Here is a 144179-nt window from a genome sequence, read left to right on the forward strand (position 1 = left end):
AAATAGAAGGTTGAAAGAAGGTAGGTCAGCTCAGCTAACAACATGCATAAGTCTTCATGGGCTGATGTCTCAATTCTTCACCCTCAGTTGTCTTTCTGTGTTGTTAGTTCTTAACTTGCCAAAAAGCCAGGATGATCTTCTTCCAATATCACTATTTTAGTAATTTCATATGACATTAATTTAATTTGAACTACAGTGATAGGACAGATACACTTTTCACATACTCCACTGAGAAGAAATTTTCCTTTTGAGAAATCTAAGAAACACCATGCCCTGCAGAGATGAAGTTTCTTAAAGTAATACACTTTATTTCATTTTATGTCTGTTACGTAAGAAAAAAAATGAATTAAGCTTTAGACAAGAGAATGAGCCTATTGAAAACTTCTACTCTACCCTGAGAAGTGTCTTGGTTCAGTGGCTGGAGTCCCTGGAGAAAGTCAGTGAATAAATCTTCATCACGGAGATGGTTATGGAATTTTAGTAGTTTAATATTTAGAAAACCTCCACCTTTATGGCATTCACATAAATGCCTGCAGTGGTTAGGGGTGATTCTGAGTAATCATTAACTCTGGGAAATGCTGTCTGTAGCCAGTAGGATATAGCTTCCTTAGATGAAGTTATGTGTTTACCACATAACGTATGTCTTGCAGACATAACATATGTCTGCAAGACTGTGCCCTTTCTCTCCTGACAGTTTTTTCTCTCCATTTTATTCTTCTCTGAGAATATCCAGAAACTTCAGAGGAATAAAAAATTAGGTATTAAAAGGCAGACACAATAAAGAGACTAAGCTCTTAGAATTTAGCTGCAGAGGTACCTTAGCTTTAGGTGTTTTGACCCCAAAGTGCTATGTAGAAGAATCATGAGTCAGGTGTATGCATTTTCTTTCCTCTGTTCATGTGCCCTAGATGCAGAGGGTTGCTTCCCTGCTGTATGAAATCCCAGAAGACTATTGGAGACAGGCAAAAATCAAGTTCAGTTTTCTGGTCAGGCTGAAAAGATGTGACGGTGTGCTCTCCCCTCCGCCCCAAGCGGACCACTTTTGCCATAACCCTGCTTAAGTGACAACCATCAACAATAGATGTGTCTGGTTGTGACGGTGATGGTAGCATCTGGCTTCAAGTGGATTTAGGGGAGACTGATAACAACAAAATAGACAAAGCCTAATTTATGGTAATATGCTCACCTAATCACAGTGCTGGTGAATGTCCAACTCAAGCCGAATTTGGCAGAAACTAACATCTATGGTTGGTATGCAAATACAACTATTAGTCAATTATCTAATTCCATTAATAGTGAGGAGCCCAAGAGCCCTTTGAGCTCTCCTCCACAGCAGCGGGCTGCACATCAGGATCTCCCCTTGAGTAGGGATGCCTCTCAAGGTTACTCCTTGGGGTTCAGAGATTTCTTGCCGCAACAGATCCTTGATAAGTGATAGCATGATAAACTTTGAAATCTTAGCTAAGTAATACAATGGATTGATTGTGCACATACAATCTGTGTATAACAAACTGTTGATCAAGCCTGGGACTAGGATTGGATCCAGCTGCACCTGGACTCCTCTCTGAGATGGGGTTTAGAAAACAAGGGGTTCCTTTCTGAATCTCCTGACTCAATGGGAGGGTCTCCATGACAGTTTTGTCTGACCCTGTCATCTATGCAGTAAATAATCCAGTGCAACTTGCCATCAAATCTTGTTAAATCACTCTTGCATTTACTGTTTACTATCACACTTTGTAAAATCACTGGTTTATATCAATAAAATACATTGTTGCCTCTCTCTTATGAGTGAAGTGCATCACTCCAATTCACGATGAAAGGTTCACTTTATTATTCTCACTTCTAAAGAACTGTCTTAACTACTGCACTGGATTTCCAGATGTCTTCTCCAAAAGCGGCTCACAAAGCCCTGGCAATGGTGGGAGTGATCCTCTAGTCAAAGCCATGACACTGTGCTAGCAGACAGAGATGACCTCTTCTGCATCCATTGGGGAGATGTTGAAGATGTCTCCAGACTTTCCTTGCTTCTTGCCAGTTCGCTGTCAGCTCTACCAGCTGATTCAAAGCATCAATTCAAATGTGTAATCTACCAGAGCTGATTATAAAGGAAGTGGGTCAGGTTGAAGTCACACAATTTTTCTTACAGTAATCTCTGTGGGGAGATAATCTCTGAAGACAAGAGATACAAAAAATTAGTGGATGAGACAGGCAGAAACTTTTTGGCAGGGCCTGTTGTGATAAGACAAGGGGTAATGATTTTAAACTATAGGGAAGTACATTCAAACTAGATATAAGGAAGAAATTTTTTACAGTGAGGATGGTGAAGCACTGCAACAGATTGCCCAGAGAGCTGGTAGATGCTCCATCCCTGGAAACATTCAAGGCCAGCTTGGACATGGCTCTGAGCAACCTGATCTCGTTGGAGATGTTCCTGCTCCTTGCATCTAATTCTGTTGGACTAGATGACCTTTATGGTCCCTTCCAACCCTAACTACTCTATGATTCTATGACTGTAATGTCATAAAGTTGTGCAGTTGTTTACTATCAAACATCCTTCTTAAACCTTAGTCTTCCTCTCCTAATACAAGCAGGACTTCAGCATTTCGTAAGCAGATTCAGCTTGCTTTCACTGCTGTGTTCCAATCAGGCTGAAAAATATCTCGTACTATCCCCAAGGTAATCAGCTGCTTCTTGCAAAATCTGATAGTTCTAGTTGATTATTCTTCTAAACTCCTACTGGAACTACATGATGGTGTCTAAAAAGAAACAGCTGAAAAAAATCACTCAGCGGGGGGAAAAACCTGACATGGGAATGGAGCAGCTAAAATGGAAGTGAATGCACAGTAATGTAACTGCTCATAGGTGGAGTTTTATCAGGTGAGAGATTTGGTCAATACATATTTACAATTAGTGCTATTCATGTTTTATAAAAAATATATTTCTTTTAAGACTTTTATCTTTTTTTATAGCAATAAACTGAAGAGTACTTTACAGACAGTAATGCTTTAGCACATTAAAGGACAATATGTTTCCCAGTCACCTTTTCCTGTGAAATCCACAGGATATGTTTCTTACATGGCTGACTCTGCAGCTGCAAAATAGCTGGTAGTATGTAAGGCAAAATCTTCCAAAAAATTAAATACATACAATATTTTTGTGGATATTTTTGGCCTTCATAAAAATCCCTTGGTAATATTTTCATATTTCATGAGTAAAATTGGTTGCTTTTTTTGTAACTCTTCAGCTCCAAAGAAAAACAGAAGAAAGTACGTTTCCAGGGCCAGAGATAAGGACTTTTTTTTTTGTATTTACAGGGACAGTAAAAAGAAAGGTTAACACCTTATTTCTTCTTCTATCAGGTTTTCAATGCCATTTCAATGAAATGGTATTTCAATGTTATTTGGGAGAGAAGAAAATCTGTAGTGAGATAATCAGGAGTCTTGGGAGAAGAATTACAAGAAGAGTTAATTTGGTTATGCAAAAAGTTATTTGTTTCTTTAAATATCCAAGCAATTTTTGGAGTGCTGCCGCCAGGGTCAAAGGTAAAGGATGTGAAACATCAGGAATAATAGGGTGAAAATAGGTAAGCATATGAAATCAGTAATTTTTCGTGTTCCTTGGAATAATCAGTTCCTTCTTTCTCCAAGTACAGGGCAAAAAGATATTCCAGTGAAACAGAGAAGCTACATTTCAAATGTAGATCACGCAGCTCAGCTTGGAGAGGGGATTCAGCGTTTTCAGGCCCAGCTCTAATCATCACAGACTCTCTTGTTCAGTGAGGCTGTCCCACCAGCTGTCAGTATATTGGTTTGAGTTTATATCCACAATTTAACAGAGTGTTCTTCTTGTCTTTCACAACACGCTGATGAAATATAACTTGTAAAAGCAGGGAGCAGTGGAATCACAAATGCTCTCTTTACTTAAAGAGTATGTCTCGAAGTAATTTCAATGGCTCTGATATAAAGAGCAAAGGAGAGAAAAAAGGAACGCTCTGATTAGCAAATGCCATCCTATGGTCTACTAGGTACTTCTTGCACAGAATTCTATGCACAGAATTTCAAAAGCAAGTTCTTTTTATCAGGAGCAATAGAGAAATTTGGGGCCCAGACCATAAAGAAGTTGAAGCATGTGAACAATCCCAGAGAAATAGGTGCAAGTAAGCTTTCCCTCAGAACTTCAGTATTAGTCTGATAACAGTAAAGCAATGTATCTTGTATAATCTACAGAGCCTAAAAAAATCAGAAATATTTGTGAAATCTAAATGAAATCCAAATCCCATTTGTTAGATTTCATCTAGATTTCATCTAACAAGGAAATTTTGATTTATTTATTAAACTATGTCTCTTGGTGCTAAACAGTCGTTATTATAATTCATTACCTTTGATAATGCACCCACTAGAAAGCTTTTTTTTTATCTCCTAGATAAACAATTCATAGAATTAAAACCACAATATATTCTGAACCAAGCAAAATTATTAAACAGCAACTGAGGTCTTACTGAGTATTTATTCCAGTTATTATTGGAAGCTCAAATTAAACATTTTTAAATGCTTTAAATATTTTTCATACTTGAAATGAGACACATAAACTACTGGAATTTGAGACAGGCCCATTGCCTTGCCCTTCTGGCTTAATTCCATCATGTCAAAGACTCTAAGAATTGCTGGAGTAATAGTAAAGAATGGATATCCTACATAGGGCCTTTCTCTCTTACAACTTCAACTATATCAAGTCAAACTACAATGTTCTTGCTTCTCTGGTGTATCTTATTATAAAAACTTTCTTAACTTTCAAGTTTGTTCTCTTTCTTAAACGCCACTTCCAGTCCATCTGTATTACACGAAAGCCCTGATTCTGCTGTGCCCTGAGTTAGAGTTTTGACTTGCAGAGTCTAAGTTTATGAATCAAAGACATTTGTATGTTTATTTCATTAAGGAAATATTATTATAATTTTTTATATATCTGGAATGTTCTGGCCTTTGCGACCCAGAATGCCAACTGCATCCTGGGCTGCATCGAGAGGAGTGTGGCCAGCAGGTCGAGGGAAGTGATTCTGCCCCTCTACTCTGCCCTGATGAGACCCCACCTGGAGTACTGTGTCCAGCTCTGGAGCCTCCAACATAACAAGGACATAGGCTTGTTGGTGTCCAGAGGAGGGCTATGAAGATGATCAGAGGGCTAGAGCACCTCTCCTGTAAGGACAGGCTGAGAGAGCTGGGGCTGCTCAGCCTGGAGAAGAGGAGGCTCCAGGGAGACCTTATAGCAGTCTTCCAGTACCTCAAGGGGGCCTACAAGAAAGATGGGGAGAGGCTGTTCAGAAGGGCCTGTTGTGATAGGACAAGGAGTAATGGTTTTAAAATAGAGGGAGGTAGATTTAGATTATATATTAGGAAAAAATTTTTTACAATGCGAGTTATAGAACACTAGAACAGGTTGCCCAGAGAGGTGGTGGATGCTCCATCCCCGGAAAAGTTCAAGGCCAGGTTGGATGAGGCTCTGAGCAACCTGATCTAGTTGGCGATGTCCCTGCTTCTTGCAGGGGGGTTGGACTAGATGACCTTTGAAGGTTCCTTCCAACCCTAACCATTCTATGATCCTGTGATTCTATAATTCTATTTTAGTTAATTAATTTTAAAACCGTGGATATGAATCCTCTACTTCATTGCTATGCAAAATCATGAATGATACCCCTAAATCAAAAAACTGCATAAGCTGATTGTATTCTCCTTTAAGAAAGACTAAGAAAGTCTAGCTCCTGTAAAATGACCAGAACGGTTCTTTGAGAGACTTGTTTGAAGATACAGTACTTAATTTTTCCCTTGAAAAAAATTTGTAGAGGTCTCTAAAATAAGCCATAGGTAATTGGGAATCAGACTAGCTCTAAATTAAACCTCTATTAAAGAAAGATAGAAAGGGCCAAATAATAGTGATCCCACCTGGAATACTGCATCAAGCTCTGGAGCCCTCAACATAAGAAGGACATAGGCCTGTTGAGGTGACTCCAGAGGAGGGCCATGAAGATGACCAGAGGGCTGGAGCACATTTCCTATGAAGACAGGCTGAGAGAGCTGGGGCTGTTCAGCCTGGAGTACAGAAGGCTCTGGGGAGACCTTATAGTGGTCTTCCAGTACCTAAAGGGGCCTTATAAGAAAGACAAGGAGAAACTCTTTAGCAGGGCTTGTTGCGATAGGACAAGGGGTAATGATTTTAAAATAAACGGAGGGAGATTCAGAGTTGATATAAGGAAAAAAATGTTTACACTGGGGCTGGTGAAACACTGGAACAGGTTGCCCGGGAGGTGGTGGATGCTCCATTCCCGGAAACATTCAAGGCCAGGTTGGATGGGGCTCTGAGCAACCTGATCTAGTTGAAGATGTCCCTGCTTCTTGCAGGGGGGTTGAACTAGATGACCTTTAAAGGTCCCTTCCAACCCTGACTATTCTATGATTCTATGCTATAATTTAGCTCTCATCACACTTTTTAGAAAGAAGCTAGACAGCTCAACAATCTATTACATGCAGAACCATTTCCTTTGGAAATTACCTCCCATCAGCTTCATTCAATGCTCCATTTTTCCTGTCTTGCAGGAGAGAGAGTACAAATAGTTGATCACTGTCTATTATCTCATGTCATTCATAATTTTGAAGACCTGTACCCTATCCCCTTCAGTTATTTCATTTTTAAAAGGGAATGCTTACTTAGAAGGAATCTAACTCTGGTTTTCTTTTTTTGTGACTGTCAATACTGTTATGCTTTCTTCAGTTCTACTATCTTCTTTATGAGATGGAGATGAGTAACATAAAATATTCAAGATACTGTGATTGCATACAGTAGTAAAGTAAAAGCACAACAAGCAAACACTATTGGAGAAGAGATGTCAAAAGTTATAAGAAATAGTTTTACCATCTTACCATTGTATTTTTACCCCTCTGTCCAAAACATTTGGATGAGTTTCTCTTTCAGACAAATATTTAAACCAAACTTTTAAACTTTTTTTTTTTATTATTCAATAACAGAATTGAAATAATTTTCTTTACCTCAGAAGTCATAAGAAATTACTTCCTCTGCATGCCGTCCATGAAGGTGCGATTTTTGGAGTAGTCACATGTGTAACAAGCTGTACTTCCCTTCCACTGGCCATTTCCTCATGCCGCTCCCACCTGCATAGACCCAGACTGCCTGCTGAGAAGTTACTCGGTTGTGCTCAGCTACACAAACAATATGTAAACAGAGCCAAAGCACTTCATACTACAGTGATTTCAGTAGTAGGAGTCAAGAAAACATGTATGATTTTAAACTATGTAAAAAAGAAACAGAGTGTATTTTCAATAGTGTGCATTGATGGTGTGTATGCCTCATATCTAAAGATTCACTGCATATTTTCTGTTTCACTTAAGATATTCCAGAAAGATGGACTGAATAAAGCTAAGCACACCTGTTCCTTGTTCTGCTGTTTCTCCATATGTGAAAGTATTTGCCTAGTGTCTTACCATTGGCAGCTTTACTGCTGTTGGTTTTGGCATATATCCTCTTGTCAGCTTGATGAATAGAAATGCGTGAAAACAGTGTCATATGGCCTAAAAGTGAAGTAACATCAGGTTGTAAACAATAGCTTAAAATCCTGTTAAATCTGCAGTGTAAACACACACAAGATGACAAAATAAGCCAACTGATGATATTTCATGGATTTATACTAGCTGAAGTGAGTTGATCCTTCTCCAAACTCAATCAATCACAGTTCTCTTTGGAACTGTTTATAACATTACTAAGTTCGAGAGATATACAGATAAAAGTTTGATTTATTTTTTCAAATTGATAATATCACATTTAAAATAAAACAGAAATATAATGACTAATATATATTTTAATAAACTAACTTATAATGAACTTTGAAAGCAAACTTCCCACAACCATAGATAATTTTATAGTGATTGTAGGGCTATTCATAATACCTCAAAAATAACAGCAATTATATTACAGAAGTTTGTAATTATGAAACATTTGTAAGCAAGGTGAAGACATTTACATATAGATGGTAGTTGAAAATGGTGATGGCTATAGAAATGCTTTATAATGTTTACACACTATCATCTGTTTAGCTTTTGTTACATTAAATTATTTTAAGAGGGGAGACATATTTGTAATAACTGTCCTCATATTACTTGATTACAAGAAGCATATATTTTATATGAAAGACAAACACAGTATCCCGTAGAGAGAAACCTACATGAAGGAAAATGAAGTGATTGTGATTTTCTCTTCTGAAAGGAATTAGGTTATTATGATCATTTGATGGAGAAACTAGACCATAACCAGCTAAACCAAGGAACTGTGCCTTACTTATTAGTGTGATCTGATTTTCTAAAAACTTCCTGAAGCATAAATGTTCATGAATTTGCAGAAGTAGAAATGGAACAATTTGTGCTGCAGTGACTATAAATATGAAGTGGCTATTAAGCTAACTGGGGCAGAGAATTGAATCCAAAAATCCCTTATTAATATATCTTGATCTCAGACTGAAGTATTTATTTGAATTTATCATTCCAATGGAAGTTTTTTTTTTTGCCATTGCATAGGATGACAATCAAATTGAACCTTCTTACTCAGGGTAAATAAATAGGACTTCCCAATATTCTGACAACGCTTCTATAAAATGAGAAAGGAAAAACAGTGGGCTATTAAATACATTTTGTTTTATCCACCATTCTTAACTAGACTGAGGGAATACAAAAAAAAAAAAAAGGATGTGGGAACAGTAGATATATGTTTTTTAAAAATAAGTTCTATTGTGGTGAAACAGTGCATATATTAATATATTTTTTTACAAACTTGAAATATTTCCATTGAAAGAAATAAATCATCGTGCCAACTAGAAATGATACTGCAGTCATAAAGGTTCAGCTTGTCCTGAAAATATACTTTTCAACGTATTTTAAAGCATTATGACCTTAACTGTAGTTTTAAATGATCCTTAATTCATTAAAGTATATTGACTGATAGAAATCTGAGACCAGCTTTTTCCCTGTGAGGCTTCAAATTTTGTCACAGTGAAATATGGCATTTACTGTTCTTTTTCTATGTTCGTGGTGCTTTTCTTAAATAATGTGAACTCTGAACATACCATTAATGATGGCTTTGTTTAAAAACTCTGCCAAGTCTGCTTACAAATGAAAGACTGATGGGTGAAGGTAGTTGGATTTTTATTTCTTTGGTTTGTTTCTTTCTTCTTTTGAGGCAGAAAGTAGGTTTTCACTAAAACATTAACATGTAGGATGAAAGTTTTTTCATACTTCTGTTTTAAACTGACAAGAAAATCAATACAATTTCATGATTTCTCCAGAGACAAGGACAAAAACTAGTCTGAAACATAGTTTTCGTCACTGGATGCCACCACTTCCGCTGACCCACTTTCTTCCATGGGACAAGATCTGAATTACGTCTTGTCTTCTCATCCAAAAAAACCCTTACATTTCTTCTATCAGCTTCTGCTAAGTGCTATGCTAATGCACACTTTTTTTTTTTCCTAATGCAGTAATTTTTCCTAATACACAGATTAGTTTTTTCAGCCCTAAGGATGGCAGGATTCAATTTACTATCTTCTGTGGTTTTTTTTTCTGTCAGCTACTTTCAGCTATAGGATGAGTAAGTTACGAATTTACACATTACATGTGCTACAGGAGATCACTCTTCTTTTTTAGAAAGTAACTTAAGGCTCTGGATGTCATCATGGGGATGAAGAAATTTAACCCTGATGCAAGTTAACTTTTAAGCACTTAAATACGACATTGGATTTGGTCTTAGGTCAGTGATATGGCAGTGACTCCTAAGGTATTCCAGCAAGTTGGTTTGGTTTGGTGTTTTTAGCAAATATCTGTGACAAAGCCTGAGTCAAACACTTCATTGTGGCAGTCAGTCAAATATCAGATGAATAGCAATCCACTCCTTTTCTTTCCTTGTCTCTGATATCTCAAACCAAGCATGCTTGACTTTCATACCTCATGCCTCCAACACCTGGCACTATTAATGCAAACACATTTAACATACCAAGAAATGCATACCTATCATATTAACTATTAAACTTTGTCCCTTTTCTTTTTCTGTTTCTCTCCTTGGAAGGCAGTGCAGTTCATCCTGATTCTCTAAGATGTTTATTAAGATCCTTAACAGATGAGAGACAGGAGGCATCAGGATAAGTACTGTAGTCTTCATGGCCAGAAATGCAATGAGGCTCTTGAGAATATTTCAGGGCATTACTTTATTCATGAGCTAAAGACAATGACTGCTGAGTGAACAGTGATCATAATAGTATACCCAGTGGGTTTGAAGCCTCTTGCAGGGATATACTAAAAGCTTTTAATATTCTCCCAGCTTGTAGCAAATCCCTTCATTATTTGGTGTGTTAAATGAATGTGAAGTGCACTCATCTAAAAATCTGTCTATCTAAAAATAATATTTTTTGGAACGCTACTTGGGGAATAGAAAAGGGGGAAAAAACCTAACCCTCACATACTTTGACAAAAAGATATTTTATTTCATATGCATTAGCAAAACTGGAGTCAGCATAGGGTTTTTTTTCTTTCTTTTTAAAATAAGGGAACAGTGTTGCAAGTTAGAGATGCTGTCAGAGAATATGGTGAAAGAGAAATACCATAATACAACATCTCTGAAAGAAAGAAAACCACTGAGAACGGTATATCATTCTGCAGTAACCTGGGTCTAGTGTGGGTTACCAATGTAAAGTAGGACACATCTGGAAATGTATACATTTTTAAACACTTAGAATCATAGAATAGTCCAGGTTGGAAGGGATCTTTAAGGGTCATCTAGTCCAACCTTCCGCAACGAGCAGGAACATCTCCAACTGGATCAGGTTGCTCAGAACCTCATCCAACCTGGCCTTGAATGCTTCTAGGGATGGAGCATCCACCACCTCTCTGGGCAACCTGTTCCAGCGTTCTACGACCCTCAGTGTAAACAATTTTTTCCTTATATCAGAACTGAATCTACCTCCCTTAATTTTAAAATCATTACCCCTTGTCTTATCACAACAAGCCCTGATAAAGGGTTTCTCCTTGTCTTTCTTATAAGCCCCCTTCAGGTACTGGAAGACCACTAAAGGTCTCCCTGGAGCCTTCTCTTCTCCAGGCTGAGCAGCCCCAGCTCTCCCAGCCTGTCCTCATAGGAGAGGTGCTCCAGCCCTCTGGTCATATTCATAGCCCTCCTCTGGACACCAACAGGCCTATGTACTTCTTATGGCGCTCCAGAACTGGACTCAGTACTCCAGGTGGGTTCTCACAAGAGCAGAGTAGAGGGGCAGAATCACCTCCCTCGACCTGCTGGCCATGCTTCTTTTGATGCAGCCCAGAAGGTGGTTGGCGTTCTGGGCTGCAAGTGCACGTTGCCACGTCATGTTGAGCTTCTCATGCACCAACACTCTCTTCAGTTGATCTCAGAGGACTTTACTAGGTATCACTTCAATGCAGAAAAAATTAAAAGTAAACTGAAAGAGAGGAAGACTTATTTAACTTTCAAAAGATCATTCAATAACAATCAGGTTTGTGGAGGCAAGTTCTTTGGCCACCTTGCCTAGGTGTTCCATGAAGGACTGCTATTACAAGGAGGCATTTTTGTCCTAATGAATTGCTACAAGGGATGTTTAGATTTGGGTCACTGTAAACAGGGAGGTGCCAAACCTAATGGGCTCTGGATTTACTGGTATCAGTGCTTGCAAATATGTCTTTCAGGTGAGCTGCTTTTAGCCTGGAATGAGAATATTTATCTAGTAACACAAAAAGAATACACTTAGACTATCCTTTCCCTGAACAGGTAAGTTCATTTTTGTCAAAAAGCCTGAAAAAAAAAAAAGCCTGCCTGTATTATTATTTAGTTTTATTTTAGCTTTGAAAAAATGATATATGCACTTCTGTTCTAAAAGGAAAGAAACTGTAGTGTCATTTTAATGTTTTTCACATCACCACTTATCTACTTAAATTTGACAGCATGATGGGATCTTTTTGCCTTCAGAATTGTTGACATTCTTCAACTTAACCTGCAATCATGCACAGTTCAGAAACAAACAGAATTGCTGACACTTTAAATTTAGCAAGTACTGATTGACTATATAGCGATCTCTGAGCTCCCTGCTACACAAAGGTGTATATGACCTTGTGGTAAAGTATGGACAGGTGATTTAGTTTTCAATTCCTTCAAAATCTACCAGGAGACCTTATCTTTAATTTACTTCCTCTGCGTGCAAAGGACATTTGTTATTATTTTTCCTGTGCAGTGGATTTGCAGTGTTAAGATGCAGTTACAGGTAATTTAGTTTTGCTGAGTCTGTAAAGTGGCAACGGTATGCTGTCCTCACCGTTCTGTGGTGTGTTCATACTGCCTCTTGTGCCTGGCAGGTGCCTCTGGCACAGCATGATGGAGCCAGGTTTGTGCCTTGAACAAGCTCCTGACTTTTTAGTAATGTGTATTTCCTGCTCTGATGCTAAACTCACCTCATACTTGGAAGTTGGGCTGTATACTAAGATGCAAGACCACTCAATAACTTTATAATAATCTAAGAGATTAGATGTCAGGGAGAATGATGCAGAAAGGTTGATTTCAGTCCAAGAAAACGAGATGGTATTAAGTTTTATATGTATACATGAAAGGGGTTGTTCCAGAGTGCCATGTGGACACACAGAGCATAGTTATTGTGTTATATATTCTAGCATAGGTAGAATAATTTTCATGTACCCACATTGCCAGGGAGTGAGATTCACTTCAAAAACAGCACACATAAATGAATTTACACCCAGATCCTTGTTGCGGATGAACTATTTCACGTGGTTATGATTTAGCAACAATTTAAGATTTATTAATGATGTGGAATATATTTTAGTTACTATATTGATTAGCATGAATAAAGGAAGGGAGGATCTCCAACTTGTTGATGTATAAGCCAAATTTGGTCCATATTGATGATGATTGCTCCTGTGAGAAGGATAAGTAATCCTCTGATCATTGGTCCAATTTCTAAGGGAGGTGTGCTGGTGTAATTCCAGGTATTGTTCCTGGAAAGGGAAAACAATACAAGTCTTGGCACTTTCATTGTGATCTTTAACGGCAAAGCAAGTAGGTGATGTGTGCTTCTCACCCCGGAGCCATGAATTAACTTTCAGCATCTGGCAAAAAAACACTGACTTCGTTTACTCCAGTAACTTTAACTCTCTGCCATCCAGGTCGCAATCCCAGCTTCTTGGCATTTTGTTGTATTAGTAAAGAAAGTTGTGCTCCCGTATCTGTTTGTTAGAAATTTCATTAGGTGTTGTCAAGGACCAACTGAAATTAGAATGTATTCTGCTTTAATGGTGGGTTCTGGCTTCATATTCAGGGGGATTTGAGAGAAAGAAAGAGTAATCTTCCCCTGGTTCACTATCATCAGGGTTACTCCATATGTTTCCATCCCATTCTTCAGGGGATGTTATTAATTTCCTAATCTGTACAATGTCAGGGGGATGGACAGCCTGCATAAGCATCATCTCGAGCTTTTCTTCTAATTTTTGTGTTTTTTTCTTTTGTTCCTGTAACCACTTCTGCAACCGCTCAATTTTCAAAGACAGTATTAGTTCAGCTGCCTTTCTGCCTTCTGTTTCTTCCTTTAGGTCTTGCTCCCTTTTATTATACATTTTCTTATCCTGACCGGCAGCTTCTAGGCAGACTTTTGAAAATGATACCTTTATATTTTCCAATTTTAGTTCAATGTTTTGCATGTTAACTGTTTTTCTATCACTTCCCAGTTATGCCAATTATTACAAGCCAAATCCTCTGGGAAGGTGGAATTTGTTTGGATATCGTGTTTTTGTAAGTATTTGGTGATTTTGCTTGTCTTCCTGTTGACTACTCCAATTTGTCATGGAGGAACTATTTCACACGGTTATGATTTAGCAACAATTTAAGATTTATGAATAGCATGAGGTAAATCAAAGGTTAAATTTAGCAGCACTTAATCTTAATCCAATTTAAACATTAAGAAAGCAATTCAATGAAATATATTATGATTAAAACATCAACTTAATTACAGATTCGAGAATGACAAGATTCAAACTAACTTACTATAGGGTATCTTAAATCAATATATATATATATATGTATAAACACAAAACACACACAAACACAGACAGAGATATTTGGGTCCAACTAAATATCTATGTAGAGGGGACTAGCCTATAATTAAAAGTTTCCTCCTTTTCTCTATATGGCTAGAGAGGTGAATAGAGGAGCCTAGTCTATAGTCAAAAATTCCCTCTTCCTTCTCAAGTTTAGAGCAAATACTCACAATGCATTGGCATTCCTCAACGGGCAATAATTGAGCCTCAAGAAGTCAAACTTCACCCTGGCCTTTTATAGCAGATAGTCCTTACACCTCTTTGATCTAAAAAGGTTATGCCTGAGAGGTGTCCCAAGTCAGGGGACATGCTGGTCACAGCCTGCTGCAATCCAGGAAAACTCAACGGGTCTCACTTAGGGTCGCTGTTTATAGGGTCCAAAATAATTGACTTTTGTCACATACTTTTCCATTTCAGCCCAACTTGGATGGATGGCAAAATATTGTGGTGCTTTTCCACTAGTTGTTTCTGGTATCACCAGACTTGGGCTAGGTTTCCAGGAGAAAATTGACTGTTATTACTATTTCCATTGTTTAAGACAGGAGCCAGGTGTGTCAAGAGGGTGCCTTAACACTCTGGTTCACTGTATTCACAGACTGTTCCTGGCTTATCCTATGTTGGTATGAGGTCCATGAGGGGAGGAATCGCATCAAGCAGTGAGTGGCTCAGGAGGGGCGGAGGAGGGGGTTGCACCAGCCCAATCCTCAAAGACATCTATACATGTGATGTAAGGATGTCTTTTTGTTCTGAAAAATAAAACATTAATTTATTGAGCAATGTAAGGGTTATTTATCTACAATACCTTTGTCCGTCAGTAGTTGCAAAGAACAAAAGCAGTGGATGCTGTGAATTTCATACTGACTACATAATATATCAGTGCTGACTCAGTAACTAAAACCGCTAGAACACTGGAGAGAGTTTTGTATCCTTGCTTGAGGTCACTCAGGAAATTCTATAATTTACAAAAATTTGTAATGAACTCAAAACAAAATCAAACCTTAACATTCTAATAGCAGCAAAAAATATTATTTCTGTATTAAGTCTATTGATATTTTTAGATCTTTAAAATTAGTTATTGACAAATAATTTTTAAAATTAACACATTCTCAGCAAAAGGAAATACTTTTTTAATATCAATAAAATTAAGGATTTTCAGACTGTACTACTGAAACCCAGGAATAATTTTACTTTCATGTAGGAGAAAACATGAGCTCTGATTAAGATGATAGAAACATTATTTTCTAGCTTTAATGTTATATATTGGAACCCCAAGGAGGAAAAGCTCTTTGACCAAAAAAGAGACATCTTCAGTTAATTACTGCTAAAAAAATCTATTTTTAGCTAGTTATATCTATATCCTTACAGAATTTAGGTCAGTTTGCAATAGCTTTGGGGTTGTTTTTAAAGCATAATATATTTAATTTAAAGGAAGCCTTTAAAGTGAAGTCAGAAAAGACCAAACTTTTCAGTGACTTATGCCCTTATCCACTTTTCTTCACTGGCATTTCCTGAGGTGAGAAATTAAACTCATTTGCATTTATGTTGGACTATATTACCATTAAAAATACGGATGTACAATGCTAGATAAGAGTCTTGAATATGCATTTCTTATAGGCCAGAACATGAATGAAATGCTGATTCAACAGTGACAAACAGAAATGTTATTCACTTAATCATTATAACAGAAGTCAGGGAACATATGGAAATGAGTTTTAAATATGTGAAGAAGTCAAAGGCACAGCTTTTAGGAAAACACTTGACTTTTCATCTTCTCTCATAATTTCCTAGTGTACATCTAGGAAAAACCATCTCCTCTTTCTAAAACCTCAGAGGACATTTGTATTTTATTGTAGCAGATTTGTCATTGGTTAAACAAACTTGCCTAAAGCAAGTCTTTGTGTTCTTAGCCTCTAATAACATGAGGGAAGTATAAAATATTAAATGCAATGCTCCATTCATCTGCAAGTGAACGAGTATTTCCAACAGATAATGTTCAAATCTGATGTCTTTAAAAACATGCATTAAACAATTGTTAGTTATTGCACTTTGGATATATTCTTTACTTAATAAAATAATACTTCAGTGCCAGTCACTGTTTTTAAAATATCTCTGAAATAATTAATAACAGTAATAAGCTTGATCAACTTCAAGGTTAACTTCCAGGAATGGTGCTCCCATTAGCCTCCAACATTTGCTTTAGGCTTTAGTGTAACCTATGTTGCTTGGAACAAGAACAAATTTTTGCACATACTTACTGAAAAGTAAAGAAGGCTTTCTTGGCATTATAGGCAAAAATACAAGTAAAATAAGTATCAAAGTATTAAACACCAATTAAATGACAATTAGTTTTATTTAGATCACTTTGGGTGTAAATTTGCTAATTGCAAAAATGAATATGGAGATTCTAGAAGACTGATGGGATTCAAGAAATTATAAAAACTTTATGCTGCATAAGTCTTGGAGAAATTCAAGGGCTTCTGTGCCCTAACTGAGGAATGGAGGTAGCCACACAGTGCCATGGAATTACCTGACACTTTAGGAGCATTAACATTTTGGCACTTTTGCTGGTGCTTATGAGCCTGTATAAAAACAGTACTGCATCATCCATATTTTTCTTTTTCCTCAAAAGAATCTGAGTTAGCTGTCTGAAAATGGAAGACTTTACATGGGTCTTTTCATTAGCCTGTCTGCAGTGCAAATATTTTTGCTGGGTTTTTTTTAGTATGTTCAGTTAGATTGAAGTCAGACTTCATTGATTTGTATCAGCAGTTGATACATATATATGCACAGAAGGGAATTTTATCCTGACTTAAGCATAAAGTACAGCTTTTTTATATAGCTGAATAAATTAATGTTTTATTTTTCAGAATGCTATGGTTTCATGCCTCCTATTCATAACCTGATAAGTGTTGTATATAATAATTTCCATTTCCCAGATGGAAAGCCTTAGAAAATTATAGTCTCGTTATGTGTAACTGTTTGCTAGTCTTTCCATTTCAGAGTATCTCAAGGTATTTTATACAGGAATAGGAATATGAGGTTCCTATTTGTAAAGGCTTAAAGTCAGTCATGAAGAGTGTAGCAAATTAACGTTTTATTTTGTTCAAAAAAGCAAGGTACTAATGCAAGAACTCTAATTTTCCAAGAAAAGTGAGAAAAAAAACCTGTCTACTTTGCTTACTTTGTCTTTTCTTTGATTTGTTTTTATAGTTTGTGTAATATTCAGTGCGTGAATTATATTGACATCATTTGCTAAGTGTATTTTCTTTTGACAGAGATATTTGAAGGAGGAGATTATACAATTGTAAGGTCACCATTGTCACATTCCCTACTTCATTTATAATATGCAATATAAAGAAAATATTTCTTTTTAGTAACTTTTAATGAAACAGATCTCAAGATCCAAGTAAGAAGTTTGGTAGAAAATGTCAAAACAGAAACTATGTAAACGTCTGGACTGTCCACAAGATTGAGATTTGGAGGTCTTTGCATCTGTATGGGTGGCTCAGCACATATGGCCTTTGTTAGTAGTCTGTAGGAACTGCCAATTCTTTTCTCCCAGAGTCTTACATTACAGATAAACTATTTCTAAATTATAACCAAGTTCTCAGGCAATTTATTTCCTTTTTTTTTGTAAGGTATTTTGGAAATGTCTATTAAATTAACTAACCTGGGAAGAAAGCATGCACACACACTTATATACTGGAGATTAAATTCAACATCAAATTAACAATTTATGGCTAACCTCATCTCTCATACAGATGAGTTCTTGTGATTCCTAGAGAACTCAAACCGAATGAAATTAGTAAATGTCCCAGCTTTAAAGAAAGTCATTTTATAGTGAATGTTAATAACTAAACATGTTGGAATTTTATTCTTCATGTTACAAAATGCAATAATGTTAGTGCTAGAACTAGCACAGACAAACCTAGGAGGATTCATGTTGACAGGTGAAGTTAATCTCAGCTAGAAAAGATCTCATAATCTCTTTCATCTCGCCATCATAAAGAGATGAACTCTATACTTCTTTAACTAATTTACTTATAGATACAGAATTCCTCCAGTTACGTGCCTTACTCTCTTCTACATTAGTGGCTGCTAAGAACAGATATCTATCTATCTGTCCTATCTATCTATCAATCTATTGATCTATTGATCTAATGTGTCTAGTAAAAGTATGTTTTCCAGGTGAGAGAGTGAAGGATAACACATACTCTGAGACAAGACAATAATTTTAATTTGTGACTTTGAGAAATGCCTATTTGGCTGGTAACAGTGAGGAAAATTCTTCTAATTGAAGATTTGTAGAAACCTGCTAAAGAAAGGTAATGGTTTAGGACCTAGCTGGAGATATCAGAAAGGAATTCATTGGTGGCAGTGGGTTTTCTTGGAGGCCTGATAAAAACTATTATTCTTTTACCTCGCTGCTGGTTGTATTCCAAGGTAGCCCATCAAGCACACACACTCACAGATTGAATAACATCAAAAAATAGTTTGAGATCTCATTTTATCCTGCAGTAAAGGAGTGACAATATTATGTACAGTGAGAGATGAAGATGAACAAGTGACAACATTCTTTGGTGTGTATAACTGCCTCAGCATTATGGAAATCCTGGTTACATATCACTTACATGCCCATATCTCTGCTTATTTACCACAATCCACTGAACAAAACTGATTATGAGAAACAGTTCATGTCCATATAAGATGTCAATCAGATATTACTGGGAGATGAATTTTCTTCCCAAGAATAAATAAGCACTCTTTCATTTAAGTATTCCAGTAAAACTACCGGTGGAAAATAAAATAATTTTGGATTGTTTTTCTTCTTATTCTTTATAGCACCATACTACCAACCCCTTAAAGCCAATGGAAGTTCTTAGCACCAAACTCTATCAAGTACTTGTTTATTGTTATACTAAAATGCATGTATTACAGTTGCAGTAAGGTTTTTCTAGACCCAGCTGCTTCATATGTTGTTCAGCATTTACTCCCAAACAAGCATTTCTTTGGAAATACACAATTGGTTCACAGTTAATTGTTTTAAATTGAGGGCTAATTTATTTTTCCTGTCTTTCTTTCTTCCCTTTTCTACAGTAACTGGTTTAAAAATAAACTATTTGTTAACACAAAATGACAATAAAGCAAGGGAAAATAGAGTACTAAGACATTATTTCATTAAGAGTCATTGAATTTTTTTGTAAGACTTTTGCTAGGTTTTTTTTTGTTTCCTATTTGCAAAACATTATTCTGTAACACATGTAGATTTCCGTCGTCTCCAGTTAGAATTTTATTGGTTCTTTTACAGGTAAACATAGCCAGTGTCTTGTGAATCAAAATTCCACACTGAGCTTCAGGTTAATTTCAGAATATTGTGGAAACTACAGAGCTGCTGCTGATTCTCAAGAAAGCTCCCATAAACTTCTATGTTGCCATATCAAAATCTGTATCTTTATCCTGACAAACCACCAGGTCTTGCTACTTGATGTCAGGTGGAAAATTTTGGATAGGAAATCACTGTTTCTAGAATACTAGAATTATTGTAGCATTGCTCTTACACTTCTCTTATTCTTATAAATTGATATTTTAACTCTTCTCTGGCCTGAAAATTATCCCTACAGACTTGTTGACTCACAGCTCATGGAAGATTTTCTTTACAATACACTTGATGTACTTACCCCACAAGTTGTACCAGAGGAGGTTTAGATTGGACTTGAGGAAAAACTTTTTCTCTCAAAGAGTGGTAAGGCACTGGAACGGCCTGCCCAGGGAGGTGGTGGAGTCTCCGTCCCTGGCAGTGTTCAAGAGGTGGCTTGATGAGAAGCTACAGGATATGGTTTAGTAGCTGTGGCAGCAATGGTAGTGGGAAGACGGTTGGACTAGATGATCTTATAGGTCCCATCCAACCATGTGATTCTATGATTCTATGATTCTATGAAATGCCGATTTAAAAGAGCACTTCTGCATGTATCAGCTGAATTCAGTATTCCAATTCACTAGAACGCATGAATTTCTCACTAATGTCAGAAAAATGCACCTCGAAACTTTTTTTCTGCCATCCTTGTGTTGGATGGTGTTGAATATGACTTCTTTTGAGGTTTTTTTTTTTGGACATGAAATTCTCTTATGCTGCTTGCCTGTACATCAGAAATGTTTCCTAGTACACTGTTGTTCAATGGTCAGACAATCAGGCATCTAGGAAAAAACAGAGAGAAGAGGTGTGTCAGTGAGAGACTATAGGTCAAGATAAATTAAAAGTATTTAGAATTCAGCCTAACTTAATTTAGGTCTGCAAAGGGAAGCAATTACGCTGAGAAGGTACTTTAATTAGAAGCACACAATAGACAAAAATGGTGAGGTTTATCTGCTGAAATGAAGGAGTGTACATTTGAGAAAGATATTTCAGACTCCCTCTAAGATCAACGGGAAAGTATTCAGTGTAGTTAATTACATTTAAGGTGTGATTCATGCTTCAGTATATGCCTGCTTTGGATAGATGACTCATTTCTTAAACTCCTCTGACTGTATTAACTGGGACCCATTGCCTGTAATGGGACCCAGTGCAGATAGTTGAGGTATGGACAGATATGGTATTACACATGTCTGAAGTTAAATGGGATGAATCCCGTTGTATCGGAACAACTTACACTGTCTAGGGTGAAAATGAAGTACGGAAAGGGGAATATACCAAAGATTTAAATGAAGACTCTTGTCCAAATGGTAAGTCCATAACCAGAAGAGATAAAAATCTAATCATCTTTAAAACTGAAGCTGCTGTATATATACACATGCATATATGTGTATTTATATATAAGGAATTGTGAGAGCAGAGAATAGGACTCAACTGAAGATATCCTTTCCTGTCCTGTATTGTATTCAAGTAAGCCTAAAGAAATTGGTTCAGAGTTGCAGTATGAATATTCATATTTGCATAAGTTAAAGCCTTCTCCAGTACTTATTCAAAACTTGTAATTTCCATTAAAAAAAAAAAAATCTTGCAAGTAAATTTAGAGCAAGAATACACTAATAATGTGACTACAAGTGCTACACCGCAACCAATAAATGCTACATTTTACCCTAGATAATACTCATGGAAAATGTTGGGTTTTTTTTAAGATATTAATGGCTAATTTATGTGTGCACTAGCTGAATACCCTTATAATTTTAATTCTAATTGTTGCTTTTCATGTCTTACCAAACCTGGTCAGATAACAAAAAATGCCTCACAAATATTTTAATGAATAAATAGAGTGAGTTGCTATGCTGTTATTCTGTGTACCTTATTGTATACTATTTGACAGTATTCTGACAACTGACACTTTGTTGATGAAAATGAGTGCAAATCCCACAAATGCAAGCCAGTGTGATTGTTCATCCAAGAGTCCACAGCAATAATATATTCTGTGCTTTCTCTAGTTGTCACTTGTTACATGCCTGTTTAAAAAGATTCACATATCCGTTGGGCTCAAAAAACTATACTATGAGACTTATGTAAAAGATTAAATATGGTGAAGGAATACTCAAAACTAATCGATTGTTCTGAAATGTGGAAGGCTACAATTCATTTAAATAATTTCCTCAGTGATTAAGTATTTACAGTATGAATAATTAAGGCTGCAATCAAAGCACAAAGAATCACTGAAGTAAAGGAGAGAGCTTACGTGGTTAATGTAAGCACATTTTTAAGCTCTTTGCTGGTTTGTAATAAAACTTGTTTACAGATTGTGGTCGTGCTTGTCAATGATGCTAGAATTAATAAGCAAGGGAAAAAGGGAAGAGGAAAGAAGCTGACAATTGTTCTGTGCTTCTGTTTTATACAGATGCCACCTCTACTGATTGTACTGGGGCAGGCTGGGAGTAAATTCAGTTAAATATGTTATCCACAGCAACAAAAAAAATAAACAAACCCAAGTATTTGAGAAAACACATAAATACAAACCAGCCTGTGCTCTTATTTTAGGCACCTGGATAAAAGTACATGCAGGTAAGAAATAGCATTCTGTTTTACCCCCCGCCACTACTCATGATGACTTTGCCTCACCCTGAAACAGTATTTCTGTCTTTTTCCTTTGACTTCTTTATGTCTAGTATTGTTTGTTCCAGCTTCCATCTCACCATTGCTAGAGCTCATAGTTGTGATACTTCCTCTTTTTAGATAAATATTTCAGGCTTATTACGCTTTGCAAAATGGGATTTTAAAAATCTATAAACTATCATTTTGTTCTCTACTTCCCTAATTTTGAGAGAATAGTTTCTTTAATGTCTGCTTCTTCATCTTCAAATGATAGGGTTGACCTTGGATTTGATTTAAACTCCATTATAACTTTATAAACCTTGCAGGGATTTCTTTGATGTTCCCTTGCATCCAGTGAGTATACATGCAGTTTTTCAGTCTTTTTTCATACTACAAATCTGTGAAGCTTGATATCATTTTTGTTGCAGTAGGATGTACTCAATCAGCAGCAATGATACTGTTTCCAAGATATGGTGCCTAGGCCTGATGAATACGCACCAAATCAACCCCAATCTTCAAGCTACGTTTAACCAAAAGATAGAAGCAAAAAATGGATTTACCTATAATATTAAACAAATTATTGTTATTTTTAATAGAAGTGAGCTAGGCTTTTTTAATTTGATATTTATTTGACATATATCTTTAAATATATATCTATGTCATGCGTTATTGGAAGAGCTTATGTTGAGAAGGGTAAACTCAGTTGTGCTTGCAATCTGTCTTTATATCTGTGCTTTATACTAAGTTTAGGCTTGTATTAGTTCTATTATAAAGTGACGCACAGACAAACTCAAAAGTTCCTGCAGGACCCTATTTTCTCTCCTATGCTAGACTGTTTAGTGATTTGTCTACCTTATTTCCTACCAACTTCTCCACTTCATGATTAATGTTAGGTGCTAGAAAATTATCCAAAAATGTGAAAGATGGTTTATATACTGAATAAGTGATGAAACTATGACAATTTATACCAACTGAGTATTTTTCTTGTAGTCTATTTCAGATAGTCCTTCATATTAGATAGTCATGGTGGTACAAAGACATTAAAATATAAGAGAAATTTTTAATAGCTTCATCTCATGCTGAACTGTTGTGAATATTAACAGAATTTTACCCTACTGTCAGTATGAAATTTTTCATTATTATAAATATGTATTTTATCATTATGGGAGCCAAGACTGGCCCCATCAACTTCTATTCTAGGAGTCTCTTGCGCATCATGAGATACATGATGAATTTAAATCTGATCATGGCTTTAATCTACGTCTCTTCTAAACATGATGGTGTCTCCTCCTAAGAGTTTACAGAGAGAAAACAAAAAATCTTTTATATATTAGAACAAAAAGGCATGTTATCTTTTAATGTTGATCTTTATAAAAAGTTACAGAATAGTGGAAGGAGAAATGAATCTTTAATTCTGTAATTTTTCAAGACTTCCTTCGACTTCAGCAGAATTGCAGTCTCATTTCTCCTATGGTGACTCCAGGTGTACAAATACATCTTCACTAGCTGAAAAAAATACTTTTTTCTTCTTTTTTTTAATTAAGAGAAAAATGAATATAATGAAAACACTTAGGTTTTTTTTAGTCAAAAAGAAACAATTGAAACTAAATGAACATTAATAAATCACCCAAAAAAAAAAAAAAAAGACAAGAAGAAAGGTAGCGGTTTCCCTAACAGCCTTGGTGGCAGCAGCAGGCAAGAAGATTTAGGAGAAAAACAGTTGAAGCAGTCATTACTTGGAAATTTTCTAATTGATTAAGGCTTTCCTTTAGTGTTCACAACTTTGATAGGTAGCTAGCAGAAAAAAAATTACAATTTCAAACCTCCTAGGTCCCGTGTTTGGTAGAAAACACACAGGAGGTAACTGCAGATTAAGCCCCAGTTCTGCAACTGAAAGGAAAAACTGCTGCAAGCGCAGTGAGATTCTGCACCTGTGTACTTCCTAGGTGTTTAGTAAAAGCATGTTGATGAACAAGCTTCGTTGAGTATGAACTGTGCTCATTTTAGGAAGCACTAGAAACCAAAGATTTCTTTTCCTTCTCACTTGATACATTTTTCCTTTCATTGGTGGGTTAAGTGATTACATCTTTTACTTAATAGAAAATGATAATTAAGGGCTTCATCCCTGTAAAGGCAGCACTTAAGTGCCCAGATTGGAAATACATTTGAAGTCTCATGTTCATATATTATCTGATCCTAGAAGCCCTAAGTGCCTTAGTTTTCTAGAGTATTTCTCTTTTAATGCTTTAAGTGTTCTACATATTGTCGTAGTTCAGCCCCGATCAGGACGAGACTATGCAGTCTCTCTGTCACTCCCCCCACCCTCCGAGAGAATAGGGAGAAATAATATAAGGAAAGACGGATCGAGGTTTGAGATAAGGACAGGGAGAAAATCCTTAAAGTTACCATCACAGGCAAAACAGACTTGACTTGGGGAAAACTATTCATTTATTACTAAAAACAGCAGGATAATGAGACAGAGAACAAGATAATCTCCCCCCACCCCTCCCTCTTCCTGAGCTTAACATTCTCTACCACCTTCCCCCCCCACCTAGAGTGGCACAGGGGGGAAGAGGGAATGGGGGTTACAGTCAGTTCATCACGTGTTGTTTTACGCCGCTGCTTCATAGTCGGGGGAAGAACTCCTCACATTCCTCCCTTGCTCCATTGTGGGGTTCCACCCATGGGCTGCAGTCCTTCGTGAAACTGCTCCGGCATGGGTCATCTCTTCCACGGAGTACAGTCTCTCCAGAATAGCTGCCCCAGCGGGCCCTTCATGGGCCACAGCTGCCTTCGGCATCCGCCTCCCCCAGTGTGGGGTCCTTCACAGGCTCCAAGTGGATCTCTGCTCCTCCGTGGACCTCCATGGACTGCAGGGGGACAACCTGCTCCACCATGGTCGTCACCACAGGCCGCAGGGGAATTCTGGCCAGGAGCCACATTACTCCTCCCCCTGCTTCTGAACTGACCTTGGCGTCTGCAGCTGTTCCTCTCACAAGAAATGTTCTTCACAACAGGCTGGCAAAAGCCTCTCAGAATCTCTTCACATCATCCATTTCATCTCCTCTCCACTTCTTGCAGCCGGGCCGGGCCAAGTTGGGCCCAAACGGCAGCCTGGCAGGAGGCCAGAGGGTGAGGCCTGCAAGGCAAGGCCCATGAGGCCTGCACCTCCCCCTCTGCGCCTCTGCCCCCACTCAGCTTCTTCACATCTTCTCTTCTCTTTTTTTTTTCTGTTTTCCCCTTCTTAAGTACATTATCACAGAGGCGTTGTCACGGAACATTCTGCTACCACTTGGCTTGGCCTTGGCCAGCAGCGGGTCCACCCTAGTCCCGGCCGAGTCCACTGAACAAAGGGGAGCGACTTCTAGCAGTTTCGTACAGAAGCTACCACCTTAGGCCCCCCCTTACTAAACAAAACCACAACAAAATGTCTCTCTTGACAGGCCTGATGTAACCAAACCTTTTTCACGCATCAAGTAGAGGCAGGGTAAGAAAGATGTGACTGATATTTGCTTGCCTTAGGCTCACATGTAAGGATATTAAAAAATGTGACAGTATGTAGACCTTTTTAATATGGTAACACTATCACAACCAGTAATAAACATTTTGTAACACAGCTAAATATAAAATTGATATGTAACTACAAACAAGAAAATGGAGATTTCAGGCATATTTGCTCCAGCATGGTAGTTTGTGCAAGTAGCAAAATCTACAAGGTGAGAACAAAGGAAGTATAATGAGAGATATCTGATAGAATCAGGATAACTCTGTAGAATAAGCAGGAAAGATGCTTGGTGAAATCAGAACAAGTCCTTCTCCATCACCAAAAAGATTAATTATGTCAAGAGTAAATGAGATCACCCTTTTTCTTTTGTAGAAAGCATTGACCAGAACAAAACATGAGTAAGGAAAATGGAGAAGAAAAAAAAAAATCATACTTGGGCCACAGTTTCCTTCATCAAAGTGCTCTAAATCCTGGCCACCCCCATCTCAGTGACCAGGCACCTTAGCCCTAGCTTGACTTAACTGGAGGTGTGTGGTATTCATCTTCAACTGATTTAGGATAAAATTATTAAGGATTAACTGTTTGAAGATGTAGTGATAATTATTATATTGACCAGATGTGTTATCAATGAATATCAGTCCCACAAAATGTTGAAGTTTGAAACTAGCCTGATTTATGAGTCTTTTATGCAGTTCTATCAGAATGTTCTCTAATATGTTCTCTCTCTCTCTGTATGTTCTCTCTCTCTATATATATAAAAAGAGATTCAATCTGTGGCATAGAGAGTCTGTCTGTCTTGCCAATTTACTCTGTAGTGGGAGAATTGTTTCTTAACGCATGTTCATAGTGTGCAAAAACTTTTTACCAGCTGATACTTTTCAGTGCTACTATTGCACAATTAAATAAGAATTATTTATAATGGTATTAAAAGAATGCTGAAATCTCACCCAAGGCAATTATTTGTAGATTTGAATTCTATTACAAGGGCAAATAAATAGCTCCTGTTTAAATGCATCTACAAAGACCCAAATGTTTCATTACTAGAATTCTTTAGGATGGGACTTTATTCCTTTTCTGTTTGTTTTTTTTTCTTTTCTTTTAATGATATATTATGCTCTGATAATAGCAATGCAGTACATGGACGTGTTTTAGCTGCGCTGCAGATAGCACCATATGGGTATATTTAGCAAATCCAATAACACTTCACCACTCATTCTCAGAACATTTAAAAATGTACAAAAGTGTGAAGATAAATCCCCTCAGAGAGACTCTCATCTCCAGTGGCACACAGTAGCAAATCTCTAGCAGTCTCAGGCAGCGTGGTCCTTTTATTTTTCAGATCAATTTGTTTAATGAAATCAGTCAAATTACAGATTAGAATTGGTGAAGTATGAAAGAGTAAAATGTTGACGATAATTTTCAATTATTTTAAAAATTTTTATATATGTTTTGGAATATCTGTATAAAGTGAAATCAGTGCTGAACCATTTGAAATACATTGTGCTCAAGTGGGAGAGAGCTTCATTGAGACGTTTCCCCTGCAAAAGGACAGGCAGCAGGTAAGGTGCTGATGGAGGCTGGGTGGGGAAGAATCTCACATCTCTGTAGATGTGTCTTCTAACATTACAGAATGCAGAGTGGATGAAGGAAGGTATATAAAAGGGATTGCAGCACAATCCCACCTCCTCCTTAGCCCTTGCTTGCAAGTTCTGGCAGTGTTGCTGAAAGAGCTTTGGCTGAATACAGATGATCTCTGAAAAGGTGATCATCCCTCTCTGATTTGAGTGGAAGCTGAATGATGTAGGCTGTAACTTCCAGAATTAGTTCAAGTACTGCTGTGACAGATTCTTGAACTGGTCTCTGATTATATAATGTGATAGATTCTGGATTCAGAGATGCAGGGACGAAGTTATAGCTAGTCAAATACACACCTAAAGATCCCTTTCAAGTAAAATGCATAAGTAAAGCTTTAAATCAACGACATAGTTGAGATCCGTTAACATACGGAACTCCTTAAGTCTGTATCTAATATTAAACAAGTACTTAAATATTTTGCCAAATATAGATAGATTACTTACATTGGAATGACTGAGAGCTTTACTGCAAGAGCACTTTGTAGAAAGGAAAGACAATGCTGTTATTTCCCAGAGTGCTAATGTGCCATGATTTGCTCCTGAGAATATTTCAGTCTGCATCCTGAAGGCAGGTAAAGGCTTCTTAGGTCTGCTGATAAATGAAACAAATATCTCTGTTCTAGTAAGAATTAGAGCAGATTATTATGAGAGACCATAAGGATTATGAAAATGCCTGGAGAGCACACTCTTGACTAGAGATCTTTGTATGCTGATTTTAATTAGGCTCTGAATTTAACCTTCTGTTTCCTCTGTCAGTTCTTGTCTGATTCTATGTCCTTTTCCTTCTACTTCCTCATACTTATTCACTTGAGCTCACTTACTCTTTCCTTTCCTGTCTTGGATTTGAGAGATACTTTTTTTCTTAATTTCTTTCCCTCACCTTTCATAGCAATTTTTCCTCTAAATCTTTACCAAATTACTCATACTCTCCACATAGTGTTTAAATTATTTCCTTGCTAACCGGTATCTGCCTTACTTTTGCTCCAGGAATTCTGTTTGCCCATAATGACAATAGAAGAAAAAATACATGGTGTGGGCCTAAACACTGATCCATGATACTCAACAGTGGTTAATAGCCACCAGGCTCCCAGGTGCAGTTGGGCTAATCCCTGCTAGTAATTTTGCGGGCAGTACGCAGGCATGATTCAGACCGTAGCAAATACCAAGGATATTCTCCACAGCAGGAAGAACAAGACCAGACCAGCTTGATTCCCTTATCCTACAGTCATTCAACACTATATAACTTGGCTTTGATCCCTTGAACACCTCCACATGCCCTTATGACACAGTATGCATCACACACCCAGGCTTTTTTTTTCTGGTGGGTTGCTGTACAGCCCATACATTATTTCAGATGTTTTGAAATGACCAAATATATATTTATATTTTACAATGCCTTAGGGCTTCAGCAGTACTACATGGGGCTCAAAGAGGGCCCTGGGCCAAGCTCTATGTAATGTTTTTTTGAATACTCTGCTGTAGAAAGCGCATTGTGGCTGTGAGCCAATCTGTGCCACTTGGTCTCAGATGAGAACTGATCCTCGGCTTGTTTTACATACTAATGTAGAATTATCCGAAAGACAGCCAGAAACTGGCTTTGCAAATACATCTTGTTTCCCCAGCTGCATCTTCTGTTCAGACACACCTAGGAGGAGTGATGTGCAAGAGGCTCTCCAGAAAAGAAAGTGACCTGGAGCAAAGTGCTTCGCTGTTGCCTTGTGCTAGAAATCGCTCGTAGTGGTCATAGCAGTGTATGTCCAACTACTCACCCTAACGACAAACTTCACAAGCAAACCCTGCCACCTAAATATGGGGTTGCAATTAGGCCTATCAGAGAAAACTTTGTAAGAGTCATAGAAATGAGACAGTCAAATTGCATTGATGCTCATCTAAAGACAGGAAGATAGTTGGTTGTGGGAACTTAATTTACATGTAGGGATATTCATTGTTGCCTTACCTTGTGCTTGTGCCTAAAAGGAGAGCTTGTCTCCCACTGAAGGCTCTCAAACTCAGTCTTATTATTTTTTTTACTCTGGTAAGAACTAGGTGAAAAAGCAGAATTCATTGCCAGGGAATCTATTTTTACTACATTGTAAGAGCAGATATTTACCCTAACAAAAACTATCTGTTATTAGTAGTCAATCACATCCACACAAACAGCGGATTTTGAAATTTTACCTTTCAGCCTCCACTTAAGCTTCAGCATTGAATCATTATGACTTTCTCTAACACATCCTTATCATCAGCTTGCTCATGATTTTCTATGAATTTTCACAGGTGAAATGTGGTTGCCCACTTATTTTTCTCCCTAAAGTTGCAATCAAAAAGGCAAAATTCACTACTTTAATTTGGATGAGCGTTCTTACAGATTCAGGGCTCATTTATATTGTTCCCAAATGCCTTAGTAGCATACCTATAGCTATAACAAGCACCAGTAGATGGCTCTGTAATTCCTGAATTATAAGCAAGGAAACAAGGGAGGCTTTGATAGCTTTGACTTTTGCAAGCAGATTTAATTTGGTGACACCAATGACAGGAATAAACTTCATGCCGACTTGCTGAAATGGGACACTTCCATTTGTTATGTCATGTCGTTTCAAAATGGCCAGTTTGTCCTCGACCCACATCGACCTTGAGGACTTCCGATGGAGCAAGGGGAATGCTGTCGTTCTGTACAGGCAACGGCTCCAAATAAATCGGCAGCAGGATGACACTCAGCTTACGGGGGAGGCTAGAATTACTAAGCATTGCCATGCGCTGCTCACTGCAGAATGATAAACATGAAGATGTGGAGGCTACTACAGACGCCCAAGCTCAGCGGTTCTGTATCCTGGGAAATGGGAATAAATCTGAGAATAGAAGAGCTGTGTCGAACATATGTCTGCACTGAAATTAACTAACAAACACTCAGAAAAGGTTGTTTCTGTTTTGCTTAAAAATAAATCTGGCTGAGAATGGGAAAGATAAAAGCGAGAAGGAAACACACAGCAAAAAAATCTGCTTTTATTACTCAAGCAGTTTGATCATTTGTTACAAGCAATTTAGATGCAGTAGTAGGATTTCGCCTCTGTACAGCCCCCATTCCTGAGTGCGGGACCAGAGTGTGCTCGCAAAGGAGATTATAAGTATGCTTGAGTGCTCTGCCTGAGGTCTACTGGGACCCCGCCATGTATTCTTTCACAAGTTAAACTAATTTGAATATGTGTAAAAATTACTGTCGAAAAAGGGGTTTTTAAAAAATTTTTATCTGGGACTCTGCACTCAATACAAATATCGCCTGTATTTAAATGTAAACGGAGACATCTAAATTAAAAGCATGGGCACAGCAGGAATCTTTCTAGAGTCTGAAAAAGAGCAGAGAGCAATTCAGTTTGTAGCAAAGCAAAGATGTTTCACCTACACCAGCTGAGATGATCACTTGTATGTTTTAAGTAAATTCAAAACCATATGAAAACAATATAGACATTTTGGGCTAACTATAGTCTGTGACATGACATGATATACAATATTGCTAAGTGGCATATCATGACTGAAAATATCAAAATAAGTTAAACTTAACTTTATAGCTGGTATTTTTTTTTTGCCCAAGGTAGATATTCTACATGACAACTATTTCATTACATACTTCAGAATGAAAAATACTATTGGTAAACCCCCAGAAAATCATCCTAATTGTACTTCTGAAGGAAATTTATTTTATAGACCTCTTCCAGATAGTCCTAGTGTGTGTTTCAATGGCACATAAATACTGTCTCTGCTATTGTTTATCTGCTTTAAAAACAGATACAAGCTGGTTTAAAAAGAAAGATCCATCTATTTAATGCAAATGGTAAAAATATACAAGGATGTTGATATTTAAACATTAATATTAAACATTATGTGTTTATGTCAATAACTCATGCATAAGCAAAATAATGATCTTTTTAATAAAAAAGATCACTTTAAAAATAAAACTAAGGTGTTCTCTAAGCCCGTTACTAGCTTCACTTGCCATTGCCAATGATTTTCAGAGTAAGGAAAGTAAGATTACAATGGAGAAAATTCATATAACACTATTCTTTATTTCACTGCAGATAAGCTGCATATGGAGAGATCATTCCATTTATACAATGCATTAAATTTCTGCAACCTTTTATTTACTTAGAAAAGGCTAAAGTATCTCACATAATTCAGTATTCAGCACTGATACTATCTCAGGAAACAATGCACTTTAAATAAGCTGAGGCACAAGTATTAATATATTTTATAATGTACAAATGTAGTCATATTGAACTGGGTAAAAGACAAACCTGAGTTTAAGGCAACCCACACCTTCTTTAAATTTATATAACCCAAAATATATTTTAAATTTACCTTTTTAATGACAATTAAATAAGTTTTGTTTCTATTGAGAATAATATTGTCAGGGTAAGCTACCTTGAATTACATTACATTCACTGCCTAAGTGCAGGCAGTGCTAATCGAAGAGCTGATAGCTTTATTCAACTTCTGCCCTATGGCAAGACTGAGATAATTAAATTGTTATATATGAATACAACATGGTTCCTGGATTCAAATATCTAAAAAATGGGTGGAAAAAAATACCTTCAGGTTCAAGTAAATACAGCCTATATACCTGCAGAGTTGCATATAGTGCTGATAACCACTTATGACAGAGGTCATATTATTTGGTAATTCATGTTTAATAGCAACATTCTATTTCTTCATTCACTTTGTCATGTGACAGATCAGAATCTGTCTGAAATGAGACTACTTCCGTATCTTCCAGCTTTAACCAGCATCACAGGACTGACAGAAGCTGACAGAGAGATGCTTCTTCATTCTTTTCTGAATTACAGAATTACCCTTATCTCCCCGGTCCTGTCCTGGATCAGGAGCGTGTTTGAACACTGCATTCATATGACATTTCAAAATTAGAATTCAGAGTTTTATGGCCTGTAAAAACCAGTCTCAGAAAGGTATACAGAGAGAGCAGATCAAATGACTGCCATATATATTACAGAAAAATCTTTTCAAAATTAACACTATATTTACTAGCTCTAGATTTTTTTCTCAATCCACTTGCTGCTGAGGAGTGCCTGTATAGATTCAATTCTTTATGCTAACCGCTAGCACATTACTATGATGTGAATAATACAATTCATATTAGTTGAGACAAATGCAATCATTTTACTAAAGAGTTAAGATAGCAACCTCAACATACTGAATTTCCAGTAATTTTAATTTAAATGCCAGAAAATAACATCCATTCTTCTCTGAAATATATAGTATTATGACTAGATTTTTTCAAGGTTGGGCACAATAACACTTAATGCCACTTATTAATATTGATATAGTAACTGCTGGAGAATTCAAGACAATTTCCTTCTTACTTATGCTATAACTTATATACAGTATACACATAATATAAAAACCGTATACTATATACGCATTCAAACAAATGTATAGTTTCCAGTGTACATATAGTGGAAAAGGGAAAAAAAAGAAAATGAAATTGAAGACACAAACAGAAATCTCTCAACAGAGACTTTCCAAATGTTTTTGAAGTGTTTATGGATACAAAAAGAACACTGGCAATTATCCTTATCTTATCAAAATGAAAACAAAAACCATATGCACAAAGACACACATGCATACACACACACACTTACAAGGTAGCTGCTATAGAAAATGTGATTGTTTGCTCTGATTGTTCTGGGTTGTGATGTGGGTTTTTTTCTTTAAAAAAAAAAAAAAGAGATTTGGGGTTTGAAGTTTTCTTTCTTCCTAAATCAGCTGTATCCTTACCCTTTATCAAGTAAAACTGCAGAGAATTCAAAGCAGATGGTATAAACTAACCAGAGTGAGAGATTAAGCAAATAGTTCAGAAAGAATTGCAAGAAAGCCATTCTATCTGCATCATGCCAGGATACTTCTCAGCCCACATCCACGCTATTATTAGATATCACATGGGATCCATGGCTAGTAATACTTTCACACAACAACCTTGGAATTACTTAGCACAAAATTTACAAAATGTACAGATGGATATCTTTACTTTTTGGCATATTAGGGAGTTTTTATTTGAAAAATGTTTTGATATATATATTTTAAAAGCTTTTAAATATATACACATATAAAAGCATAAAATCATAAATATCTAGTCATTTGCTGTAAAGTGTATCTATTTTTCACTGTTGTGTACATGAGCTCTGCTTTATATAAAAGAAAGTTCATGCAGTATACATCTCTTAAGATCATTCTTGATGGCAATATTGGATGAGAAAGCAACCTTTCCCCGTAAAAGCTATCTGTAGATGCTCTTGAAAGAACACTCCTATTTGTGTAAATGAAAAGTATGTTTCTCTAGGGGACTGATTGCACCATTGACCGAATGGAGAAAACCACAGACTCCACAAACCCTGCTAGGAATGAGAGGCCAATGACAACATACGCTTTTGTAAGCCAGAAAGAATTATATACCCTATCCAGACCTCTCCAGCAAGGATTATTTTATTGATTTCAGGAAGCTGAGTGAATTGAATTACACAAATAAATACATTATCAAAAGGCAACAACCTCAAAAAGATCACATCTCCAGTATTTGCTCAAGTTGAAGGATGCATTGGCACCTTACCAACAGCCCAGAGGCTGCATAAAATTTACATATAGTAGATCAGCTTTCCTCCCCTCTCATGTATTTAAAGATAGGATGAGATGCACAGATTCATTTATTCAAGTAGATGTTGATGGTTAGACAAATACATGCAAGGAAGTCCTTGGGTGACTGATAAAAGATTATTTTTCCAGGTGATCTTGAAATAGAAGGATTTTGCCCTTCCTTAGTTACAAACAGGTATCTGAACAATGACAAGGTATATTGCTTTCATTTTATTTCCTATTCATTACTGAAAAAATATTGCTGTATTTCTTCTCTATGAAAAAAAAAATAATGAATCTAGAACTTCTGAATTAGGAACAGAAAATCCCTTGTATGTTGGTCAAACACTCCAGGTCTCTAATGGCCACCTTAGAGACTATCTTCCTCTTGTCCATCTGGGCTTTGGTGAAGAGACACAATTATGAGCAGCATGAATTCATTTGACAGCAACAAGCATATTGAGACACACTAAACTGTCACCAGTATGAATTAAGTAAAAAAATAAGAGCGGCAAAACCAAACTGCAATATTCAGAAATAAATTAACAGTTCTTCTTCCGCAGGAATAAGTGGAATTTTTATATGAGGTTTTAACAAATAATAGCTGTTTTGGAAGTTTAAATGATAACAAACTGACCATTCATTATTAAATGGGATCTAAAGAGAAGTGAAACATAGAAAGATGTTCTTTTAGAAGCTATGAGTTAAATAATCCCTAACTTAAATGACATAGTTTGTTAAAAATACATTATATTATATTTAATCATGGATTAAATACTCAAAAGTAAGAAATATAGATTGCATTCCTTGTAAAGAGGCAAATGGCTGAATCCTTGCTTTAAGTAAACTGCTGAACACAAATTTAATTATTAATTAAGAACCAGCTGAACCTAAGATTAATTGTGGAACAGCTGCCGCTGCAGACCCATGATCAAGTGTCTGCTCTTGAGTGAGCAAGGGTACTTGCTGTGGGAATTTAGGGTGATAAATCCTTCTGTGCTACTGAGCTGAATCTTCTGCAGATCTGCCCAGAAAATACTTCAGAAAGAGTCAAATGACAAGAACCTATTGCTAGTACCCAAGATTTAATAAAGCAATTGAGCGGCAGAGGAGGAGTTGGTATAACAGTAAGAGCGTGTATCTTCGCAATGACTGAAATAGAAATTGAGTTTTGTAGTGCAATTTATCCAGCCATGCTCAAAGAGATAAGGAATGCTTCTTAGTAGCAAACAACAGTTATTTGAAGTAATTGCATGTCCAGAACAACTTCTGTCCAAAACCGCAGGAGCACTATGAGGTTTTTTTTGCATCTTAAGGTTTACCAGAGTGGTGTCCAATAACAGACCACAATTCACTACAGGAACATGCCAACAGCTTGCAAAACTCAACAGCAGGAAATACTTGGAGACTTTGCTACCCTATCTTAAAAGAAGCAGAGACAGCACTAAAAAATAAATGCTGAGTCTGAGAAACAAAATGATCCTACTCAACTGCTTGTTAAATACTGTACCATATAAAAGTGTGGTAGAAATTCCTGTAGCTGGAGATCTTATTAAGATTTTTTTCCTCAAATTTAATTTGTCTTCCTTCTTGACTACATTTTTAATGAGGAAATGAAAAGCCCAATGTGGTAAAGCTCACAGTAATTTTTAAAAATAGAAATAATTGGAAAAAGAGATCATGACAGTCTTTGCTTGGGCAATTTGATATAAATTTGTGTGGAAGGGTTGTGTCTAAAACTCACAAAATATGTATCTACATTTATATTACGCTCAGGATAAGTGGAGGGAACCCAGAACAGTTCAAAACTGAAAGTCATCGAGAATTGTTTTCTTACTGTAGAACTGTATTTTTTTTTTCGGTTTTGGCTATTGCAAAAACAATTGGGATCAAACCAGCAACAAGAAGCTAGACTTGGCTAGTGTATGGGTTTCAGTGAACCTTTCAAATAAATAATAGTACTAAGTTGAAGGCTACTACACACCTGGCAACAAAAATGAAGTAAGATGAGTAAGATAGTATGTGGTTAAAGTGAGTGGGAGAAGGTTAGCCAAAATACCTTCTAAGAGGGGACAAAATGAATTCTAAGCTCCTCCTTACATATTTACAACATCCAGGGTTCTTTCCTTTCTGTCTTTGCAGAAATCTATAAAATTCAACATCTTAATGCTCTGTGTATTAAATAACAAACCTTAAAATTCAAGGCAGGTTTAATGGACTGACAATCTGCGCATAAAAAAATATCAGCTTTAGATTGAGTGATATTAGCCCCTACTGTCTCTATACTTGCTCCCTGTTAAAGTCAGATCTGATTTCAAGAGCAGAACAAAGCATTTCAAGTATAGTTAGGGTTTGTCTTGGGAAGGAAGAACAATTTTTATGGTTAGAGAACTAGGAAAGGAATCAGACTTGAATTCTACTCTAAACTCTGCATAGGAACACAAAGATAGCTAACCTAAAATTGGAAAACTTCATGAAAATGTGTTCTTCTCTGTGTCACAGAATCCCTTTATAGGCTTTTTTTTTTTTTCACTTGTGATGGTAGCTACTATACACTATTTCATAAGATCATGTCTGTCGTTTGATTTCACCTCACGTACCAATGTACCATAGCTTACTTTCATCAGTACTGGGATTACTGCTGTATATCTAAATCAGAATTTATTTTCTCAGCCCTGCTGACTTAAAGATTTCTTCCTCAAAGGGTCTTCCAATTCTTGTCTGAAGAACTATGTGAATAGAACTGATATGACGAACAGATGAGCTAAGAGACTTTGCCAGCTCTGGGACCTAGATCCCCTGTTCCTACATAGTGTAATAGCTCTATGGGGAGTTTCCTCCTCGAATTCAGAGAGGTCAAGATTTCACTCATGGAGACCTTTGAAATACAGTCCCAATGTAAAATGATATTGCTTGACAAGTTACAGTGCATTTTAGCATTTTGTTACTATTGTAATCCAGACTGCTAGCATAATTTATAGGTTTAGATTCTTCAGTATAGCAAACATTTTTGTGTTACGAAATACATTTGTCACTGCATTTATTTCTGTGTGGTTTATCTCACTGTCATATGCTCGGCTTATTGTGTCAACTATTTGAAGAAGTATAACATATATATTTGAAGAGAGATAAAGTGTGTATGAAATTTTGCATTAAAAGTGTTAATTTATACAAGATATCTGTGATCTTTTTGGACTGTAAAATCAAATATAAGATTGGATGAAAACGCTGAGATCATTTCAATTTTGAAAATGTCACTGCCTCCAAACTCTCTGCTGACTTATCTTTGAGTCATTTACATATCTCTGTCCAACTCTGGCAAAGAAAACACTTCTTTAAGATAAACCTGTTTTTTTTTTTTTTGAGATTTACAAATAGAACGACTCTAAGTAGTTGTAAAATAAAGTCTAACTTGTTGTGATTTGAAAGCCAGAAGGAATGTGGTAAAAATAATAATAATAATTCACAATAACAATAGTAACAGTAACAATACTGATAATGCTAATAATGATAAGTGTAATAACAAAAAGTATTTATCTGCATTTCAGGGGAGCACGTACCTTCCACTGAGAACTCATGATGTACTGAATTAGACAGTACTTGAATGCAACATGGTAATATCTAAACACAATAGGACAAGATTCAGTTTTAGAGAGTGTCCAAAGTCAAAATCAACCAAAAACTGGAAAGTTGAATGTAATAGGGCTGAGATGACATTTAAGGATCAGAGTCTTCTGCTCACTTCTGCTCTAAGGCTGGAGGAGCCTAAGCTCCCTATGGCCACTAGGTTTTAAGCAGAAAGTATAACAGACACCTTATTTTTACTTCCATATTCATAAGCACATTAGTTGTTGCAGCACTGAGTCATGTTTTGTAGCTCATACTTTAAAACAGAAAGTCAATAAACATTTGCCTTCCTAGCAACTTGATGATGCTGGTGCTGCTCTTCACATCTTTCTGAGAAGTGATTCCAGAAATTTACATAGGCTCTAGGGTAGTATGGTTCAGTTGTCCCACTGAAGATTTAGCAGACTGAAAGTCACATTTCTCCAGCTTCCGCAATAGTGTTGTAAAACAATAACTACAACAAACTGATTAGTTATCTTAGTTTGGCAGGAAGACACAATTGTTCTTTTGAAGCTACTCCAACATTCCCCTCCTTTCTCCCCCTGAAAAATGATTGTTGGAAGTAAGAGAGAAAAATGTTCTTGTTTTATGTTTAGGGCACATACCAAGGAGAGGGATAATTCGGATTCTGTTCTCTGTGCTGAGGATTGTTTTTGCATTTTCAAAGAAAACTTGTATTTGGTAAAATACATAAGTGTCCTCAGCTGGGAGAGGAGCACAGGTCTCTGATTCTAAATATCCCCGTTCGTGTAAAGAAACATGTTCTCAAATGATTGTACTGCTTTGCATTTTTATCCCTAAAATCTTGATTTCATATCTTCACTATGACACACCTTTGACTGAAGTGAGGGATAATGACCGTGCTCACTGAGACAGTGATGAAAGCAGACACATATTGTTGCTCTTTATATCCACAGCCTTCCTAAGCTGATACAAGCCTCTGAATCTCTGACTTCCAGATGTCTTGAAAAGGCTTTAAATCCCAGGTGACTGTGGTAGGAATTGGGGCCCTGAATTACAGGTTCCTCTAAATAATATTCCTAATTTGAGGACTTGCACTTAAAAATCTCATTTTCATGTCTTAAAATTGCACTATGAAAAAGCATGTTTTCTTTCCCCTTGGCACAATAATTCAGTAAAAGGAAATGGAGACATATGTGCTGAATTAATAAAGTGAACAGATAAAAAATAAGTAGGCATGGGACTGGGATTAAAGTGGAACAGTAAAAATTTATTTCTTAGTGACTAAAATTTTGTTTTATTTTTACTTTCGGTTTCAGATGCATCACTCTGGAAAACTGAACATTTTGGTTTTCGGATTCCCCCTGTAAGTGAACAGACCACTGCTGAGCTCTCAAGGAGCTGTGGCTTCTGGAAGAGTGTAAGTCTGGTAGACCAGCTGCCAGAAAGCAGTCTCAACAAAGGTGAGCTGGTCAATAATCAAACAAATTTGAGAACTTAATCAAAAGTGACTTATCTCTGTGAAACTCCCCTAATATGATTAATAGCAAGTCCAGTGACACCCAAATCCAATCACTTGCTTTGTCAACAGCACTTTCCACATATGAGTGGTTCTGTGATTACAAGTTGCTGGGAGCACTACGTAAAAGAGAAAATCTGCCCATTGCATGAACTTGCCACGTATATCAAAAAGCATGTTCTTCTGCTGCATATGGTTAACCTGCTGGCCAGAACCAGGCTCTAACCACAGCTTTCACAGCTAGGACCACACACTTTAATTTCTTGGTGTGAATGTGTCAAGGAAAAAAAAAGAATGTTAAGTCTCTCAGACAACCAGTACATCTGGCTTTTATCCTTCTCACTGACTCACTCAGGAAGGAATACAGTTATTTTTAAATCCAAGGTCCGTATGTGGAACCAAATAAACATAATTCTCCAGCTGGTTCAAAGATGATAGGAAAAGATTTTAAATCTTCTAAATTGTATAGGTTTATTTATCGTCTGCTAAATCCTGTCCCAAAAAGAATCAAAGGAATCATTTGTTCTTCAAGCACTCATTAGAACTTCAGTAATCCTAACAGAGCCACAAAACAAAACATTCTAAAACATGCAATTTAATGTTCCAGAATATATAATAACATAATTCTTCATGACTTGCTTGTGAACACTTTATTATACCTAATATATTAATTAATTAGGACTTTTCAAGCTGCTGTAAGATTCAAACAATTGAATAGAATTCCCATCATGCTGGTGTAGCTAAATTATGGCCAAGAAGGGGGAATGAAAACTCCTCAAAATTGCTGTTGATTGGTTGTCCAGCTCTTCCTGTGACTATGGTTTATTTTGCTTTTTATATCTTCTACTTAAATATTTCATGTGTGTGTTTTTGGTTTGTTTTTTTTTTTTTAAACTGCATTTACTATTGAAAATAATATCTTAAACAGCATTTGGGAAAAAAAAAAAGTTATTTTGGTGGTCACTATGGAACCTCAATTACCAGGGCTTTTTTAAAGGTGTTAGCAATCACATCACTCATAATCCCTGCTCCTACAACTTCTACAGAGGCTACTTCTCCCTGAATCGACTGTGCATGACTGATTTGCAGCTAATTACAGGTTGTGGGATTCACTTGGATATATGTTTATATTCTTTTTCCAGTCTATTTAGTGTGTGACACTAAAAAAAAAAAAAAAAGTGATGTATATAGTCTTTCTGTTTAAACAAGTAAAAGAGTTTCCTTTTTCTATGATTATTTAGTAATTTGAAAAATAAGACTTGAACAGTACTTTCAACAACTGAAACATCCAAATTTTTGCTTGATTAGTTTAATTATGTACCCTTTAGAGAATATTAGTGCTTAAGTGTAGAAAGCTGTAGTGGTTCAATTATTCCCTCTCATTTCTTGACCATTTTGGTTAGTGTCCCTTTTTCATCTAGTCTCAAAAATGCTATTAACTTTAGCAGGTATAATAGAGAGACCTCATATTATATTAAGTAAAAATCTTCTTTAAACATCATCTTAGCAAAGTAAACCTAGACAATTATGTTCATATTATTTAAACAGTTGTAAGATTTTATATGTTTAACAATTCTTTCTGGATCTGCCCAGATGGAATTTTCAAATAAAAAACAGATGAAAGTAAAACACAATATAAGAATTGGAAGCTCATGGTAAAAATAAAAATCCAAAGCTCAGAGCTGTAATTTTACCTTTTCTTACAGGGAAAGTATGTTTCTACTGACTTTGCCACTGTTTGAAAACTCCAAATCAAAGATAGTTTCCTTTTTTTTTTTTTTTTTTTTCTCTTACTGTGATATTGTAGAGAATCATGTAAATGTTTTATCCTCTGTTAATCTGAGATGGGATCTGTGGCAGTTTCCCTGGTCAATGGTATACAGATTTACAGTATTTATAGCAAATCCATTAACTTGTCATTAAATAATTAACTATATCTGCATCAGATATATCTGATGCTGGTTATCAAAATTTGTTCCTTGTATTCATCCTTTCCAAAATATTTCTATTCCTCTCTTTACTTTCTGCTCCTCATGGACTTATTGATTATGTCTTTGTTAGATTATTCTTTTTATGTAAATCAGAAGACTAGGACTTATTATTCTTCTGATTTTCATCAGTGGTCCCAGATATTTAAGTGAACACAGGTGAGATCTTTCTGGGAAAAGAGAGAAAAAAACCCTGAAGCTTTGTGACTGCAGGAAAACAGCTAAGGAATTATTTTTTTTTCTTTGTTTGAATATGCTATTAATTTTTGAGATCCTAACGATCAGATTCTCAGACCAAATTAAACCCCTTTTCTGCTACTCTAGTTGTGCACAGGTTACATGAAGTCAAGGTGAAGGACCAAGCAGAGCTTTTTTTTTTTCCTTCTGCAACAAATCCCCTTCCCATCTGGTACTAATCCAGAACTCCCATCCTCCATCATACTGTGGGACTGTTTCGGCTCTAGACCAGGATGAACAAATAATTTTGTCACCTTCCCTACTCTCCCCCCTTACTAAATGAGAAGGAGAAAAAAAAAAAAAAAAAAAAAGCAGCAATATGCAATAGGATGAGCTCCCTGAGTTGCTTCTGAGCCTGTGAATGCTGCATGGCAAGCCCGGAAGAGGTTCATACATAGAAGTTTTTGGAAATTGTCAGGCCTAATTTTAAGTGGGGAATAAGATAGATGTATGGCGATTGTGTTCTCCATAGATAAGGCACCTGGTTTTAGTGAATGTAATTATTCTTATGCATCAACAAAGCAGTAACTAGTACATTTAAAAGCTTTATAGAAGTCTTGAGACAGTCTAAGTGAAAGAGATTACTTTTAAAAATAATAATGTATTATTATCAAACCCTGTGAATCCCAGGGATAGCTGAAAGCTCTCATTGCAAAGAAATCCCGAACTCTACCCCAAAGATAGTTGGATTTTTCTCCAGATTCCTGGCAGGAAAGAAGGAAATATTTCTATGACAAGTCAAATTTTCAGTGAAAATCTACTTGATGCTGCTTAGAGATTTCAAATGTGAAAGGAAGTGTTAGAGGGATAGGTTGGTTATCAGAATTTGCATGACATGCTCGGAAAGGTGTAATGCAATTTATCATGTGGTTTGCTCTGATGTGTGTATGGTCTTTATCTGTACATGAGCATCTGTCATACGAGATCTTTTCCAAATCTTTGTTTCATTACTCTGTTGTGGATACAGATTTTACACAGATATTTCTTGCGCTCATTGCCCTCTGATGGAGCACAAATACCTTGCTCTTTTAAATATGCACATCTCGTTCAAAATCAGAGTCAGTACTATGGTCTAAATGCCTGGGCTATCTCAAATAAGAAAGTATATTCTGTAAATTAAGTAGTAGCACTTTCTCCTACTGCCTTCCCCAAACACATACTGTTTCATGGTCAGTGATAACCTGTGAAACATTTTCCATCTTTCCCTGCTTGTATAGCACGTTTTAGATAACATTACAAAAATGAATACTTATACCAACATTTTCCTGCTACTGATGAGGGGTGGAATCCCAGCCCTAAGTCCCTGGCAAGATTCCCATTTGCTTTATGGTAGGTCCAGATTTAACTAAATAGGGCTGCAATTCAGGAGATTTTAAAAGTAAAGTCTGAGCCTCATTCCTCTGCCATCTGGGCAGGCTTTTCCATGCAGCAGCCTACACAGTGATGAAGAGAGTCTTTGTCAAGCCAGCTGGCTCTGCCTGCAAGCCCGCTTGTGCTGTTAAGTGAAAGCTTGTCTCTGTGTCTCAAAGGGATACCAGGCTTTTCACTTTTAAACAGTTTTGTTTTTCTTCACAGATTCAAGTGTGTTTACTTTTCCTTGTCCAACCGCTGATTCTGTATTCTTGCTGGTTTTCTCATCTCTGTCTCGTAGATGCTGTTCATATTTATAGCTTGTGGACAACAACATCATCAAGCCTTATACTCTGAATATTCTTTGGCAGAGGTTTTCTGACAGGTGACTTTTCCATTAGGGGATTGTTTTTATTTTGGCTCCACTCCTAAACTCTCCGCAAAGTCTGTCTGGATGCTGGGAGTGTGCTTCAGATAGACTCTGACAAAATCTCTCAATTTGTGCTCAGTTCTTTTCAGTGAGATATTCGTAAACATAATAATGTTTCCTATTGTAAACTCACAGTAAAGTTCACACATTTCTTTATTGATATTGAAGGGAAGTGTTAAGTGAAATTTAATGTGAATGTATGTGTGAGAGATTAGATAGGAACTAAATCTTGCTGTGGAATTGTGCCCTTATACTGCAGGGAGACTCGCATAAATGGATTCTGTTCAGTTCCAAAATTAGCACTTGGTTTCTTTTAAAAAATGCCAACATGTGGCAAAATGAAAGATTTAGAGTTCTTGTACCTGCCTGAATTTATGACTGATTGGAAAGTATTTTTTATTTTTTTTTTTTACTGCCTCAGACCATAAGGTTTTGGACTCTATTTTACCTAGCCAAATGCACTGTTGAAATCAGTTTTATCTTAAGATGAGAAACTAATCCTCAGATCCACAGTCTCACAAAATGTGATGTCCTAAAGATTTTTGAGCTGTAAATAGAATTCTCATTATATTTGTGTAAAAAACTGACTTTTTTTGGTTCATTTTCTTATGGAGGAAGACCAGAAAACTGCTCTAGAGCAATGATTAGGGCACTCAGCTGAGGTGAAACAAATAATTTCTTCTCCCATGGCTTAGACATCTAGTTCTTATGCTTAGTGTCCATACTCTAATCCCTGAGATAGGCACTACTCAGTTGCCAGTCCAAGGGTAAAAAGTGATTGCCTTTCTACTTTCCATCTGAAATTGTTTTCTAGACCAACATTTTTTTTTTCTGAAATTGAGAGATCTGAGAAGAAAGGAGATAAGAATGAATTTTCTATGTATCATCATTTTCTGAGACAAAGAAAAAAGTGTTTAGAATGTGGTGCTCATAGAATAAGTTGTAAGACAGAAAAAAAGCATGCAATACAGTATGAGAACAACTGTATGTTCACTGTATGATCTTATATTAAAAAAATTTAGTTTCATTAATCTTTCTCAGAATTAATATGTCAGCTCCAAAGTAATTTATGAACACAATACATAACCTAGTTATTGGGATATTTGTCATACGAATATATTGGTTAAATTGAATAGAAGGTAAGCAGAATGTGAAGACAAACCATTACTTTGCAAATGCTTTTGGACTGGAATGAGACGATGGCTGAGTTACTACTATGAAGGTTTTGCTGCTTGCCTTCAGTCACCTAAAAAGCTTTGTTCCCCATTCAGAATCAAGCAGCAGGGAATCAGCGGAGCTAAAGAACTATAGCACTTACAGAAGAGGATACCTCACAGATATGTAATCAGAAGGATAAAGACAGTTTTTATGATGTCAGAAACTGCCAGACATACTTGGTCTATATCTAAGGGATGGTAGATTATAGCTATTACAGACATGTGTGGAGTACTTGAGTTTTTAAATAAAATTAACTAAATCCTGTATTCTTTCATTTAAAGTGAAACTATTTTGTTTTAAGTAAGTTGCCTTGTCAATTAATTCACCTCTGGTCACAGACTCCTCAAGGGAAGAACTGCCAAATAAAATTGCTTCTGTTGGTAAGCAATAACAATATACAGAGTGCTGGAGCCAAGAGCCTATTCTGAAAGAGGGAAAATCATGTCATTGCTCCCCAGGACAGGTTAAAGTATTTTTGGATAAGGAGAATGATACAATTATCCTTGTAATCCTGAGAGAAGTGTTACCTCGTATTTGGAAAAAAAAGTACTACCAGACAGAACAATTTAAATCAAACAACCCCTGGTCCACTGAAAATCTGAAGCAAACCTTAATTAAAGTGTCAAAATACCCCAGATATCCTGTTTTCTGAATCTTGGTCTTACTCAGCTAGAAGTGGGGGAAAAGGTTAATTTAATCAAATGGAAGCCGTAGTACAACCATTGAAAAGCTCATTCAAACAGCTGAAACGATTTTAGGCTTCTACTTGTTAATTCAAAGGACACATGCTTTGTGTCCTACTTAGGAGCAGAAAATTGCACCTTAGCACTCCTCATAGCTACTGCTAATTGTCACAGGGTTGTTACCTCTTATATACTGCTTTAGATACGTTTTTCTACTTACACTGTACTGCTGCTTCATAAAGAGCACAGCTATTGTTTTCCAAATCACTGTCTGGTTTCTGCATCTAAGTCATCCAAGTGCAACTGAAGTAACAATTTAGTTATACTTACACTTGGAATATAACATGGCAGACTAAAGGCCCCCATCTAAACATTATTTCTTTTTAGTGAACCGCTAAACCAGCTCAAGCTAATTGTCACTGTAATGATAGGAGTACCATAGGAATTCTCTGCCAAAGTTCATTTAATTTGCATTTTAATATACTAAATCTTCTTTCCATTAATAGTGCTGATAGAGAACTTTGACAGACAAAATAAAAATGTGGGTGTATTTGTGGATACACTCTGAAATCCAGTGTGGCATATAAAAGAAAATGAGAATCCTCTCTTTGACACCATTATCCAAATGCCTATCCACTTCTTTTCTGTCTGAGGTGAAGGCTGTGGAGATGGTTTGGCATAATTCACTCAACAAAATGATTCAGAGGCAGGAAGATAAAGCCCATGTTACTTGAAACTTCATCCCTTTCTTTTTGCAGTGTGTTGCAGGAATTTACTACCTGGAATATTTTATTTCTTAGAATTTTAGCAACTTAGTCTAATAATAAGTCATATTTTTTTCAGGAATTATATAGCTTTGTTTCTTCAAAAGGTCTCTCAGAGAACACTGTAACAGTTATTGCATCTGCATTTTGAAAGAAGGATCTGCAATAGGGGTCTTAAAGGTCATTGACAGCATCACATTTGTAAACTTTTGTGTGTGTATCAGCTTTGTATCAAAGACATCTAATGAAAGCACAAACACAAGTAAAGAGCTACTAGGAGAAGGCAATAGCTACTTGCATTAGAAGATGTGTTCGAACCCTTTGTGAGAGTTATACTTTCTAAAGAACCATAATTGGAGATGAAAATCTATATGTCGCAAAGTGTCTTTTTTTTTCACTCTTTTTTTAAATGCTATCCATCTATCTGTCTTGACAGAATTCACCCACCTGTTTTCTTGTGTATCTTAGATAAAATGACTGTATTTTCAAACTGCAGCCAAACAGAACAATTTTCTGATGGCATTTTTATAGGGTTGCAAAAGACCTTCACAAAATGTATGACAGTGTGCTTTTAAAGTGTACCTCAACATCCATATTACCAGCTTATGATTCAGCAGTGACACACACCTATCTCTCAAGAGAACTGAGGAACTGAGAAGTAGGAGATTTTTTTTTTCCAGGAACTCATGATTTTGAACAGAATTCTCACATTTTACAGAAAGCTTTGGGATCCACCCTGAGAAAAACAGCAACTTTCATAATGATCCTCTTTTCTTACCAGCCAGGGTTCTGCCACATTTACTGCTTTGGAGTGTCTTACTCTGCAAGTAGTGCCATTAAAAGCAACTAAAGAGACAATCTAAACCTTGAAAAGAGAAGGGAAAATTATCGTAGTTTTTAGGAAACGAAGCTGAGAGTTCAGGCAAACAAAACAGCTGGTTTAGAATTTGCCGTCAGTCCTGTATGTAAAGTATTTTTCTGCTCAGCACCTGAAATTTTGTTTAGGTTGTACACTTTCTTTAGCTATTTCTTTATATTTCCTTACCTCATCACAGTGTCTGCCCGCCTGATGATTTTTAGTGTTTCTATTACTTCATAGGGTATTGTTTTAAACCCAGCTTACAAATGGAGAGCTGAGGCACAGAGAAAGTGTCGCGACCTAGGAGAACTATAGCTCCTGCAGTCACAGGCTGTAAATAATCTTGCCTAATATTAGGTGGGTTGATTTTTTATTTTTTTTTTCCCTGACATGGGTATCCATTGACATTTGAGATGACCTTGGGTATTTCACTTAACCTTGATTTGCCGCTTTAAAGGAGTGTACCACCCCCACAGGTCCTGAACTGCCCTGTCCAGAAACCCCAAGAACATGTCATAGATACTATAGCACTGGACACCAAGTGCTGGACACCAAGCTGATACAACAGAATTGAGCCCTTGGTGTCTAACTCTGATTGTGCTATCAAAGCTCTCATGATCAGTCAATAACTAATCAGTATCACTAGTGGTGTTTAGAGTTGCAATTAATCTTCCCAGACATGTAAGTCTACAAATCCACAGTAGGATGTGGTAAATGACAGTGTGAATCCTATTGAAATCACTGGCTTAGTCTTCAATGACTAAAATGGAAGCTTGGTCCACAGATAAGCTTGAAGACACAGATAAGATCAGTACTGACTTGAAGTCCCTGACTGCTGATCTTTATTTGTTGGCTGGTTTGTAATTAGTGGTTTATTTTTTTCAGTACTCTTTTTTAAAAAAAAAAATCAGTGGAATTTTGTGTTATTTCCATTGGCATTTTTAACTCAAAAGCTCTTGGTTTGCCCAACTCCTTTTCAATAAGACTAAAAGGCCAAGACTGACCATTACAGGCAGGCTATCAGTGAATTGAGCTTTGGATGTGATGGTTAATGAGGGCAAGCTGCCCTTCCATTATCTCAGAGAAGAGTCTTTTTCGGCTTAGATTATCACTGATATATGTGTAGCCATGTTTTACTCAAGAGAGAGTACAGACTAGTAGGTAGCTGCATTCTTACCTCTCTCAGCCAAACTGAAAAAGGGAAAAAATATTCTAAATCAGTATTATGGAATTGGGGCTATGAGGAGAAGAACAGAAACAGAAAGGTGCTTAAAAGGGTACATGTGTCTATAGTGAGTGATCAAGGAAAAACAGTAGATGCTTCTGTTAGTAAGAAAGAGAATGGGGAGCCTGAAGGGCCGAGTCACTAAGTCATGCAGGACACATCTCCTTTTTGTTCCCAAATTCTCTCATCTGACTTTTGCGAGCTTCCCCCAAATGACCCCCTGATTCAATCAACATCAGTACTTAATGATTCAAAGTGCCTGAAAACTGTCCTATTTATTTCAAATGCATGTTTGTGCCAGTATGTGTCAGTATACATATGACCATGCAAATTCTTCATGTTATTCTTTTGAAACACTGCCTCATAAATAGTCCTGGTAAGGGAGGCAGCAGACATCTTAAGTGAAACTTATCATGACAAGTATGCAAATAATGTAATCACGCTCAGCCAATATAATATCAGATTACAAACCTGATCCGGCATTTTTGCTGTCACATGTGATTCAATGCTTCTGGACTTTGTCAGCAAAGAATAAATCACGGGTCTGAAAAACTTGATGCTATTTCTCAGACATGGCAAGTATATATGCACAAAAGTGATTTCAAATCTGATATATTAAGATCTCTTTTTGTCTCCAGAAGATGACTAGAACATGTGCTTTTTTTTTTTTTGCTTTTTTTTTTCCTCCAAAATGCTCATTTATGGAAGAACATGTTTCAGCCTCTAAATGATTATTCTATGCTTGTCAGTTTCAGATTGCAGCACCAGTTACGTTAATGATTTCTGAGGTGATGCTGATGCCTCTGAGACTGCCTGGCAGAATTGCTAGCATAAAACTAATGAGTATCCCAGCACGACCCTGCACTGTTAGGAGATGAAAGGGAGGGGGGAAATAAATTAGAGACCTGGGTCTGTGGAAAGAATATCTGTAAAGGCACTTAATGGAGTCTAGAAGAGAAAATTAATCACCCATAATGATTAGGGTTTGTGAGAATATTTGATTTAATTCCATTTATAAATATTTCCCACCCAGTGATAAATGCACTCTGAGATAGCTTGTAAGCAAAATCTGAACCTGATATAAGCTTTAAAAGTGCACAGAGTAGAGACGTATTAGACCACAACAGCTTTTATCTGCTCTGTTCATTCTACGTCTAACAGGCTTCACATAATCTTTGGGTACAAAACAATGTGGCAACACTGTACAGTGACTGTTGGAACACACGTAACCTGAAAGTGCTTGGTATAATCAAAATGAAAAATGGTAAATTAAACAGCATTAGTCTGAAGAAACCTATTATTAAACTATTAGGAAGCTAAAGCCATTACAGTTTATTGTTTGTAATTCCCCAGCCTCTAAAGTCTTATTTAGCATTTCACATTTTCCAGGTCAGTAATATGTTGATTTTTTTTCTTCTTAATACAGTCATTAACCCCTAGCTCTTCTTGTAAGGAGAATTTACCATATTTTAAAGCTATGGCAATCTCTGTCTTAAAAGTAACTATCAAGCAAACAAAAAGGAGGCATTAAAGCTCAAGTCTGCTTTGGCTTTTGAGTGCACAGGTTAATGAAAAATGATTTTTATAATTTGTATCACAAATTTCTGAAATTTAGTGTCCTATGTTATGCAGCCAGTGAAACTGCATTGTTATACTCATTCTTTTTGGCATTAAATTCTGTGCACGTGTGAAATGGTTTTAGAAGAAAGATGATAGCATTGTTCCAAATATGGAAATAAATTCATAAAAATACAAATAGCATAAATCCAGATCTCCTGGGGAGTACTTCTGAGTTTGACACCTCTCCTTGAGATCAGCATCTACTGATCTTGTCTAATTTTTCTTCAGAGCTGCATATTCTATTAAATGAGGTAGAGATTGCACAGTATTTTATGCCTGTATTTGAGGGCTAAAAAAAAAAAAAAGTGAGAAAATGTGTGGTAAACGGATATATTATAAAAATATAGATTAGACATTAATCAAATTTATTTTTTAAAACTCAGCATCTTAAAACTTACACAATACTGGAGATTTAGTCATAATAGCACTTAGTAAACAAGGAACACAAAACATAGAAATAATATGTGTGTTTCATTTCCCTGGGAGTGGGGGATGGCAGAACAGTATTTTATTTTCAAATTGGAGTGAAGACAGAGAAAAAAAAATTTCTATTAAAGAAGATTATGAAAATTATAAAAGGTTTTTGAAAAACTTTAAAAATTATCTTGTTTCTTGCACTTTAACAGTTTTCTCCTGAAAAAAAAAAAAAGGTGGGATAAATTCCTTCTTCTTAATTTGACAGGAATGTTAATTCCAACCGAAATAGTTGCATCAAAAGTTCTACAATTTCACGAATATTGGAAGTTGTGCAGTGGAAATAGCCTGAGAAAGTTTAAAAATCTATCCCTCATTTAACAGATCGGGATTTGTTTTACCTATTCAGATATTTTATATTAAAATGATATTTTCACCATGTTAAAGTAATTATGAAGGTGAGAATACTTTTAAAAAATATATGGGGGGGGGTGTGGTAGCATTCCTTTTCAATTGAAAGTAAAATGCTTATAGGTGTCTCCTGCTAATATTCAGTCTTCTGACTTTTGGGAATCCTGCATGTGGGTTGAGACAAAGTAACCTAGCAATCGACATATTTTAAGGTGAATCCATATTGAACATTTTAAGAAATGTATATTTTTTGTTCTGTTATTCCTTTCTAGTGTGCATATCAGGGCTTCATTATTCAAGTACTTAAGTAGAGGTAAATGTAAGCTAATATGATATCTTGCTTTTGTGAAATATAACTGTGATAGATTCATATCTGGGTAGCACTTCATGAGTCAGCAGAGCCTACCAAAAGTAATGTGGAAAAGGGTAGATGTTTAAACAACACAGCTCTCAGTGGAACGAGGACGTGAATAAGGAAAAAAAAATTGAAGGTACTCGGGTGAAATTTGGAGACAGTTAAAAAATAAGATCCTGATTCACAGCTTGTACATTTTACATTTGACTTCAGCACATGCAAGCTTTTGAAAGACTTTTTAATAATGTAAGACTTCTGGAAGAGAAGAGTCTTGTAGAAAAAGTGACTGGAATCACGCAGAAGGCACAGGAAAAGTTAATTCTAGATCAAAAAAAATAAAGGAAGAATCACTAGATTTAAATTTATCTTACTTATGTTTAGCTCTATAGAGCTTCAACGTCTGGTAGTAGTCGGTCATTTAACTTTCAATGTAATCAATAGAGATAACCAGTAGTTCATTCTAAGTATATGTATATGTGAGATAATTCTCTCTGAAAGTGCTTTTTTAGAAGTTCTCTGTAGAAAAAATTTAGGTGGCTTGCTGATGACACAAAACTGGGAAGAGTGTTGACCATCCAGAGGGACCTCAACGAGCCAGAGAAATGGACTCACGGGAACCTCATGAAATTCAGCAAAGGGAAATGCCAAGTTCTACACTGGCAGAGCAGTAAGCCCAGGCACCAGCAAATGCTAGGGGCTGACTGGCTGGAAAGAAGCTTGGCAGAAAAGGACCTTGGGGTCCTGGTGGACACCAAGTTGAACATGAGGCAGAGTTAGAGGAGTGTATTTAAAAGTGAAAGTATTTTAGAAGTTTTGTCAGTTTTATCTCTAATACCAAAAGTTCCTGTTATATTAAGTCCCCCTGTTTCCATCAGCTGCTGAAGGTAGGTATCAATACACATACATTTAAATATGTTATGATTTACTTGTGATGTTTCGCACACTGCCAACTGATAATTTAACCTTGCAGTCCTTATCCAGTCCTGTCACAGCTGAATGCAGCCATCTATAAGATTATGTGGAGGAAATAGAGTCTTAGCAAAATACAGGAAGAGAGCTCAAAGATAGCCCTACCTAAAAGTGATTGGAAAAGTAAAGCTGGTAATGCTCTGAAGGAATAAAGGGAGCTTACCCTGAATTTCAGTTGCTTCAACTCTTCCTTGTATAATGATAAATCACTGTTTATTCTTTGGGTTGACAGCTGAGTGAGAGTGTGTCAGATATGGCAAATGTATAAAAAGTTTTTTGCAATAGGAAAAGTTTGCTGTCTTGCAAGTAGCAAATACAATCCTGACAGAAATGCAAGCAAGAAATTATGTATAATACATTTGAATACCCCTTACATTAAATTTCTATTAAATAAACCCAGTAAGATTCTATATGCAATTTTAACATCATGTAGACCAGAATCCTAAACTTTTTTTTTTTGTTGAGATGTATTGTTAAATTCAAATAATGGGGATAGAATTTCTCATTTATTGTCAAAAGGTGCTTACAAAGTCCTCTAGAAAATAATAAAAATAACAGAGCTGTACTGCAAGAGGTCACTTTGCAGTATTTAACCTTAGTTTATTTTTTCAAATTTATTTATTTGTTTATTAAGAATAACAAGGATTAATACATTTTTCTTCAAAAAAGTAAAGTAAAAACTTACACATCTATACTACAACATAGAATCATTACTGAGTTAGAAGCATAATTGACATAAATAGCATTTGAGAGCATTGGCGAGGTTAGATATTCAACGTCAAAAACCAAGAACCTGTGCCAGAAAAGTTATGTTAAAATTACTAACAAACATAACAAAAGAATTCCTGAGAACACTTTAGACTGCATAAGTCATTCTGAAGCAACAGATATATACCAGGTTTTATGTGGTGAATTAGTTGCATACACTGAATCAATGTGTTTGTGCAAGGCTGCGACAGTTCTTTGTCATTTTCATCTCTCCTCAGTGGTGAGTCTGTGAAATATCAGTGGTCCTTGCAGCATCTTTTTGTATGGAGACGTCTCAGATACAGTGCTCACTGTATCTCACTCCAGAAAGTGATTTAATTACCTAATCTTAATGGTTTATGTTATTAAATGTTACTTGCTTCAGGAGACTGTTCTGGCACACACACAAAAATGCTCTGGCTGTTTTATGTATGTATGTGTATATATATATATATATATACACACATATACGCTCAGGAGACAACATTTTTGCTGTTCCATTGTCACAGTTCGAGCTGTTGGTGTATTTCCACCTGTATGTAACTAATGGCTCTGAATATAGCAGAAAAATACCCGTAAGAGCAAAAATTTGCAGAATCTCACTCTAATAAGGGAATATAGTTTTTGATCTCCAGCCTAATTAGATAAAAAATAATTCTGTAGCAGGAATGAAGTCCCACTCTAGCAAAGAATGTATATACATTAATAGTTTTAGCCATATGGATATCTCACCAGTTTCTGTGAGAATATATATACATTTTAAATTTCTTCTTTCCCTTGCATCCTTTCTGGAGTACAGTTCATTCAAGTGTGACTTGTTATCCTTAATTAAAGATAAATTCACATGCTCTGATTAACAGCTCCTTTGACATCTGTACATCTAAGCAAACTTAGATCTATGTTGTGTCCTAATTCCCCGGTTGTTCCACTAAGCCATTGGTAACTGCCCAGTAAGTCATATCTTCAAAGACTGGCATCAGCTTGTGAAAAAACAACCCTTTGAACTTTAACTTAATAAAGAAAGGGAGTGCAAAACTGTTTAGAACATTTGTAAAGCTACTAAAAAAGGTACACTACATTAAAACTGAAACTTTGTTATAGCTGGAGTGGAACTAGGAGAAAGTGCATTACTAGTAAATGCAGAATTGAATGCTAATGAAGTTTGAGCTGGGTCATGTCTTTCTTTTCATCAACAGACAGTGCAATGAAAGTAATTCTAAACTATTTTTTAAGTGAACATATTTATTCAGTTAATTTAAAATGTTTCCTAGCAAGGTGGGCATAGGAATTCCTCTATACTCATAGTGCCCTGCAGGCTTCCCACAAAGACTCTTGGCATCTTTGAACTCACCCTGTCGTTTGTGAGCCACTGAGCTATCTTCATAGCCGTTACATTGCTGGTACACATGATGAGAGGTTACCTATATAATGAGATTTTGGAATTCAGATCTGAATTATACAGCGATTTGGATGTCTCAAATGCCCCATTTTAACACAGTTATCTAAATTCTTTGAGAATTAAGTAAGTCCTGTGGTTGCAAATAGCAACAGCTGTTTGATAACTGAATAGGGGAGACGAGAAAGGGCATTGTGGAGTACATGATGAATGGTGCAAAATACATTATACAATAGTTTTCTCTCAGTGGAAGAACCAGTGAAATGTAATTCAGTTGAAAGCTTACAACAAGAATAAACACACAATTGATTGCATAGCTGAACAGTGAAATTTACTGTTGAAACATAATGAAGTCAAGAAGTCACTAAGACTTGAAAAAATAGGACATATTTAAATGGCATATAGTATCCAGCACCTCATAGACTAAACAATAAAACTGAAAATTCTTATTTAGCTGTCAGGAAAAGATTCCTTAAGAATCCTTTAAAGCATCTTTACTCAGCTGTGGTCAGAAAATATGAGAGTAAATGGACCATGTTGCCTATTCTAAGTGTTTCAGTGACATTACAGTTTTTTATTTGGGATATCTGGTTTTGGAAATTAGCTAGCACAGAGTATTTTTTCTGCAGTTTTCTAATCTTTCAAAATTCCATGTAAAAAGGCCATCAACTATGCTTCCTAAACCTAAAATAATGGCAATCACTGTACATTAGGTGTTACAGAAAACACTACAATAAAAAAATAGTTTAGAAATAGTGTCCTATCTCAGACAATTTCAGTACATTTTGCTTAAACAACAATCTGATATGCACACAGGTAACTTTTCTGACCTCAGTGAAATATGTTTCCAGACTGGTACCTTTTAGCAATCACCAGACACAGCCATGCATCAACATTTGAGCTTCAGCTTAAAGCCTGCAAGAAGAACTGGAAATACACCTAACTCACACCATAGGGATTCAGATCAGCTCTCACATCTCAATTTCCTCCTAACAAAAGTAAAGAATTTTTTTCTCATTAATTCTGCAATATCTCTGAAAATACCTCCTACTAAGAAATAGTCTTACGTATTCACTAAACTAAAGTGTTAGCAGCTTTAGGCATTAATTAGAAAAACAGTATGTGTTTTTTTTTTAAAAAAAAGCCTGGTTTAATTAGATAGGTCATGAGTATTCAGATTGAGTATTGCATTCTTCTACAGTCCTTGTCTGGGCTGGGTCAGAGTTTTGTGCTGTGGATACAAATCAATGTTTCGTAAAACTGTAGGAGACTAAGAAATTAGTCACTGGATCACAGCTCAGATACCTGCCCTGAAAAATCTCTGATTGCTTATTCTGCCTCATCTCATTTGTGTTATTGGAGCCCAAGAAAGAATTTGCCCTTAGAATTTTTTTAAGGTAGAAAGGAATTGTGCACAGAAGAGGCCCTGAGCTGTGGTCAGCTGTGAAGAAACAGGAGTGGGGAAAGGCTTGTCCTTACAATTATGCATTGCTCTTCTTCTATTTCAACTTGTAACGGCTGAATTTGAATTTATCTCTACAGAATAGCTGTTGGTTTAGAGCATGCACTTAGAAACGCCTAGAGCATTCTGTCTGATCTCATAGTTATAGGCAAATCTACAGAGGATCATAGGATGGAATCCAAGAATTGCTCTTTCCAAAAACAATTGCAAAACTTCCAGTGACTTTCAGACTAATTATTTCATTCATGATGGTGCATTCATGCAAATGTGTGGACACATACTAATGTGCACACACAAAATACTGTATCTTTCATCTTAACCAGCTCTCATAATGTACTTTACTGTATGTTACATGAAGGAGTTGAGGAAAGAAGGAGAGAGAAGGGTGAGTCTCATGCAAGCAGTAGCTGCTGCCCACGAGAACTCTCTATAACACTGTTGGGGTCTGCAGGTGTAAGGCCATGAGTGCAACGACATGAGAAAAACATCATGAGATGTAAATTGTAAACAAAAACTACAGCCACAGAGTCTCTGGGAAACGACTGCCTCATTGACCTATGTGAAAGGGTTACAGTGCTGTAAATAGCAAGTCCTTGGCATTGCTAAGGCTGTGGCACTGAGGCACCTAGGGCACTGTGAAACAACTTCCATGTATAAAGTAACAACAAGTGGTTTTCTCCACGGTTATTAAAACCTCACAGCAATCACTTTATCAGGGATAGTAAGGAATTAGATTTGTTCAAATGTACCGGCTTCATTTCAGACAAACCTCCCAGACCCCAGAGATCTACAGAAGGTCTGTAGCTTTTCCACTCACATCAAAAGACTCACGGCCTATGAGCCGACAAAGAACATGTGTTTCTCTCTGCTCAGGGAGCTTGTTTTCTCATTGAAATTCCGGATAATCAATTCTTGTATATCCCAGAGGAGAGAAAAGCTCTTATTGCTGGAATCACAACAAATTAACCATGGAGCAAACATATACTGTATTGCGAAGGAATGTCCTTGCACTTGCTGACCCGCACTGGAAAACAAAGAACAGCAAGTGTGACTTAGTAATGTCAAATAGGAGATACTACATCTGCCTGAAAAATGTATTTGGGAAGAGTTTCATTTTACTTATGCTACGTGTAAGACCTCAAGATTCACTTGAATTGCCAAGAACAGCACCTTCCTCTAAGTCCCAGTACACTGAGCCTAGTCAATGCTGTCTGAACCTAGACAGTTCCCTGACTGCCTTCCAACACATTTGAGCACTATGAGAAGGAACTCAGATGTGATGTTCCATTGTAGATCAGTGTTATGTCTTCCTTCTCCTCCCCGTACACCCGTTCGTTCCCATGCAGATGTATCTTCATGTGTGTACCCTGTAGAAGTGTTGCACTGCAAGGTAACCACTTAGCTTAGGTATTGCTGAAAACATAAAGAAGAAATATTTTTCCCTAGCCTACTTTATATGAAATAAGGAACTGGAATTAAGATCATCATAAGTTCAGGGTTGTTTACACATTTAAGTGTTGAAGAGTCAAATATGCAAAGAATAGCCTGACAAGCATTTTTGGTGGAATTTTTTTTTTTTGTATGGACTACTGTTCCATCTGTAGAGTGAGGTAGCCATTAAGCACGTGTGCTTTTGAATGGCTGAAATACAACTCTAGGCTTGAAACTGAAGTTCTGTGCATAAAGAAAGAGACAATGGCCTATACTATCACACAGTCTGGACAGAAGAAACAGTACAAACCATGAAGAATTCTGGTTTATCCTCATTCTGTTGTCCTTCTCTAACTTCTTATGCAAAACCAAGGAGTCAATGATCTGCCACGTATCTACTCTTCCCTCTTTGGGATGTCGGCTGCAAAGGTATATATTTTTTCCCAGGAAATTATGGTCTAATTTTTTTTTTCTGATACAATATGAAAGATGAGCATGTGTAGAAACTCATCTCCATGTATATGCAAATATAAACATTTGTTTTATTATAAATAACTTAATTTCACATATTGGAAATGTCTTTTTATTTTAGATTAGTACAGAAAGCAATCCTTCCTTCACAGCACAGAAATAATGAACACTTATTTCTATAATCCTTTAGATTGTCCAATATGTACTCTTTTCTATTTCATCTTTTTTTTTTTAATCAAGGCTATATATAATTTTATATCTGCATGTTGTATTTCACAATGACATCAACAGGTCCACCAGAGAGGGAGTGAGCTTGGATTCAAACCGTTTGCCTGTTTCAGAAGCTAGTAATTTTCAGCATTTAGTGCCTTCCAAGATAGTGTAGTTTACATTGTAAAAGTGCTATTTTTTTTTTCTGATAGTGGAAAATTACTAAAAATTCTTACACTCTTTTTCTCAACTTATGTTCATATTGGTGTTTTTTTAGATGACAAAGTACATACACATCTACCTATTTAATAGGTCTTGGCATGACTGTATGTGAGTTTGTATATGACACACTGCTATGTACACAGGACATCTCATGTGCAAGTACTCAGAAGATTTCAAATGCAGCTTTCATTACATTCATTACAAAGCATTCTTGTCAAAGGCTATTATGGCCCAAATCTCCCTGTTTCTCTATGAAAAATATTATTTTATTTTTATATATACACAGACTCATAAAGGCCCAGATTAATCCTATCAATATTTATTTATTCATGTTGGTAGATCAGTAACCTGGGATCCCTCTGTTCTTAGGCAGAGCTTGTTCCCATGTTCTTAAAGAGGTTTCTGTTTCCATAGAAGCTATTATTAACTTATACAATCTGATGGAATTCTCATTTGTGTGACTCAACACTGTGATAAGAAGTAGAACTAAAAGTCAGACAAGCTGGTGGACAGAAGGCTAAAGATACTGCCTCTGGACCCTATAAAACCAAAGTTTATGTATCCTCCTGCAATCCAATGATCTAACATGAGTCCTGAAATGCCTTGTCCTGTGCTCTAATAACTAGCAGAGGCAAATGATCAGACTCCTTTTTCAGTAGGCAGCATTTGTAACACGTATTCAATCCAACGTGACAGGGACACAAGAGGAACATAGTACTACTGAAACTGACTCAGATAGGCTGTGAACCATTTATCTGAAATTGATTGTCACAAAAGTGTGCTCTCATTCATCATCTACTCATCAGGGGCTAGCATGGGAGTCTCAATGAAAGAAATAATCAACAAGGATGACTAAAAGATGCAATTCTCTTTCTCAGTTCAGGCTTTGGCACAGTAAGAGTTGATAATCGGTGGAAGATATATTTTGAGAGACCATATGTGTTTTAAACTACTTTTCTGCGTGGCCAGATCCAAAGATGTCTTGAGATGTTATTTCTGGTTTTTTATTTTATTTTAAAGGGATTGTCTTTACCCCAAAGTTGAAACCAAACTTCTAACTAGAAAGTGTATAAGAATATATATATATATATATATATTATAAATAGTGGGAGAACAGAATTGTCAGACAAAGATATTTGTCACTAAGTATCTCTAATTATTACTGAGTTTTACAGGTCAATTTTCAGTTCAATTTTAGATATTATTTATGTCTAGAATTTACACAGAATATAGAATATCATTGCCTTGTAAGACACAATATGTAATAAGAGGAAAATCTTTAGTACTGGAAATACTGCTGTCGTATTAAGCACTTCCCTAAAAATCTTTCCATCCTGATTTTTTTTCTCTCTGCCCCAGAGTCTTCACAGAATCAAAACAATTTAATAATAACATTTTTTCCTTGATTGTCACTAAAAAACAAAGCAAAGGAAAACAAACAGAAAGGTCCCTTTTCATATGAAAAGCATGAAAAGACACAAAAATATTAAAAACCAGAAAATATGTACATTCATGCTTGCTTTCACAGAAAGAAGATTCCCTCATGAATTGCTTTCCTGTTGGAGGACTCTGTTATCCTTATAATCTGACAACTAATGTCACTGTGCACCAAGTTAATCTGCCTCTATATGATGAGAAAAAATCAGCAATAGAAAAAAAAAAATCATGTAGCAAATGGTAAAACAACAAATCAGACAGCTACTGATTAATTTTTCCCTAGAGTTTCCCAAAGGTGGTCTGTGAGAAAAGAGGAAAACATTCAAGCTCCATTCTTCTTATACAGAACAAAAAAAAAGTTAATAAATGGATAAATCAAAATCAATAAATCTAATTATTTCTTGTATTGGTTTGTAAAATGCACTATATACTTTTCACTACTTAATTCTCATTGATTTGTTAGGGAATAGGGAAACGGAAAGAAGTAACCAACCAAGATTATTCCAGGCACAGTTCCTTTTCTTTTCTCAGCCTGGCCTTGCAGCTTCTATTCGTCAAAGGATCAGACTTTAGAATTACGCATCAGCAATCTGGTCTTGAAAATCTTAAGTGCTATAGAAGACAGTATTTTGTGCTTAAACAGGGTTCTTTTTCTTTTGAAGCATCCCTAGGTTTACTAGCATCCTGTGACATTAAGCTCATAGAGACCGTCTAAAACCTTAATGTTACTCTCAGAGAAATTGCTTTCTGAATATTATTTGGAACAAACTTCAACATCTAATTGTCTAAGAGGAGCTCCCAATACAGGTATCCATTAATTCAGATGTCCCACATGACAAGTATGCTAATGAAGAACATAGAGGGAAAGACTCTTGAAGTGAACATAACTTGTCCTTACACAGATTTCATATCATCACCACAAGACTGTGTTGTAGTGGAATAATGCCGACATTCAAAATCAGCTTGTCTCTTTATTACAAACTTTTTGTTTCCCTTTTACTACTCTTTTAGCACTTCTTGGACTCTTTGCATGAAGCAGGCTGCCTTGTCCCTGAATTTGCCCAACACAGTTTATAATTTAATAGTCCCCCTTTGAGAGGAGGAAGGTATAAATTTGTATTGCTACAGAGAGGTGGGAATGAAACCTTTCTGTAAATCTCTGGGCAAGCATTTCACCACTACTACTGCCTGGGAATGGTCTCCTACTGCATGTTCTGGGGTGCCTGACCTGTTAGTATGTGTTCAGTACAGTTAAAGGGGGATGAGGATCCTAATCCCTCATAAGAATTAGTCATCTGTGTTCCAACACGACTGAATGTAATGCTAAGCCAAAACTGCTGGTGATTGTTTGGGTGAATTATGCTGTGCACTGAAAGTTGCACTGCCATTCTGATATGACCAAAGATGGCAGACCAAGATAAACAATTACAAGTTCCTCTATCACAAAACAAAATAAATGCCTGGATTCACAACCTTATGGTGAAGTTTGTCATGCAGTTTGACTAAATCACCCAGAACTGGACTGCCTAGACACACAGAAAATATCCTCATGGAACCAAAGTAGGTTTCTACACAAATTCTGATCAAATTGATGTATTGAATCAGCTTAGTACCTATCTCAGGTCGAAGCGCTTTTGGAAACTTCAGCCTACTTGCCACTTTGCAGATCTTCCCTAAGACAGGAAATTTAGTTTAGTAAGTTAAACAAAATTGAGTACTCGGCATGAGTTCTTCTCCAAATAGCTGGAGATACATAGTTTACTTAAAGCTAGTCATTTGAACACTCTGCTGTGAACTTATGCTACATAAATGAGTGGACTTACCAGTTTTCAACTAAAGTCACTGAAATGAAGGTACTGTACATGAAGTATGCTTAGAAACTACAGAAATCAAGAATTGAAAAAGAACACTAAGTCCTGGAGGGAGAAGTGCTAACAGGAAACTTCAGAGGAAAGCTGAGGATCTATGTGTAGCCTTATTTTTGTGCTCCAGAGAAGTCCAAAAGAGAATCAGCATGCAGTGGCAGTGAAACCTTCACGTTAATTTTAAGTCTCACTACAGTGTGCCAAAATATATTTCATCTTGATAGCAGGACTAAAAAGATTCTTGAAATATAAGAGGTAGTTATATCTTGAACGTATCCATGTAACTATAATAGAGATTAGGTGAAATGAGCAATCATTTCACTCTCATTTGTTCAGAAAAAGTCTGAACAATTCTACTGTATTCCTTCATTTTTATTCAAAAATGGAACTGAGACTTTGATGAAATATACATACTTTACTAAGTAAATAGCATAAATTGATGAGGAGCTCAAATGCTGTTAAAAAAGCAAGGGGGTTATGTAAGAGTACTAGAGTTGTATTTGTAAATTTAGCAAACTATTTAAAGTCTTATCAAGTAATCATGTCTTCTTAATTTGTTCCATAATTTCCTGTCACAAAATGGTGGTTTTTTTTCTCAAATGATCTTGTCCGTACAGAGTAAAATTTACTAATAGTACTAAAATTATGAACATTTTGAATACTGATCAGTGTTTAACACTGAACTGCTTTCTATAATGATTATAATTTAATAAAAGTCACGAAATCTTGTTAAAAGTCTCAGTGGTCTTCAAGGGAAGAAGACTTAGAAGATGACTGGAAATACTTTAATTATACATGGTCTTCTTCATTCCAGTTAGACCTGAAGATAATAGCTTCAGTAACTAAATAAAGCCTTAGGATCATTTTGAGTTTAATATCAAATCTCATTGCTTTAAAAGCCATGTTTTAAATTTAACTTTCTTACTAGTAAAACAATACAACTTCATGCAACTTTTCAGCTTTTTCTTTTGCATTATATTCAATAATTGTCAAAGAATTAAAATCTCTACAATACTTCCTTTTTTTTTTTTTTTTTTCAGTTTCTACCAGTAGGGCAAAAACAATAATTAAAAATCCTTGCACTTTTGTACAATGGAGATATTAAAAATTCACAGAATTGCAGACTGGATGAGATTGGAAGGGACCTCTGGAGGTCATCTTTTCTAATCTAGCAGGGCACCTAGAACAGGCTTCCCAGGAGCACATCCAGATCGCTTTTGAATATCTCCAAGGAGGAAGACATAATGACCTGTCTGGGAAAGCTGTTCCAGTGTTTCACCACCTTCACAGTAAAAAAACTGTTTCCTGATGTTCAGATGGAACATCCTGTGCTTCAGTTTGTGCTCGCTGCCTCTGGTCCACTCACTGGACACCACTGAAAGAAGTTTGGCTCCCTCTTCCTTGCACTCTCCCTTCAGGCATTTATATACATTAATGAGATCCCCCTGAGCCTTCTTTTCTCCAGGGAGAAATCTCAGCTTTCTCAGCCTTTCCTCATATGTGTCAGGTCCTTAATCATCTTCATGGCCCTTCACTGACTCTCTCCAATACATTCATGCCTCTGCTATACTGGAGAGGCCAAAACTGGACCCAGTACTGCCAGTGTGGCCTAACCAGTGCTGAGTAGCAGGAAGGATCACCTCCTTCAGCCTGCTGGCAACGCTCCTCCTAATGCAGCCCAGGATATATTTAGTCTTCCCTGATGCAGGGGCAAATTGCTGGTTAATTTTCAACTTGGTGTCTGCCAGGACCCCCAGGTCCTTTTCTGTTAAGTTCCTTTCCAGCCAGTCAACTCGTAAGTTGACAGAGAAATGTTTACCAATTCTGTTATCTTTGAGCATTTGCCTAAAATCTTGTTTAAACATCATTCTACATAAAAATACAAAGCTGTTAAAAAAACTATTCTGACATGTTGTCAAAGTTTAATGAACAATGAAATTGTGCTCATTTGACTATTAGAGGGAACATTTTAAAGCAGAGATACTCTCTGAAAATAAATTTGCAGGAAGTAGTATCTCTGCTGCTGCATTTCATGAGATTTTTTTTCAGGCTGTGAGAAAAGCTTTTATTTACACAACTATTATTGTGTTTGGTTTTTTTCAGCTTTAAACTATTTAATTTGACTTGATATTATTCTTTCACTCTTTATATTAGAGCAGTGACATTCTTTTGGATTCAGTAGTGACTTTCTAACAATTTAGCAATTCCTTTTAATGAATTATGAAATAAATTGACCTGGAAGCAAATAACTCTCTACTCTATTATTGTACTCCTTAACAATTTCTTTCACTTTAGTGGCATCTTCCTGCTTGAATCTAAGCAATGTTTTTCATTTCTTTCTTCTTTTTACTGGGTGTGCAGACTTATTAATTGTAACGATCTGTCTCTCTCAAATTACTGTTTCAGCTGAGTTGTATTTGAGTAAATAAAATATTTCTCATTTAGAATATTTTTACAAGTATTATTCTTTGTATAGAGAAAAGAAAATAAATCAAGATAAATTCTTTTGATCATGCACAAATTTACCAATTAGTGCTAAGCTAAAATCTTTTCTTCTCATAACTCCTTTTTCTTTACACAAGTCTGAGCTACTCAGAGCTAGAAATAAGGATCAAAAAGAATGGGAGAACTGGAGAACAACTGATTTTTTTTTTAGAAAAAGAAAAAATATTTTAAAAAATATTTTTCAATATTTTGTTGAATATTTTAACTTTGTTCACTAACAATGAACTCACCATTTAAAGAATCAGCTGGGGGGAAATACAAAGTGAAAAAGTAATGTTGCCAAATCTGTTTGTTTTTTTTTCTTTCCTTAAAATCTCTTTGGATAATAAAAAGGTCTTTTTTTAAATGTCACTGATGAAATTACATTGTCTGCAATATAAACACTGCAGTAATTTATTTTCCTCCTTTTAATATATGTATAATTGCCTGTGATATCAGGTAACAAAATTGCTGTAAGAGCTAAAACCTGTGTTGAGCTTTTCTTTATAGGAACTTTTGTTGTGGCATTTTGATGTCAAAGACAATTGAATTGATACAGATCACACAGCACAATAGGATCTTTCTATTTACATAATAGACTTTGGGACAGTGTAAAACCATTGCCACCTAATAGTTGAGGCTTTGAACGAAGATGTCTGAAATTCAGTGTAATGTTTGGCAGTGACTTGTTTGGAAACCACAGGCAGTCACCAGTGCCCCATAGCCTGGTTTATCTGTCTGTCAAATAGGGTTATTATTTACTTCCTCAAAGGCTTGGTAAGGCTCAATGAATACATATAACAAGATTTAGGAGCTCCAGGTGAACATCCTTGTACAGAAGAGTAAAGTGTTACTGTGAGGTAGATTTTGGGAAATGCAGGAAAACATTGTGCCAGAGCAGGGCACATAAACTGGGAACTGCCGAACCAGACCAGAAGCCAAAGTTACGTGTCACCAAATTTTTTTATGCTTGGACTTCACTGTCAGATACCCAGTTACCTAGCTTTACCAGGATTACCAGGCTCTCTACCTTTCCCTGCCCAGCCTCACATCTCATCTGTCCTTCAGATGTTGGCTCCACCCTGAAAGACAACTGATGGGAGATGATGATATTCTCCCTCTAGTTAAAATCCTTATGGTAGTGTGTTAGGGAGAAAATATTCTCCTATGGAAAACTTTAATCTGATTCCTGTAAGAGAATTTCAATGCTATTTTGTCTAAATCCTGTTGTTCCCATACAATGAGAGGAGGACCTGCCCACAATGGGGAAAGAATATCATCAGCCCCCATTGTGGGCAGGTCCTCCTCTCATTGTATGGAATAAAGCTTATTTGCCAAGGACCTATTGCATATCCTGCCCTTTACAGGAAATTTAAGTTTGTTCTGCATTTGCAGTAAAAAGGGTTGTGCAGAAGAAGATAGTGTCATCTTTGAAGAAGGATGAGATATTTCTGCAGTCATTGAGGGACCTTAGAGGATTTCCGTGCAGGAATCATGACACAAATTTCCTTTTTACATCCATACATTACCACCCAAAGAGATGCTCATTTCCAGTGAGTTAGCATTTCATTGTTGTGTAGTTGTTTCCTTTGACAAATGGTACCTTTCCAACTAAATAAAACAATTTTAAAACTATCTCTGTAAGAAACTGGTTAGCTAATATCCACATGAAAGCTTCAAACCTGCATGTAGAAATAAAGCTAAAGGAATGGAAATAAACTCAGGCAAGTTAAGTAAGTGAAGCTGGAACTCACAACTGGAGTTGTTCTGAAAATGCCTGTACACCATTACAGATATGCTATATGTTTATAAGTATATTTATTCAAATTACTTCTGCTCTGGTATTCATTTGCCATAAGAGCCGAACTGCTGAGAGAACAAAGGTCAAATTCTGTCTGCAGATAGTTCCTGCTTGTTTAATGAGAGCTGAACTTTCAGAGCAGCGTTGCTTCCCAAGTGTTGCCGATGCAGCTGAAGTCTTGAAGTAATAGAGTCTCAGGGGAGACTTTGTTCTTCCACAAATTTCACATAAACTTCAGCTGGGGTGATTCAGATAAACTAAAATCAATCCTAGCACAAATATCCAAGCTTATTGTCATATTTTTGGCTATTGGTTTTGAACAGTAGGTCGTAAGGATATAGTCAATATTGTTATACTGTGTGACTGTATTGAATTTTTTTTTTTAACATAAGAAAGGGTTCAGCCCTTAAACTAGAAAAAAATCATTATAGAGTGGGCTAGAGACAAAATGATGATAAGATGTTGTATTTTTCACCATAGCACCCCTCTGTGTTTTGAACTGATGAACTTAGGAGTAAAATTGTTTCTGGCAGGACAGGAAGAAATATATTTGGATGGGGGAAAAATATCTTTACAATCTTGGAGAAACTCTTTTATTTACCATGGATAGCAGTGTCAGAAATGTAGTTTGATAGACAGGTCACACTGTGGATTTGCTCCTATACAAACTGTATGACTGGAAGAAACCTTTGAAGGTAGAGTTAGCAAACTCTCAGTAGGAGTATACTAAAGTCTTGAGGAGTTATTCTCTGCAGAGCAACCCTCACCAAGCACTCTCCAGCCCTGCACAGCTTCTCTGTGCCAACAGCAGGACTTTGTATTCTTCCATTACCAGGCTGTGAGCAGGAAGCTTGGGTCTCCTTCCCTGCCTGGTTCTGCCAGAATTGGGAGGGGACAAGAAGAAATTTTCTTCTGCACTTTGAGTAACCCTATTGCTGGCAACAGCTGCCTATGAGAGAAATTGCCTTTTGGCATGAAGAGATAGGAACATAAGGAAGAGGAGAATAAGGATGTGTTGAGACAGAGAGACTTAGTCTTGGGCTTTGTGGTTGGCATGTTGGGAAGCAATGGATAACTAGGAAAGGCTGCAGGGGTAAAGGACCAGAGGATAAAGGGGGAAAACTCTAGAACAGAAGGCACCCCTTTTGACTTCTCAGAAATAGTTGTGAAACACATAAATGTCATCAAATTGTCAAGGTTAGAGTCTTAAAAGGAATAGAAGTGGCACAGATCTTTCCTGTCTGTGTGATTATGAGACAAATATTCCATGGAGGGTAGTGGGGGAGGAAGAAATTGACCACAAAGTAGTAGGCTGGCAGCCTGTGCCACAACTGTGAGTATGAGTGGTCTAGGAAATATTAGATCAAAAGTTTCATAACTTGTCAGCATTTATGTTAACCTATAATAAATTCTTCAAATGTAGACTTTTATATTTGAGGGCAGTCTTATATGGAGAACAGCATCTAACTTACAAAAATACTAAAAGACTTTTAATAGTGGGCACTCCAAGTCAGCAATTGAATAAGTCTTTACAGGAGAGGCAGCTATCATCCTGCTTGTCCCCACCATCTGTCCCACCAGTCTCTACAACCATGCAAAATATTTTTACATCTGGATTCAGATTTGAATTGGTAAATGGCATTGAAAAAAATATTTAATAGTCTTAGAGTTGTTTTATTGTATGCTTTGCTATTATTTCAGGAGACTGTTTCTTTCTTAATTTCCTAGGTTAATGCTTTCTCCTGATAACAGATCGAGACTATAACATTGATAGAACCTTTTTGGTTTTATATTTTTTTCTTTTTTTTTTCTTTTTTCTTTCTTTTTTTTTATAAATTTTTGCCACAGAGAAACCATTTCCCTAAGCCATTTATAATTACAAAAGAAAACGCATGCCAAAGGCTGACAATTTCACCATGAAGAGCAGCTGCTTTAAGTCTCCTCACATTCCTCATTGAATGATGCTTCAAAAGCATTTCCCTAATATTTAAAGACTATTTTCAAATCGGAATATCAACTCTTTGGCATTGGAAACTGTGCAGATACTAATTTCTATTCAAGAGGAAGGTCTTCTGCCATGTTGTTCACTAGTTCATCTTCAGGAGCTTTAGTACTGCTTTTGGTGTATGACAGGCAGACCACCATGATTTTGCTGACTTCAATGTTGTGAACAGGGAAAAAGTTTCCCATCTGGAAAAGTGTTTGAGAAGTTTATAAATTTGCTCAATTAAAGGAAAAAAATCTTTCTAATCCCCAAACTGCTCTTGAAATGTTGAATAAAGGAAAAAGAAAAAAAAAAAGAGGGGGGAAGTAAACATCTGTTGGGTCAATCGAAATATGCTGTGTCAGTCTCTTTGAATAACTTTGTTTTCATTTGATCTTTCAGTTTCTTTCTTGTATAATAGGTAAACTACAACTAGTAACAACTAGAAACAGGATATAATTTTAAATTGAACCTGGGTCTTTTTTAGCCATTTCAAGCCTCCAATCAGCTGTAGCTTGTAATAATAACATAGAACTGTAGCTTTTTTTTAAAGGTTACGGCATTGTAAATTTAACCTCAACTTCAAACCCATCTCTACTAAAAAAAGGATTATTTGTGGATTGTAAAGTTCAAACATATTCCTCCCTCACTTTTGTACATGCTAGTTGTTCTTGGTCTGATTAAAGCAGTGTAAATAAAGGCAGAACTGAGTTAGAATTTAATGAGCTTTTAAAATAATGATACAAAAAGGTAATAATCAAGCTTGATTTATCAGAATTCCACTGGGAAACAAAAATTAAAAGCAAATATTATTTCATATATTTTATTTTTCTTTAGTTTCACTACTAGCCTCAGACTTCTTATCGGAAGAATACTGCTTTACCTCAGTATGTCTCCTATGTTCATTTACAGCAAGTGTGAGAAAGGATGCCAACCAAACTCATGGAAGAAGAGGGCAAGTTTGCAACAAAATATTAAAAGAAGAGAAATAAAAGAATGAAAAGACGTGGTACCTGACAAACACTTGTGAATCAGCTGATCACCAACACGACATTGTATTTCTTTTAGGTTTGATGGCTTGTCATTCTGAAATAATTTTAATCTTCAAGTTTCTTATTACATTCAGAAAGGGTAAGTATGATACCAACCACATGCTTCATCATTTCAATTCCTGAAAATTAGTCAGGTATTTAAGGCATTTTTCCTCACATAAAATGTGGACATATTACTTTCATGAGGTGTCAATGAGTACCTAAATATTAACAGTTAATTAATTCAAGTCACCTCTCCCTTCTACATGTATAGATGACATGGCATGCATATGTGATTGTAAAAGCAGGAAGATAGCTGAAGCCTGAAAGCTAATAAGCAGTCCTTCTGGAGAACTTCATAAGTTCAGCTGAATGTTCTCAAAGGCTGAATTTAAAAATTACATTAATAAGGAGAGATAGGGTCATTTGTTGAAAAATGCATGCCCCTTTTGCTTTCCTCTGACATTTATAACATCCAAAGTAATCGAAACCACAGTCGGGGCAGTTAAGGTAGCTCTGTGAACAGCAGTAATTCAGCAGGTGGTAACAACATTAATTTGGAAAAGAACAGAACTGACCTCTTCACTTCTTTTAAACTCTGAATTTTATTTTATTGGTTTTGAGACAACTTCAAAGAGAATGTAAAAAAGCCTGTATGAAACTTTAGGAAACAGAAAAAATAATTCTCTTATCACCCAGATGCAGCCTGGATACCAAAGTAATGAATGCATTTGAATACCTAGAGATTAGATTTTTTTATGTTTCTAATCAGAGACATTTACTTTAGGTAGCTTAGATGCACAGTTTTGGATTTGTAAAAAAACAAACAGCTTATGATTTCTGAAAGATTTTATATAAACAAAACCCAAATGAGGTTTTCTTTTTGGCTCAGAAATGAAAGAGGACCCGATCTGGAACATTAGATCTCTCAGTAAGCAGAAGTGGCCCATTTGAAACCATTTTACTGCACATACAGCTGCACTTAGGTGCATGCAGCACTTTCCCAGACATAACAGAAGTCTATTACCAGAAAGTAGGAGTACAGATTTTCTTGCAGTATTTCAGTTCTGTAAACATGAAGGCATAGCAGGTGTTCATGATAAATTTATTTAACACCAAAAAATCTAGTGTTATTTTGGAAAGTTAAATACAGCATTTTGAGTCTGAATCATAGTCTTTGTTCATTTGACATCTTTATAACGCAAATGACTCTGAGTGCCTCTCAATAATTCAATGTCACTGCAGCAAGTGATAAGGAATGTGTCATTACCACCATTTTACAGATTTGAAGACTAAGGACAAGGAAGTCAAGAGAGCTTCTGTTGCACAACACGTACTAAAAACATTATAATAATCTGAAAGACTGTTCAAAAGATTGTACTATCTGCCTGCTTTTCTGTAAACCTAGACTCCAAGCTTCACTGTAAATTTACATCCATGAAGCACTTAATTCACAGTTTACCACCATTTATGCTATCAATATAAACTGATACTAGCTAATTTAACAGTTTGAGGTAGTGGCCTTACCAGTAATTTTATAGATATTTTCTTTGGTTGGATTATGGTTGGGGTTTTTTTTGGTCACTGCCGTTAACTTACTCACAATTTTTTTTTCTCCTGTTCCATTTTTTTTTTTCTGGTTTTTGGGCCCAGTTTCCCTCCTGATATTATCTGTATCTATAGAATTTTTTTTTTCCTTCTCCTCTTCCCTTTTCCCAGAGAAGAACTATGTTCATTTGTGATACAAACAATCTACGTATGGACACATAATTATCTGCGTTCGACTTTTGTGTTTCTGGATTTTGAGGATCCAATTGTTCTGGATCAAGGTACATATCCTAAATGAATTGAACATAAAATGAACAGTCTGCACTTAATCTCAGTTTTAATATTTCTACTTACACTTGCAGCTGCGGTTGTAAGCTTTCACTATAATGTAATTTTGACATTACAATTATTTCTTCAGAAATCAATGTTGCTGCCATAATAAATGATAAAATTACCTCAACAAGGAAAGAAAAGTCCAGGACATTTCCTCTGGTTACCAGCCACTTGCAAATATATCCTTCTTTCTGTGTTTGCCTTGACAAATGTCACATGAGTGATAGAACAGGTGAATTTCAATGAGATTTATATGTAGAATTGTGTGGGAGTGGAGAATATTACCAAATGTTTTACAACAACATATGTTAGTGACTAATGGTGTTGCTCAAAATGATAAATAATGAAAGAAATTGATATAACAAGTGCAGCTTGTCTTGCATCTCCCAATTATACAAGCACTGGATATGTATCAAGTTTATGGTATTGCATAAATCTTTATTAAACACGATAAAAGGTTTACACTTTTGTAACAATATGCAAATAGACCATTTAATTTGCTTACAGCCCTATCAAAATAAAATCCCCATAGGGCATCTAGGCAGCAGTAAACAAAAGTCTTTCAGGAGTTTGCTGCTGACCTTTCTATAACTGCTAGGCTTCCAGGTAGTGTAGGGAATACCAAACTTGCTGCAGTAGCTTCTCTACACCAGCAGGTAATCACTGATGATATTTTGGAGGACTATGTATTTTCTTATAGTATGTGTTAGTTCATGATGGACATACTGTCCATGTGGACATACTTTCTGTTAACTGGCAAGTGAGATAGGAGTTGTTCTGAAAAAGCCTGAGGAAGTGACGGATGCAGGTCCAGACTGCTGTCTGAAGGCTCCTGCTATAGTACACAGATGATGTAGTTCAGTTGAAGCTGAATTTCACAGATACTTCCCTATTTGTTAGGAGAATCAACTTATGGAAGTAACTCTTTATCCTTACTGGCCACAGGGATCTTTGGGCAGCTAAACAGCTACTTTTGGAGGTAGGTTACAGGGTATCACCTATCTTCTGCCTTCGGAGATGGACCTGAGAACCAAACACAAGCTGCATTCAAGAAAAGCTAAGGCCTTTCATATTAGAAAAAGAAGGAATGTGTTCTAGTGTACATTTTCAGAAAGAGTATAATTGTCTTCACTGTTTTTGTGTGTTATCCAATGATTGTTAATGATTTTCACTTCCAGGGAAGCATCCTAACCTGAAGGACACAGACATTGCTGCTTCCTCTGCCTGTATTTTAGACTGGTTCAGTTTAATATTTGCACTGCATTTAAGGGATGCTATTAAGAAGACAGACTGCAGATACTCCTACTTGACACTTGCTTTCGGTCTGGTTGTAGAGAAGTCAAGTACAAAGTGGGAAGAGTGCATGTACATGAATAAAATAGGGTTGTCTTGGATCCTGAGAGAGAAGTTAACTCCTGAGAGTAGTCACTCATTTCTAGACTGAGCACTGTTTCCTCTAGACAAGTTGCTCTGAAATAGAAATTGAAATGCTGAAGGGCAGGATAGTGTTCCATGTTTTGAGTCTTGTGAAAAGTGACACCTTTGAGAACCTGTGAGTTAGACACCTAAACCCTAAAGAGAAATGGGATTTAAATCAGTTTCCTGATGTCAGCCTCACTTGCTCTTGGTCTGTTTAATGTCTTAGGCAGCACTCCAGTAGTGCCTGTGTTTTGCTTGTGTTACTATCATTGTGTTTCTAATCTGTATCTAGTCAAGAATGGCTTAACTGAACCAAATCTCCACTGAAAACATCAGAATTGTCATGAAGTAAAACTGAACAATAGCATCCATATCAGGTTTGCCTAGTTCATTACTCCAAGTTGATGATTACTCTTGTCCTTCCTCCAGCTAAAAACCTACATAGACGTGCAATACTATTGGTCTAATTCTTCAAGTAAAATACGTGTTTAAGTGCACAGCTGGATCGGTTCCAGAGTCAGTAAATGGAAATTTCAAGATATAAGTGCTACAGAAGTGCATAGGATTATAACTACTGCCATTGAACAAGTACATTCTGTTCCATTTATTAATGTATTGATGTTTATAACTTTTAATGCAGTTTCCCCTGCTTATCTTAACCACTTAACAGAAATGTTTACTACAGTAAGGGGACAGCAGACTGAAAATCACTGTTTTTAATAGTCCCTAAAATTCATGTAGTTTGAAGCCACAGATTTGAAGAATACCTAATTATAACAAAGCAATGTATTGATTGGTAACTTTGCTTTCTCCTCTCAATATACCCAACAACTCTTATGCCTTTGCTATTTACAATCCATTGATAATACATCATTGATGCACCAGCTTTTATTTTACTACTGCTGATACCTTGTTTTTCCCTAGCTCCACACAGCTTCATATTCCATTTCATTTTCTGTGTCTTAAGTCATTCATGGCCTTTTTTACTATTATATGTGAGTCTATGTTTGTGGGTGCATGTACATATGTGTGGCAACATGAAGAATTTTTTCAGTTCTTAGATTTTTTTCCATTAGCTTTAGAAAATGCCTTTTGGTCTCTATGCAGTGCATTTTATTTTCTTTATAGGCAGTTGAAGAAGACTCGCAAGCAACTCTAGAACAAAGATTTACTGTGGAATAAAACTGTAATAATATTTGTCCTGGTTTCAGCAGGGATGGAGTTAATTTTCTTCTCAGTAGCCGGTGTGTTTTGGATTTCATGTGTGAAGAATGTTGATAAAAACATTCTGATGATATGAGTTGTTGTTAATGAGACCAAGGACACTGTCTGGCTTTCCAAGTCTCGTTAACGTGCAGATGCGGGAAGCTGGGCAAAAGACAGACAGAATAATTGATCCAAACTGGCCAAAGAGAGTATTCCATGCCATAAACATCATGCTCAGTATATAAGTGGGGGTTGCCCATGGGAGGGGGCATCATTTTCTGGTATTCCTTTTCTGTTCGGGCATTCTTGTTGGGTATCCGTTCGGGCACCCTTGGCATCCTTTTCTTCTCTCTTGCTTGCTGGCATCGTTCCCTCTACCTTGCTAGCTTGCTGTCCCCCCTTTGATTGCTGCTCGGTGTTTTTCCTGTGATCGCTGCTCGGGACGGGCTGCGTCAGTCATTTGGACATCGGGTGGTGAGAAATTGTACATTGTTCATTTTGTATATTTTGTAGATATTAATATCCTTATATCCTGTTAGTTTTGTAGTTTTTAGTATTTTTAGTAAACTGTTTTTATCTCAACCCACGAGTTTTCCTTTCTTCCCAATTTCTCTCCCCCATCCAACTGGGTAGGGGGAGGGTGAATAAGAAACTGTGTGATGATTCCGGGCTAAACCATCACAATATTTCACATTTAGATAAGACTCATCAAAGTGGTTGACAAGCTACCTACACGTAAGAGCAGTGACGACTCAGCAGAGACAACTGCTGCTGAGTTGTGTGCGCAGACAAGATGGTTGGTAAGTGGCAGAGACAAGTGTTGAAATGCTACATAATTAAATAGCCACTTTTTTTTTTAATTATTTCTACTAAATAGATTCTGAATGTTGGTTTTTCTTTCCAGTAAAACTGAAACAAATTCACAAAAAGAACCTGAGTAACATTTTTCTTTCTTCTACATTTAACTTTTAATTTTTCTTCCAACTTAAGTGATTCGAAATCTAAAGTTATTCCCATTGAAATATTATTTTCCTTTAAAAGATTTACAGATTAAAATAGGATTAATACATAATGTAAAAGTAAAAATCACAGATAACTGCAGATTGTGTTATAATTTGGAGAATTTAGAGAGCATAGGTAGCAGTCTGGGGACACTGGAAGTTTATTTATTTTATTCACAAACTTAGTCCATATGTTTCCAGTTGTGTCCTTTTATATTTTTTTTTAATTGGAGATCATCCTTCAGGATTAGCTGATCTAATAAAATCTATGACTTCTCCTTTCAAATCTTGCCAGTTTTGACACAAAACATTATGAGATGGAGTGGCCGCTCTTTCTTTTTTGAGTACAAATGTTAATGCCATCCTTGGTTTTTCATCTAATTTTTCTGATTTATTTTATAATCACTGGTTCTTGTTATTTATTTTCTATTTTGCTGAAGGTACATTTTGAGAACCATGAAATTCTCTCTTATTTTTGAGAATTTACACACATTTAGCATTTACGCTTTCAGTCCAGAATTATTTTGTGACTCCTGTACTTGTTCTTCCATTTTGGAATATAATATAAAAACCAGTTACAGCAAAATTCTTCCACAGTTGTTAGCCATGATTAATTCACCAACTCCTTGCTTTTCTGTATGAGAATTTCAGAAGCTTTGTGGCCATAACAGCATTTCACTTTGAGCTGATTTTCCACTACTGCCTGCATAGTATTTTAGCATCAGGAGTTTTCAAATCACCTTTGGGTAGCAGTAGAGAAGATGGTGGTGGCATGAATCCCTTTTTAGAGGTTCACAGCTTTGCCATTCTAATAATCACAGGATGCTCAATGATACATGCCTCTAGTGTAAGCCTATGCCTCACTGTTATTTACCATTCTTGTCATCTATCATTTACTAATATTTTTTTTTCAGCAGCAATTTTGTATTTGTTCCTGCATCCTGGATAAAAAAATAAAATATTAAACAGTGTCAGATGAATACCAGCTCCTCTGAAAACATTCTCATTCAGTGAATGAGTCCTCACTGACAGCTACTTTTGGAGATCCCAGTGATACACCTCTCTAGTGTAACCCTATGTCTTGCTGTTATTTACCATTCCTGTCATCTATCACCTACTAATTTTTTTTTCAGCAGCAATTTCCTATTTGTTCCTGGATCTCGGATGAAAAAACATATTGAATAGTGTCAGACTGAATACCAGCTCCTCTGAAAACATTCTCATTCAGTGAATGAGTCCTCATTGACAGCTACTTTTGGAGATCCATCACTTTTTATTACATTTAACATGTGCTTTATTTTGATACAGTATAAAGGTAATTTTAAAAAATCTGACGGTTTTAAAAAATCAGACGGTTTCAGTCAAAATTCTTACAAAAAGCTAAATATATGTAGTCTGCAGCAATATCTTTATCAGCTAAACATGCAATCCCGTAAAAGAATTAAATCAGATTTGTCTTTCAAGGTTTATTTTCCATAAAACCCTTTGGCTGGCATTAATTATATCCTCTCATTCTTTATTAACTGGTTACTGTCTGTATTACCTCTTCTATTATTTTGTCCAGATGGATGTTAGACTAACCAGTCTGTAAATACCCCGGTTATCCTTTATGCATTCTGGCACATCCATAGCATTGTTCTATTGTTCTGGAATATTCCAAGTATCTGAAGGATACTAAAAATGACCATTACTGTGACATTTTTTTAAGCTGGGTCTGATATTTGTGTTTGGCAGCTGTTAAAACCTCTTAAGCTTCTAGTAGGCTAGAATATATTTCATCATCCTCTTAAGGGTAAATACAACATTCTTTTTTTTTTTTTTTTTCCCATACTGTGCAGGCATATTTATCAAAACTATCTGCCAGCTCTGCATCAATTTTTAACAATTTCACTCTTTCCAATCAGTACACTTACAACAATACAGGATTATTTTTCAACCATTCTGCTTTAAAAAAACAACTTTTGTTTGTGGTTAATAATCAGCAACATCTTTAGTATTTGGGGATTTTAAAATCAGTTTTCTGCACTTCATAACTGTTAATGTAATTTTTCTCCTATTTCCACTTTCTCCTTTGTTATACATTGGATTTTTAATTTCTTACATATGCCTTCATAGCATCATTGAATCAAGTTCAGTTTTGAACTAAAGCTTTTTTCTTATTTTGCTCTTCAACAGATCACATTAGCTGCTGAAAAAGCACAGAGCCACAAAGAAGTGCTTGACTTCTGGATGCTTTCCGGTGTGGCTGGAACTAGGTGAAGTAATACTATTTTGTCATCTGCAAGTTTCATAGTCAATATATGGACAGCCGACTCAGAAGTCTCTTTACCTTTAATAAAAGCATGCTGTAAATGTACAAGAGACTACCCCTTTTTGTCATTGTGCTTCTGTGTTCCTGGCTGTAATCAGCGTGGCTCCGCAGAGACTGCTGCTTTAGGAGTATCATTTAGCAAATGGCAGAGCACAGGATGAAGAGGTGGCAAGACTTACTCTGTGGAAAACATGATGTCACTCAAACTTTTTAAGCCACCAGTTAATTATACAAATAGTATTCTTCAGTTTTTGTTGATCATGTCATAACTTTTCTTATTTAAAACACAATGTGCAAAACCAATAAAAAAATCCATCTTCCTGGCAGAATACTGTGCAGATTTAATTCAAATTTGGTTTTGCAATATATTTCCTTATGATCTGAAATCTGAGAATCTTTGATACTTGAATTGCTAATAATTAAATCATTACTCCACTAAAACCTTTCTTTTTTCTTTTAAGCAGTTATTATGTTTGAACAGCTGTAGAATCATTACCAAAGATCCACTTTTTCAAGAGAGTATGTGTGTTTATTATGACCAGGAACCTGGGAAAGCTGATACTGAATTGATCTTCCCTATCTGCACTGAACAGTTTAAATTCTGTAAACCCTGGGGTAATTTCAAGAAAGAGTTAAAATCAATTTCAAATCAAACACCAGCTGGATCCTCCATTCGAACTGAGAAATTCAGTTGCATTTATACAGTGAAACAACTGTAAAAAAGAAAAACTACAGGCTTTTAAAAGGCCCCCAGTAACTGCATCTCAGACCCGTTCATATTAAACCATTAATTTTCCTTACCTGAAAACTCTGATTCCATTTAAAGAGAAGACATGCTCCAATTTAAACCTTCCTATTTATTTATTTATTTATTCATGGTTTTTAATATTATGAAGGCTATAAATTGCTCCTGTACCATGATATTTTCAGTTTTATATCCTTTATGCATGCCATCAATGAGAATACCTCATGTTTTGAAATATTAATCTGCTTTAAAAAATATTTTGAAGGTTTTCATCTATGTTTTTTAGTAGTCCATTTAAATATATACATAATACACATGCATATATTATGTATATACAGTAAAAGTACTCCACATAAACTAAGACAATTCCTTAGGTCCTGACATATAACCCACTAGTCCAGAAAGATCTGACCTGTAAAGTTCAGCTGCTGGATCTTTCTGGCCTTTCCTGGACAAAACCTATACTCCCATGTCACAAGGTAATTTATTATCTATAGTAGTTTAGAAACTCATTGAACACAACAAAAAAAATCTTTTTGATCTAAAATTCTCATTGTTTATAATTCCAAGAGTTTCCATTGAGAGAGCAACTTTCTCCCAGATAGATAGATTCCAAAGCACTTTAAAAATTATGTCTAACAGAAACGGTCAGCCATTCATGATTGGAATGGTGCATTTAAACTACGCAGTCAATTACAGTGGTGGAAAATAATTTATCAGACTGAAAGTGGTTTGTGAAAACAGGTGTTTAACTAAATAAGGAGGATCTTGGTTCAAACAGCAACACTTGCACACCAGCACCTTACTGGAAGTTCTGTAGAAATTTCAAATGCCCAAGAAGACATCTAGGACAAAAATGTGTCGTGTCAGACTGGATTTCTCCCACCATAAATGTGAACCTTCCCCTGACAATTGCCATCTGCTGTCAAAAATAAATCAGATCTTCTTTAGAAATTTGTCATTCATGGTCTAAACAAGTGTAATTTTTTCTTTTGTCTCATGAGATCTGACAAGGGTATGTGACCAAACAGTTCAGGAAAGTATGTTTGGACAAGTGTATAAAGTCTTTTTATAGGTTGCATGCATTCCTACTGGTGTCATGTACCAAGAAATAGTCACAAATCCTGATTTTTACCCAGGCCATGTCCCATAGGCTCCTGCAGAAGGTAGATTTTGGTTACTTAGATTAAATTTCTGTTATGAAACATCCAGTAGGGAACCAATCACCAGTATGACAGCTAATATATAGAAACAAACCCATTCATGATTAGTAAATTAATACTGGAAAAGCTGATTACAAAATATAACATTTTTTTTTTCTGTTCAGTGCTACATCAGTGGTAGCTGCTTGTAATTAAATTAATTTCTTTCATTAGAAAGAGTTTTTTTTTTTTCAATGTATAGTATCAAACAGAAAGCATCACTAGGCAGAAAAGTGAGAAATGAGGATGTATAAAACCACTGCTGCACAGTTGCAGAAGGTATTAAACATGAAGGAAATCTTTTTTTCACGGAAAATTTACTCTTGTCAGGTTGATGAAGTTATCTCAAACCCCACAAAATTCAGGCTTTCTCAAGTTCAGGAAAGCTAAGATTAAATGACTGTGAGGGAAAATAAAATAAAAGCAATTTTTAAGAGAAGTCAATTTGAAACAAGAGACCAGTTATAGAACAATGTTCATGAACAGCAGGGAAATAATTGCTCAAGGTCTATAAAGTAACTCCCTTCCCTTATGGGAAGCTGCAGAGCTGTCAGTTGCTAACCTAAATTTCATTAGTGGATGGACAACTGCAGCACGTTCCTGCTTTCAATACAGCAAATCTTACCAAAACTTAGTACCCATAGTTGTGAGCTTTAGTGATGGTTTCAAAAGAGACAGCCCTTGGGAATGGAGACCGAAAGGACTCTAACCTCCTAGTACTGTTTCTTACAAAACAGCACCTAAGCATCCATAGAAAAGTATAACATTTCTGTTTTCAGTTCTACCAGTAAAAGAAGACTTGGTTTTTATGACACATATCCTTGTATTTTTCACATCTTTAATTTTGTTAAACATGGAATGACAACCTCTCTTTCTCATTAACATCAGTACCCCTATAAAGAGACATGCATGTGTGCACAGCCAGAAGAGTAGTTGGAGATATTAACATAGACAAAGAGGACAGCAGAAATCAGCTTTTATGAAAGAAATGACAGTACAGACTATTTTGCACTGGAAACACTCTATGGGTCAGATTAAGAAGTCCTGAAACAGCAAGGGTAATAGTATTGATTTGGAAGGAATGTCTGGTTAATTTTTCACAAGGCGTAGATTCCTCAAAAATCAATAACTTTCTGCTGTATCTTTATTCTTCTGAATAAACTGTGTCTGTCTAAGAAACTTGATTCCTAAGCTCAATTAGATTCATAAAACTTTCACAGACATACACAGCACAAAAGAAACACAAGCTTTCCCAAGCAGCAGCAAGCATTTAACCCCAAGGTAGGACAAAGTGAATTATTCTTCCTTGATATAGTGTTGTCCTTGCACAGATGTGATTTCTTTTTTTTTTCTTTAGTGCTATAATTTTCTTTATTTTTGTTGGCAATACACAGACATCTACTCAGAAATTCTTTAGAAGTTTCCCTTTGTCCCATGCATATTACATTCATCCTATCACATTTTAAATTTTTAAAGCATATGAAAGATGGCTACACTTAAAAATTATACAAGCAAGGATGCACACAGCGTTCCTGCTACAGTGGACTGGCAAGTGGTCTTTGAAGGAAAGATAACACAGCTAGAAGGACAACAAAAGGAAGAAATTGTGAGACATCAATGTAAATCCAGGGAATTTTACCTAGAGGAGACTGGAGCAAAGTCCACCTTGAATAACACTCTATGAAACCTAGCTGTGCTATGTTAGCTACTAAGTTAATATTTTTGCATCTCATTTATTTAGCTCCATTGATTAAAGACCCCTTGGGGAAACAAAGCTTATGAGATAAGCATCTGAATTTGCATGTCTGAAATGAAATTGTGTAAATACTTTTCTTCTTACTTTGGAAAGATGCTGACTATGACTACACGCCCATATTACTCAACTCCTGTTCTCAGTTACAGTTTTTCAAGAGTATTAAATTTGTCTTTGCATCATACAGTTTACTCTGTGCTAAGCTGGCTTGCAAGCAGATTTTATGTCATGCCAGGTGGACATAAAAAGTAATCAAGACTTGTATCCTTAGCAGGATCCTCTTCAGTTCATATGAAAGCCCATAGCCAAGAGTTGCATCCTGAGTAGGAGCCTTCCCTAATCACATGAAAGTCAGTCAACCATCAGTGACTGCCATTCCTTTTCTTAAAGGCAGTGAATTAAATGACTTGTGAACAGCACTCCCCTCTCCCCCTTGATCTGCCTGCCCCTTCCACGTCAGAGTCAGTCTGTTACAAGCAATGAGTGAAAATACCAGCAGACAGGACAATTTCACACCAGCTGAACTCATTTTCTGCAACAATTTTGACATCGTCTCTCCACTAAATTTGTATTTTAAATGTTTTGAAGATATTTGGACATATTTGGTTCCTTTTGCTTTTAAAATATTATCTAGAGGTCTGTAACCAATTTGCTGAGGCAAGAGGGAGGGAAGGAGAAGTAGTTAATTGGCACGGGAATAATGCCACCTCCCCCAGACACTGAACAATGAAACGCAGGACAGGGATGCAAAGCTGCACTAGTGGATGTCACCTTGAATACTGTTACTTAACCATCTATCATGTCTCCAAAGGTACAACCACATCCTTACCTGTAGATGCAAGGCATGTTAAAACAAACTTGAGATGGGATTCAACCCTCCATGTAGCTACAGCAAGGTTGGGGAATGCTAAAACTACTGTAAATTAAAGGAGGTAGTTGGTTGTTTGTTTTCTTTTTCCCCACAGAATAAATGAAAAAGCGGGTATAAAAACCTGAATACATCATCAATCTTTCTTATTCTAAAATTATTTCTGATGAAACATTGCACTAGTGAAAACAGGTAAGCTCAGCAGCAGCAACGACTGTGATCACAGAAATTTCCCTTGCTTTAAGTTATTGGCCACACTATTGGTCAGAATGTACAAAAAAAAAATCTCTAAATCCTGAAGTATATTTTCTATTTTCTCTAATTCAGTGTAGTACCATCTAAGGCTTGGGGTGTTTTGTTTTGTTTTGTTTTTTTTTCAGAAAACTTATAGCAACGTGCAGGAAAAAAAAATTAAAAAAAAATAAACCACATAAATTTGCTTCCACTTTTTTTTTTTTTTTCTTCTGGATTCTGGTCTTTCACATTTTACTTGACATATTTGAATGTCCTTTGAAAAAAAATCTCTGTGGATGTAGTATTGAAAAATATAACCGCAATGCTTATCATGTCCAATACTTACAGTCATCCTGCTTAGGTGGTATCTCAAGGACAAACTATAACAGATTAGGAGCAAGACTGTGCATAAGCACTGAAGTATGTCTGTATCTGACTGGAGTACATCTGTAATTAAGTAGATTCCATAAGACTGCAAAGGTTGCTTGAAATCTTACAGTAATAGATTTTCTGTTGAGCTATCTCTAATTGCCTAAACCTGATCTCACTCAAGTTACATTGGGAAACAGCCTTTCTCACAGTTCGGCGGCACAGATTTTCAACTCACGTCCGTGCACAGGACAGTAAACTGACTTTGCATCCTACTGTCCTCATTAGAGAAAAGCCCTCCCACAGATAAGCCAACCTGATATATATTTATTTCAGTAAAATATTGTACTGATTGTAGGAAAAAGCCCTCTGCATTCTTATTTCTTAATGGGAAAATGATGGAAATAACTTGATATTCAAAGGTACCAAATTCCCTGTGGAATAACATCAGGTTCTAGCTATCTAATTCATTCCAGATAGAAGATCTCCATCCTCCATAGATCTGCATTAAGGATGAGTTTGGCCTTAGGAGTAAAATTGCCACAACCCTACTTTAAGTTTCAATATGGAATCAAGCCAAGGCCAGTCAAAACCCACAAAGTTTTCCTTGGTTTAATGGCAAGTCCATAAGCTTCCTGTGGTTTTCATGAGAGCACATACATCAGCCTCGGATTAGCAAAAAGAACATCCACATTTTTGCTGTTTTATACCTTCTGCTGCATTTTATTCTTAGAGCAAAATTCATGTTACCCTGAAGTTACATTATGAACACTTTGCAGCAATCTACTGAGAATAACCGGTGTACATATATGAAAAAATCATACTATGGTATTTCTATTACTGCATGTATTTTTTTCCTATGTTTTTGCAAGTATCATTTGAAATATCTCATTGTATGAAACATTGTGTCTTTGAATTTCAAATAAGAGAGAAAAATGCATTTTCAAACTCTAATTTGTTCATAACCATTGTCATTGAACAAAGACAAAGCTAGTTTTTAAATCATGTTCTATAGTAACAATAGGAACAAGAATAACATATGCTGAATGCATAAGCAAAACGCCAATGACTGGAAGATTAAGGCTTTCTCTTGACTTCATGCAAAACATTTCACAGCTGGTATTTCAGCAGAAGCATGCTCAGTGTGAAACCCTGTTGCCAAGGAAAACGTCTCATTTTAACAGCTTTTTCTCTTTATCGGGTGTTTGTTTCAGAATACAGAAGGGTTTGCAGAGAATATTTTGGTTTTAAGAGTATAAAAGAGAAACTAATTTCTTTAACAGACTTACTCAATTAATCTTTTTGTTCCCTCAAATAAATTGCTTTTATTTTCTTTTCTAAAAGGAAGAGCGTATTGGGTGTAGAAGTCAAAAGACATGAAAAAGATCAACTTTTGTTACTGAGGCCAAATTTATAAAATATCAGCACGTGCAGGACTTGGAAATCAATAGTACCCCTTCCTCCTGTTCCATCCTTCCTCCCATCTCTTCCCTCTCTATTAGAAATCCACTATATTGCTGTTGCTTTCATCTTACACCCTGTTTGCCTGTCAAAAGCAAATGAGATTCATTCTTTGAATCTTTTCCAAGTTGAAAGTAATGATGCTTCGCAGTGGTGGGTGAGGTGGGATAAGCCTTCTCCCAAATTAATCTTTAGCCAATGCTCCAGCTTAGCGGTTATGGTAACAAAAGCCCCAGATTTTAGAGACCCAACTGTTGTCCCTATGGAGGCCAGTGTTAGAACCTGATTATTTCCTATGGGGTCAGTATTTAATCCTGAGTTTATGGCCAAATAGTAAATATAACAAAACTCTCTCAAGACTTCTGAAGCTTTTTGGTAGAAAAAACAAAGTAGTGTTTTTCTATGGAATCCATAGTATAGGATATGTTATTCCTTGCAAATAAATGGGAAAAATTAAGGCTTCTGCAAGTATTTTGAGGCTATTTTTACCTAGTTAAGAGTCTTCTGCAAGCTAACTGGCATAGAAACTCCAGATGAGATATGACAGTAACAGAACTTGCTACAGCTCTCCTTTTTTTTCCCTCTGTGTTCCACCAAGAATAATTTTCCAGCTGATGTAAGGCATAGTGCTGGACTTGGGAGAGGGGAGTTCAGTGCTTCACTGCTGCAGTTTTGACCAGCAGGGCTTTTCTGGAGCGTGCAAGAAATCCTTTAGGCATGGAAGGACCTGGAAAAGACAGTGAGGAACGGATACACCACAGGCAATATGACAATGTTGCTCTTGTTGTCAGCATCAAGTTTTAACTATTTTTATTCCTTCCAGCTGCACTCAATGTCAGTTGTCTCTTGGGCAACATGATCCCAGTGAAGTCTGAGGGACCAGCTTGGAGGCAGCTGCTGTAAAATATTCAGCCTCTAGGAATTGCTATAGTTACATCCATAAATGGATCAACTCTATAATTTAGAAGATCCCAGATGCAGTGAGCGTTAACATAATTCTAAAGGACAGCTACACAAATGAATATCTGAAGAACAATAGAAACAACCCATGGGAGTGAAAGAGCTGGTACAAGAAGATTAAACTTGTACTAAAAGCCAAAATAGAAAAAAGGAGAAATGTGCTACAAAACCACTCTGTAATATATAAAACACTGATTAAGAATACACCCCTAAAAATGGTTTGGATTATTACCTGTGAGGCTCCACATGTCTATGAGCCTCAGCTTTGTACAGCTTCCACAACAAATACTGAATAAACCTTACAACCGTATTAGTTTACTATTTTTATTGCAACCTTTCTAAAATGTAACCTACTCTCATTTTTATTACACATCTAGATGAGGATAAGTAAAAAGTACAGTCTTTTCACGATTTGCAGCACCTAGCCTTGTAGGAGATAAGCTACCATAGGCTCCTGATCTTCAGATATACACTATTTTATTGTAGTTAATAATTATACTGATGAAAATGCTGTTTGTGGTGCTAAGGTCTGAATATTAGCACTATTGTGCAGACAAAGGTTATATAGAGTTCTCAATAGTCCCTTTCAGTGCACCTTAATCCGTACTTAATCCCCTGGCTATTACAGGCCTACAGTCTTCACATACTGCTCTGCCAATATACATCAATCCTGGCCTGTGAACTGTCCTCTGTTATTGCTGTTACACAGCCTTTCTTTAGGAGAAAAACGGATGTCATTCTCAATGGTATAATGAAATCTGTAATGTGGATAAACTGCACCCGGAGGATCAGGTTGAAGTCATTAAAATTATTTTCACTATGAGTCCTAATGCAGAATTGGAACACTAATCTTCAGAGATAAATGGTACATAGCCGATTTACCACTTTAGCCCTTACTTTTAGCTTTGATTTTATTATTTTCTTGTTCTGTAAGTTTCGTCTATTTCCTAGACCCTTGAGCATTCAGGAAGCCTGGGCAACTTAACTGCATTCAAACGTACTGTATCTGGCTGGTAGCTCTGAAGTGTTCAGAACATGCCTTCATTATCCAGACTGGAATTAATTGACTCTTTGTAGCACAGATTATATTGATATGAAATAGGCTATTATACAGTAGGAATACGGCATTTAAAAACCTTGTGGAATGGACACAATGCTCACTGGCTTCATATTGATTTCTCCAAGCAGGAGTTATGATCAGAAACTAATTTCAAGCTGAGTTAAGTTTCACTAAGATTGAATAAAGCTTTCTACTAGTTCAATTACTATACACAAAAGAGTGAGATAGCATTCAAAGAATGGCATCTTGTCTGGAGTGATTTCCAAAACTGAGATTCTCTGAAAAACAGCTGGTAAGATTTGCCAATATGCATTCAAGGAAACCTCAAAGGTTGGCGTGCCACTTTAAATGATTCCTTTGCTACTTAAAGCTGGGAACTTTGATTTTCTTTACTTCTTAGTGGAATAAGTGGAAGAATATAGATATTATGTGCTTCTTTTTGCATGTCTGTATTTTCTTACGTATATGAAATAAGAGAGTTAAAATATTTGTAATATCTAAATTATAGAGGCAATTTAAAAAGTGTCCTTTTTTTTTGTTTTGTTTTCTTAGAGTTGAAGTCTGGCAATGAATTCAATGACTTCACTATATCCTTAAGGGATACTAAGTGTGAAGAGCAAACACCTCTTGAAACATTGCATAAATACTGGCCTCCTGAAACAGTGAACGTAAACTGTTTTGATGGTTCACTGAAAAATGATTCAGTGGCCATTTGGTATAAGAAATGTTATTTCCCTCCCTTTCTATTTGTCTTGGATGGAACATGTAAGGACTGGGAAACTGATTAGTGGTTTGGGAGAAATAGCAAGAACAGAGCAAAAAGGAAAAAAAGGTACAGCAAAGGAACTGCAGTTTCTCTCAGGCACTGCAACAGCCATACTATGATCCATTTGGCTTTGACATTTTTTCATCAAATATTTACAGATATCTGCAACATTATGGTCTCATTGTCAACAAATATGAGTATACAAAGTACAGTATATGGTTATGGGAATAAAACCCTGTAATGACTAGACAGGGGTGATCTTGGTACAGAAATGTTCAGGGTAAAATCTGCAATTGTGTGATTGTAATTGTATCATGAAAAATATATTGAAGGTAAGATGTGTTTTTAATAAATTTCTCCTTTGGATCAAATTCATTTCTTGTGCTGAGGTATAGGTAGCATACCCAGAGTTTTGATTCTTACTGTAAACAAGGCTACTGCTAGTCAGAACATGCCAATCTTTCATCAATAGTGTTTAAATTATTTTCACATGTTGCAGCAAACCACAACTCTCTTCTAGTCTTCAGATTAATTAAAGAAGTAAAGTTACATCTACAGAATGATAAGTAAAGTATATGCACCTAAATTCTTAATATGAAAACGATTATGCTCTTAATTATGGATCTGTTGGAGATATTCCTAATGTATCCAAATTTCTTTAAGTATTAAAAATGTGTTTCTGTGAAAGTTATTGTTTATGTGTATTATTGGCTGAAGCTGTCTAGCTTACTTAATTGCAAAAAAGTTAAAGACTCAAGGATGAGCAAGGCAAGCTTCTTCATATTGCCTGCCAAACAGCTCACTCTTCTCTAGGAACAGAAGATGTATCTTTAGCTGGAGAATGACCTTTTTTTTTTTCATGTAAACTTCTCCGAATAAAAGAAATCATGAACCTCAAAAAATAAAGATAAAACAAACAAACAAACGAACCTCCAAACCTCAGGAAACAGAAAATGAGAGTTTACAAAATTCTTAGTGAGATGAGGGACAGGTATTGGGCAAGTTAACTGTGAAGTTGTTATCACAGCTCTCTGTGCTATTTCAAGTCTACTTTCTGAGCAATCACTGCTATTGAGCTCATCAATGGGAAGAGTGAAAACAGGCCAGAAGGGATCACTGCAAAATCTAATCTGATTGCTTCTGCACTCAGTGTACAATTTTACAGTGGTATTTCTTGACACAGTGTCGTGGTTTTGTTTAGTGAGGGGGGGCTTAAGGTGGTAGCTTCTGTAGGAAACTGCTAAAAGTCGCTCCCCTTTGTTCAGTGGACTCGGACGGGCCTAGGGCGGACCTGCTGCTGGCCAAGGCCAAGCCGATTGGTAGCAGAATGTTCCATGATAACTCCTCTGCGATAACATATTTAAGAAGGGGAAAACAGAAAAAAAAAAGAGAAGAGAAGAGAAGATGTGAAGAAGCTGAGCGGGGGCAGAGGCGCAGAGAGGGAGGCGCAGGCCTCATGGGCCTTGCAGGCATCCCCCTCTGGCCTCTCGCCAGGCAGCTGACTGGGCCTGACTCGGTTCGGCCCGGCTGCAAGAAGTGGAGAGGAGATGAGAAGTGAATAAGATGTAAAAAGAACCTGAGAGACATCTACCAGCCTGTTGTGAGGAACGGCTGCAGATGCCAAGGTCAGTTCAGAAGGAGGGGGAGGAGTAATGCAGCTCCTGGCCAAGATTCCCCTGCAGCCTGTGGTGAAGACCATGGTGGAGCAGGTTGTCCCTCTGCAGCCCATGGAGGTCCACAAAGGAGCAGAGATCCACTTGGAGCCCATGAAGGACCCCGTACCGGGGGAGGTGGATGCCTGAAGGCGGCTGTGGCCCATGGAGGGCCCACTGGGACAGCCGTTCTGGAGAGACTGTTCTCTGTGGAAGAGATGACCCACGCCGGAGCAGTTCCACGAAGGACTGTGGTATATGGGTGGGACCCCACGCTGGAGCAGAGGAGGAATGTGAGGAGTTCTTCCCCCGACCATGAAGCAGTGGCGTGAAACAACGTATGATGAACTGACCGCAACCCCCATTCCCTCTTCCCTGCTGTGCCGCTCGGGAGGGGAAGGTAGTAGAGATAATGTTAAGCTTGGAAGAGGGAGGGGTGAAGGGAGGTTATCTTGTTCTCTGTCTCATTATCCTGCTGTTTGTAGTAATAAATGAATAGTTTTCCCCAAGTCGAGTCTATTTTGCCCATAACGGTAACTTTAAGGATTTCTCCCTGTCCTTATCTCAAACCTTGAGCCGTTTTTCCTTATATTATCTCCCCCTGTTCTCTCGGAGGGTGGGGGGAGTGAGAGAGAGACTGCGTAGTCTGGTCCCGATCGGGGCTGAATACACAGACAGTGTACTGTTTACTGACTGAGTAAAATCCCCCTACTTTCCAAAGTAGGGTAACTCTGAGGATCTAGAAATTTTTTTAGAGGGATTTAAATTAATACATTTAGCATAGTAATTAGAAGTCGTTTGTAGTCACAAACAAATAAAGCTCTGATTCATCTTCCAATTGGAATGAATAGTGACAACTAACCCCTTTCGGAAGCCATCTGTAGGCAATGTAAGGTAACATTATGAATTACATGTATAAGTCACTATGAAATAATTTCCTCCTTTTATGGGAATTGAATTAACTGACCTTGGAGGTTCTTGCTAGTCTTATATTCCATGTCTATCTTTTTGATCACAACAGTGGGAAGGGTGCTCATGCCCTCAGCCCTTGTCCTCTGGGACTGAAACTCAGTTTATCTTCACTATACATTCATCTAACCTTATCATTTGATTTTTTTTTTTTCTCTTCTCTGTGGGCTGACTTTTTATGTGTCAATCTCCTTTAAAAAAAATAACATTGTGCTTTAGCAAAGGTTTTCTTATCACTTCCATGTTTTTCACACAAGGTTTTCATGTTTTTCAACTCAAGGCAGAATATAAATTGCGTAATATTTGAGTCAAGCTTCTAAACTCACACAGATCAAGTATATTCAGAATCCAACGTATCAAATATATCCTTATTTTAACACAAGATATTATAATACCCGGTGGACATATGGCAAATCCAGAAACTTTATTGTACAGCTATGTGCATTTCAATCGAGTCTAAAACACAAAAAAGGATTTCACACAGTAGCTTTGCCATGTCATATTGGTAGCATAGTAGCAGCTAAGTAAATATGGATGCTTAATGGAGTATGCTGCTAGAGCACTGTATATCAAATTAATGGCTATATTGATAACGTGCATTGTATTTTCCATCATCTTATTTTAAGACTGGAGGTTATTTTTTTTTAAGTTGATATGCAGTGTTCCTTTTTTTTTACCTTCCTCTCTCAGTCCCGAGATTAAGCAGCACATTTTGAACAGGCATAAATTATTATCACCCTTCTGAAGGCAATGAAGCAATTCCAATTTACACTAACTGAAGATCTGTCCAAACAAAATGGAGAACCTGATCCCTAAAGGGAAGTCGGTTCTTCACAGCTTCTCTTCTACAGTGATGGCTGACAGCATGAGAACATTTTAGGATTTAAGCGGAGGTGGCCTATTTATGTAACTAACTTCTGTAATCGGTGGTGAAACCTTATTTCCATAGGTGAGGGAAAGCTGTCCTTGTGGGATCATTAAGTTACAAAAGACTGGATGCCAGCAATTGTAAATCAGTAACTTTCTTCTTATATTGACAGCAAAAAGAACAAAAACAGTTCTGAGTTTTAAACTCAGGAAAAGTGTCCGTTCACGTGCAGCATTCATATTCTGTATGAAATTAAACAGCCATGCCTAGCACCAGTACAATTTAATAATTCATTATATCGTTCTATTACAGTACTATTTTCTCCCATCTGCAGAGATCTAGGTATCAGCACTGGAAACACCATGTGATATAAATGATCAAGAATATTTCATAAGTACTAAAAAAGCACAAAAAGAAAACAGTTCTGGATACTTAATTGACTTCATAGTTTCTCCCTTCACATCACAAATTTACCAAATAATCAGAATGGATTTATGGGGCCTTAATGATGTCATGAAATCCCAGGGTCATTTATCCACAATCAAACAATGTGACCTTTACATAAACTTGAAGTCCTGACAGTCACAATGACTGCGACTCAGCTTACAGCATCACTGTACCATAGTAGCAGATGTTAGTAATTGTACTTGTTCCACCACATCTCTAATGATGTGCAATTGTCTTGAGGGAGAAGCAAAAAGCCAACTTAATTTAAGGTTTGAAAAAGTGATTGTTTGAACAAATTAAGAGGAGACAGACGAAGCAGAGAGTATGAGATCTTTAAATAAGGCAAACGTCTAGAGATTAATTATTTTGACTGTATCTTTCATTAAGCTTACAAAAAACCTGAGCTGCCAAAAGTACATAATATTAATTAGTGTATCTATTAATGGTTTTAACTGTTTCAACTCAACCAATATTAACTTAATACTAAGTTAACATAAATCTGCTGCTATTCTCAAATGTGTTTCATAGCCATCTCCCTGCAATGAAGGATGCTTTCATTTTATGCTTCACATAGCACAAAAGGATGCATTTGCATCATACCTTCCTCATTTCGCCTCATCTCCCAACATCATTATAATTTTTATTACTTTTTATCCTGTTTCCAGTTATACACAGCCCATATTCGTGCTCACAGACCTGAGGCAAAGGAAAATACATCACATTAACAGCAATTTTGTTACTGATTTTTAAGAAAGGAAAAGAATGGGGGGCGGGAGCAAAAAGAAAACCTTCTTTAAATAATTCCATTAACATTTTTTTTTAATTTTAAGACTACAGAATGATTGTTTCATAAAAAAACCCCTTTTACTGCATGGTGTAGTAAAATATATCTTCATAGAGTTGCATTCTGATATAATTTAGATGCAGTGCTTTTAGATATGCATTTAATTTTCCCCCCTTGCTGGTAACTTTCTTCCAATAGTAACTGTTAACATATTAGGGCTAATTGAGAACTAGTTTAAGAACTCTATGTATCTTCTTTTTTGATTTCTTATCAAGCTGTAACCCAACATTCATTAGTGATGATGTTTTAAAAAAATATTAATTATTCTGAAAATCTCAGAACCACAGCAGAAAAAAAATTAACTAACATAATAGAACTTTGAAAACAGGCAACCTGTTTTCCCAAATGTCCCAAATCCAATAGCCCCCTCTACTTCTTGTTCACTGTACAGTTTAATCCTGCAAGGCAACAAATGCCTTAAATTCCACACAACAGCATTTCACCTAAGTGAGTCCCTGAGGACTAGAAATTCCATGTGAAGCTTCTCTGTACTCAGAAATATTTCCTTCTGCAATTTCATGGTGGGAATTTGCGGGCAACTTTTTTTTTGGAATACCAAAAATCAAACAAATGTTTGAGAAAGAACAGGTGTTGATAAACTTTTTAAATTTAAAAAGTGTTGAGAAACTTTGACAAATGTTCTGAGCTTGTTCTCCAAATATGGAATAACCTTCTACAAAATAGTCAACATAACTCCTTCCCATCCCTTGCTCTTAAAAATCTATACATTTAAAGTGCACACACATGTGTGTGCGCTTCCGAACACTCATATCTATAATGTTTCAATCAACATTCTCCAATTCTCTTTTATATTTTGCATTCCGGTATTTCTTTAAAATAGAAAAAGCTATGAAAGACAAGTCAGCTGGCTCTTTCAGACACTGAATTAATATCAGGAACTGCAGTCCACCATGTGAAAGCTGTAAAGCACCCTAAGTGCATCTCCTCTGTCCCACCTTCACCTCTTCAGAATGACTAAATCACTCCTTCAAACACTCTTTTATACTCAATGTTTTTAATACACGGGAGCAACAAGTTAGAATAATGTGCCCCAGAAAATAATTGCCAATGGTGTAGCCTTCTGAAAGAGTAAAGACACTGATTTAAGTTGCCACAGTTATCCTAGGAAGTAGATTGCATTGCCTGCTAAAGAGAAAGGCAAAAACTCTCTAATGCCATCGCCAGTCTAACCACGCAGAGGGAAAGGCTAAGACAAGACTTTCTCCTCACTGGGAATGAGTCTAACTCTGACATGTTATTGGTTTAATAAAAGTGACTTTAACCATAATATAGTTCTAACATAGTGAGCAAAGCACACCAATCATTCCAGTTGAGATTTCTCAGTACCAGTAAGTGTGGAGAAATATCTTACTTATGGACTGACTGGGATTAATCATAGAATCATAGAATCATAGAATGGTTAGGGTTGGAAGAGACCTTCAATGGTCGTCTAGTTCAACCACCCTGCAAGGAGCAGGGACATCCACAACTAGATCAGGTTGCTCAGAGCCTCATCTAGCCTGGCCTTGAATGTTTCCAGGGATGGGGCTTCCACCACCTCTCTGGGCAACCTGTTCCAGTGCTCTACAACTGGCATTGTAAAAAATATTTTCCTAATATCTAATCTAAATCTTCCTCCCTCTATTTTAAAACCATTACTCCTTGTGCTATCGCAACAGGCCCTACTAAACAGCCTCTCCCCATCTTTCTTGTAGGCCCCCTTGAGGTACTGGAAGACCGCTATCAGGTCTCCCCAGAGCCTTCTCTTCTGCAGGCTGAACAGCCCCAACTCTCTCAGCCTGTCCTCATAAGAGAGGTGCTCCAGCCCTTTTATCATCTTCGTGGCCCTCCTCTGGACCTTCTCCAACTGGTCCATGTCTTTCTTGTGTTGGGGGCTCCAGAACTGGACACAGTACTCCAGGTGGGGTCTCACCAGGGCAGAGTAGAGGGGGAGAATCACCTTCCTCAACCTGCTGGCCACGCTTCTCTTGATGCAGCCCAGGATGCGGTTGGCCTTCTGGGCCGCAAGGGCGCATTGCCGGCTCATGTTGAGCTTCTCATCCACCAGCACTCCCAAGTCCTTCTCCTCAGGGCTGCTCTCAATCCATTCCCTGCCCAGCCTGTATTTGTGCCTGGGATTACCATGACCCAGGTGCAGGACCTTGCACTTGGCCTGGTTCAACTTCATGAGGTTGGCATGGACCCATCTCTCCAGCCTGTCAAGGTCAATTCTGATTCTTGAAACACCTAGAGTTTTCATGACTTGGGGAAATATTTCTTGCCCTTCTTCAGCTCATTTACAAAAAAAAACCAGCCTTCTCCAAGAGTAAGAAGTCCTCAAGGGCATCAGTTCCTTCTTTCAGTGGCAAAACAGACTCCTTTTTCCAGTAACACATAATTCAATGCACTGATAAATACGATCCAATGCATTTGATTTTATACCTGTGCCAGACTTGGACAGATCATTTATAAAGCAAGCCTATGGCTGTAAAAAAGGACGTTGCATTCTCATTTGTCTTTAAACTGTTTGAACGTTTGAGTGTTATACTGGATTCATGAATAGTCCAGCATTTCCACACAATGTGCATTATGTGCATAAAGGTACCAACTCAGTATGATGCATAAATATGATTTTGACTTTGAACACATGAGCTGACTCTTAGAAGACATGTTCAGCAGAACTGGTCAGAGAATAAGATTTTTCCTGAAGTTTACACTTCTAATTTCCCTTGAACTACCAGAGACAGCTATGAGCAAATGATAACAATAAGCAGAGAAAGTCCCACGGCTGCATTGAATGTTGTTGTTCTTGAGGTGGACTTTAACTATCTTCACACTTAAGGGCAACAAATCACTCAAAGTCCATATTCTCATCAACCTGATCTAATCTCAGCACTTCAGACTTGTGGATGCTGATATGTCAAAAAAAAAATTTCCTCTTTTGGCTCAAGGTGCTCATCAGCCATCTGGAACTGCTTCCCTACTCTCATCTGTTATGTAAATGAGATGTAGTATTCATTATGTTTCATCTGCTGATACTAATACATTAATGTGGATGTTACAGCTTGAGCCCCTGAGAAGGAATTGGCTTCACATCACTCACTGGCTCAAGATCACATCCCATTACGTTTAACGGCCCTGTGGCATTTAAGGTCACTTGATTCTTAATACAGCAGATTTCTGTGATGTCAGTAAAAGAGTAGCTACCCCTCCTCATTTCCTTATCTATCTTTTTCTCTCCAGAAGAAATTATACTATTTCAGACCATTGCATATCTCATTTGCTCTATGAGATTCTAATTTTTTCATTTGCCTTCATACCTTTTTACTGTTTGAGAATAAAATAGCTGAGAAGTTCTTTCTCTACCCTAAAATAAAGCACAGGGAAAGTAAGATTTAAAATATCATGGAACTTGTTAACAGAATTAGTAAAGAGACTTACACAGGAGCTGAAAAACAATTCTGTTCGGTATTTCATCTGTCTTTGATTTTTGATACGTTAAATGAGACAAATACAGTCTGGTAATATCATACCTGTGTAAACACTCCTTAGTCACTCAAGTGACTAAGTTGAAATCAATGTGTAAATAAGCATTACAGCTCTGTCCTTGAAAAGTATAGTTTGAAAGTGCTACAAGCTATGAAGTATCATGCAGGACTGAGCCCTGTCAGAACAGAACAGCAGACTTTGATGGAAACAGTAGGCATATTCCAATCCAGTGCCATTTAACTTTTAAATGAAGACTCTCTACATTTCAAGGATTTAATATGCTTGCTCAACATTCCAAATCTTTTACACCTATAATGTAAAAGAGGAAAGAAAAGTATAAAGTGCAATTAAAATCTGTCATTTAGCATGGATAATTCAAATATTATTTTCCTGCATTAAAAAACTGCTTGCCAAATTCAGAGTGGAAATGAACTTTAAATGCAATATAAGCTTTGTGCAGAGAACTATCTGACTAGAAAATAGAACCAAATTGTTTTCTTCAGTTATGGAAATACATTGCAATCAGTCAAGAAAAGTAAAACATGCAGCTGTATTGAATGAGGTAAACATCCATATTATTAATAAATAATCTCAAAGATCTGCATTTTTTTCTTATTCAATATAAGTTTGTCTACTTGAGCAGGACTACTTAAATGAGAGGGGACTATAAGATGGGATTCCAGCAACTATTGCTTTGAAGAGTATAGGCTTGGTAGAACCCCCCAGTTCATAATCTTTAGCATTATATGAGGCTACAGCATAGGACACATTTAATAAACACACATGATAATTTTCAAAGAGAAGGAACTAGTTAGGTCTAAAGTTGTCCATACTGAGGTTCGTTCATCAGATCATAAATGATCAGATGTAATGTGCAGTTTGAGATTAGGACAGATATAAACAAATTATATTTATCTTTTGGACTATTCTTCCATTTTCTTGTTATATATCTGTATTTATAATCTTGAAAAAAAACCTATAGTGTTTTGCCTCAAAGTAAAATGGACACAAAAATATATTTTCACATTCTCTATTTTATAATAAAAAAATATTAACAGACATTCATTTGCATGTTCAGTTTAAACCTAAAATGAGAATGATAGAAAAAGTTTCTGCATGAAATGATCCCCTTTCACACACTGGAAGAACAAATTCTCTTCATTTGTATCAGCAACTGTAAACAAACTACACAACAAGATTATTCTGTAGGACTATCTCTCACGTGCCCTACACCTGATTCAAGGATGGATTAGATGCTGGCATTTTTTTTGCGTATTCAGGACATCTTTATTTTTTTTACAGCAATCTTCAGTTTAGCAGGGAGAGAGAGATGTTGATAACGAGTATTTATTCTTGTTTGGTAAAGAGAGACTTTCTTGAATTTTAGCTCTGTTACTCCTTATCCTTTTGTTCATATTATTGCTGCACATTGTTATTTTCATGCTTTCTGAATTCAGTTGCAGGGGTGGCATTCAACTTCACGGCTAAACTATCAAATTCAATATTGTTCTTTACTCACAATATACTATACAGAGTTTGTATAGTCTCCAGACTGCTGGAGACTTTTGAAAAAATTATGCTTTCACACTGACACCAAATGAGCTTACAAAATTTAAAGTAGAATTGGTTTCAGAGTTTAGCAAGGGAAAAATAATGCCATTTTTATTGCCACTATTTACTATGTTGTTATTCACTGATGCTAAATATCAGGTATGAAAAGACATTGGTATCAATTAATAGTTTAATTAGAATTACAAATATATCTTGTAATTGTGCTCTTATTTCAGTCAGCTGCAAAAGTCTACAGCTTTGATCCAAACAAAGTAAGTAATAAAGTAAAAGCAAACTTTTTAAAATACATTCTTTGAAGCAGTCATAATGAAGTTACAATATACTGATTAATTCTTGACTGGAACATTTTACAGAACAATACATGCATGGAAACATGAGATGACCAAATGTCATGGCAGAGCTAGAAAGAATAAGGTTAGTAATACATTGGTTTAAAAAAAGGCTAATTTGTTCAGAACTAAACTAATAGCTTTGAATTTCTGCAGCAAGTGTAGTTTGCAAAGGCAGATTAATCTCAATGAATTCAAACTTGTATTGTACTTGCTGGTAGACAGAAACACAGAAACATTCATTAATTCAGATTCAATTTGTAAGTTACAAACAATATCCAAATATTTGAGAGCTAGGACATCATTTCAGTTTTGCAAAGGGAATTTGCTTTCCATTCTTCAATATACCAAAATATAGGTTGCACTCATGCTAATAATGATAGTGAATACAGGAAGTAAAAGCATAATTTTGTATATATTTGTTGTGTACCCCCAGTTTCCCCTCTGCTTACAGTGCATTATGGGCTGTTTTGGTTTTAGAAGTAGAAGATGAAGTATCATCATTCTCTGAATCTCAAGCATTCCCCATGCCAAAATGCATGTTTGCCTCCAAGTAGTGTGGATACTCAATAATTCCAGACTTGAGAATGGGCTGAGTTATGCTTGAAAGCCATGTAGACTCACATGCTAGCAGACTGCTTTGGTTCCTCAGAGAAGTGAATTTGTACTATGTATTTTCATTTATTCTATCAGGTTATAAACAATATCCTGCAATGAGCCACAGTTGGAGGCTGTACACTACCTGTACTTCTGACATCATTGTATGATTTTAATTATCTGTGTTAACAGATTTGCTTGAAGATGGGCTGATGTGAAAATTCATCAGTTTTTCAACTCCAGTTACAGATATGAGTTTTTTGTCTATTTAGGAAGGATTAATGAAAGGTAACTTTATAATAAGAAAATGAAAAAGCTTGGAAATACTAATATGTGTTTAAAATTTTACAAATATCCAGCTTTTGTTTCTATATGCATTATATTGGTATGACTGCTCAATTTAAAAAAAAAAAAAAAAAAAAGAGTGCAAATCTGGATATTAAGATCTCTGAAGAATTGATGAGAATTGCTGATTCTATCTAAAGATAGATGATATAGGGAAAATGGTTGGTGAAAGATGCGAATTCTGAAGCAGGTCCTAACCCCTGCTTGCAAGCTGAGAAGATCAGTTTCCAATGAAACAAGGCTGCCTGTCTACAGAGCAACTTAGTGGCAGATTTTGAAAAACTGCCAGAGAATATGCACTGGACTGAAGAAATCTCCTTGAAATCATACTGAAACCTTTCTGGATGAATAGAACAAGGCAGAGTCTACATTTTCACACTTGTCAGTCTGCTCAGAACAGTGCTATGCCCAAACCGTAGTTGTTTCGTGAAGAAGAGTCTACTCTTAGAAAATGGGTCTCTAACCTGTGTTTGGCCCTCATCTTGCTTTTCTAACTTAAGTAGAGATTCCTAATGACGTCGACGTGTTGTAATTGGTGCACTTGCTATAATAATACTCCCTAAATCTATCTGGTATTCCTCCAACAACCAAATTTTAAAGAAACTACTGGTGAAACAACCCATGGCTAGTGGAGCAGAACTTCTGTGAGGGAAGGGCAGGGCTGGCCTCTCTTTCCAGTGAAAACAACTTTTCAAAGTAATTTGTCCAAAAATCATCTGGGAGTTGTAAGTCTCTTATTACAAAAACACAGATGTTGGGCCTGGATATTAATTTTGTGGCTTTCTTTGTAACCTTCTTGAATGGAATTAAACCAGTGCCCTGAAGACTGCTCTCTGTAAATTCTGAGCTGCTTCCTTGTTTGCTTGTTTGTTCTTCCCTCATCAACATCCATGCAGTGTGAAAATGAAACATATCCTCCCTGCTTCGGTAACACTTAAATCCACTGGTGTTCCTGCTTTCACGGAGTGGGAGGAGGCAAGGATCTGGGTATATCAAAACCTCTGTCAGGCATACCAGTTCCTCTTTACTTGTTGCTATCTTTTGCTCAAACAAAGCCATATATGCAATACAAAGGTAATTTCAAATGCCTGCATTTTATTAATCAACATCAGTACACGTCACAGGAGCTTAAGCAACTTGGTTTTTTTTGGTACGTGACTCATTGCTGCAGGTGAGCAGCATGTGGGAATATTCTGTCAGAACTGCTCATAGACAGAGAGCTGCAGAGAACACCCCTACTTTGAATCTCATTCTGTTTCTTTGCAAACAGTACTAAATTGAAGATTATTAGCTGCATAAAATCCAGACAGGGAATTTCATGCTGCTGACATTGTGGCATTGAATATACAAAGCTCAGCAGCAAGACGCCAGTAGCAATCTGAAACAACCTTCACTAGACTCCCCCATCTAATAACTACAGATTCAGAGCATCACTGGATGTGCAACCTCCCAAGGTTATTGAATAACAATCCTATTTCCGCTAATAGTGGATGCTTCTAGGTCTCTTATAATTAGTCACCATGGAGTTTTTATGAAGGTTATTGGGTTGAAAGTTATTGCTGTGATTTGTTTTAAGGAGGAAGGAAAATACACATACACACACACTTACACACACACTCACACACACATAGAGCAGAGAAAATTATCCTTCTACCATCCGTTAGCAATAGTCACAGTTACCTCCGGCATTTTGTGTGTGCATTGAGAGTCTTTTATGCTCTGCATCCTCTGAGTGATTATTGCGCTGTGAGAGTCTGGGACCTGAGCATCTGCAGTTCCCCTAAAGCCAGTTAAGTCAGCTCACTCTGCATGATCTGCAATGGGCACCTAACTTAAACACAACAGATATTCCTGGGTCTAGCGGGAAGAACATTAAATCTTTTCTCCAGCAGACAACGTGACAGCACTTTCCACTGCAAGTGAGCAAAGCTGTTCTCTCTACATTCCAAACTGCAAAGTGAGCAGAGGTCTTTCTTAATCAATGGTGATCTTTCTCATTTATTTGGTTTTAAATAAAAATTTCACAACTTTGCCTGGTGATTCAACAATGGTGTGCTCAGCAAGCTGGCATGACATCAGCATAATGCCCTCTGTTTTAGACTTCCCCTTAAAGGTCAAAGGAATGAGGCGTGAATAGATAAACAGGCTCATCAATAATAATATCCTTTATTTTCCAGACTGATGAGCCATAAGTCAGATTGTTAGCATACTGTGATGTGTGGGGGCAGACAGGTTTCAATACCCATAAAGATAGCTGTATCTGCAACATGGGAAGCTTAAATTTTAGTTTAAATATTTTGAGGATGAATACTGAAATGATAGATTCCACAGTGTTTCTATCATAATAAACACTGAAAGCCATAACCAGAAAAGCGTAGACTGAGTTTGAGTCCCAATTGGTCTGTTCTTTCACTGCTGAAGAAAAGTGAAGCTCAGTTCTGGCTCTGTGTAGAAATCTGATAGAAAAGCGTTGGCTGAGGGGACATGTGCAGTGCTGCAATAATGAGTGCTCTGCATAGTCTCAGGGATGTGTGCTTGCTTTGAATGCTCAGATCCATGCAAACACAACGGCATCTGTCTGTCACTGCCCTTGCCTTCACCAGTAACTGCAGCACTTGCGTTTTAATGCAGAGATCCTCAGCAGAGTTTGCCTAAGTAGCACACAGATTTTGTGAAAATGAGTTCAATTACTCTCTCTTCTGGTCCTTCCCAAGTCTCAGAAAGAACCAAAAAGTAGGATTTCTGGTGGAATGTCAGGAAACACCGAAGCTCTTCTCTTCCAGTCAGGAATGGCTCAGTGCTTTCAACATTTTCTGTTTGCAAAGGTCTGTGTCATGTGAATAACCATGAAGTTATCCAAACACAGAAGATGCATAGCTCTGCAATAATGTAATTCATTTTCTAAACCAACCAGAAAGTACCACACATTTTCCCAGTAGATAATTCAAGGTTCTTTTCCTATAGTATTCCAGTACTTACAAGATTTCTTCCCTAAACCACAAAAATTAAACTGTTAGTGTATACTGCAAAATTTTCATCCCACCTTTGCTAAAATAAACATATACTTATGCTTCAAATGGAAAGCCTCTTAAAGCCACTTTTAGAAACATATTTCTGTCATTTGAGACACAAATTTCTTTTCTCATTGCCTAAATCTACGTTTTCACTTCAAAGGCTGCTATTTTGCATTCAGTTCCAGCATGCTCAGCTATTTTTTCCCCAATCGCATTGTTATCAGATGTTCTGCAGGTTGACAGTTATTACTGTGTGCCAAGAGAAAATGAAGTCAGCACAGTTACATGTGCTTTTTCAGTGGCCAGTATGTCTGATATCATCCTAATCAGTGTATCTCATTCAATGGTCGTCTCACCTCATTTCCAGGATTGATTTAAGATACAATTTGAAAACACAAAATCAGTGTGCATGACATTCTGTTCTTTATCTGTTTTAGTTCAGAAATTTAGAAGTTACATATTGCTGAGGCTACTTGTGATTCATTAAACTAATGTTCTGCTCCTGGCAAATGACTTGTGACCTACAAAAGAATATAAAAAATAGAAAGAAGCTAGACTGGATTATTTCTTTTTTTAAAAAGAGAAAATCTGTGAATGAAATGTGAGGAAAATTTGTTGCTAGCATGGAATACTGCTTCAGTATTAAAAAACATTTTTGCTTTGTATTTCATCATCTTAGACAATGTCTCTAGATGTCTCTAGATCTTCCTTTAATTCTTCTTTTTTTTTTACCTGATTAGGTGTTTGTTGTTTTTTTTCTCTGATATGACATTGCAGTGTTCTGATATGCCAATGTATGTCTGCAGTCCCTCTGAGGGAAGGATTAGCAAGTTTGAGCATCTTTATACACGTACAGTTATTTTATTAACATTTAAATATATATTTAACATTAGGAACATTGTTTTCTTTTTAACTTTAGGTGTCATTGCACATTTTTAATTTATATTTCAATTTTATACATATACGCACATATATTGCGTATTTGGCACAAGGCTATTTTCAGGTTCTCAGCTTTTCTCACTATATGTGTGATTAGAAACTCTGTATGTTTTTTTTTAAATTAAATTATATATTTCATACTGTCTGGAAACTACGAGGCATTATGAAAACACAAAATAATTTGAAACCCAAAGTAGAAGTGTTTATTGTCAGTAATGAAAGTTAGAAGATGATTTTTCAATTAATATTAAGTTTTCTCAAAACAAAAAACAAACATAAGTGGAAAAGAATTCATATGCTTTCACTAAAACAAGACTCTTTCTGGAAACATAAAATTAGTAGTATTAAGCAATGTATAAGAAGAATATGTATCAGCTCACTGAAGTTATGATATATGTTTTGTGCATATTAATATAAATTTGAACCATCTGTGAATATTATTTCTACTCATTCTTCTCCTACAGAAATAAATGCTGGTTTGTTTAATTCAAAAGACTACTTAGATTTTGAAAAATTTTTGAATGAAGATGATAAAAAGAAGGAAGTGGAGCAGAGAAATTTAAAAATTCAGCATTCAATTCAAAGCAGCTCCATTTTGAAATTCTTAAGGTATTAACAGCAAATTTAATATAAATGGTAAAGATTAAGCAAACATTTCATAATTATCAGATTATTTCAATTCATTGACCGTGTATTTTGTTAGCTAAATTTTTATTTAATATATTTGTTTATATCTTTGATGATTTCACTGTGTACTTCAATATGAAAGGGCACAGTTAGAATTAAAAAATGTGAAATATACCTCCCAAGTAGCCCTAAAATAAAATTCCACTTTTTTGTGAGTAACCTCAGCAGAAATCTATCTCTGCAAAATTTCTTTCTTATAATAGTGCAACTACTTTTATACTAGTCTGTCCGAAATAATAACTAATTAGGCATACATCTAGAAATCAATTTAACAAATACACAGAAGTATGAATGTCCTTTTATATTAGGAATCATATTGTAAATTTAATATAATTAGTAGAAATTACCAGGTGATTACATGCTATTGTTACCATTACACTTCAGTTATAAATAAATCTGCATCTTAGCGTAATGATAGAAGCTGTACTTATTGAATTGAAAGATATCACTCTTTATAACTGTTGCAAGTAACTACAGTAAGCAAATATAGTTCTAATATGTGAATTCTGTCTGCTAAAAAAATCTACAGTTTTCTTTGTTAAAAGGCTTTATTAAATAATTGTTTTTAAAACCCCAAAATTTTATGTTTTCAAAATAATAGTTTTCTTCGATATATAGCCTAAGTACATGGCTAGAAAATTAGTTTTTTCAAACCTGAATGAAAATATCATTCTTTCTAATTCTGGATAAAGACCATTAAAAAGAAAAACAAACAAACAAACAAAAAAGCGAGAAACTGCAAAAAGTATTTACTAGTCAATGATGAAAAAGTTATTTCCTGGTTTGCTTTTTCTGTGAATCGAAATAAGAATTTCATTTTGAAAATCACAAATAATTTCCTATTAACTAACAAAGTACTTTGTTAAAACACTATTTTTTTATAATATTATTTAAATTTAAATACATTTTTAAATTAAAAGAAAAATTAAAATAAGGTTTAAACCAGTAAATCTTTCTGTTTCTGAAATGGAGCATTTAGAATTTTAAATGTTGACATAGAAACTTCAGATACTGGCCAATTTTTCTTTTTTTTTTTTTTTACTAAATAGTTAAAAATTATTTCTCCAGGGTCACTTTCTGTTTAAAAGGCTCTGGAGTGAGTGCACTGGAATTAAATTTTTATAAGTTTTTAAATAACAAAATTTTGGCTTCAACTTATGCAAGTAAAGAAATGAAAAATGAAGTCTTCTATAGCAAAAAAAAAAGGATTATTAAACAACACTGTACTATCAGTTTTCATTTTGATATCACTTGATAATGAAATAAGTTAATTGGAAGCTTATCCTTGAAAAAAAGCAAAGAAAGACCATACAAAAACCTCTGAATTTGTAGCTAAAATGTAACAGAACTTCTTATCAACCAGTTTTCCTCTGTAGAAAATGGAACACCCTAACGAAGAAAAAAGTCAAACTGCTCACAGCAAGAAAAAGAGGTAAGATTTTTTACACTGTTATTTATTTTAGAGTTCATTTGACCTGGCTTCCGGTCCAAAGCTCAAAACTAACTAGTGACACATTGGAAGTGCTCTCCTTTGTAATGCAGTAGGAACTTCAGGATCTGATTTTTCTCTTTTTATTACACAGTAAATCGTCATGGAAAACTTCACTACTTCAAGTATTTCTAAGCAAGGACTGATCAAAACCTTACAACAGATGTTCATAGGCAATGCAGACTGCAAGACAGAGTAGAGCCCCTCCTCTTTCTCCTTAGCGCTGTCACAGCCTGATGGCACCCATAGGGCCTGACCGCCCTGATGAGTCCCACAAGACCCCCACACACCCTCTGCCCCAGCCACAGAGCTCCATTTCAGCTTCAGATGATGATATCAGGGAACGGCTCCAGGGAGAGCAGGGACATAGCTTGCTACTGGCACACAATTTGGGTGAGGCTATACCGGCTGGGAAAAAGGAAGGAAGAGGAACAACATTACCTGCCTGAGCATGAACTGTCCTTTGCCCTCAGATGCAGAGAATGGGCTCTGGCCTATTTTATTTATTAGTGTAATGTCAGCCTGACACACTTCAGGGACTGTTTCTTTTAGACTATTTCCTTTGGGCACTGTGCAGAGTAAATAATAATGAATATATGAAAGTCAGATGATTGCCATTACAGCTAGATGACTTTAAAGACAACAGCAAAAAACCTCACAAACCTCAAATCTGAGCCCTCTCTTCCAGGCCAGAGCATTAACTTAGTAAAAGAAACACCTCTTGCTGTTTAGGATTCATCAGCATGTAAAGTTTTCTTGACTTAATTTTTTTGCACAGAAGTCAATACTCTGTTCTATAATCCTTCATGTAGACTTCAGGTTTCAGTGCTAGGCTGTACTGAAGGTGGGAATCAAAGAGCACCACACACCTTTGCTCTGCCATGGAAGCTATCCATCAGGAACACTCATGAAGAGCCATAAGCTCACTATGGGAAACAGAGACCAAGAGTGAAAATATGTATTTCTGTTATACCACAACTACTCAGATCAAATGCACTTCCAAAGTCTGAACAACAGCACTGAACTTCTGCTCTGATACTCGCTGGAAAACACTTCAGAAACCAACACAGTTTGAACATTTTAATGCAAACTGCAGCTTTTTTAGGGGCTTCTCTGTTTGACTCTGTTAAAGGAGAGTCTGGGAAGACCTTTCCACCGAGTCATGGAACTCAGACCAGACCCTCTTGCTTTCTAAACTCCTTCACAGGAAGAAGCCTAGGTGCATCTGGATCCAGACTTAGCCCAGACAGTAATGAAGAGTTTGGACCTTAGCTTCTGCCACAGAATTGGTTTATTTCAGCTCAAGAGGTACATTGCATTATTAGCCCTTACTCATAGTCTTTCCTAATAGACTAGTAGGTTACTTTGCTTAGCTTCCCAGGCTCACTGCATTAATGTGGGCCTAAAAAACTCCTTTTAAGCACTTACTTTCATATTACTTTTCCTAATTTATTTGTTTCATAAAGAATTCAAAACCAAGATTTGTTGCATCATGACCTGTGCTTCACATCAAATTATTTAAGACTACCCTCATTTCCTTTTCAGACTTCAAGTAAGAAATACAGAATACTTCACCCACACATTGTCTTCATACTGGATTCATAAAACACTTTCCAAATGTCATTCTGTTGACTTACGTAGTTATTTAGCTATTGATCCTGTCTTACCCTTGTTAAGGAAAGAATTGATATGAGCACACTAAGCTGAGGACTTTCACAATGCCTGTTGTTCTTGTTTAGGGCTAGTTTAACTTTTTTATTACCTTTAACAGAATCAACCACTTTTTATTCTTTAAATGTCTGAACTGTTGATTAATTGCTCTTTTTTTTCTTTCCTGGGAAAGTGAAACACATCTGAGACTTACACTGTTTAACACCTTAACACCTTAGTAGATGTACCAGATATTAATTGGTCAAACCATTGTCACAAGGTAGCTATGTAAATGATATTTTAGGAAGGTTGTTCATTTTTCAAATATTAGAAATGATAATACTATAGTTAAATCTATAGTTCAAGGCAGTCAACAACAGATTAAAAATACAGCTAAGTATGTATGACTGAACCACATTCTCTGTTTTTGTCTTAAAGCAAAAGCAGAAATAAAGATAAATATGGCAATATAGGTTATGCAGGTGAGTTTATTAAAATGAGTATCTTCTCCTTCAGTCTCACAACATAGTCGTTGGCACTATGAAGAGAGTTAAGGAGTGCCAACCCTTACTGTCTTTGTGTAAATCGCTTTGAGGGATCTAATTTCCTTGAACTTCAGACAAACTGCCTAACTCTTAAAAGGCTAAATTAGCCATCCAAGCACCTTTGATACGGGATACAAATGAGCAAGTTCAAAGACAGTTACCCATGTTCAAAGTTAGGTATGCTATGCTGTATTTTCACAATCAGTTTAACCAGATTAAGCTGGCAGGGCTGCAGAAGGAAGAAGCCTCATCGTTCTTCTGCAGCTCTGTTTCTCCCTTGTGTCAGCACAAGCATTTACCTTCCAGCTAAAACTAAACAGTTGGTTTTTTGCCATGTTAGTTTTAAGCAAGATCAGTTCTCTGACCTGGCTCACTGTGTAGCTGTACAAAGCTTCCCCAGGAGAAGGAAGATGGCAGGGAGGTGAAAGGGGAGTGATAGAAACACTTCTCTTGGCATCAGTGCCAGATGCTGCTGCTGCAAACTGATTGTGAAATTACAGCACAAAATGCAACAGGTTGCCTGCTTCTATCGATTACAGATGAGACCTCACTGGCTGACCTGGGCTATAGGGGAGTAGAAACCGCCCTAAAAATGCCTGTATAGAGTAGCTGAAAAGTCTTGCTTTAAAACATTACATTTTTCATATAAAAATGGATTTCTTAATGAAAAGAAGAGGTTTTTATTTTTTTTTATTAGAACACCTCCAAACATGCTGTATACACAAACATAACCAGAGTAATTTTTAACAGAAATGAACAGAATGAAAATAATTCATTTTCAGAATACTAAATTGATACATATTGTACTTATATTTTAATTTTAACTATGCACAAGGGAACTAAATACAGTCTAAGTCAGAAAGAAATATAGGAGAACTAGACCCATGATATATCTTGTCTACAGTTTCTAACAAAGGCTTGAGTCCTTTGAGATTCATATGGATTGATAAAAAAAAAATAAAAAGGAAAAAAGTAATAAACTGTAATGGAAACCATGTTTCTATTCTGCTGCCAGAAGGGATTATAATATTCTGAGTACTATATACCTCTCAGGATGAAAATCAAGCACCAAAAAGGGGGAAGAAATAGCATGGGAGAAGGAAGGAAAACAAACTTACATTTGTTTTTATACCTTACAATGTTAATAATTCAAACGTGCTCATTTGATAAGACAAATAGATCTTTCATCTTTTAACCAACCAAATAGTGAAAAACCTCAACTGGCACGGTATTTTTAGAAGAAGAAGGGGGAGAGGGAAATCTACAAATGGACTGAAAGCCTCCACTTAGTTTGGAAACAGGACATATAGATGTATTTTTCAGAGATAGAGGGTGGTGTTTGGGAGACTGATTTGCTTCTCTGCCCTCTAAAGACTTCGCAGTAAATTTCCTCTGCCCATGACAAATACTCCTAAGTAGAGCTGATCCAGTTCCAGGGACAGAATTGCTCCACAATTTAAGGGACTGATGACCAAGTTATGCAGAAGTCTCTGGCTTCAGCAGTCTTTTGTGTTGATACATTTTATTATTATTTGTAGTGGGTAATTTAGCTACAATTTAAGGGCTGCCTCTGCTATGGTCACTTGGATGGAATTATGATTTCCATGGAAATTTGCCTTCAACATGTCAGAACAATAGTGAAATTCAAATTCTCCCACATGTTATTTAAAACTCAAAACTTTCTGAGGTTGACCTTCCCTCATATGTTAAATAAAATTTGTCTGGAAGTGATTGATAAAGCCAGACAATAAGTGTGGCTAGCAGAAAGTTTCTGAAAGTTCTAACAATACAGGTAGTATTGTTCTGGTTTAGATTAAAACTTAAGTTTTCAATTATCCTAAATCATGAGCTTCAGGCTGTAGTCAGATATGAAGTTGTTGGACTAGCTTGGATAAGATCTGAATTAATTTGTCTTCTTAGTTCCTTTACTCTGTGTTATAATAGGTCCTTCTGCTGGCTCCAGGTATGAAGATTATTCATGGTCTCTGAAAAATATCACTCCCAACCAATATTACCAGGTAGATGTAGTCAAGTGTTCAATAATTTCTTCAGATAAATATTGTCTTCAAAATATGTTTGTTATTCAAACAAGTTGTGATTCTCAGAGAATAATGGCCCTGGCTCAGCTTTTGGTTTTGTAGCTTTGACTGGGGGAAGCCAAAATCCCAAATTTGAAGCAGACTCTTCTAACTTCACCTCTCAATGGAGAAAAAATATCCCTGTTTATCCAAAGTCTAGTAATTTCAATTATTATAATCTGCTTGATTTCAACTGTTTTTAAATCTGACTTGGTTTAGAATTTAGGTTTTCATCTTGCAATAGAAACAAACACTGTCTGCTTTTATGAGATTTCTGATCGTGTTTAAGCAAAGACTTCTGCAATTGAATGTAATGGGAAAATAGCTATCGTCCGAATAAAAAAATGATTCTTCTACACTCCTTGAGATTGTCTCATATCTTTCTTAATATTAAGGTCCACTTCTTTTGGTCTCAAAGATAAGAGCTTATAAGTACAGAACTCCAAAGTTGTCTTCTTATAATCTACTTACAGTCTACTTGTATAGACTACAATCTATATGTGCATTCCATTCCCTTTTACCTAAATATTTTTTTTCCCCTAAGCCTTGATGTCCTTCTTTTAAAACACATAGAATTTATCCCAATTAAAAACTGTATATGTCTCTATTATATCTAAAAAGTACTCTTCATTAGCTTCATAAAATTTTTAACTTTGGGAATCACAGCTTTTGCCTATACATTATTAATTGTTTTATACCATTCCTCAGCCTCTAACAATATGACTGAAAGGAACACTTCTGCTACTTTCCACATCCCTCCCCACCTGCCCCTGGACAATTTTGGTTAAACAGCATAGATACTAGCAATGTTTTCAATTGCAATTTGACATGATTCTCTCTACGTAATTACCAGAACATAAAGGATATCAAATAGCAGTAAGAAGTTATATTTGATGAGCTGTGATTATTGTGATTATACAAATGAGAAATGGTGAAGAAATGGTGAGATACACCCTCTTTAAAAAGCAGCTAGAAAAAAAGACTGGAAAAAGAGACAATGTGCACATAACCTCTGAAGTGTGATACTTTGGTTAAGTATCTTACCCACAGGAGGAAGAAAACAACTAGTATCATGGTAAGATAAGCTATTATTCAGTGGGAAATGATACCAGCTGTTAAAAGGAGTTTTTAAAATCTGAAGCTTACTGAGCAACAGAAGCTTCAGGAAAAAAAAAAAAGAAAAATAAGAAAGCTTTTGTGTGGTCTTTGGCATAAAAAAAACACCCCAAATCTGGAGCAAATTATAGTTGATATAAACAGTAGAATCTGAGGTTAGTCTGTGTCGTAGTTTAGCCCCACTCAGGACCAAGCTACGCAGTCTCTCACTCACTCCCCCCACCCACCGAGAGAATGGAGGAGAGATAATATAACAAAAAGACCCGAGGTTTGAGGTAAGGACGGGGAGAGATCATTGAAGTTACCATTACTGGCAAATCAGACTTGACTTGGGGAAAACTATTTATTTATTTTTGTTATTAATAAAACCAAAGCAGGGTAATGAGGAAGATAACAAAAACAACTTCCCCTTACTTCTCCCCTCTTCCCAGGCTTAACTTAATTTCAATTATCTCTACCTCGTCGTCCTCCCAAATGGCACAGTGAGGGGAACAAAGAATGAGGGTTGTGGTCAGTTCATCACATGTCGCTTTCTGCCACTCCTTCCTCCTCAGGGGAAGAACTCCTCACATTCCTTCCCTGCTCCATCATGGGGTCCCTCCCATGGGTACAGTCCTACACCAACTGCTCCAGCACAGGTCATTTTCCCATGGGTCCCTTCAGGAACCGGGTGCCCCAGTGTGGGCCCTGCACGGGCCACAGCTGCCTTCAGGCTTCCAGCTGCCCTGGCGTGGGCTCCTCCACGGGCTGCAGGTGGATCTCTGCTCCTCCATGGGCCTCCATGGGCTGCAGGGGGACAACCTCCTCCACCATGGTCATCAGCACAGGCTGCAGGGGAATCTTGCCAGGAGCAACATTACTCCTCCCCCTCCTTCTCCACTGACCTTGGCGTCTGCAGTCGTACTTCTCACAATAAATTCTTCACAATCATCAGCCAGATGCCTCTCAGGTTCTCTTCACATCTCCTTTCCTTTCCACTTCCTGCAGCTGGGCTGGGTCAAGTTGGGCCTAGGCGGCTGCCCAGTGGGAGGCCAGAGGGTGAGGGGCGCAAGGCCTACAAGGCTCACGCCTCCTGCTATCTGCCCACCACTTCTGCTTCTTCACTTCTTCTTCTTTGTTTTATTTTATTTATATTTTCCCCCTTCTTAAATACATTATTGCAGAGTTGTTATCAGGGAACTTTCTGCTACCAATTTGCTCGGCCCTGGCCAGCAGTGAGTCTACCCTAGACCAAATCGCGTTCACCAGACAAAGAGGAAAGTTCTAGCAGCTTTCTGCAGAAGCTGCCACTGTCGCCCCCTGACTAAACAAAACCAACAAAATCAGACATAATTTATGGAATTTTAATTATTACAGAGACTGGTGAAGCTGTCAGACTAGAGAGACTGAAGTGGAAAATTAGGAGTTCAGAAATATATTGTGTACAACTCCATTTTATATAATCTATTTTGAATGCTCTCTCTTTCCTTTATATATCAGAATAAAGCTATAAAACTAAGGGTTGATTGCCTTTATTGATAGTTTTCCTTCTCACAGAGGTGCTTTGGCTTCCTGAACATTTATTTAGAGTGTTTAACACACCAAAAAAAAAAAAGGTAATATTTTTTAAATTTTTAATTATCTAACCTTTATAGATGAATTCTGATTATTATTCTAAACTGATATTATGCCATTTGCTTTACCCTAAAAAAACCCCTTTAAACATATAAGAGTTTTCATTGTTTGGAAGACATTAAGATAGCCTCTGCGACTTTGAAAAGCAGGTGGAAAAGAAATTTAAAAGGCAGATCCTACTTTCACTTCTGTTAATGTTAACTGAGCTAACAATGGAGCAATTGGGAAGGGAAAAAAAAGAAACAATCCAGGAATAAAAATAAAATACCAGCATAGTGTTATGTAACTAATGAGATAAAATACTGACATTTTTCTTGTTTTCTTTGTGAACTGTGGTTGTTCAGTTTGTATGGTACCTGAACCCCTCAAATAGAAACAGAGCCTGCCATCAAAATGTATTTGTCCTGAAGAGCAGTCCTATCTCCTTTTCAAAGGCAGGAAAGTACATGTTATGTGTCTTGTTAAGTTCAAACAGCAAATTTGAGGCTGAGGCTGAGCCTGGATATAAATTGAGGTCTTCTGAGCTCATGCTTAGCAAGGTGTCAGCTTGACAGAAAAAAAATGGTCTGTCCCTCCATCAGTCAAGCTAGGTTGATTTCTGGCAACAGGGAATCTATCCTTACTTACACATCTTCAGGAAACACACACCTTATTCTTGAGAAGACAGTAAATTACAGCAGTCCAACTGGGAGTATGCCGGCAATATCGTTTATTTCTTGTCTTTTCATTACAGTTAATCTGTTATAAAAATCTAATGTACCCTATTTGCTCTTTAGATAATTCTCCAGTGCCAAATTAATGGCAGTGGGAAGTGACAGAGAAATAATAATTCTGTAATTCTGTAATTCTGTAAAATTCAGTTTCTTAATATTTTACATCTGTGAACCCAAGGGCAAAGAATTCAAGATCTATAATGGCGTATGCCATTCTTCTAGTAAAAGAAGATGGGCATACACTTTGAATCAAAATTAGTTAACTAGCTTGAATTAGATAACTAGCTTGACCAAGTTAACTAGCCTGAATATTTGGTTGGTGCAAGAAAATTAAGGACAAAGTTAAGTGACAAAAGCTGAAAAACAAAGTAGAAAGGAATTCAGTACCCAGATCACAAGAACTGAGATAGGGAAAAAGGTCATATCACATCTTTAAGATGAAAAAAAAATAAGAAGAAAAAATTATAAATAAAAAGAGTATGGGAATTTCCTATATGAAAATTTAAAGGTGGAAACATAAAACATACACTGAGTGGGTACAATCAAGAAAAATAAACAAAAGTTTTGAGTCAAGTGGAAATAGCACCCTGAAATTAGAGCCATGTGTGACAAAAAGATGGAATACATGAACGATAAAGAAACATTTTGTTTTGTAAGATATTGGATATATGTGACAGAGGGTCTTACTGCTAAGAAAAAAAAAAGCAGAGACGAGTGAAATAGAAGGACAAGAAAGGATGAATATAGAAATTAAAGGGCAAAAGTACTGTTTTCAGTTAGTTAGCATCAACACATGGTTTTAAATTGCAATGGCACAGAAAAGTACACTTTTCACTATCATATGCAACCAGTTCGTCAGCATAAAAGAGTAAAATACTCAAAGGCACACAGCCTGAATGTAGACACAGACAAAGCCAAAAGCCAGGAACAATAGAATTATGGACAGGAGAAAACACATTTAAGTCTCTTCAGTATCCATTCCACTTCTTCTTAGTGCCAGTTACAGGGATAATCCGTGAAGAAACGAGGCTGCTTCTTGAGCTTAGGTGGCATGTCGCTTTTAGCAAATAGCATATCTTCATCTATTCCTGCCCAGTAAGCAGGACAGATGAAGCATAATTTGAAATACGTAAGTGACTAAAAGATGGGTGAATGTGTAATTTGGTGAAAGGGAAGTAAAATAAACAAATTTAATAATTACAACTAAGCATATAAAAAAAGAACCTGAAGCAAATGTTCAAATATCTGGAACTACAAATAATGAAAACCATGTAACCCATCAGATCTTTCCCACTGATTGTAGATGTCATCAGTATTTACCCGAGAAAAGTCCCCTTCTCCATAAGAGACAAAGTTACAGAGGAAAAGATTTTTAGACAGCTGAGTCAGATGAAGTAATGGAAAGTGCCACGGTGGAATGGACAAGTACAAGGTTAAGTGGCTTGATTAAACACAGATATGATAACTCACATGCAGAACAAATAACAATTAGTACTTCTCAGTTCTTTTAAAGCCAGATCATGAAGGTACAGTAACAAAATATTAAAAACTGCTATATTTGCACATAGATGGCATTCACAACCTACAGGACAGAGAGCAAAAGGAGATGCTAGAACAGGCAAAGGAGCATACTGAGGATTCAGATAGACATCTTGAAATGAACCACATCAACAACCATGAAAATATGTCAAGTCTGGTTTGTTTTCCTTCTCCAATAAGATGGCAACATGAAAAACTTGCATTTTCAGAGAGCAGAGAGAGCAATAAGGATTGTTAAGATTATAATATCTCTTAAAAAGCCTTTACTGCAACTTCCACTTCTAAGTATGCTCTGTTTCTGTTTTACAGGTAGTACATATATTGTGTAAGTGAATGCTTGAAACTGGATGTTCACAGGACCTGAGCAGCTTAGAAGACAAGACACAATTCACATTTGTATAATTGCTTTATCTCTGCTGCAGGCACTTAGCATCTGGCTTTGGTAACACATGTGAAATTATCTGAGAGCCTTGACTCAGGTCATCTGGAGGCTTACCACAAACTCTCTTCCACAAAGGCAGGAAGAGATGGACTAATGCACACACTTCTAGAAAAGTTCAGGGTCACCACTCTGTGATCATACCTGCATTGCTTATCAATGTAATAATGATGTATCAGTGTGTTAATTAGAACAACATGTAGGCAACAGGGACTCCTGTGCCTTGTCAGATTCCCTATATGAACTCAGCCTTTGGGCTGAATGAGGACACAATGACAATGCAAGTTTTAGCCTATCCCTGCATTTGAGCCCAGTACATATTTATGGTGTCTGTTCTATGCAGTAAGAAGTTGGTACATATACAATCATAGAATCATAGAATGGTTAGAGTTGGAAGAGACCTTCGAAGGTCATCTAGTCCAACCACCCTGCAAGGAGCAGGGACATCCCCAACTAGATCAGGTTGCTCAGAGCCTCATCCAACCTGGCCTTGAACGTTTCCAGGAATGGGGCATCCACCACCTCTCTAGGCAACCTGTTCCAGTGTTCTACAACTCACATTGTAAAAAAAAATTTCCTAATATCCGATCTAAATCTACCCCCCTCTATTTTAAAACCATTACCCCTCATCCTATCACAACAGGCCCTACTGAACAGCCTCTCCCCATCTTTCTTGTAGGCCCCCTTGAGGTACTGGAAGACCGCTATCAGGTCTCCCCAGAGCCTCCTCTTCTCCAGGCTGAACAGCCCCAACTCTCTCAGCCTTTCCTCATAGGAAAGGTGCTCCAGCCCTTTTATCATCTTTGTGGCCCTCCTCTGGACCCTCTCCAACTGGTCCATGTCCTTCTTATGTTGTATGTACTGGCTTATGTGCAATAGGCATTTCCCAGTTTATAGGTGGAGAAACAAGACTTGATCTTAAAACTAGTTTAATACACATATTTTTATTTCTTGCAGAAAGAACTTGTAGCACTACAACTAAGCTGTTCACAGACCTTATGTTTAAGCTAAAGCTGAAGGCATATTTGGAGAAAATAGCATGTCAGTGGCATTACAATCTTTCAGAGGGAAGAGAGATAGTAGGGGATAAATCACAGCATTACTTCTTGTCAGGACTGGCTGGAGACCTACATCGCGTTAAGTATCCTAATCAGGCTGAAGCAAATTTCAATGCAATATGCTCCATGTATTCTTGAACTTTTACAGTAACAGGTAAAGTGGATCTGTTGCAATACTATTAGGCTTATATATATTTCTTTCTCAATTGGTCATTACCTGTTGCAAATCCTCTCTTTTGCATCTTGAAACACATTTTTGGTAATGAGTTCTTGTAATTTAACATAATTGGACAGTCAATTTCACACTTGTAATGAAATTATTAATATATTTTTAATTCTTAATATTAATGCCATAGGAGAAAAGATATTCAAGTCTAATTTTCAATACCTATTTATTTGTTTTTAGAGTACCAAGTAAAAATTATAATGTAATATATCATTTCACCTTTTCCTTTTAGGCAAACTTCAATGATTTCCTTGACTTTTTAGAATAGAACTTAGTGATTACCACCCATATCACATTCAACCAATGTGGAAAAGCATTCTGAAGGTTTTATTCATCCAGAATGTAGGTTTTACTCATCCAGAACTATAAGGAGTACAGAGTGAATAATAACAGTTGCCTGGCAAATCTGCCAGTGATGCACAGGGTAGAAATGAATCCAGTTTGCTTTTGAGCAGGTAATCTGCATGTCTCCACACTGACAGCAGAAAACTTTTCAAGTTGGAGGTGAACTAAGGAGCTACAAAATGGATGCAGTAAATATGAAATAAGAAGAAACTGCCCTAGAATACTTTTTGACCATAAATATGTTTCATCATTATGTAAAGCTGAATTCCCCCACCTCTGCATTATACATCTAGAGCTCATAAAGAATGCCACAAAGAATGACATGAAATCATGCTGAACTTAAACTACATTGTGCCAAAAGCTTCCAAGATTAACTTCTGTATAGTACAGTTCACACAGCTTTTTTTTTTTTTTAACATTAACTGGCAAGCAGAGAGCACAGACATAGATATAGAAGCAAAAATAAGAGTGCTCCTCTAACGAAACAGAGTGGGCTATATGGAGGACAAACACACGACTTAAGAAACAGGCAGGGCTGCTGAATCCTTTCATCCTAGATATAACTTTTTCTGGTTTGTTTGTTTGTTTGTTTGTTTGTTTTCCTGACACATAGTTCTCCTATTAGTGCATCACCTTACACAGTGTACAGTTCTGTCTAATATTCCAGAACATTGCTATTAGGGGTATTTACTGAAAGCCATGTTTCATCACCTTGATTCTAGAAAATCCTACCACGGCTTTGTAATCCATAACCTAACATACGACTAGAATTCATGGTGCACATTTTGATGGCTATTCTAAAATTTATAAAAAGTTTTGGTATCTAATAGTTGCAGAAAATGTGCATGTTTGACAGGCACACAGAAATCAAACAACAAACTCTTAAAACAAATTTTATTTTATTTTTTCTAGAGAGATCTTCCTTCATTTTATATAATTTCTTTATTCACAGATATAGATTCTCAGTATAGTTAGTAGTGGAAATTCAGTAACTGGAAAATTCTGTATTAGTATTTTATAAGGTCTGAAGATTTTTTGTAACTAATTGTAGCTATTTGCAGTTCCAATGGTTTAAAGCCATGTAAGAGATTGTATTAAGCATCTAAGACCAGTTGTTTCAACCTCAGTGGCATTTCAAATCAGCAATTTTATATGCCTAAATAAAAGCTTTTTTCCCTGAACTTTCTTTTTGACAATCAATATATTTATCCTTGCAATTTCCTCTGATACTGGCAAATGCTACACTTTCCCATTTTACAGATGAAGAAATGCAGCATAAAGATCAAATGTCTTGTCCAAGATCAGACAGACAGTCTATGGCAAAACTATGAACTCTAAATCCCAGGATACCAGTGTAGTCATTGGACCACTCTTCAATTTTTACAGAACTACCCTCTCTGTCAAATATCAGCTTTAAACTTGTTGACTTTTGAAATTACTTGTCGCTTGAAAGTGACAAAGATGTGTGAAATGCTTTACAATATTGGGAAAATTGGATGTTATTCAATTTTCATCAAAGTGAAATGAAAGCCCTGAAATATGAAAATGACAGCATTTCCCTCTAGTGGCTTTCTCAATATTTTATAGTGACAGTAAGATTTTTTTTTCCTTTAGCTTTTCTCTTTTGGCCTGTTCTTTCCATACAGATTTTCTTTTGTCATTGAGTAACTCAGTTTTTAAATTTCTTCTAAATGAATCTCACTTCTTGCACTCTTACTTTACACCAAAATAATGAAGAGAAAGAAGGAGGAAAAAACTCAAACATGTTTGGGTAGATTCATTCCCATCCCATATGTGGTTAAAAAAAAAACCCAAATCCCACACTGAGGAGTAGAGCTCTAGCAACTGTTCTTTCCATTCCTCTTCTGGTTTCCTCCTTGCTCAGTTCGTTGATAATCACTATACAAAGGCATTTGAGCATCCTAACTTTCAGGGAAAAAAAAGCATTGTAAGTAATTAACAACATTGGCCTTCTTTAGGTACCTAAAGTCATAAACATAAACAAAAAAGAAATGAAGAATGAATATCCATATATGCTGGTAATTTAAGTCTTCATCTTTTTCTTTATGAAATAAGAAATATATCAGTGAAAATGTAAAGATTTTTTTTTTAAGCTAAAACATGTATAGGATAAAATAGAGGTGTGGGGTTTTTTTGGTTTTTTTTTTTTTAATTATTTTTTTTTATTTCAGGGTGCTGGTAATTCAAAAGGCAAGAAAGGTTTTACAAATAGATGATGCTGAAATCTTGGTTGTTTGTTAGTTGTTGCTGGGTTTTTTGTTGAGTATTTTTGCATATGTGTGTGCTTTGTCATTGGTCTTGGGGCTTTTTTTTTTTTTTCTGTAGTGTTAGTTAAAATTTCCAAAAATATTCAAAATTGATTGCTTCTTTAAAAAGATGAAATTAATAAGTATCAATATCAAAAGATGATAGAACCAATGCTTCCAAGGAACTTCCTCCACCTTTATTACTGTTAAATCAACAGATTTATAACTCATCAGATCATTTCCCTCTGAATCCTTAATACTGTTTTCTGATGCAGATCAACCACCTACCAATGCTTTTTCCTTCTTATTTTTCAGTACACAGAGGAGAACTGGACAAACTTAACAGTAACTTGATGCCTCAATGGACTCTGGATAGCACTCTGTTGTAATATAAGTATTTCTTCTTCATATTGTTTATTCTATATAGAGTGTGCTGTTAGAGATAAAGAGCTTTATTATGGCACTGAGCTTGGTTAGGTTTAGGGATCAGTCTTGATAGGGTTGACAGGAATATCAGCAGCTTAAGAAGCAGATAAAGAGTCAAATATTTTTCTAGAAAGCCTCTAAGCAATTATGGCTACTGTGTATACCCTTTATTAATACGTTTTCTACAGACCACACATATATTTGGCACATTGCAGAGTATGCAGGGGTAAGGGAGTACAGGCTATTTAGAATATATGTGGCTTTCTGCTTTGACCTTTTAAAATTCTAAAGTGGAAAAGGAAATGAATCAATGACAAAAATAAAGATAGGAAAAGATTTCACGGAAATCACACACAGGAATCACCTGATAACGACCATCCATATTCAAATTTAGCTGACAAGTGGGATGAGAATCTAGTGGTATTTTAATGTTATTCTTAACAGTAGTATTCTTAGGAATATTAAAGAATCTGCCACTGATTTCATGTAACATTCAAGTTGAATCTGGCAACAGTCAGATACAGGAAGCAAGTGAATAATTGTTATTGGTATGGCACACAGAACAATCCTAGCAGCCAACTGTTCAATAGGTACAAGTAATTTATCTGTAGTAGCACAAACTGGTATCCAAGGTTTGTTCAAATCAAATCTCATTGAAAAAGGAACCTGACAAATGACTTAAATGATCTGTTCTCATTACGAATCAAAGTGACATAGGCTGTTTATGGAGAGTAGTGTTTTAAAGACAACAAGGTAGCTTTCTGTGCTTTATTAGCTAGATGAAACATTAAGATGGTATGGATATCAGCAACTACATTATTTTAATGACCTATTCCCTACAGTTAGTAGGATATTCTTTTGCAAAGCCAACTCTTTTGATTAAGACAAGGTTGTTATTCTAAATAGCTTGAAACATTTAAGGTTAAATAAGAGAAAAAACTTGGAACCATCATCAATTCTGATATCTGATAGCATTCCAATTTTTTTCTTACTTTCTAGCCTTGAATGATTTATAATTTTGGTCTCTTATCTAAAGGGAGAATACATAATTCTTTTTGAGACTCTTCTTTCAATTAGTCTTTGGTGATAGTTTAAAATTTAAAAGGTGTTTGTTCATTTTCAGAGAACGTGTTCCTGCTGCCAAAAGAAAAATGGAGAAAGACAGGATGAGATGAGGGTGCCTGCAGCTATTTCAGCCTCATGTTGGCTTTTTTGACAAGATCTTACTGGTGCAGATGGGAAATAGTCTATTGCAGAGATGGATATTAGTACAAGAATCAGAAAATAAATACATCTCATACTGAGCCTGATCAAAGATCAAGAATATTGGTATGAAACAAGAATAGCCTTAAAAAAAACCAAACCAAACCAAAACATACCAGTCTCTTTCTTATGAAACATAAAAAAAAAAAAAAAAAGAAAGCCATCACACTGGTCCTGATCTAAGATAAAGAATGTAAATATAAAGCAAGAATTGCCTTTAAAAAGTGATGTATACCAAGACAATCTGGTCCTACAAAAAAAAACAAACAAAAAATTACAGAAATGGATTTGGATTCTTTTAAATCAAAAGGAAAGCAAAACTTCCAGGTGTTAATGAAATAAGTTTAGAGAATCCTGAAGATGCTGAATGAACTGGCAAATTAAATAACAAGTAGGATAAAGTTTCATGGTTCTTGCCACATGTTGTTGAGACGTTAATAGTGCAATGCATACTTAAGCAACACTAGGAAGCTATACAAGATGAAAATCACTGCCCGCATATCCAGGTCTACTCCTGCTAAAACTCATTGGGAGAAACGGGCAATTACCTAAAAAGAAAGTTGAAATAATTGATAATAAATTAAGTCATGCTGTCAATAGTTTAAAAAGTGAAAAGTATTTTGAAGATTCCTAGGGGCAGAATGACACTAATTGTTGACTGTCACTTCTAATAAATCCTATTAGAGAATATGGTTAATGCTAAGCATCAAAGCAGTTTCTAATGAGAAAAACTATCTTTTTTAATGATTCAATCTCTTAGCAGTTAAAATATTTTTTTTCTGATATTTATTCTATTTTCTGGGTGACATGATCTGAAATCTGTGAGTAATTTTAGACAAGTCTCCTGGTTTTATTTAGTGAGAAGGGGCTATGGTGGCAGCTTCTGTAAGAAGCTGCTAGAAGTTTTTTCCCCTTTGTCCAGTGGACTCGGGTGGGCCTAGGGTAGACCCGCTGCTGGCCAGGGCCAAGCCAATTGGAAGCAGAATGTTCCCTGATAACGCCTCTGTGATAACATATTTAAGGAGGGGAAAAACAGGAATAAAAAAAAAAAAGATGTGAAGAAGCTGAAGTTGGGGTAGATAGTGGGAGGTGCAAGCATTGTGGGCCTTACAGCCCTCGCCGTTTGGCCTCTCACTGGACAGCCATCTAGGCCTGACTTGGCCAAGCCCAGTTGCAAGAAGTGGAGAGGAGATGTGAAGAGAATCTGAGAGACGTCTGCCTGCCAACTGTGAAGAATTTTTTGTGAGAGGAATGGCTGCAGATGCCAAGGTCAGTGAAGAATGAGGACGGGGAATAATGTTGCTCCTGACAAGATTCCCCTGCAGCCCGTGGTGAAGACCATGGTGAGGCAGGCTGTCCCCCTGCAGCCCGTGGTGATCCACAGAGGAGCAGAGATTCACCTGCAGCCCGTGGAGGACGCCACGTTGGGTCAGGTGGGTGCATCAAGGAGGCTGTGGCCCATGATCCTCAGCACAGGTGCCAGCATCTGTACATATATGAGGAATAGATTCCTTCTTACACCTACCTTTCTGGAGAGAGTTGTTTCTGCTGAAGTCTTCTCAATGGCCTAGATTTTATGCTAGTAAAACTCAGAAACATTTAGGTAACATCAGTTCAACCTACATCTTTTATTCGCAGAGCTAAAGGGAACAATTTCTAAAAAAAGATGCAAATAATCACAATTCTTTTTAAGATATATGTGTGTCCAGTTCCTTTTGGGAGGGCTGTCTTCATGGCATAAAATACACCTCTTTCTTCTATGTCATTTTAGCAAGTTCTTTTGTGTCAAGGCTTGTACTGCATAAGAAAACAGCATGATGGAGAAGTCGGAGAGAATCATAGAATGGTTAGAGTTGGAAGGGATCTTCAAAGGTCATCTAGTCTAACGCCCCTGCAAGAAGCAGGGACATCCCCATCTAGATCAGGTTCCTCAGAGCCTCATCCAGCCTGGCCTTGAACATTTCCAGGGATGGGGCATCCACCATGTGAGAGACTGTGTCAAATGTTTGTCTCAACATTGTCGAAGCATCAAACCACCACCTAAACAATGGTACATCAGTCAAACCATAGGACTGGAGTCTTCCCATTTTCCTGCAAGATGATTCCCTTATCTTGCAAGCCAGTCAAGCCACAGGACTGGAAGCTTCCTGTTTTTTCCTCCTATTTTCCCACGAACCTGAATGCAGAGCTGATTCTGCAAAATTTAGCCTTACCCCTACGTATGGGCCCACACCCAGGCCAGAAAAACAGAGGGGCCCAGAGACGGTATTGGGCATGCGTATCACCACCAGGTGAGGGGTGCGGCCAAATAAACCTGCTTTTGGAATATGTGATGTGAATAAGACGAATGATAAAAGGACAGAAATGACCAACATCGGACGGAATGTTCCTTCACCGAGTCAACTGGACTGCCGGGACGCCACAGCTCTGTGGTGGTAGCTATTGCAACTGAAACTCTTTTCCTTCTTTCCTTTCTTTCTCTCCTTTCTCTTGCATTTGCGAACTTCTTGTTGGGTTAATAAAGTTACCTGGCGCTTGACTCTGTTCTGAGTCTTAATTCTGTTGCCGAGAATACGAGCAAAACCACACTCCGGTGTGTGTGAGGTTGGTCTAGCCGCCCCTAGCCTCCCAGACTCATCTGAGGTCGAGGCAAGGGGGCCTTCCTCTCATCCAAAATCGGAGCGTGACACACTACCTCTCTGGGCAACCTGTTATTGCATTGTAAAAAAATTTTTCCTAATATCCAATCTAAATCTACCTCCCTCTATTTTAAAACCATTACCCCTCGTCCTATCACAACAGGCCCTACTGAACAGCCTCTCCCCATCTTTCTTTTAAGCCCCCTTGAGGTACTGGAAGACCACTATCAGAGGAAGACCGCTTCCTCTTCTCCAGGCTGAACAGCCCCAACTCTCTCAGCCTGTCCTCATAGGAGAGGTGCTCCAGCCCTCTTATCATCTTTGTGGCCCTCCTCTGGACCTTCTCCAACTGTCCATGTCCTTCTTATGTTGGGGGCTCCAGAACTGGACACAGTACTCCAGGTGGGGTCTCACCAGGGCAGAGTAGAGGGGGAGAATCACCTCCCTCGAACTGCTGGCCACACTCCTCTTGATGCAGCCCAGGATGTAGTTGGCCTTCTGGGCCGCAAGGGCGCATTGCCAGCTCATGTTGAGCTTCTCATCCACCAGCACTCCCAAGTCCTTCTCCTCAGGGCTGCTCTCGATACATTCTCCGCCCAGCCTGTATTTGTGCCTGGGATTGCCATGACCCAGGTGCAGGACCTTGCACTTGGCCTGGTTGAACTTCATGAGGTTGGCACGGACCCACCTCTCCAGCCTGTCAAGGTCCCTCTGGATGGCGTCCCTCTGGATCGCATCCCTCCCTTCCAGTGTGTCAACGGCACCACACAGCTTGGTGTCATCAGAGATCTTGCTGAGGGTGCACTCTATCCCACTGTCCATGTCTCCGACAAAGATGTTGAACAGGGCCGGGCCCAACACGGACCCCTGAGAGACGCTACTCGTGACCAGTCTCCACTTGGACATCGAGCCGTTGACCACCACTCTCTGAGTTTGGCCATCCAGCCAACTCCTTATCCACCGAGTGGTCCGTCCATCAAACCCATGCCTCTCTAGTTTAGAGAGAAGGATATCATGCGGGACAGTGTCAAAAGCTTTGCACAAGTCCAGGTAGATGATATCCGTTGCTTGTCCCTTGTCCACTGATGCTGTCACCCCATCATAGAAGGACATCAAATTAGTCAGGCACGAAACTGAGATGAAATAAAGTTTTCAAAAGCAGTCTCCTTGATGCATTTGTGCAAGTGAATAAATGAAATATTTACAAACTGGTGACTCATGAGCACTTTTGGAAGTGAGAAAAATATTTAAAGTAATTTGTTACACTGTACTTCCTGATTCCAGAAAGTCAGCTTTGTTAAGATCTGTATCTTCATCTTCATTTCTTTCTATACCAGTGTGGTAAAAAACCATAATTTTTTAATTCATTCTTGGAAAGAAAGAAGAAAGGATATCTTAAATTTTTCAGTAGGTTCACAGAGGAAAAGAGAACCTGAAGGTCTTTTTAAATTAATGAAACTCTAGTAGTTCAGGTTAGTACAAAAAGCATTTTGGAATGAGAATTGAAATGGTTTTGAAGAAAGTCTTTTCCCTCTTTCTTTTAAATATGTTATCATTACTGTATTTGGTCTGAAATATATCAATCACATGCCCATTATTCTATCAGTTGTTTGCTGAGAGACAGCAAGTTCTTTTCAAAGTGCATGGTCCTTCATGAGAGTCCATAGATTAAATTATTTTTAACCTCTCTCTTTCCTATTTTCCCGTCATTTGCTTAGTAAATGTTGAAGCAGTCCTTGACAAACTGTATTCTTTACCACTAACTTATTTACTAAAAGTGAACAAGGTTTTCTTTTACTGAATTATTTTAGAATGGAGCAGTTCAGGCCTTTGTGAGAACTTCCAAAGGAGATGGGCAGAACAATTATCTTCAGGAATTTCCTAAATTATTTTCAACCAGCTGCTTTCTCTGTGCATGAGAAGTTGAGTTTTGGCGAGAATGTCAGGTATTTTCTACAAGTGATGTGAAGACCCTTTGTCTAGTAAATTTCTGAGATGTGTAGTTCTGAAATTATCAAACAATATTTCATTTTGTTCTACAGACATTCTTTCTGTTCTTTTTATTATTTCAATTTCTTTTAATCAAAATTAATGTTGTTTTGAGAATTTCCCACACACATTACCAAGTAGCAAAGCATTAAATATCCTTAGGAAATAGCGCAAAAGGAAAGAGTTTCCAAGATATACTTCTGTCTTTTAGTAGCAGTGGTGACTAAGGACCTATTTTTCGTTCTGAAAACAGCACACAAATATACAGGGATAGCTAAGCAATGCTGAGGGCTATCTTGACTTGAAATCCCTTGCTTTTATCAATGGATGAAATTGTACATAAAAATGGTAATTTCAAATCAGTGAAATCTGCATTTGCATTTCCTAGTATTGATATTTTATTCTAGTTTTAATACTTATCAATACCATGAAAAATGGTCACTGTTCAAGTACCCTCTAATATCCATCATTCATGTCATTTAAATGATTACTTCTTTAGTGGTCTTCAGAATTTGAAAATCACAACAATTATCATATTAACAATTAAGAACTAACATACAAACATGTAAAGTTTTCAAATTTAAATAGAGATATATTAGATAACTGTTTTAAATATGTTGTTTAATGGGAATGGATTCAGAGCTAATATTAGATTAAGTAAGCATGGTGAATACTTTTCCATCTGGTAATGCAATAAAATGTCTTAGTATTTTTCAGTAACAGGAAAACCAGTTTCTATAGCTATGTCTATATATTTCAGAGTTCAGGGAAGTACAAATCTCTTTACTCATAGAACATGTAGTTCAGGGCAACTGAATATAGAAAAATGCATCAACTTCTGGGAGATTTTTTTGCCAGAAACATTGAATATTAATTAAGGTACTAGAAAAATACAGTGCTACAGGCAATGAAAGGATAGCTATCTAATCTTGCCATTTAGTTATTGTTCATCATGATCTTTCTGTGAGTGAGGTCTGAAGATTTACTCTCTGGCAGGAGAACTGTGGCTGTTGAGAAGCCATGCTGTGGAAGCTTACAGAAAGAGACTGAAGCTCCTGCACTTTGCCTGCAATCAGAGACCCCAGATTAAAGACCTTGAGAGAACAAAAAAGAATCAGTTCTGCACTGCCAAAAATGTGGGTCAGAGAGGGATGACAGCAGGCAATTGCCTGTGCCTGTCTGAAATGAAGTGATAGATTTATCACTTTATCATTAGGTTTTTTACCTTAGGAAAAAATCTAAACAGAAACGAAGAAATGTAAATGTTCCCACAATAGGAGGGGTTTATTTTCCCTTGTTGTTTGTTTACAAATAACCCTGACTTGTGCTTCATATGGTCCTTTTCTGTCTTCATTTCAACACTGAACATTACATTTATGGGGCCTTCTCATCTGTAAATTTTTATAATTTTTAAATACTTTAATTCACTGTTTCTGTTTGCATTAGAATTTGGTTGGAACCACTGACTGAACTAATTCAACTTTTTCTTTATTAAAAAGTTATGCAGTTCTAAAACACTTCCAGAATCTGCAAATATAGACTTACTCTTGATTTTCCTAGTACCTAAGAAACAAGCATTCAGGCAAAACAAAAGCACTTGATAGGACCTAAACAGTTAATAAATTCCTTCATAATTCCAAAGAAATATAGGAGAGAAACAATAATAATAACAAAAAATAATAATACCAAGAGAGTAAGAATGCCACATCTAAGTGATGAAGGGAGTAAGAGAGTAAGAGGAAGAAATGGAGAGAAGTATTTAAGAAAAAAGCTAGTGATTTTCTATTTAAGAATAAATTTGTCGTTGCCCAAACACATACATACACAAGCACAAAAGATTTGAGGCAAAGAGAACAAAAGTAATTTTTGAATTTTTGTTATTTCTAGCAGAGAAGGGAAAGAAATGTCAGGAATGAAACAAAACCCCAATTTGCCCCTAAATGAAGGAGAAGAAACCCAATGAATAAACAAAGAAATAAAAGCTTGTGCAATGCTTTGCTTTGGCCTGATGATCTATATTTAGCTGCTCCAAAAGAAAGTTTCATTTTTTTTCTTTCTCCTCCATAGAAGCAAATGTCAGAGTGGTGTGTATTGGTTCAGCACAATGCAGCTAAGGAGTGGTTAAGGAGCTTTATTGTCCTGCAATCAGTTGGAAAAGAAAAAAAATAGAAAAGAAGGAGCTTTCAGTTTTCATTAGAATTTCCAACTGCTGAGTAGTCAAAAAAAAAAAAAAAAAAAAAAAAAAGAGCTCTGTACCTGCTGTTTGTACCTGAATTGCTGGGAGCTCCTAGTACAGCATTCTTAGTGTAATGCCAGTCGCTGAAGAGCAACATAAGCACAGTTGGGCACGCAGCAAGCAGATCATAAACTCTTTACGCGAATGTGAGAGCCAAGTTGATTCCACTATTAGCTCATTGACTTTAAATCATTTTAGAGGCCACTGCATTTTGAAATTATTCATTTAAACTGTGATATATTGCAGCAGTTTATATCCAGGAGACTGATAAAGAGAAAGCCTGCGTTCACCTCTCAATAATGCACCCTCTCCCAGTATTGTGCCTCAGTGATAATAGGAATGTTATCCCTTATGGCTTTTTTGATACTTAAAGACCATTAGAGCTCAACAGCATGCTATGCACGGGTAAACATTATTGTTTGACTGATGAGTCCACTTTTTTTGGAGAGTGATTCTAGTACTATGAAATCAGGTAATAAAGAGTTCAGACAGTACAAGTTTGCACTTAAATGCAGTTTATTATATTCTAGGAGTGATTCAATAGAATTGAAAAGATACAGTGTTAATTCAAGTACTTCCCTTTTAGCCTACAGTCACTGCTACAAACAGCCACTTTTTGCAGAGACAGAAAAATGAAAGTTTGCAAGAGGCCTTTGGTCATCAGCTAGTCAGACCTTCTGCTCAAAGCACTGCTGACTTCAAGTTTAAACCAGCTTGCTCAGGTTTTTCTCCAGCCAAATTTTGAGGACATTCAATGAGGAAGAGGTCATAATTTCTCTGCACTACCCTTTAGAGTGCTTAACTAGTCTCATTGTGAAGATTTTTATTCTTACATTGAGCAGGAAGTTATCTGACTAAAGGATAATCAAACTAAACAGGAATGCTCAGTGAGAGTCAGAGGAACAACGACAGACTGGGTCTCACGCCCATCAAAGTTGGCTTTAACTGACTGGGCAAAAATCCTCTACCTCCAGATGTCCACCAGATTCAGCTACATAAACTTCCATTATTGTAACTGGTGGTAGTTTCCTCTTGTCCTTTCACTATGCACCACTTTCCATGAAAGTGACGACTTCTTTACAACCTTTCTGTAGTGTTGCCTTCTCCTGCTTAAACAAACCCAGTACCTTTATCTCCTAAACATTTTAACGATCCTCCATTTGATTGTCTCTAGTTTGAAGGGAAGGCCCTCCTGCATGCTGGAGAGTGAGGCACTTCCCTCAACTTAGTAGAATACGGCAAACACAGGTCTGTGTGTAGTTAGCAAGGGTGCACTGCTGACTTTTGCTCAGCTTGTGGTTCATCAAGACTCCTCAGTCCTTTGCTGCAGAGCAGTTCCCGGCCCAGCCGTTCTCCAGCCTGTACAGATGCCAGCAACCATTCTGTCCCAGGTGTAGGGCTTTGAATTTATCTTTGTTGAACTTCATGCTTAGTAGAAGACTAAGCAGAAATACCAGTATGGAAGGTGAGCAGCAAGCCTCTGAGGATAGCAGCTGTCGTTGACGGATGACCATCCCTAGCTCCTATAACAGAAGAGTGTCCTTTACTACTACTGCTTATGGCTTTTTCTCCTGTGGCACTGGAACTGATTCATAAGACAAATGTGGCTCTCCCAGATGCCTGTCCTGCCAGAACTTGCTCTTTCACTCCTGTTGCCCGAGCCCTGTAGTTTTTCCACATCTGCAGGTGGAGAAAGAGTCTTCTGGCGACCACAACTTACCATCTTTCAACTTCCACCATTGAGAAAATCCACCTATCTTGACTGTAGCTTCTGGCAGTCTCTATTCTTGAGGGACGTGGAGCTTGGATTCCTCCTCTCCCCAAGTCTTTGGAAAAAAACCTTTTGATCTCCCATTCATTCCCCTTATGCTATGCAGTGTGCTCACTACGTCCCTCACCTGGCAACTCAGTGATTCAACCAGAACACACACATGCCACTGATGAGGCTGTCATCAGTACCAGCCTCAACCTCAGTGAAGGGCTATGAAATCAAATTGCTGCTGAATAGTCAAATAGTCACTGCTTAACTAGGGTCTCCTCCCACTGATGTAACCTTCCAATCCTTAAGCAGTTTTGTTTGTTTTTTTTTTCCCAAGTTTATTAAGATGCAGGACATGTAGAACACCATCGTTGTATAAATACACCATTAAACTAAGAGTAAAGAGCTATTCCTAGCTACGCCTCTTCATTTCCAAACACATATTTCCCTTCCACACATGCAGGCTTCTGGGAACTGGATTTTAGTGTGTCTCTGTACAGTGTCTAGCCATCTGGCATTTCTGTCTTAGATCTGAACTTCAAGGTGTGACTGCTTTAAGTAGTAAGATTATTGCATATGTTTCTGAATCCAGCTAATTGTCACCTCTTTAACACTGATACATGACATCATCATCATTTTTAAATACAGTGGAGAATAAGTAACAGAATCTGTGGATGATCACCAGCCAGCTTACTTTAACATTTAGCTGATGAGTCTTTGAGTATGTTTCCCATCAGAGTAAGTCTCTAAATGAAGATCTGCACAATGTCATTATTGGTGAAGGAAAAGGCAGCAGCTGTATTTAATTAAAAATTCATAATAGCTTAGATTGCAAACATCCTCTGTTTTACTTGGTTGTATCTTTTGCCCCCAGGGCTCTTGACCAAATCTGAATTTGTTTGGAAGGACCGAATGGAAATGGTCTAGCCATTTTTGCACATGATGAGGATTAGAAATATATCATTTTTTGTTGTAAAAATATTATTCTATTATAAAAATATTTTCTTATACAGCTATATAGCTGGAGAAGCTGCTAATAGAAAGTTGAGATTTCATTTGGCATCCAAGTAGTCTATGTTGTGAAGGTATGGCTGTCTATGTTCTGGTAATGATTACCCTGAATTAGGACTGAAAAATTGAGGCTTGCATGTAAACATCCATTTCTCACAAATAATTTCTTCTACATTTATCAGGTTTCACATAAAGAGAAGCTGTGTTCTATAGTCACATATAAATTAGCTTAAAAGTAGAAGTTATACAGAAAGTGGGCTGGGCTGAATAAATGCTTGTTGCTTGGGATATGCAGACCCTGAGAAACAGGAAAGTTTGGTGGATACAAACTACATGATATTTCATCCTTATGGTCACAAAAAAAAAAAGCTATGAAAATCTTGGAGAACAGGCTGCTGCTGCTAATTTTGTTCTGTTAACAGATTGTAAAACTCAATATGCAGTTCAATAAAGCAGTCAGAAATTGTCCTTGCTAACAATGTACACACAATCTGTAAATAAATCTTCTATGCTTCTCTTCACTCCAAAGAGAGGACCCAGTTCAAGGTTCTTCCGCCTTTTTTTATGGTTTCTTCTTGGTGAAATATTGTTATGTTTGGAAAACACCTACCCTCCCCAAGAAAATGAAGAGTCTTCTCCAGAAACAAGGCTATCTGATATTCGGCATGATCTTTAATGTCCTTCTATGTAGAATTTACTTAATCCACTATAAAAAGGCAGAAAGAAATATAAAAGAAAAAAAGGAATTTTATGCCTCATGTTATCAGTTTGTATATTTCATTCAGATTGTATCTCTTCTTCACCATCTTCTGAGTCTCTCCTTCTTGCTTTACTGAATAACATTGCAGCCTGTAAAATGCAAATCTCTCTTTAACAGAATGTGCAATAAAGATGTAATAAATTTACATTAACAAAACCCAGTAAATCTGAGGAGGCAAGTCAAGGTCCAGAACTTGGAGCTGAGTGTTTACTGTACGTACCCTTGCACAGTGTGGATGTAACACTCAGCAACACTTAAAAGAAATCATTTCTCATTCAAAATTCATGATATTGTAACTACAGATATAGTAACATACTGGCAGTTTTATTGATTAACCCAGGGATATTGTGGAAACTTGGAAGTGCCTTTAAAAGGAGATACTGATTTTATTCGGAAAGAATGGTACACAAGCCTGCTAAAAAGAGGTGAGCAGTGTAATTCTTTTAGAGTAGTAAGAGCTGATGAGCCGTAAGTTATCATACTGTATGTGCTTTTCTATGAAAATCATTACATTTCAAAACCAACCATTTAACTCCCTTATAGCAGGATGATAAAGATTGTCATTTGCATTGATGGAAAAATGAGAAAGAAGAGAGGTACATGCTTTTGAACAACTAGAACTTGAGGAAAGAACAATAAATTCAGGAGTAAGACAACTAGTGATTATAGTACTTTGTGAAGCATATATCAAGCATACCACTTATGACTTATCTTCAACTTGCTTGATACTTACTAGTTGCTGAGTCTTTAAAATATATAAATTTAAGCAAATATGTGGTAACTTACTGCACTTCCAGGCACGTTAATGTTGTTGAACCTTACTGCATTTGACATCTTGTAAAATAATCTGGTATTTGGGGATAAATATTATTATCATTCCACCATAGGAATTCTCAAAAGAATTTTTTTATGACATGAGAGTCATGAGACACTGGGATACGTTGTTGATAGAAGTTGTGCATACCCCATCATTGGAAGTGTTCAAGGCCAGGGTAGATGGGGCTTTGAGCAATCTGATCTAGTGAAAGATGTCCCTGTTCATGGCAAGGGAGTTGGGTTCACCTAGATGATCTTTAGAGGTCCCTTCCCATCCAAATCATTCTATGATTTTATTATTCTTTTCCGCAACTTACTTTTTTTTTTTTTCTATTTCATTATCTGGTTTGACACAGTAATACATTTTCTTGAAATTACTTAAAACCAGGAAAATTGAGAGCTGTTTCACAGAATAAGGACTTACTTACACTGTCATGACTTGATGATTTATCTTCCTGTAATTTATTGCAACATCCATCTCTGCTACTGTTATGCAGCTGAAGTTACTGTAAATTATCAGAAATGCTCTCATTTCAGTTATTGAGAATATGCTCACGAAATTCAGGGAGCAAACATTTATACCAATGTTGAGTATATTTGAAAGAACCACTGTCTTTAGTGATGTTATTTGTGTCACTGGTAAAATCACTACATGAGTAAGGTCTTTTTTATATATTTTTCATATGTGCTTATATATATTTATGTATGCATGCATACCAAGAAAGAAACAAACAAAACCTAAAATAAAGGTCAATCTCTATAGAAGAAGAAGAACCTTATATCATAAAGGAATCGCCAGTTATTTGCATTTGAAGTGTTTTAAAAAATTAACAGGAATTTTCTTTTTTTTTAAAAAGCATGTCCTTGAAAGTTAAAGATGAGGACTTAAATTTTTGGCCTGTCTGGTGTCGTTTAACTAGCTTCCTCTCTCCATCTGCCGTCTTCTTAATGCGATTTGGTAATTTCATGCCTCTGGAATGTCAGCAAGAGTAATAAAATAGCAATTTAAGAACATGTTAAAAGCTGATCTAAATGGCACTGCTCTCCTGAAGCTATTAAAAACAGAACTCACAGCAAGTCCTCATATTATTAGACAGCTCTGAAGTTTCCATGCTTAAAAATAATTGTTTTGGCTCAGGGGATATTCTATAGCATGAGGGGATTATTCAGAGCTCACAGATTAAGATCTTCTCATAGGAGACTACATAGTTTATCTTTTTACACTCTTCTAAATAATGCCTTCCCCTTTACTACTCTTCCTTTCCAACTTGATTTTCTATAGTACAGCTGTTGACATATTATATGATTAAAAATAAATATTATTACTGAACAAGGAGAAATCTTACATGATTCAGAGTCCTAGCATAACACCCAAAGGTATATGTGCTGATTACAAGTTTTTGGATCTGCCTAACTAGTTTCCTAGTCCTGGAAGTCTGATACACTTTTTTTTTTTTTTTTTTTTAGTATCTGAAAGGGGGAGTGAAATGATAGAGAGAAAAAAAGTGGGAGAAATAAGGCTATAATTAGGAAGTTTCATTACTGGAAATCAGGTGAGGTAAAAAATTAGGCAAGGAATTAAGGTTGTATAATATGTCTCACTCCTCCATCCACTTTGAGGCCTTCAGCTGACAACACTGCAGGTGCATCTACATTAGCATTATAGTTCTGATCAGTGAATGCATTTCTGAAATGAGCCTCCTGATTGACCAAATATATTATAGTTTATTTTACAGTGGGAAGTGGTCTCAGAAAGCACGGATGGATGCCTTTCAGAAAAGAGTAAAGAGGAAGAGACAATCCTAGTATATCCCTACCAAACTAATTAGACAAACTTGTTTCCTAACCAAAATTATCATCCAATTTATTCAGAGAGAATGTTAATATCCAAGACAGATTTGGTAATACTTCACATCCCACAGGGAGAAGCAATTTCCGTACACACATGGGAATACCACAATGACTAACTTAATTATTCTGATTCAGAGGGATAAAGTACTGCTATATTTTGGAGAGCTTTCCAGTCTCTGTAGCTGAATATAGCTAATTCCTGGCAATTTTCATAGAATCAAAGAATAGTTAGGGTTGGAAAGAACCTTTAAATGTCATCTAGTCCAAACCCCCTGCAAGAAGCAGGGACATCTCCAACTAGAGCAGATTGCCCAGAGCACCGTCCAACCAGGCCTTGAATGTTTCCAGGGCATCTACCACCTCTCTGGGCAACCTGTTCCAGTGTTCCACCACCCTCATTGTAAAAAATTTCTTCCTTCTATCCAGTCTGAATCTACTCCTTCTGTTGTAAAATCATTTCCTCTCATCCTATCACAACAGGCCTTGCTAAAGAGTTTCTCCACATCTTTCTTATAAGCCACTTACATACTGGAAGGCTGCTATAATGTCTCCTGGAGCCTTCTCTTCTCCAGGCTGAAGAATCTCGACTCTCTCAACCTGTCCTCACAGGAGAGGTGCTCCAGCCCTCTGATCATCTTTGTGGCCCTCCTTTGGACTCACTCCAACACATCCACTTCCTTCTTATCTTGGGGACTCCAGAGCTGGACACAGTACTCCAGCTGGGGTCTCATAAGAGCAGAATAGAGGGGGAAAATTATCTCTCTCCACCTGCTGGCCAGGCTTCTTTCAGTGCAACCCAGGATGTAGCTGGCTTTCTGGTCTGCAAGTGCACATTGCCAGCTCATGTTGAGCTCCTGAGAGCTGCTCACAATCCATTCCCCACCCAGCCTGTATTTGTGGTTTGGATTGCCCCTACCCATGTGCAGGATCTTGCACTTGGCCATGTTGGACTTCATGAGGTTTGCATTGGCCCAACTCTTCAGCCTGTCAAGGTCCCACTGGATGGCATCCCTTCCCTCCAGTGTGTCGACCACACCACACAGCTTGGCGTCATTGGCAAACTTGCTGAGGGTGCACTCTATCCCACTGTCCATGTCACTGATAAAGATCTTAAACAGGACCAGTCCCAATATCGACCCCTGAGGAACACCACTCGTCACCGGTCTCGACTTGGACATCGAGCCATAGACCACAGGTCTTTGAGTGTGGCCATCCAGCCAATTCCTTATCCACTGAGTGGTCCATTCATCAGTTCCATATCTCTCCAGTTTAGAGACAAGGATATCATGTGGGACACTGTCAAATGCTTTGCACAAGTCCAGTTAGATGACATCAGTTGCTTGTCCCTTATCCACCAGTGCTGTAACCTTGTCATAGAAGGACAACAAATTGCCATCTTAGTCATAAGATTACTAAGAAATCTTTCTTTTTTAAATAATTTGGTAAAATATTATTTATCTGAATAAAGGAAAACACATCCCTGAAAGCAGATACCCCCATATCTTCATTGCAATTCATTTTTTTTTGCAGTTGCATCTGCAAAATTATTGACATTCACACTAGAGTGTACGGAAAGAAACTAGCTCCTGAGAAAGGGTTGTAGCTTTAACACAGGAAGCCTTTTGCATCACAGCCATATTGCACTCTAGGAGAAGAACATAACATTTTTTATCTTACTACCATCAGGTCACCAATCATTCATGTCATCTGTCTTGTGCACCCAGTATACCCAGTATACTGTTGTTTGTCCAGAGCTCAGTGTCTCTATCCTTGTTTCATAAACACACGGGTCTGGGTCAGGGTCTGGATCAATGGGAAATAATCCAAGGCATTTACATTATATTAATGTGGCTATAGTATGGTTCAAGTGAGGATTGAGAGAGGGCCTCAGCTTAAAGGAAGCTTCCAAGCAAAGGAGAAGGGAATCCTCTCTTCCAGCTCTTTTCTCACAATGGCTTTTCCCATTAGCTGTTCTTGTGCAGCCAGTTATACTCCTGAAGGAGCGGGAAAGTGTACTTCATGCCCTGACAGTGGTTGCTCCAGCTGTACTAGGCTAGATAAGCATTACATCCTCATCTGGTCCTCTTTCCAGCATGTCAGCAACTGTCAGCAAAAAGGAGAATACATACTCCCTCATCCTTTGACTAGCTGCCTAAGTCCCACATCTGTTCTCTTCAAGTGCGCAGCTCAGCTCCCTCTTCTCATAAGAGTGGTATCCTTTTCCTTATCACAGGGAACAAGCTATTACTCGTAAAATGATACTTCTCAGCATTATGTCACCAAATCTCCCAGAACCATCCCCAGAAGTTAAAAAAAAAAGGAATTTTCGTGACATATTTGTATGATCCATTGCTTGTCTCCCTTGACACTTGTCTACTTTCTCCAGCTGTCTCCCTTTCAGAGGTAGTCCTGTGATACAACCTACACTGCCTTTCCACTGCAAATTGTGCTCTCAGGTGCCATCTCTCTATCAGAAGCTAAAAGTATATCGGCAAAAAGCTACAGAAAATGTTGTGAACTAGTGGAGATGCTATAATTAGAGTGACTATCAACACTGACTCCTCCTATCTGGAACTGAATGAGATTGTCTACTCTCCTGTCCTGAGTAGGCTTAATATTCCCTATCTTGACAGACAGGGAAGTTGTGAGAGGTGTTGGTGTAATGTTGACCCACAGGGAAGCATCCATCAGTCGTGTCCTGTTTCATCCTGTTTCCTTCCTTTCTCCTCCTCTGAAAGATCAGCTATGGAATAATACTATTTTACTCTGTGCCAAATCTCTGCTAAAGAGAGCATTATGTCAAACAAGGAAACTTCCTATAATGCAGATGAAATTTTGAATAGATTTTGAAGTGTTTGAAAAGGAGCAATGCAGAGGAAAAAGGGGAAACACCAGGACCAGTAAAGCTATTTTGTGCATGGTCTTGTTTATGCTTTCTAAACAAGTCTTCCAATGGAAATGGTATCATTAAACTCTAAGGTCATATTTGGAAACTGAACAACAATTTCAACAGAGCAATTATTTCCAGAAGGATCCACTGTGTTGCATTCACAGTATGTGTGACACTTTTGAAACTTCTGCTACAGCAGTTGGTCTAATTAAGAAGCAGCTATGTTCATTGTTGGGTATGGATGCCTGGAAGGGCCCTTGCTACTCAAGTACAAATACTCAGACTGTTTTTCCTGTGTTTGATGATCATGCAGAGTCTGCAGGTTTGTATTAAGTACAGATGCAAGCCAACTTGCTTTGCTGGCCATTGCTGCTTCCCAACAGCAGGATTTTTCCTGTGTGCAACTCTGAATTCAGAGCACAGGCTATACTGCTTTTAAAATTTGTTTCTTGTTCTAAAGTCTACATTTGATGGTGTCATCTATAGCCAAAGACATCTCCTGGTTCCCTGTATCAGCTCACAGTATTAAGCAGCATATATAGCGCAACCACACATAGAATGCCTTTTTGAAATCTATTGAAGTCTGATCTGGTGGAATTTCCCTTTCCTGTCTCAGTGGCCAACATAGTGAAATTTGGCTGTGATAAATCTGCAATATTGGCACTGACCAAAAAAACTAGTAAAACACCAAAAATGGGTGATTGCTTTCCATCTATATGTTTTATACATGTTGTTTATAATTGTGATATGTGTAACAAGCAACCCTTGAAGCCTGCTTTCTCTGGACGGCATAGACACAGGCAGCTTTTAGTCTAAGTTTAAATTGACATTGACTGCTGCTGCTATAACCTTTTGGAAACCTGTGAGCCCAGAAATGTTCAACAGTACCTCATTAATCCCCTCTGAGTTCCTGCCAGGGTGGCACAGCAAAGTGCTAAAACCATTTGGTATTTCCTCATATGAAGTTTTATGTACAAAGATGAAGAGAGGTGAAACTTGTATGTGTTGATTTGTGGCTGACAGAAAGTTCTGAAGCAAAGATACAGGAAAGGCCAGTGGGAGCCAGACCTGGCAGAGTTGTATCTATTGCGTAGAAGAGAATGATCCAAGCGAGCTGTGGATTTCTGTTACAGGGCACAATGGCAACACCAGACTAGGCTAAGATGGCAAACTGGTATCTAGACAGTGCGGTAAATGGTGCAATAGGATTTCAGGGCATCACTGTAATAGTATTTGTGTCTTCAGAAATGTCATGAAAAAAGAGAATGTTGAACAACTTTTGTGCCTGGCAAAGTCATGGAGCAGATTCTCCTGGAAACCATGCTAAGGCACACGGAGAACAAGGAGGTGGTTGGTGACAGCCAACAAGGCTTCACCAAGGGCAGATCATGCCTGACTAATTTGGTGGCCTTCTATGATGGGGTGACAGCATTGGTGGACAAGGGACGAGCAACGGATATCATCTAATTGGACTCGTGCAAAGCTTTTGACACTATCCCGCATGACATCCTTCTCTCTAAACTAGAGAGACATGGGTTTGATGGATGGACCACTTGGTGGATAAGGAGTTGGCTGGATGGCCAAACTCAGAGAGTGGTGGTCAATGGCTCCAAGTGGATGTCCAAGTGGAGACCGGCCACGAGTGGTGTCTCTCAGGGGTCCGTGTTGGGCCCGGCCCTGTTCAACATTTTGTTGGCAACATGGACAGTGGGATAGAGAGCACCGTCAGCAAGTTTGCCGATGACACCAAGCTGTGTGGTGCTGTTGAAGGGAGGGATGCGATCCAGAGGGATGCTATCCAGAGGGACCTTGACAGGCTGGAGAGGTGGGCCCGTGCCAACCTCATGAAGTTCAACCAGGCCAAGTGCAAGGTCCTGCACCTGGGTCATGGCAATCCCAGGCACAAATACAGGCTGGGCGGAGAATGTATCGAGAGCAGCCCTGAGGAGAAGGACTTGGGAGTGCTGGTGGACGAGAAGCTCAACATGAGCCAGCAATGTGCCCTTGCGGCCCAGAAGGCCAACCGCATCCTGGGCTGCATCAAGAGGAGCGTGGCCAGCAGTTCGAGGGAGGTGATTCTCCCCCTCTACTCTGCCCTGGTGAGACCCCACCTGGAGTACTGTGTCCAGTTCTGGAGTCCCCAACATAAGAAGGACATGGACAGTTGGAGAAGGTCCAGAGGAGGGCCATGAAGATGATAAGAGGGCTGGAGCACCTCTCCTATGAGGACAGGCTGAGAGAGTTGGGGCTGTTCACCCTGGAGAAGAGGAGGCTCTGGGGAGACCTGATAGCGGTCTTCCAGTACCTCAAGGGGGCTTACAAGAAAGATGGGGAGAGGCTGTTCAGTAGGGCCTGTTGTGATAGGATGAGGGGTAATGGTTTTAAGATAGAGGGGGGTAGATTTAGATTGGATATTAGGAATAATTTTTTTACAATGCCAGTTGTAGAGCACTGGAACAGGTTGCCCAGAAAGGTGGTGGAGGCCCCATCCCTGGAAATGTTCAAGGCCAGGTTGGATAAGGCTCTGAGCAACCTGATCTAGTCAGGCATGTCCCTGCTCCTCGCAAGGGGGTTGGACTAGATGACTTTGAAGGTCCCTTCCAACCCTAACCATTCTATGATTCTATGATCATTCTGGAACTGGTCAGTCAACTACAGTTTTAGCTGTCTTGAATAATTTTTAGTCAGTAACAAAAATTGACATTACACTATTTATCACTTGTTTCAGATTATTTAAATTTCAAATAACACACCTTATTACAGCCTACATTGATCTTCTTCCCATGTTAAAACCATGTTTAACACAGCCCTTTCCAACGGATTTGAAAGACATATTCAGAAAATAATATTAAAACAAAAATTATGCCTACACCTTAGATCTCCTAATATGTCATCTGGAGTACTTTGTCCAGTTTGAGATACTGTAGTTAAAAACGAAATAAAAAGAAGCTAAAACCACAAAAGAATTGTCAAAAAAAATTGAATTGAACTTGCTAAATTAAAGAAGGATTGAGAAGGGAATTATAGCAGTCTCCAGCAGCTTGAGAAGGCTGTTGGAAAATGAAAGAAATGATCTATTATTCAAGCCCTGTCACACAGGATAAGCAATAGAAGATTTAAAACTGAAAGGAGGAAGAAGTAGGTTCATGTATGGGATGCAGTGTCAAGGAGTTGGCAGTGGTGCAACAACAGGGTGGCCTCTGTGAGAAGAGTCCTGGGGCTGCCTCATGCCAGGAACTGTTTGTTCCAGATAGCTTCAATGGACCCACTGCAGGACACTGCTGAGCCCATCAGTTGAGCTGGTGTTGCCTCTGAGAAACATATATAAGAAAGGCAGAAATGCTGGACAGTCAGAGGAGAAGAAGGGGAAAAAAAAAGAGTGAGAAAAAGCAGAGAGAACATCAAGGTCAGAAGAGGAGGAGCTCCATGGTGGAGCAGATATTCCCAAAGGGACTGTTGCCCACAGAGGATCTGTGCTAGAGCAGTAAAGAGTGAGAAGGAAGGAGTGGCAGGGAGAAACTGCTGTGTCCTGACCCTAAACAAGTGTTCCTGACGAGTTGTTCTTGAGGTCCCCAGCCCCCTGAGCTGAAAGACAGGGATGGGGAGCAGAATGAAGCCACTATAATCCAAGGGGAAATGGTTAGCAAACTGCTGCACCACTTAGACAGACAGAAGTTTATGGGGCTGGGGTGAGCAGTGACTGGAGTGAAGCTTAGCCTAGAAAAGGAGGATGAAGATGTTTTCCCTAAGTGTATAAATGTTTCTTTGTGTTTCCCAATACTCAAATCATTACTTAAATACATGTATGTCAATTGGTAATAAGTTAATTTCCCCAAGTCAAGTCCCTTTTGCCTGGGAGAATAATTGGTAAGCCATCTCCTTACTTTATCTTGACTTTATCTATCTTTAATACACTTTCGCCCTTGCTTTTTCATCCCCATACTGCAGGGGGAGAGAAAGGGAGACAATGGCTATGTGGGTGTTTGGCTGCCAGGTGGAACAAGCCACCACAGTTAGCTTTTCTAAAGATAGGATACTAAAACATGGGAAGAGTGTGAAATCCATCAGGAATGCCACAATTTTCTGTTTGGGTAGGTAAATATTATTTCTCATGTACTGACCAAATTGTACCAGTAATCTTAAACAGAATATTAAACAGCATAACCTCCTGCTGGGGTTACAGCATTGACGGAAAAGGGAAGAGTAACTAATGTCATTTATCTGGACTTGTGCAAAGCATTTGATACTTTCCTACAGAACATCCTTGTCCCTAAAATAGTGATTTGATGGGTCGACCACTTGGTGAATAAGTAGTTGGTTGGATGGTTGCACTCGACGAGTTGAAATCAGTATCTCAATTTCCAGGTGGAGACTGGTGACATGTGAGGTCCCTCAGGGGTCCATACTGGGACCAGTACTATTTAACATTTTTTTTTTTGCTGGGAATGTGCATAGTGGGATTGAGTGCACTCTCAGCAAGTTTGCCAATGACATCAAGCTATGTGGTGTGGCTGACACGCTGGAGGGAACGGATGCCTTCCAGAGGGACCTTGACAGGCTGGAGAGGTGGGGCCATGCAAACCTCATGAAGTTCAACAAGGCCAATTGCAAGGTCCTGCATGTGGGTTGAGGGAATCCCAAGCACAAACACAGACTGGGCAGATAATGGATCAAGAGCATCCCTGAGGAGAAGGACTTGGGGATACTGGCGGATGGGGAGCTCAGCATGAGTTGACGATGCACACTTGCCGCCCAGAAAGCCAACCACATCCTGGGCTGCATCAAAAAAAAACCAAACCATGGCCAGCAGGTTGAGGGAGGTGATTCTCCCTCTCTATTCTACTTTTATGAGAACCCACTTGGAGTACTGCATCCAGCTCTGGAGCCCCCAACATAAGAAGGACATGGAGCTGTTGGAGAGGGTCCAGAGGAGGGCCACGAAGATGATCAGAGGGCTGGAGCACCTCTCCTATGAGGACAGGCTGAAAGAGTTGGGGCTGTTCAGCCTGGAGAAGGGAAGGCTGCAGAGGGACCTTCTAGCAGCCTTCCAGTACCTAAAGGGGGCCTATGAGAAAGCTGGAGAGGAACTTTTGGCAAGGGCACATAGTGATAGGACAAGGGGTAATGGCTTTAAACTGGAAAAGGGTAGATTTAAATATAAGGAAGAAATTATTTACTGTGAGGGTGATGAGGCACAAGAACAGGTTGCCTAGAGAAGTTAAGGATGCCCCCTCCCTGAAAGTGTTCAAGACCAGGTTGGATGAGACTTTGAGTAACCTGATCTAGTGGAAGGTGTCCCTGCCCATGGCATGGACTTGGAACTAGATGATCTTTAAGGTCCCTTCCAACCCAAACCATTCCATGACTCTATGATTTCAGGGGAGATATTGTGTGTTTTTGTTTTAGTAAGTTCTATGATTTTCAGTACTTCGGTGTCTTTAGCATTATTTGCCTTTGGAGTTGTCTGATATCTCAGTTGATCATCAATAAAGGGATTTATGAATTTAACATTTTCCGTAAAAGTGACCACTTTGTTTTCAATGGGAAATCTTTTAATAGAAAGTTTAGTAAAGAGCATGCTGGATATATTAGAAGAGGTAGCCTTGTAAGCCAATACAAGACAGGCACCACTGGGAAGGATGAAATCAGATAAGGGCAGTAGATATTAAAAAGGATATGATCATCATTGAATTGGTCATTACTGTTACTCAAAGGCCATTTCCCCATTATTTCTTCTACCATTCAACATTCCTTCCCACTCCTCTGTGTTCAGTTCAGTATATTTTTCCTTAGATATTTTTTATTTCATTGTCTCCTGAAACAAATATGCTTTTAGTGATATAGAATGCCAAACTAAAAGGGAGTAGCTCTAGTTTATATAGACTCAGGTCCCTCCATCCCCTGTAGCCTTTAGGAAGATTAATTGGAGTGATCTGATTCTCCATGTCAGAATCAATTACCTAAACACAGAATTACCTGAACATGGAAAAAGATTTTTTCCAGGGATGCCTGAACAAGAGAAATATGTTGACACAAATAATAAATTTATGTTTTCCACTGAGGAAAAGTTCACTTCTGTGCTTCAGAATAAACAAATGTTTAGATTCAGATTGTGTATCCTTCAGTTGCAGGAGAGCATTCATAGGTGAAACCAGTGAGACACTTATGTAAATAAGGTTGCTGATACATTTTAAGGTACCGATTTTAGAAAGAATCAGAGTGACTAAAGGTTTCCCAAAAGAGAATTTTGAAATTTGAAGAAAATGTAGATTTACACACAATACATTTTTTTAAACTTTTGCATACATGGATGTAGGTAGAGGGAAAGAAGAAGATGATCTCTGAATTGGGGGAGAATAATTAAAGGAAGCATGCTGCTGGGGAGTCTTTTTCTCTCTTATAGTCTCACCTCGACTTACACTCAAGTCACCCTGCACTGCGTGGTGTGGAAGGGAGAAAGTGCAGAGGCTCGAGGTTTTCAGAAGGTGTGTCTGGAAGACATGTCTGGAAGACATGTCTGGAAGATACCTCTTCCCCATGGGCAAGTAACAAGGAAAAAGATACCAGGAAGGATATGACCTCCAGCTTCTTCTGAATTTATAAGTTTTAATGATGAGAATATTCCTTGATGAAGTCAATGACCACTTGAAAGATAAACATATGTTTAATGTCCTTGCTAAATTGAGACTGAAGTGGGAATACATGTCTGTGTAAAGGCCTTCCAATTACATGAGAAAAAATGTACAAAATTGAGTTACCAGTAGCCTTAATAACTTCTGTCTCAGTCAAAGGATTTAGCCAGGTAAAGCAGAAGTTTAGGTATCTAATTAATAAAATGTAATATAGAAATACACATCCACCTTCTGTTCAACCGTCAAAGTTCCTGAAGTCCCTAGGAAACATCTTGCTTGATTGCTGCTGAACATGCTTAGCGTTTGGCACAGCTTACTGTGTACATTTGCGTATCACCAGTTTTAGTAGCTTGAAATGCCTAAATCTAACTTGTATTTAGAAATTCCTTTTCTTCATCTGTCTGTAGATATCTTAATCTGTATATACCTTCCTTTTCTTCATCTGTCTGATGAACATGCCTATGCTTCTTTGATAGATAACGATCCTCACAAAATGCTGTTGCAGCCATGGTCTATGTGTTTATGGCGGAGGCAAGGAGGAAGGGGAGAGCATTCTCTTCCTCTATCTAAACTGTTGTCGTAGTTCAGCCCCGATCAGGACCAGACTACGCAGTCTCTCTCTCACTCCCCCCACCCTCCGAGAGAACAGGGAGAGAAAATATAGGCCCCCCCTCACTAACAAAACCAGAACAACTGTTCAGGAAGATATATAAAATTAACAAAACCCAAAAGGCAAAAAAAGAGAATGTCATTGTAATCTTCTGCCTTGGGAGAAAGTGATCTTGGGTTGTGTTGTGAAAGCACCACAACCTTGCCTTGAATGAGAGCTGCCCACAATGAGCTGTGGCTGACATAGAATGGTGCAAACAAGGGGTTTGATTGGAAGCCTGTGAAGAAATCTGGCTATAAACCATCCAGTAAGAGCAACTGTGAGGAACATTGTTAGGCAGATGTCTGCCATGGTGCAGAAGCAGAAGATGGGTGCATGGCAAGCTACTGCAGAGATGTGGTCTGACTGTTGCATGTCTCCCAGGCCAGGAGACAATGCAATGGCACAGTAACTCTGTGCGTGTATGTGTGTGTGCACACGTGTGTGTGTATTACCCCCATTGTTTGATCCACTTCATGGTGGATAAACGGTGGTAAGCAGTGCCGGGCTGTTTGGTGTTCCTTCCCCTCTATGACAGGCTGTAATCCCTGCTGGTGGCACCATCTTTGCAGCCACTCTTAGTCACTGTTGAGCATAGGCACACACTGCCCTCCATGTGTCAACTTCCTGATTGGCAGCTGCTGCACCATCAGATGCTATTTTAAAAAAAATAGAAAATAAAAAAAATGGAACCAGATCTTTTTCTTTCTCACCTGAGACCATTGTCTTTGAAGCTGATTACCTGTTTTCTTAGCCATCAGTTCTAATTGCATGCTGTCTGACATATCATCTGTTTTGCAATACTACGTGCTCTAGATTGAAAACTAATCATCCTGTGTATTTCAATACATTAGCTTACATCTGTATTGCTGATCACAGCTCCAGAAACGTGTCCTCCTTCTATCTTATTTGCTTTCTTCAAAGCAACTTCAATTTTGGCTGAAGTCTTCAGAGACGTTTTGAGGGCAATATTTTGTAAATCTGTTTTGGGGTCTTTATGCTTCAGCACTTTTCTATTTAACAGCAACTCATTTTATTGCTTGATCTAGACAAGTTATTTTTCTTCAATCTTTACTGAGCTGCATTTGGCATATATTACCATAGGTACTTCAACAAAACAGCAGCTGTTGTTCTGTGACAGTGGTCCAGTACTGATGGCAAACTGCTGTAGACCTATATGGACCATTTAAAAATTCGTGCTCTTACATAATGATAACAGGTCATACTCATGACAATACATGTCAGCTCTTCAGCACTCCTTTAGTTTTTAACACTGTATGCATGTACTTCAGCTGTGCAAGTGTACAGCCTTTATCTGAATGCAGAGTTGGGAGGATCCCATTCTCCTGGATCTCCACACTATACAAAAACATGACCTAACTTGGATAAAAACCTGTTCGCATTTCATGATGTCTGCTTCTGAATCTAATTTTTATTTTCTTCCAAATATTTAAAAATCCTCTTAATGACCATCTGTGACCTGCCTATCCTCCTATTTATTGGTTTCAGGGGATATTACCATAAAAATATATTTACATTTCTCTTAGTAGCAATTGTTAATCTGAAAAATACCCCAAACTTTAAGTATTTTCTTAAGAAGGTATAGCTCATAAGTGAACATAGTTTAAGGTGCTTTAAATTATTAAAGCTCTTTCACAGGAATGCATCCTTTTCCTGTTTGTTACATGGTACCACTAACAGCTTACAGGAAATTCTGTAAAATGATAACAGTAGAAAGGAATAGAGAGATGCATATGTTTAAAGAATAAACAAGGCCTTTACCCAGAAGTTGTAGACTAAGTTATATCAAACAATAGATATGCAATACAGAATTTTTGCATTTATGCATAGTTCTTAGCTCCATTATTCCCTAGTTAGTATAAAAATATCTGATTCAAATTCTTACACTTTTTATTGTGCTGATTTTATTATTGTACTTGAATTACTCCTCGTCTAGACTGACATATGTGGAAACACGATCAGTCATAAGAATTTTAACAGTTGGGTTTTGGTCATTAAGAGGCAGGAGAGAAAATAAACAGAAGACGCTCTACAAGCAAAGAGTGTAAGTAAACAAGAAAATCCAAAGATGTTATTCAAAATTTGAAAAATGTAAGTAGGATGTCTGTGTAACTAGTAATTAAGTGCTACTTGATCTTCTAATACTTTTCTACTCAAAATTAAATTACTAGTATATAATTCTATCTTGGATCTTATTACTAATAAAAATCAGTCAGTGTGGGGCTACCAACAGGAATCTGTGATAAATAAATACTCAATAATACTAAAAAGGAAAAAAAAAACCACCAGAGTTCTGCAAATAGTTTAATACTTTTATGATGTTATTAAAAATTATTACTTCTGGGTGCAAAATCTCAGAGTGAGATGGGATTACGAACAAAACTCATCATGTAGGAAAAATAAATAAAAATGAGAGATAATTACTTATTATGACAAAAGCCATGATTTCTTCATCAGGAAGAACAATTTTTGGTTGAAAACTCTTCCAGATTCAGTGATAGAAGATCACTGAACAATTAGAACCAGAAAACAATTCAAGAGAAATGTTAAACATAAGATATGGAGCTTCTGGAGAAAATAAATAAGGTAACAGTATCCAATGGAAAATAAATCTGTATGTAGCCATTCAGAAGATGGCAAAGAAGAAAAGAACAAGAGGAAACTCAGCAATGAAGCAGTCCTTTACTACAGACAGAAGCTAAAATGCTAACACTTTTAAGTATTAATATTTCAGGACAGGAGGACATATTTAACAGATATTTTTTCTTATATTTTTAGTCCTGTGAAGATGAAGAAATGTTTTCCTGTCCTCTGTTAACTGAGGTAGGTTCAAATACCTACCAGCGATACACATGCTTAACTCATCACACCTGTGCAACTTGTACTAGTTTTTGATACACAGCAGAGTCCCTCCAAGACCAACTATAGTTACCATTTGCTTTGTGCAGTCCTTCTAGACCATGCAAAGTGATTGCCTCAAGCTGATCTCAGGAGCACCCTGAAGAAGACAGCCTATCATAGTCAAAACTCCTGAACAAATGGAAGCTCCTG

At 37.1% G+C, this 144179-nt stretch overlaps 1 long non-coding RNA gene across 1 annotated transcript; it reads left to right on the plus strand.

Annotated features, from left to right (window-relative positions):
- Nucleotides 1–27006: 27006 nt before the first annotated feature.
- LOC147600514 (uncharacterized) lies at nt 27007–86042 on the plus strand. Its single transcript, XR_015258753.1, has 4 exons — nt 27007–27234; nt 38856–38956; nt 75802–75881; nt 85142–86042. It is a non-coding gene; the product is annotated as an uncharacterized LOC147600514 (long non-coding RNA).
- The last annotated feature ends 58137 nt before the right edge of the window (nt 86043–144179 follow it).

The sequence above is a fragment of the Chlamydotis macqueenii genome, chromosome 5, assembly GCF_036417535.1.
Source record: "Chlamydotis macqueenii isolate bChlMac1 chromosome 5, bChlMac1.mat, whole genome shotgun sequence".
In the NCBI taxonomy this organism is placed as follows: Eukaryota; Metazoa; Chordata; class Aves; order Otidiformes; family Otididae; genus Chlamydotis; species Chlamydotis macqueenii.